This window comes from Plecotus auritus (assembly GCF_963455305.1).
Source record: "Plecotus auritus genome assembly, chromosome: 6".
Classification (NCBI taxonomy): domain Eukaryota; kingdom Metazoa; phylum Chordata; class Mammalia; order Chiroptera; family Vespertilionidae; genus Plecotus; species Plecotus auritus.
Window position 1 is genome coordinate 67376218 of NC_137773.1, and position 144179 is coordinate 67520396.

Below are 144179 nucleotides of genomic sequence, written 5' to 3' on the forward strand. Positions count from 1 at the left end.
AGCTTCCTATAAAACTGATTTCTCTTGGTTATTCAAGCTTCTTTAACTCCATATTTTGTGTCATTGATTTTGAGTTGTTTTAGTATTACATTTTAATTATTAAAATGTTGCTTACCTCTTAAATAACTACCTTCTTACCTCGATCCTTGGAAATTCCAAGTTCTCATCTTTCTAGAAATTAAGATATTCTCATCATCCTTCCCACTTATTTCTGTCCATTAGGCAGAAATGAATGGCAGACATTCTTATACCTTCCAACTCTTCCTTTTCAGAGGTTCAGCTTTCTAGCTTCATGAATGTATGGTATACAGTAGTGCAGGTCCTGTGAGGAGAAGTAGATAAGTGATGAGGTATGAATTAAGGGAACCAGCAACTAAAAATCTTCCTTTAACTACTTAATAATAATGAAATATCACTCTAGGAGTTTCATTAAGTTAATAATGCAATCACTCCTTCTAAACCAATGCCTAGGAATGGAAACAATTCACATGATGGTAATTCATTTATACAATAAACCAAATGAATTTCATCTTCTTTCATGTGAGCAATGTGTTTTCTATTGTTAAGCCCAGAAAGGCCAACCTTATTCCTGGTGGTCCATTGCAAAAGCAAATCCAAATTGATTCCACTAAGCTTGCTTGATAAAGTCTCATGTTCTAGCCCATAGATAGAAGCTTTGGTACACATGACCAAGTTTTTTTGTTTTCATTTTCTTCTCTATCAAACTTTCCATGCCAGTGCTTCACTGCATAATCAATTGGCTTTCAACCATAATTCAAATTATTGACTGTAGTCTGACAAAGATTTGATTTATAAGTATATCATTCAATCTCCAAATATGGACACCATAATTTTCACTCTGTATGCACATCACAGTGCTCCAACAAGAGGGAGAATCTAGTTTCCCTCCCTTAACTCTTAACCGGCCTTACTGTTTTGCTCAACATGTATAATAAGGTAGAAGTGATGGGTTCTGGGAATCCTTTGCAGCTTCTGACTGGATTTACTAGAACACTCAGATCAGGGACACTACCACTGGAAACCCAGCTTCCTTGTACTGAAAAGCCCAGTTACATCAAAAGGCCACATAGCAACACAGGAATTCTAGTCAACAGCTCCAGCCAACAGCCATCACCAACTGCCTGCCATGTGAGTGAGCTATCTTGGATGACCAGCCCAGTCAAGCCTTCATCTGACTCAAGCCATATGAGACACCAAGTGAGAACATCCAGCTGATGCCAGACAGTTCATAGTACTATGAGACATAGTAGTATTGTTTTAAGCTCCTATGTTTTGGAATTGTTTGTTACCCAGCAATGGATAACGAAACAACGAGGTTGTCTCTATGACTAAGTACTATTCCTAAAAAACAGGAATTCCAGATATTATTTCTAGGTACCTAAAAACAGAGAATTTTCACCAGTGTACTCTTTGTAGAATCCCGGCCCCTTGTGCTGGAAGAAAGAATCTGTCTGATCAACTGGCCCAAGAGGTAGAACTTTGAAAACTAGTTAATTTGTTAGAGAAATCATATTTTAAAAATAAACAATTAAGTATTGTTCTATTTAACAAATACTTTATTTTTAACATCTATAGCTATTTACATCCAGTGTCATTTCCAATTATGGTCTTTGCACAGTGGGTAATCACCGCTTTATGGAATCAGAATTTGAATCTCTGCCAGACCACTTAGAGTCTGCATGAACGTGGAGATTAACCTTTAGCCTTGTTTTCTCATTTCTAAAATGAGTATGATGATGGCACATTACTCATGGAGTTTTAGTGAATCTTAACTGAGAGTATGTATGTAAAGCATGTAGCACGTTGCTTAGCACATGAAAATAATTAATTGCTAGTTATTGTTAGTCTCTAGGGAAATTTCAGAAACATATAATAAAATACCTTCCAATAAATAAATACAAGATGTAAGAACAGGGTTCACTATTGTCTACCTATGAGAATATTTGTTAATTGTCTCTGGGAGTTGGTAAATTATTATTAGTTACTGAACGTGTGTGTGTGTGTGTGTGTTGTCAGAGAAAGGAAACTCTGTTTGGTGTACAGAGTTTTATTAAAGTCTTTTTGTCAAACCATTACCGTAGAGTGTTCAGGTCCTTCAACCCTATTGACACAGAATAGAATTGATCATTGGCATTTGCATTCCAGTCACAGTTAAGTATATGACTACTTGCAACTTATTTCATTGAAATGGGGGTTTAAATCCAATTATTTGCCAGAATTAAGGCTAAACAAATTTTCCAAATATCTTCTGTGACTAAATTATTAGAGTAAAATGTTGACTAAATTTAACAGCCCCATTTTTAAATTTTACTGTCCAGAAAACATTTATTTTGTATTAGTATTAGAAGATATACTGTCATTCAAACATAATTAAAGATACTTTTTCCTAAGTACAAAAATATTTGTTTAAGAAATTCTAGTGCTAGAAGACTTTGTATTATTTAAAGTGTGCCTTCTATTCATATTTACAGTCACTGAAATTTTTAAAATTTGAATTAATACTATATATAAATTATTTACTTCCAGGTACATGATTTAAGCCAAGTCATAATTTTTTTCAGTATTTTTCTCTTTCCATTTTAACTTATTTATAAGGACACTTTATATTTCCTTGTATTTTTCCTTGCTCTGAACTGAGCAGAAGAAACAGTACTCTGGACAATGAGGAAGTCATACTTACAGAGATTGGACAATAGCAAATATTAAGAAGGCTGTTATTGCAATAAACTGCTAACTGGTCTCTCTACTTCCATTATTGGCTCATCAAACAATTCTCAACACAACAGTCAGCGTATCTTGTTAAAACGAAAGTGAGATCTTGCCACTAATATGACCCATCCAAATAGCTTTCCATCCCACTCAAAGTAGAAGCCAATGTTATCACAATGGCCTGAAGCACTACTTAGCTGCTAACCACCTCCTACTTCATTACTTTTCTATTGTCATCTCTTACTATTGTTTTCCAGACTCACTTTACTACAACTACACTTGCCTTTTAGTTTTTCATTTAATTCAGACACACTGAATGTTCAGATACACTCTTACTTCACTGCCTTTGAAATTGCTGTTACCTCTGCCCCAAATGCTTTTCTTCGTTCACTCATTCTCTTTCCTCATTTAATTACATTTATCACTTTTTTTATGAGATAAGCACTTTCTAGGAGTTGGGAACACAGTAGTGAATGAGACATTCAAAAATTGCTGTCCTCATGGAACTTATATTCTAATGGGGTCAGTAAACAAGATAAATACATATAAATAGAAATAATTGTAAGTACTAAGGAGAAAAAAATAAGGGATAGAGAATAGAAAATATAGGAAACGAGAAAGACACAGAAAAATATTAGACAACTGACTTAAAATGTTACTATTTCAACGAAACAATCTCTAACTATATTATTTAATATTACAACACTTCCGTTCCCCTCCACAAATACCTCTTCCCTGAATTATTTTTCTTTATATCAACTATTACTACCTAATATATTTTATATTTTAGTTATTTATTCTGTTTATTTTCTGACTCTAGTTACTAAAATATAACTTCTATATGGGGGGATTTTTGACTATTTTGTTTACTGATGTTTACCTACAATCTAGGACAATGCTCAGAACATGGTAGTCACTCAATAAATATAGCGTGTTCCCCCAAAATGTATACACACACTTTGACTAATTATAAAAGCAATGTTTATTAAAATACATTTCATTTTCAAATTTGAGCTATCAGCTGTTAAAGTGTGTATACATTTTGGGGGGTCACCCTGTATTTGTTGATAGATGAAGAAAGTAAGAAAATCCCATATAATAAAAGCCTAATATGCTAAGTGTCCAGTTGTCCAGTCGGCCATTCCATCAATCAAAGCATAATATGCTAATGATATGCTAAGGCCGCTCAACCACTCGCTATGACTTTCACTGACCACCAGGAAGCAGACGTTCTGACTAGTAGGTTAGCTTGCTGCTGGGGTCTGGCTATGGAGCCCTCCCATGGTCCCTCCCCAGCTGGCCAAACTCTTGCATCCCTCCCCGGCCCCAGTTGTGCACCAGTGGTGTCCCTCGGCCTGGCCTGTGCCCTCTCGCAATCTGGGACCCTCAGGGGATGTTGGAGAGCCAGTTTGGGGCCCATCCCGCAGGCCAGGCCAAGGGACCCCACTGGTGCATGAATTCGTGCACCAGGTCTCTAGTATTATGATAATGATTAAGGAGCAGAATGGCCATGTTAGATCACCTAGGCCAACAGGGTTGAGGGTAGTAAGTGAAAAACAATTAATAGGAAAAGTTGACTCAATGGACAATGTGGTGATAGAGAGCTAAACCCAGTCTATCTTAGAGAGATCTGTTGCTCTTTGTGCATGATGTACCCAATCTTTTTTCATGTCATGCTTTAAAGTTTTATTTTTTCCCAATGGTATTTCAGGAATATCTATAGTAAACAAGCACTACAATGACTTAAAATATTAAAGAGCCATTTATTTGCACAAAGATTACCTTTGTCCCACTAGAATATGCACAATTGACATATATCTATGACAAAAGAATAATCAGGTCTTTCCCAAAGTCCTCCTGATTCAGATTGCAAAGATAGTGTGGATATGGAGAAAAGGACTAAGGCAATTTATTACCACCAAACCAGCAATGCAAGAAATACTAAAGGGTCTGCTGTAAAAAAAAAAAAAAAAAGAAATAGGAAGCGAAGAAGGAACACAGGGGTAAAGAATAGGAATGGCGACAAATAAGTACCTATCAATAATAACTTTAAATGTAAATGGATTAAATGCCCCAATCAAAAGACATAGGGTAATGGATTGGATAAGAAAACATGACCCATATATCTGCTGTCTACAAGAAACCCACCTCAGAAAAAAAGACGCACACAGACTGAGGGTGAAGGGATGGAAAAAGGTTTTTCAGGCAAATGGAACTGAAAAAAAAGCAGGGGTAGCAATACTTATCTGTGACAAATTAGATCTCAAAGTGAAGGACATAACAAGAGATAAGGAAGGCCACTTCATAATACTAAAGGGAGCAATCCAACAAGAAGAAATAACTCTGGTAAACATATATGCACCCAATACAGGAGCACCCAAATACATAAAAAAACTCCTGGAGGATATCAAGGGAGAGATTGACAGCAATACAATCATAGTAGGAGACTTTAATACCCCACTATCACCATTGGACAAATCCTCTAAACAAAAAATCAGCAAAGAAACATCAATCCTAAATGACTCACTAGACCAGATGGAATTAATTGACATCTTCAGAACATTTCACCCCAAAGCCACAGAATATACATTCTTCTCAAGTGCACATGGGTCATTTTCAAAGATAGACCATATGTTGGGACATAGGCAAAGTCTCCTCAAATTCAAGAAGATAGAAATCATATCAAGCATCTTCTCAGACCACAGTGGCATAAAACTGGAATTCAACTACAATAAAAACAACCCAAAGAAATCAAACACATGGAGACTAAACAGCATGCTATTAAACCATGACTGGGTTACCAGAGAGATCAAAGAAGAAATAAAAAACATCATGGCAACAAATGACAATGAAAACACTACAATCCAAAATCTATGGGACACAGCAAAAGCAGTCTTGAGAGGGAAGTTCATAGCTCTACAAGCCTACTGCAAAAAACAAGAAACAATGGTAATAAATTACCTAACCCAACAACTCAAAGAGTTAGAAAAAGAGCAACAAGAAAAGCCCAGTGTAAGCAGGAGGAAGGAAATAATAAAGGTCAGAGCAGAGATAAACAACATAGAGACCAAAGAAACAATACAAAAGATCAACAAAACCAAGAGCTGGTTCTTTGAAATGATAAACAAGATTGATGAACCTCTAGCCAGGCTCACCAAGAAGCAAAGAGAGGACCCAAATAAACAAAATCAGAAATGAAAGAGGTGAAATAACAACAGATCCCGCCAAAATACAAAGGATTATTAAAAAATACTACAAACAACTCTATTCCAACAAACTGGACAACCTGGAGGAAATGGACATATTCCTAGAAAAATATAACCTTCCAAAACTCAATCAGGAAGAATCTAAACAGCTCAACATGCCAGTAACTATGGAAGAAATTGAAGCAGTCATCAAAGAGCTTTTGGCAAACAAAAGCCCGGGGCCAGACGGCTTCACAGGAGAGTTTAACCAAACATTCAAGGAAGAACTAAAACCTATCCTCCTCAGACTATTCCAAAAAATTCAAGAGGAAGGAACACTTCCAAGCTCCTTCTATGAAGCCAGCATCACCCTAATACCAAAACCAGATAAAGACAACACAATGAAGGAGAATTACAGGCCAATATCCCTCATGAATGTAGATGCCAAAATCCTCAACAAAATTCTAGCAAATCGGATCCAGCAGTACATCAGAAAGATCATACACCATGACCAAGTAGGGTTTATCCCAGGAATGCAAGGATGGTACAATAACCGCAAATCAATAAATGTGATACATCACATAAACAAATTGAGAGATAAAAATCACATAGTCATATCAATTGATGCAGAAAAAGCATTTGACAAAATCCAACACCCTTTCTTGATAAAAACTCTCAACAAGGTGGGAATAGAAGGATCATACCTCAACATAATAAAAGCTATATATGATAAACCCACAGCTAACATCATACTCAATGGGCAAAAACTAAAACCATTTCCCCTAAGAACAGGACAAGACAGGGATGCCCACTCTCACCACTCCTGTTTGACATAGTACTGGAAGTATTAGCCACTGCAATTAGACAAGAAGAAGAAATAAAAGGCATCCAAATTGGAAAAGAAGAAGTAAAGCTGTCCTTATTTGCAGATGACATGATATTGTACATAAAAAAACCGAAAGACTCCATCAAAAAACTAACAGACTTAATAAATGAATTCAGCAATGTAGCAGGATACAAAATTAACGCCAAGAAATCTATGGCATTTCTATACACCAACAGTGAACTTACAGAAAGAGAGACTAAAAAAGCAATCCCATTTTCCATCGCACCAAAAAATTAAGATACTTAGGAATAAACCTAACCAAGGAGGTAAAAGACCTATACGCGGAAAACTACAGGACACTGAAAAAAGGGATAGAGGAAGATGTAAACAGATGGAAGCACATACCATGTTCATGGATTGGTAGAATCAACATCATTAAAATGTCCATACTACCCAAAGCAATCTATAGATTCAATGCACTCCCCATTAAAATACCAACGGCATATTTCACAGACATAGAACAAATTCTCCAAAAATTCATCTGGAATAAAAAAAGACCCCGAATAGCCACAGCAATCCTGAGAAAGAAGAATAAAGTAGGAGGGATCTCAATACCAGATTTCAAGCTGTATTACAAAGCCACTGTCCTCAAAACAGCCTGGTACTGGCATAAGAACAGACATATAGATCAATGGAATAGAATAGAGAATCCAGATATTGACCCAAACCAATATGTGCAATTAATATTTGACAAAGGAGGCATGAGCATACAATGGAGTCAAGACAGTCTCTTCAATAAATGGTGTTGGGAAAATTGGACAGATACATGCAAAAAAATGAAACTAGATCACCAACTTACACCATACACAAAAATAAACTCAAAATGGGTACAGGACTTAAATATAAGACGGGAAACCATAAAAATACTGGAGGAATCCACAGGCAGCAAAATCTCAGACATATGCCAAAAGAACTTTTTCACTGATACTGCCCCTAGGGCAATGGAAGCCAAAGAGAAAATAAACAAATGGGACTACATCAAAATAAAAAGCTTTTGCACAGCAAAAAAAACATCAACAAAACAACAAGAAACCCCACTGTATGGGAGAACATATTTGCAAATGTTATCACTGATAAAGGTTTAATCTCCAACATCTACTGGCAGCTTATACAACTTAATAAAAGGAAGATAAATGATCCAATAAAAAAATGGGCAACGGACCTAAATAGAATTTTTTCGAAAGAAGACAGAAGGAAGGCCAAGAGACACATGAAAACATGCTCAAAGTCACTAATTATCCGAGAGATGCAAATCAAAACGACAATGCAGTACCATCTCACACCTGTCAGAATGGCTATCATCAACAAATCAACAAAGGACAAGTGTTGGCGAGGATGCGGAGAAAAAGGAACCCTCGTGCACTGCTGGTAGGAATGCAGACTGGTGCAGCCACTGTGGAGAACAGTATGGAGTTTCCTCAAAAAACTGAAAATGGCCAAAACCGGTTTGGCTCAGTGGATAGAGCATCAGCCTGCGGACTGAAAGGTCCCGGGTTCGATTCCGGTCAAGGGCATGTAACTTGGTTGCGGGCACATCCCCAGTAGGAGGTGTGCAAGAGGCAGCTGATCGATGTTTCTCTTTCATCGATGTTTCTGACTATCTATCCTTCTTCCTTCCTCTCTGTAAAAAAATCAATAAAATATATTTTAAAAAAATAACAAAAAACTGAAAATGGAACTCCCATTTGACCCAGTAATCCCACTCCTAGGAATATATCCTAAGAAACTAGAAACACCAATCAGAAAGGATATATGCACCCCTATGTTCATAGCAGCACAATTTACAATAGCTAAGATTTGGAAACAGCCTAAGTGCCCGTCAGCAGATGACTGGATCAGAAAACTATGGTACATCTACACAATGGAATACTATGCTGCCATAAAAAAGAAGGAATTACTACCATTTGTAGGCACCTGGATGGAATTAGAGAACATTATGCTAAGTACAATAAGCCAATCAATGAAAGAAAAATACCACATGATCTCACTCATTTGGGGATAATGAAAAACATTATAAACTGATGAACAAAAAGATAGATACAGAGGCATTAAAGCATCAAACAGACTGTCAAATTACAGCGGTAAGGTTAGGGAGAGGTGGAGGAAATAAGAGATCAACTGAAGGACTTATATGCATGTATATAAGAGTAACCAACAGATGCAAAACATTGGGGGGTGAGGGCATGTATGGGAGTGCGGTGGGGGAGGGCAATGGTAAGATATGTACACATATAATACCTTAATTAAAAAAATGTAAAAAAAAAAAACCAGTATGGAGGATCCCCCCAAAATTAAAAATACAACTACCATATGGTCCAGCAATTACACTCTGGGACTATATCCAAAGGTAACAAAAACTTGAAAAAATATCTGCATCCCCATGTTCATAACAGCATCATTTACAATAGCCAAGAAATGGAAACAGCCTAAGCATTTATAAATGGATGAATGGGTAAAGAAGTTGTGAGATATATACAGGGGTGGGTAAAAGTAGGTTTATAGTATGTGAAATGTAGAACTTATTCTTTTGTAATTATTTATTAATTATTGTATTATTTTCCATATGAACAACTATAACCATACTTTTGCTGACCTCTCTATGGAATGTTATTCAGCAGTTAAAAACAAACAAAAGAAACAAAACAAGGAAATCTTACCATTAGAAACAACAGGGATGGACTTGTAAGGCATTATACTAAGTGAAATAAGTCATAGACAAATGCTTTATGATCTCACTTATATGTGGAATCAAAAAAATATATACCAAACACACACACACACACACAAAGAAAAAAAAAAAAAAAAAAAGAAGAGGCCAGACTGTGGTTATCAGAGGCAGAGGAGGAGGAGGAGGCAGAATTGGAGAAAGGTGATCAGAAAAAGAAAAAAAAAGCAAAAAAAAAAAAAAACCCAGAAACTTTCAGTTATAAGATAAATAAGTACTAGGGATATGTACAACATGACTATACTGTGTTGTCATAGGGAAGATGTTAAGAGAGTATATCCTAAGAGTTCTCATCATATGGATATGTTTTTCCTTTTTCTTTCTTTCTAATGTATCTGTATGAGATGATGGATGTTAGCTAAACCTATTGTGGTAATCAATTTACTATATTTATATAAACTGAACCACTGTGCTGTACACCTTAAACTTGTACAGTAAAATATGTCAAACTTTTCTTAATAAACTGGAAAGAAATAATAGTGATTATAATAGTCAAGATTAAAAAATCATCTAAAAAGCACAACTGGTCAAATTATTGTATATCTACATAGAGAATTCTTTGCAGTTATTAAAATCGTGTTTTAAAAGATAATTTTTTTAAATTTATCGTTTAAGGTATTACAAATAGTAGTATATATGTCTCCTTTTTTTTCCCTATTGACCTGCCCCCAGCCTCCCCTCCTTCCCCCCAACCCCGTACTTGCCCTCACTCACCCCCTCCCCCAGTGTCTTGCGTCTATTGGTTGTGCTTATATGCATGCATACAAGTCCTTCAGTTGATCTCTTACCCCGCCAGACCTCCCCTACCTTCCCCCCTGGAGTTTAACAGTCTGTTCGATGAATTAGTCATTTTTTTAAAACCCTCTCTATATATTACAGGGGAAAAAGCAAAAGCAAGTTAAAAATACAACATAGTCAATATGGTCCCATCAGTATGCAAACCTATATGTACAACTCTAAATGTTGTTTCCTTTGAGTTATGGAATTGAGTAATTCTTATTTTCTCATTTTTTATTTTTTTGTATTTTCTGAAATTTTTGTTATGAATTTGTCTTGCTTTCAAAATAGGGGAGTATGCTAATTTCATTTTGTAAAAGAAACATATATTTTGTTTTCTTTAGGTTAACCCTGGTATCATCACATTTTTTTTTTCTTTATTGATTAAGGCAGTGGTTTCTCTATAGTTATCATTGCCCTACTGAGTTTGCCGACCACTGGGATAGGGGCTTAATCACAAGGAACAACAACAGCCTGTAATTATTGGAATCGAGAGTCTAGGTCAGTGGTCGGCAAGCTCATTAGTCAACAGAGCAGCAAACCGCAGCTCGTGAGCCGCATGTGGCTCGTGAGCTGCAGTTTGCCGACAACTGGATTAAGGTATTACATATGTGTCCTTATCCCCCCATTGCCCCCCATCCCACCCCCGTTTATGCCCTCACCCCCCTGGTGTCTGTGTCCATTGGTTATGTTTATATGCATGCATACAAGTCCTTTGGTTGATCTCTCCCCCTTACCCCCACCCTCGCCTACCTTCCCTCTGAGGTTTGATGGTCTGATTGATCTTCTCTTTCTCTGGATCTATTTTTGTTCATCAGTTTATGTTGTTCATTATATTCCACAAATGAGTGAGATCATGGGATATTTATCTTTCTCTGACTGACTTATTTTGCTTAGCATAATGTTCTCCAGGTCCATCCATGCTATTGCAAATGGTAGGAATTCCTTTTTACAGCAGCATAGTATTCCATTGTGTAGATGTACCACAGTTTTTAAATCCACTCATCTGCTGGTGGGCACTTAGGCTGTTTCCAAATCTTAGCTATTGTAAATTGTGCTGCTGTGGACATAAGTGTGCATATATCCTTTCTGATTGGTGTTTCTATTTTCTTGGGATATATACCTAGAAGTGGGATCACTGGGTCAAATGGGAGTTCCATTTTTAGTTTTCTGAAGAAACTCCATACTGTTCCCCACAATGGCTTGCCGGGAACCAATTCCAGCATTTAATAATTACAAGAGTTCCATCAAAAGGTTGATGGGACTTGGGGGGCTCAACAAGGGTGAGCCACATATGTAGTTTACCTGTTGGAAACGGCTAAAAGGCACTTCCCCCAAACCTGAATAGGATAATAGTTAACTGCCAGACAGCTCAGGGCATTTTATTGCCTCCTGTTGGCCAAACACCTGAACAGCTGTAGGCTATTCCCCAGACTGATAATGCTTCTGTATTCTACCCTTTGTTACCTTACCCTTTGAAGTGTATATTTCCACCTTGCCTTAGGACAAATTGTGTTTAATAAATACCATGGGGTCCTAGACAAGGAGAGTCTTAAGCTCCCTTCAGCTGAAGATCCTCTGACCCCCAATGCCTTTCAAACTTATCTTTCATCTCCGGACCCTTTAATCATCCACACACAGCCCCTTTCTCCAGAATGCTGAACCCTTTGTAAGGCTGGGAAAAGAACCCCGGCAGTGACTGCACCAGTCTGCATTCCCACCAGCAGTGCAGAAGGGTTCCTTTTTCTCCGCATCCTCGCCAGCACTTGTCATTTGTTGATTTGTTGATGATAGCCATCTGACAGGTGTGAGATGGTACCTTATTGTCATTTTGATTTGCATCTCTTGGATGATTAGTGACTTTGAGCATGTTTTTATATGTCTCATGGCTTTCCTATGTCCTCTTTCGAAAAGTATCTATTTAGGTCCATTGCCCATTTTTTGATTGGGTTATCTTCCTTTTGTTAAGTTGTATGAGTTCCCTGTAAATGTTGGAGATTAAACCCTTATCGGAGATAACATTGGCAAATATGTTCTCCCATACAGTGGGCTTTCTTGTTGTTTTGTGGATGGTTTCTTTTGCTGTGCAAAAGCTTTTTATTTAGATGTAGTCCCATTTGTTTATTTTCTCTTTAGTTTCCATTGCCCTAGGAGCTGTATCAGTGAATATATTGCTTCGGCATATATCTGAGATTTTGCTGCCTGTGGATTCATCTAATATTTTTGTGGTTTCCCATCTTACGTTTAAGTCCATTATCCATTTTGAGTTTATTTTGTGTATGGTGTAAGTTGGTGGTCTAGTTTCATTTTTTTGCATGTATCTGTCCAATTTTCCCAACACCATTTTTTGAAGAGACTGTCTTGACTCCATTGTATGCTCTTGCCTCCTTTGTCAAATATTAATTGAGCATAGTGGTTTGGGTCCATTTCTGGGTTCTCTATTCTATTCCATTGGTCTATATGTCTGTTCTTGTGCCAGTACCAGACAGTTTTGAGAACAGTGGCTTTGTAATGCAGCTTGATATCTGTTATTGAGATTCCTCCTACTTTGTTCTTCTTTCTCAGAATTGCTGCAGGTATTCAGGATTTTTTTTTATTCCAGATGAATTTTTGGAGAATTTGTTCTATGTCTGTGAAATATGCCGTTGGTATTTTAATGGGGAGTGCATTGAATCTATAGATTGCTTTAGGTAGTATGGACATTTTAATGATGTTGATTCTACCAATCCATGAACACGGTATGCTCTTCCATCTGTTTATGTCTTCCTCTATTTCTTTTTTCAATGTCCTGTTTTCTGAGTAGAGATCTTTTACCTCCTTAGTTAAGTTTATTCCTAGGTATCTTAAATTTTTTGGTGCAATGGTAAATGGGATTTTTTAAATCTCTCTTTCTGTAAGTTCACTATTGGTGTATAAAAATGCCATAGATTTCTTGGAGTTAATTTTGTATCCTGCTACATTGCCAAATTCATTTGTTAAGTCTAATAATTTTTTGATGGAGTCTTTAGGGTTTTATATGTACAGTATCTCATCACATTTCTTAGAAGCCTTTTATAGGCTGAAAGAAAATTACGGTTTTGTTTACTCTCAGAAGTAAATTCAACTCATTTTAGTTCCTAAATTTGTATCATGTTCACTTGAGTGCCAGCAAAGATTAATGGGTAACTCTTTATCTATGGTTTTCCAGAATTGCCTCGTTTTAGAAGCAGAGTTGAGTAAAGCATCTTTGCATTTTATGCCCTTCTTCTACCCAAAAACATCTAACTTTAAAAAAAAAAAAAACAAAAACAAAAAAAAAAAAAAAAAAAAAAACACCACTGTACCTTTCTTCACAAATATTCTCCATCAAAAATATTGGACTGAAATTAGCTTCTTCTGCCCATTTATCAACTTCTATCTGACCTTAGATTCAAAAGAAAGACTTTTGGTTAAAATGACTTGTCTATGAATCTCTTTTGTAAATAAATATCTGAGTTGATAAAGAATCTTAATTTCTAAGATTTTAAATTATTATTTCAGCCCTGACCAGTGTGGCTCAGTTGGTCGAGTGTCATCTCATTCAATTCCTGATCAGGGCACATACCCAGGTTGCAGGTTCAAGAGGCAGCTGATTGATGTTTCTTTCTATCTATCTATCTATCATCTATCTATCTATCTATCATCATCTATCTATTTTTCTCTCCTTCCCTCTCTAAAAAAAACGATAAAACATTTTTTAAAAATAAATAAGTTATTATTTAAACATCTCCCAATTTGTCTTAAATATGAAATACCACTTCTAAATATTTAAAACTTGTTATTTGGCCAAAACCGGTTTGGCTCAGTGGATAGAGCGTCAGCCTGCGGACTGAAAGGTCCCGGGTTCGATTCCGGTCAAGGGCATGTAACTTGGTTGTGGGCACATCTCCAGTAGGAGGTGTGCAGGAGGCAGCTGATCGATGTTTCTCTCTCATCGATGTTTCTAACTCTCTATCCCTCTTCCTTCCTCTCTGTAAAAAATCAATAAAATATATTAAAAAAAAAACTTGTTATTTGAATTTATATAATTAAATAAATTAAAACTTAGACAATAGTAAGAAATGCAAATGAAACTTCATTCTTACATAAGATAAAATATAATCATGATATCTTGAACCTAATAAGTTCTTATTGAATGGCTACGCTGTTATTATATTCCCTGCAAGAAGTATAATGAGATATTTGGGAAAATAGAATTTTCTTTTTTGTTGGTTAAATTTGTGTGATAGCCAAAATAGTGAAATGCTTTCTTCTAAGTTAAAGTGCAATAAATCTGTCTTCAGAAGTAAAGATAAATATTAGCTAGCACAATAGTGCAATACTCAATTTTTCATATCCAGTGCTAATCATTTTTCAGGGTTGATCATCATTCCTCCAGTGTTACAAGGGCCTGCAGATTATTACTAAGTTAATCTTGATGGGGAACTGATAAAATAAAAAGAAAAATTATTTCGTGTGATGTTATACTGGTCATGGTTTATATAGTCACTCCTAATGTAATCACATTTTCATAGCCTCCTAAGTCCTAGAAGTAATCTGTGGTCTGCAATCCAAATAGTAATGAGTTGTGGCTTGGACCAATAAATAGAAAAAGAAAGAAAGAAGAATTGTTAGTATGTCACCATAATGAACTGATTACTATTAGTGGAAAGCCTGAATTAACTGTAAGGTGACCTTAGCAATATATCCATTTCCTTCTGGAACATAATTTAGTGATTACAACTTCTGTGTCATTATTGTAATGTTGCTTTAACATTATTACAGAGAATCTGGATCATTTTTCAGTCTTCAGTAAAAGATGGGGTTAAAATGACTCAAATTTTCAAGGCAAATTATTTTCCTTCAAGGAATGCAAATGTTTCCATGAGCTCTGTTAATAATGCAAGAGGTTTCACAGCCTCACCTAGTGGTCAGGAAGTAATTTACTGAACAAATCACCTACATCAACAGCTGTAGTGATAAGTATGATTTTAGAGGGAGTGGAGTATCATTGTATTCCTAGCTAGTAAGGATACAAGATAAGCATGCCATGTTAAGCCGAAGTTGAATATTAAGCCAGTACCTGTCCATTTAGTAATATTTAAAAGAATAGAAATATTCATCTCCAGAACTAAACTCATTTAGAAGTTACTTTGTCTATTTTAGAGCTGACTTATTTAACAATTATTTCCAGTATTTGCATAAACCTTAAGTGGCACTCAGTAAAATGTTTAATAACAAAATCATGTAAAAAGTTGATGTTTGAGATGACATTAGTGTGACCTCACTCTTGAAAGTGAAATAAAATTTCAAAGAATCTTTATAACTAATTCTGTGTTTTGGTCAAATTGGAATATTTATGGTTACAATCCTTCTAGAAATTTGTGGTGCATATAAAATAGACTGAACATATCTCTAAGCTTAATCCATACATGTCCCTCCTCACCACATCCCAAATATTCAAGGCTTCCAATTTTTAAGTTACTCATACACTGACCTTCAACTATGAAAATACTCTTCAAAAACTTGTTCATAGTCAGAAAATATTTTTTTAAAAAAATCATTATTACAGAAATTTAAAAAATACCTGGGACTATACCAAGTTACTGTGAATTTCTGCTTAGGCAGCAAGGTGAGCTGATGCAGCAAGAACCACCTGTCCTTCAGGAGGTTATCAGGTACCATGTCGCTGATACCGCATCATGTAGTGTAGAAAGCAGAAGTGGTGCATAACATACTAACCAGCTGTGAGGCTTCCATTGCTTAGAGATAATGCATCTGGCCTCTTACACAGTTTCACAGATATCATCAGTAAACCATAATCAGCATGTAATGGTACAACAAGATCACCAACAAGAAGAGTGTGGAAGCCAGCCAGTCCATCAGCACTACCAGTTCATTGCAATTTAGTCCTCCTGAGTTGGACATGTTTAGAAATGGATAAGAACCAGGAGTACAAAGAGCAACTGTATGGCAGGAGAAAGTGAGGAGAGACCAGCAAGAAATGAAGGAGATATGCCCTAAAGGTGAACCAAACCCCTTAAACCAGGGAGGAGCAGCCAGCCAAGACTATAGGTTTAGGCAATGAAAAAAGCGTATATATACCAGTATATAAAAAGTCTTAAGATTCACACATCGATAATTAATAATAACTTGCCAAATTTAAGTATATAACTAAAAATGACAGCTAAAATATTCATTAATTATTCTATTTAGGATTCAAGGAAACAGAGCATTCCCTAAATTTTCAATGTTGGTAATTATTAATTTTTACTATATGTACCTTTCCAGAATATTTTCATGAGTTTTAATCAACCATGAATTGAGACTCTTGACTCTTGTTACCAAAGAACAAATGTGGATTTATGAATATCCAAAAGGGCTGTACCAATTATGCTGAAAAGTAGAATTCCAAAGGTTAAAAGCAGAAAAAATCCTGGATTCTTAGAGCACACTGTCCCTGTGGACATAGTATTCTCCACTCCTGGCAAAAACCAGGGCTTATTCCATGATTTCTAGTTAATCTTTGATAATAAAAATTCATTGTATCATTTTTAGTCAGAAGAGGGTCATCATTCTGTAATAGAAATTTCCAGTATTTGTCAATTTGTAAGTTATAATTGAAACACTTCTCTTCCATTAGTTTGGACCTGTGAACCCATTGGGGAAAGTGAAGAGTTGGATTAATAGAGCAACATAAACTGGCTTGACTCTGTTTTTTGGCCACCCCAGGTGTTAAGTGGGGATTAAGTGGCAAATAAAATTCAGAAAAATCCTCTCAGTGGTATTGATCTAATCTGACAGTACTTTCTAGTGGCCCTTCCATACTTAAATCTGACTTTCTGTCTAGTTTACTTGGAAACACTGAAGACCCATCTATCCCCACCCTCCCTTTTTCTCCTCCTCTCCCCACAATCCCTCTGCATCTCTGGACATCTGTTACCTCGATTCTCTTAGAACAAGGAAATCTTTCCTCTCAATTTATGACTCCTATGCTTTCTTCTTCTGTCATACTACCTGAAACCTCCTTAAATATGCTGTATTCACCATTCTCTTAGCAGGCAAGTCCAAGCCAGCTTACTCTTTCAATTGACCCTCAGAGCCATGGAAAATCAACATATTTCGCACCCTGAAATTCTAGGAGTGAGTGCACCCCGTTCTCAAGGCAGACACATCTCATTCATTCCTCAGAGCAGGTCCCAGGCCACAGTTTGGCTTCTGTGCCCCTGTAGACTTCATTGGAAACATGAAGCTCCTGTGGTGTTGCTCTGAAACCCTAATCTACAGATTTAAGTCAGAGGAAGCACATCCCATCCCTCCAGCATGATGGGTTTCAACTCAACAGCCCACAACGCTCTCCCAAGAAATTCTCTTTTCAAAAGTTCACACTTGGTCCCCTCAGTCCTTTTTATAGTCTTGTAATTAATGATCACAAATTGTCCTTAGCCACTTCTTTGAAAGCACTTCTTAAGTGATCTAGTAACTTGAATTTGGAATGTATGGCTGGCTGGCACCTCTTATCTTGGGGCCTCTCTTAGTTTGCTTTATCTGTTACAGAAATCTGAGGGCACATAGGGTATGTTTTACTTGGGAGATGATTCCAGAAATAACAGTGGGGAGCAGAGAAGTGAAACTGAGAAATAAAGGAGATCAATGAAGCAAGTTTCTGCTCTGGGCACCTGGAGTCGAGTCCTGCAAGGAAGCTCTGGGAGTCAGAGTAGAAATGTGCTTCGGATTTATCCCCAGCAAGGATCAAGGAAACCAGGATGTTCATCGGTCACTGGTTAAAGGTCTGTTCTCAGAGGAGTGGGAGTCAGGGTTAATTTCCAGCTATTTTGGCGTAAAATATCATATGTGAGGGTAGAGCATGTTCTGATCACAGAGAAAGTGCTCAAAGAGGTACAAGTGCTGTCATCTGGAATTGGGATTGGAAGCCCTGAAATGGTAAGGGTGGAGAACCTATGGACTGAACAGTAGCTGCTACAGGGCCCAGTGAATGTCTTGTTATAGCATACCATTGAACTGACAAATGATAATACTAAAATAGAAAGCAGGTTCTTTAAGGAGCACTGTCTAACTCCATTTTGTTCCTTTCATGATGTAAGTGGTGTCTGTGAGACCTGTAAACAGTGATCAGCAGCACAAACATTCTCTTTGAAACTGATCACAGTGTCTGATCTGAAAGCATTATAGGCTTCTGACCAGGATCTGCTCTAGAAATGAAATGTCAGAGTTCCACTGGGTATCTTGAGGCCAAAACACCGTAATGAAAATCTCTTCCATTCCCAGTCTCAAATTCTACTCTAATGTAATCGCTGAAGACAAGTTTCTCTGTTTTACAGATTCCCTATTATGTTATCAATGTTTTCTTCACAATTCTTTTTCAACTTCTTTGCCATAGTTGAAATCTGCCCTCCACCCCCCAGCAACAAGATACCCTTAGCTATGCTTGTCTATATTCTGTTCTCAACAGCACTCTCTAAATCACTACTACCTCACCCTTTTATTTAAAAACCCTTCCTCATCCTCTGCCACTCATTGTCTCTTTCAATTTGGTTGTCTTCCAAAATTCATTTAGAATATTGATACATGCTTCGTATGTCCATGTAAGTAACATATATAATGCCCCTTTCTCACAGTTCTTGAATGCCTTCAGCTTGATACTCACTTCACTTCCCCTCTTCACATCCATAGCTGTCATTCCATGCCATCACCCAGAATCACCCCACTCTGAAATCTTATGATAAAATACCTTTCTCTAGGATTGTAATCCCTGTTATCCCAGTTTTATTAGTCCTCATCTCTTACAATGCCTCGTTCTTCGGGGGTCTTTCAACTTGTCATTTTTTCCTCATCTACAGATTTGTTGTGATGTCTCTTAGGCTAACCTTTGTCAATACTCTCAGTCCCCTTGCTCTATGTTACACTCAGCAAGTAATTCCCTAACTGTGAACAGATCTGCTTTTTTTGCTCCTGTATCAGAGCTGCTTAAAAGTGCTTTATTAAAAAGGAGAATGAAAGGGAAGAGGAAGAGGAAGAGGAAGAGGAAGAGAGAAAATAATTTTTTTAATTCAAAAATTCACACATACTAGTATACATTTTCTCCATTGTTTGTTCTTCCTTAGTGTTCTCCTTTCCATTTTCTACAAAATGCTTTCACATCTCTGCTATTGTCTTCCAACTCCCTAACTCAACACCTACTCGGTCACTCTCAGTCCATGACCATGTGCTAACTATGATACAGAGAAGTTGGAAAATTTTGGAGACAATGTGCACAGATTCACACGACCCATTGTAATCATACGCGTCCTTATATTCTTACCTCTAGTTTCAAGGTATGATATTATAAGTAATTACACCAAAACTGTATGATTTATTTCTATATCAGAGAATTTTATATGCAACATCTTATTTAAATATGGTAATAACTGTATTGAGGCAGGTGTTATTAATTTAATGTTTTTCAAGGCCACTTAGTAAGTGGCACAGCTGAAAGTCAAAGAAAGCTGTAAATAATACCAGAACCCATTCCTTCTGTTACTGCAATATAATGCACAGAAAAACTTTCCCACCATGGTTCTCAGTTCTATCTGTGTCCACTTCTTGTAGGTTGAGACCCTATCCTGGGTCTTTTCTCTCTACTGTGCATGTAACTACTATGATCTTTTCCCCTCAGCAAAGAAATATCAGGTATTTCTTATCTTTTAAAAAAATGGTCCTTTATAACCCAATCTGCAATCATTGTATTGCCTTTATCTCTTTGCTTTCTTTCACAACCATACTTACAGAGTCTCATTCTACAGACTTCTTTACATCATTAACTTATTACCAGTGATGTATATATTGACTAATTCACCACAGCTGTCCACATGTTGTTCAGTCTTTTTCTCATATAACTTCTTTTCATAATCTTTCTTCTTAAAACTCTCCTCCATTTGTTTCTAGGAAAGTATTCACTCCTTCCCTACTTTTCTTTTTATGATCAGTCCTTGTCATCTTCCCTTTTGGACTCCTTTTCCTCTGTCCAAACTGTAAATATTAGTTAGAATTCCACAGGTTTCTGACCTTAGTTTGTTATCTTCCTATCTTCCTTCCTTCTCTCTCTCTCTCTCTCTCTCTCTCTCTCTCTCTCTCTCTCTCTCTCTCTCTCTCTCCCTCCCTCCCTCCCTCCCTCCCTCCCTCCCTCCACACACACTACTCAGTTTCCATGGGCTATCTGGTTAAACCTACTGATTTGAACTCATACCTGTACCCTGATGACTCATAAATTTATATTCCAACTCAAACCTCTCATCTTCCCCTAACCCATATATGTAATCCCCTGCTAGACATTTCTACTTATATATTTACTAGAGTCCCAATGCACAAAATTCTGCAAGAGTAGGCCTTCCCTCCCCTGGCTGCTGGCAGCAGCTTCCCTCTGGCACCCGGGACCCGGGCTTCCTGGAAGGATGTCCAGTCTAATTAGCATATTATGCTTTTATTATATATTTATATATACTTAGGTTCTTCAAATGCAGCACATGTAAAAACTCATTTTTAAATTATCTACCCATTTATCTATATTCTATGCCCAACTAATAGTGTCGCCATCCATCCATCCTCATAATGACTTGTGAGTCACCCTTAAGTTTTCCTCTCATTTTATCTCAAAAGTAGATACTTGATTTTACCTATTTAGCATCTCTAAAGTATCCCTTTCTCTTACCTTAGTGCCGCTGCTTTCACTCACGACCTTACGTTCTTCAACTACTTATACGGCCTCAACTATATCAGTTATTTTCATATCTCTCTGCATTTTGACATTTTGTTTTCTATTCCTGGAATTTCATAAACCAGCTACACAATCCTCTTTAAATTACTTTTTTCTTAAAATTTGAGTAATCTTTAATTCCTTTAGGATGCCCTTCTTTTATTTCAGCTTTATTGAAGTATGACAGATAAATAAAAATTGTATGTATTTAGGTTATACAATGTGGTTTTTTTTTCTTTTGTGAGAATACTTAATGCCTGCTTTCCCCTTCTTGACCCTCTCAGGGACTCTTCTATGTGATATCAAAACAATTTCTCTATTTTTATATCATGGCATTTGTCGTACTTTGTAATTGGTTTGTAACATAAATGTCTGCTTATTCTAACACTAAATTTTAAGTCCCTTGAGTATAGCAACTTCATATTTTATCTTTGTTTTTATTCTTAGCAACAAGTAGCACAACTAATTTGTGTTACTTATAGGAAAGTATGATCCCAATTTAGTCTTCTCTTCCAACATGTTAGATAATCAAATCTTAACTAGATCCCCAACATATATATAATTTTCTGTGGCACACCAACTGAAAATCGCTGGAATATATTCAACCGTGAAACACTAAATTAACATATACATCCTATTTTATTAGTGGCAGACACTTTGTGGTATTATCAGGTTGTAGTATTTTAAAAGAGCCAGAGACCAGAATCATAGTAAATATCTTAAGCTCTATACATCAGCCAAATTTAAATAAAATTAAGTTCTCAAATTTTAGGATCTGGATCTTCTATATTTTGTTTTTATTTATTTATAATTTATTAGTACAGAAGTGACATAATTTAGGTGATTATATTTTGTTTGAACCAAAATTATAGAGGTAAATGCCAAGATCAAGAGTACAAATTGGAGGTAATAAAGACCTAATCTCTGTGCGTGTGACATCAAAATATAGGTACAGTTGCACTAAAGACTTATGGTAAACTATTAGTGATAGGTTGAATATGGAATGTGATAGAAAAGGACTTCAAAGTTAATTTTGAAAATGTTGAGCCAAGGAGAATGATACAATCATCACTGCATCATTAATATGAATAGGAATGATGCAAATCTAAATCTTTGTATGGAGAAGAATAAGTCTAGTTTTAAATTCATTAAGTTCAGAGTAGTGATTTAACATCTTACTGGAGATCTGTGAGGATATAAGAAAATGAGACCAAAGCTTTCTTGGCAAATCAAAACCAAAGTATCAAATGAGAATGTTCATCATAAAGGCAAAAGTTGCAACCATGGCATAGAAAAGGTGGGTAGAGAGAAGGGAGACATGAATACATCATTATAGAAAGACTAGGGGCCCGGTGCACGAAATTTGTTCACTGGGGGTGGGGGGTCCCTCAGCCCAACCTGCCCCCTCTCACAAACTGGGAGCCCTCAGGGGATGTCCTACTGACGGCTTAGGCCCGCTTCCCACGGGGAGCAGACCTAAGCCGCAGTCTGGCATCCCTTTGTGGGAAGCGACCCGGCTGATCAGGGGAAGGCACCAGCCCCATCACCCCGCTGCTGCAGCCACTGCCAGTCACCACAGCCATCAAGGTGTTTTCATCAACACGGACTTCAGTCCCTTCACCATGAAAAAAATGACAACTTTGTTTAGGCATTTTCAAGATGTGTCTTTCATAGGATATGACATTTCTTTCTTTGTTGTTTTCTTTTATCCTCACCTGAGGATATGTTCCCATTGACTTTTAGAGAATGTGGAAGAGAGAGGGAAAGACAGAGAGAAACATCGAAGTGAGAGGAACACTGTGATTGGTTGCCTCCTGCATGAGCCCTGACCTGGGCCCCGGCCAGGGAGGATCCTGCAACCTAGGTATATGCCCTTGATCAGAATTGAACCCAGACTCTGCGGTTGGCGGGCCGAGGCATTTCCCACTGAGCCAAATGGCCTAGGACACAATATGACATTTCTTAGCCCTTTAGTAGCGGACCTTCGTTTTTATCTCCAGAAGTGTGGTGGAAAAACCCTAGATCACCTTTTTGGATTCTTATTACCCAAGTTACTAAGAATATTACCAGTGGCATACAGGAAGCTTAGCCAATGAGCAATCAGAAAAGGTGTTTCCTCTGTAGTTCACACCAATCGCCGGCTGGGCCCTGCCCAGGCCTAAAGCCTCTGGCCAAAGCTTTAGGCCTGGGCAGGGGACCCCCAGCTCCCTCTGATCACCAGCTCCACCCCTGCCCAGGCCTAAAGCCTCGGGGCCTAAGCAGGGGCCCCCCAGCTCCCTCCAATCGCTGGCTCCGCCCCTTCCCAGGCCTAAAGCCTCGGGGCCTGGGCAGGGAACCCCCAGCTCCCTCCAATCACTGGCTCCGACCCTGCACAGGCCGAAAGCCTCTGGCCGAGGCTTTCGGCCTGGGCAGGGGACCCCCAGCTCCCTCCGATCGCTAGCTCTGCCCCTCTTATCAGGGGACCCCCAGCTGCCTCCGATGGCCAGCTCTGCCCCTGCCCCCTTGTCTCTGATCGCAGGCTTGGCCCTGCCCAGGAGCCCCCTGGCTCAGGCCCTTCCCAGGCACTCAGGGCCCACACGGGGCTTACCTCAGAGTGACCTGGGTGCCAGGATGTTCCCAGGACCCAGGCGCTGGGCACCTATGTATGCAAATTAACCACCATCTTTGTTGGGTTAATTTGCATACTCACTCTGATTGGCTATGGGCGTAGCAGAGGTACATTCAATTTACATGTTTGTCTATTATTAGGTAAGATAACATCATGTTGGTATTTAGGACAATATCTCTTTGAATGAGGTGGGGCATGGGACTTTATGGTCAGTATAAATAACAAGAGTCATGATTCTTTAATAAAGTTACTAAAAATATCAAATGAATACTTGTTTGAAGACCCTTTCTGATATGAGTTCAGTGAATGCCTTTTATATTCATAGGAATATTCAGTGGTTCCTAGTCAAAATATTTTTTTTTTCCTTTGTAATAGTAGTTTTTATTTCTGCCATTGTCCCTTTACAGCCTTACAGATGCTCTGTTCTGTTTATTGGCTTAAGAATTCTGTGCCCACCTAACTGGCTCTATTCTTCCTTACTTCGCCTCAGTGGGTTAAAATGTAACATACACAAAGTGCCTGATCTTACAAAAATGTGAAAAGATGGGACAACTTGTTAAATGCACAGGCAGAGGAATCAAAGTGTAGCTAACACGGTGAGTGCCACAAGGGAGCATATCAGACGGGAAAAGAAACTAACATTTTCAGTACCTGTCACATAGAGATCTATATTTTCATTTCTACTTATGCTGCTATTTACCTGACAGCCCCTAAGAGCTCTTTGGAAACCACTGTGATTTCTCAAATAAATATGTATTTCAGTTTGCATGCTTATCTTGAGAGCACATTTTAATTACCCAGTAGACATTAACAGTGTCTTCCCAGCTGTTACTTCCTATTATGTCCTATAAATGAGTCTTTGGCTCTTTTTTAAAATGCATCTTTGACCTAAAGATGATGAGGGTACTCAAGCAGTTGTGACAGTAGATAGTATAAATTCTCATCAGTTGGGGTGAAATAGGCAGATTTTCTAAAAATTATCCTAGTCTATGACTTCCACACATGGACACACATTGTGCTTAATGTTTTCATGAATTATACTCTTATATTTGAAATAAAACCCAGGTACCCTTGAGGAGAAACCCTCTGGACACACACTTTGAATCTATATAGAGAATTTCTTATACCTCAACTAATCATTCAGGTCACTAAAAGGGACAAGAATAAAAAAAGAAATTTAATCATAAACTACTTTTATGTTTAATGTTTCACAGCATGCTATTATGCTCCTTTGGCTATGGGTAGCACATTCTGAGTGAATAAAACAAATTTTATGTCTCTATGATTTTAAACATTTAATGATTAGTTTGATCTGTCAAATTTGGAAAGCTTTCTGTTAATATATGAATAAATTCAAGTATATAACAAATTATATTGTGACAGAATGACCTTTTTCTAATTTAGTCGCTTTTACCAATCCTTTTGTCTCAGAATACCAAAAGAAGGAAAGAAAAAACAAACAAACAAAAAAATCCCTTGGTTAGTTCCTTTCTTCAAAGCCATTTTGTCTTGAAATACCACAAAAAGAATTTTAAGAAAACTCAGATTATTCCCTATTAGACTTTTTTGTTGCCCTTCCAAGATTGTATTTCTAAAACACAGAAGTTCATCTAAGAATACTTTTTTTTTCATTTTGTAGCAAATAGAAATTTATCCTGCAACTCCCTAAAGAAACCTGAGAGAAAATCAATAATCACTTTGACAAGAACAATGCCACTTTCTTTTTAACAGGTCACCTAGCTCCTAGTAACCTGTTCTCCCAGGACAGTTTATTTTGCTCATTACTCTGGTTACCAATCACACACAATGTACAAGAAACCTTACACTTCAAAACTACTAGGAACTATTTCTTAGTTGTACCTATTTCATGAGTAAGAACCATTATATTTGATACAAAGAGCAGCAGTTGCTATGACCTATCCCATTTAGGTTTGAATGTTCGATCTGAACCAATAAATGGAGTGAGGCACATTATCTTTTTTAGATGAGTCAGTATAGGATATTGTTTGAAAACATGGTCTTCTAAGACAGACTACTGGGGTTTTGAATCCTAATTCTACCACTTACTCTGTATCTCTGTATTCTTAGAAATGTTACTTAAATATCTGAACCTCAATTTTCACCATTGAAAAAATGCAGATAACAATACCAAAAAGATGGTTCTGTTTATTTGTTTAGATGGTGCTTATAAAACTTTTAGTATAGGGCCCAGTACATGGTTGTCCTCAAAAACAGTGAATTATTTTTTTTGTTGCTATTGTTATAGTAATATGCTTCATTTAGAGAAAGAACCTGTATGTTTATGTTCAAAAATATTCAAGGATAATGTTAAAACCTGAATGCATACTGCTATAAACCTGATGCTATAATTATCTTTTCAATGTTGAACCGGTTTTTAAATGAATAGACTCGCAGCTAAATCTGTAACTCTAAAGGGTCTTTGAAATTTTTTATTGATTTCAAGGGGAAACAAGAAGCAATATTTGAGATCTGGGATAAAAGCTTAGTTCCAGTAGTCGGTAAAGCAGAGGTTGGGATTGGTTTCCCCAGGTGTATTGATGTCTGTGGTGGTTCATTACAGCACCAAATCTGCCTCCTGGAGACCCCACATTGTGTACTTAATCCTCAGCTGAAACTCCATTTCTGACAGTGGGAAATAGTATGCATGGATTTGAGTCCTCCCCTGTAAAGTTCTTTTTTTCTCTCTCGCTCTTAAAATTATTTCCAGCTATAATACATAACTTGTGAATTGGCTGCTTCTTAGTAAATCTATGTCATTATAGCAATAGGTAATAGGCAGGTAGTTACAAGAGAGGAAGAGGAATTACCACCTGCTAGTAGGGCTCTAAGTGCTTTTCCGTAATGACTCACCTCATCCCCATGACAACCCTATGAGATAGATACTATTGTTACCCCTATTTTATAGAGGAGGGAACACAGACATAGGGAATTTAAGTAACTGGCTGGAGGTAATGGCTCATAAATGACAAACTCAGGCAGCATGGCCCCAGGGCACTTAAACAGAACACTACACTGTCTCAGTGAAAAAGATAAAGATGACAACTAATTTAGTATATAACATTGATTTCTAAAATTTTACCTTAAATAGTAAATCCATTTAGTGGATGAGATCATTGAAAACAAATAAATTAAATGAACAATCCAAGATCTCGGAGCTCTTTAGAGATAAAGGCTGAACAACAATCCAGGTTTTCTTTCTGTAAATGCTCTTTTGTTTTTCTGCCTCAGAGCCTAGTAGTTACAGGATGAAACAGTAATGAGTCTGCAAACTGCTTGAGTAACTACATTTTACCTGGACTGGAGAGATCAGTTTATTTATATAACTAAATAAAATTTTGAAATGCTAGCATTAAAATCCCAACAAAAGGCACACCTTTAAATAATGTAATTATGATTGCTTAAGTAATATTTAAACAAATTCATTAAATTTGGATAGAGAATATTGAGATAAAAGTCAGTTATGAATATACATTTTGGAATTACTATAGATAATGGCAACTCACCAAGGGATAAAACCAGTTATCTAATTTGCTATAGTCTTACAGAAATACAGCTATTATAACTTTAAAATATGCTATGAGATAAAGGAATATTTTAAAGTATATATTAGGTACAGAACAAATTCGTAAAATAATCTGAACTGCAGGTCATTATTGGTTAACTAAATTCTGTTTCATAGATTCAAAATTGATAAGCAGCATTACCATAAGATTATCTATATCTATAGAGGAAATATGCAAATTAGGCCGGGACGCTGTAATGGGTCACAACCAGACAGGAGGAGGCTGCACACGCAGGTGAGGCCCGGAGCAGAGATGGAGACAGAGACAGGGGGGCTGGTGAGCCGCCGCATCCCGGCTCAGGCCAGCCCCCCGGAGCAGGAGCGGACACGGACAGGGACAAGGAGGCCAGCCCGCAGCCTCGGGGCTGAGCACAGGCCCAGAGAGGAGACTGCAGGCCCGCATCCCGCGGAAGCAGTGCGGCTCCCTCCCACCTCCCGCAGAATCGGCGCGGGTCCCTCCCGGCTCCCGTGGGCACCGGCGGCTTGCATCCACCTCCTGTGGAAGCAGCACAGCTCCCGGAGGCGCACTGAGGTTCCCACCGGCTCCCGGGGAAGCGGCCGGCGGCCTACTGCACGTGATATCACACAATGGGCTGCTAGTATTAGATAAAAGAAAAAAGGAAAGAAAATAAACTATTAGTGTGTTTTATGTTATGCAAGATTTATTAAGAAACATAAATCTGATTTCTCTGATGGGGTTCTGATGACAGGGTAAGATAAATATATAAAAGTTGGCTCTTCCTTGTTTACAGCAGAGTATCAACTAGCATAAATAAAATTAGTATAATGCTTAACATTATGTGAGTCAAATACTGCCAACTTTCAGTTATGAGATATGGGTCAAGTTACTTAATTTGGAGTCACTGTTTCCTTATTATTCAGATTAAAGAGTTGTACCAGATGATATCTTAGATCCTTTCTAGTTCTGCAGATAACTGGTTGATCCAGCTGCACCAATACCAATTAATAGTGAACATTTGGACTATATTATTTATGTTATGGCCTACTTTATGAGTTGCATACATAAATAGCCTCAGTCTCCTCAGAATATTGTTATTTTTTTATTTAATCAACAAATATTTTTGCAAAGTTATTATTTACCTACCTCTCTTTAAAGGGCTGGGACACAATGATGAGTAACACACATGGCTCTCCTAAAGAAACAGCCTTATCTGGAGGCAACATATTTTAAAATTACTGTTTTTCCATCTAAATGCTCCTATAGTGCTCTTGCTGTAGAAGCAACAGATCCATCAAAGTTGAAGTCCTAAGTGAGGAATACAAGCAAACCTTGACAATGAAGACAATACTTGAGCTAGGTTTTGTAAGCTGAGTAGGAGTTTCCTGAGAGAAAGAGCACTAAAAATAGAAGGAAACACCCAGCCGGTATGGCTCAGTGGTTGAACATCATCCTATGCCCAGTTCGATTCTAGGTCAGGGCACATGCCCAGGTTGCTGGCTGGATCCTTGGTGGGAGGTGGGTAGGAGGCAGCCACTGATGATTCTCTCTCATCATCAATGTTTCTATCTCTCCCTCTTCCTTCCTCTCTGAAATCAATATATGTGTGTGTGTGTGTGTGTGTGTGTGTGTGTGTTTAAAGATAGAAGAAAGAGTTGTACAATGATACTAAAAAATAACCTGGTGAGCCCAAGGTTTCGGGCTATAGGAAGAAGATAGAAAAGGGGAACAGAGATAACAGTATTCCATTAGAAAGTGAATTATATACTGAGTCATATAATGATGGTTATGTTCTCTTGGTTAGCATAAGGGCCTCTGTGGTGAGTATCCACATGAGGAACAAAAAATTTTAAAAGCAGAATTAATTATTATACAGATGTTTTATCCCCTCAGAGGACTTCTTTTAAATTTCAGTCTGAGCTTTCTAATGGCTCAATCTAATGGCCAGGTTTTTTGTTTTTTATTTTTTTATATATTTTATTGATTTTTTACAGAGAGGAAGGGGAGAGGAATAGAGAGCTAGAAACATCGATGAGAGAGAAACATCAATCAGCTTCCTCCTACACACCCCCCACTGGGGATGTGCCCACAACCAAGGTACATGCTCTTAACCAAAATCGAACCTGGGACCCTTGAGTCTGCAGGCCGATGCTCTATCCACTGAGCCAAACCGGTTAGGGCAAATGGCCAGGTTTTTAATTACAATTTATGAGTCCAGTAGGTTCACATTCTTCCTTATGCCCACCAAAATGGCCCTCACTGAAGCAATTCCTATCAAAGCTTGGTGATGAAGGCTAGCAGGAGTGACATAGATATGGCATCAATACTAATAATGCAATTAACAATGGGAAGTATAACAATGGAGACTCATAGGGTTCAAAGGGAGCCATCCACAGTCAGACTTGGGCAAGGGTTCCAGGGGTGATAGTCTTAGACCCCAAACCAAAGAGCATTGTCTGTTCTCTACTCATCTTGGTGCAAGGGGTTGCAAGGACCCAGGTCACTTGTCCACTGGAGTCTGGAGGGCCCAAGAAATGCCATTCTTCCCCACCTTCTTCTGAATATTTAGGAAATTCTGATCTACGGCTTGAATTTTACAAATAATTTCCTCATTTTGCTATATTCACAACAACTTTAAAGAGAATGGTCATCTGAATATAAAAAATGTCTATAGGAAAGAACTGTGAATCATTACGATAGCATGCCTATAAAGTAATAAAACAGATTTACTGTTTAGTTGTTGACTGGATGGATGGATGGATAGATAGATAGATAGATAGATAGATAGATAGATAGATAGATAGATAGATGAGGGAGAGAGAGAGAGAGAGAGAGAGAAAGATGATAGCTAGTTGACCTATGTCCAGTATATATGATATGATGTCAGCCTAAACATTTAGCAACAACATAAAATTGATTCAAGAAGGCAATAAATGGAGAGAATTGTTTTGATAATTGTCTTAACATTTTAAATTACTTTTCTTTAACATATAACTTTACTTTCTAGAATTAGCCAACTACTCCGAGTGACCAGAGATGTCTTACTTGGGTTATCCCATCAGGGGATTATTTACCTTTTCTCCTAATCCCAAGGTTTCCTTTGTTTCTTACTTAGTTAAAAATCATCAAAATTTTCTTTTTTTTTTAACAAAAATTCTTTTTTAACTTAACAATACCTGTCTTAATTTGTTCAGTTTTCCTCTTTTTCAGTCATGTTTTCTGTAAACTTTGCTTGATCTTTGTGACACTGCTAATTTTGTCTACCTTGAACTTATATATACCAGCACTTACACTTAGTGTTATGACCTACCTAATAGCAGAGATATTACCTTATTTACTGAATATTTCCAAAATTTAGGTTAAAAAACATTTGCCAATAAATGAATGGAGGATTAACATGTTGAAGATATGCCAATAGTTTAGATTCTTGGCTGGAGATAACTCTTCCTTATCTTAAAAGTTAAATTATATTTGTTAAAACAAAATCCATATACTCTTTCATTGTGCAACTTGGTCATACCTCTGGAGATGGATGGAATACAATAATTATACCTTAATTCTAAAATTTATATACAGATTCCAGAATTAGATTAAACTGTGTCTGAAAAGTGTTACCAATAAAAATAAATAAATATAAGAGATGCTTTGATATGTTTTTCTTTAAAAAAAAAAAGAGAAATGAAAGATTATGGTCATTGTATTTTTAAGAGTGAATAGAATTGCGATGCTCTAAGAAAAGCAAGGCAGTATGTGTTAAACTGTGGCTTCCAATTTCTAAAATGAATTTCATTCTTACATTCCAGGCATTAAAACTGTAACAAACTGCCCAGCGGTGTGGCTCAGTGGTTGAACGTTGACCTATGAAGTAGGAGGTCACAGTTCGATTCTCGGTCAGGGCACATGCTTTGTTTGCAGACTCGATTTCCAGTGTGGGGCGTGCAGGAGGCAGCCAATCAATGATTCTCTCTCATCATTGATATTTCTACCTCTCCCTCTTCCTTCCTCTCTGAAATCAACAAAAATATGTTTTTAAAAAACTGTAACAAACTGAAATTGAGTCTGCCTAAACAAAACAAAATGATATAATTCCCCTACCAAAAAATGTTTACATTCTTCTTTCACCTTCACATTTATTAACATTTCTATAAAATAAACTTTCAACCTTTGAGTATATTGATGTTCAATTTACCTTAGAAGCTTATGTATAAATATTCAAACAGTAAGAGAAAGAGAAGGCTTATGGGATTTGACATGCTTAACCTTACCATGGAGGAGAAAATGAAACTTTCTTCCTACAGCATTTCATGGTAGTTAACCATAAAATAAAATTGACAGGTGGCAAACACTGTAAAAATCCTATACAAATAATAGGTCATGGTATTCAGCCCCCAGTTATGTCTCTTGATAGCGATATTTCTGAGCATTTAATTGGTTTAAACTCTGTTTTGGAATGTCAGCCTGAGTTGGCAGACACTTAGAACTGCCTGACATAGAAAGTCAAAGCATAGTACGACTACTCAGAAAGCAACAAATCATAAGGGTTTCATTATTACACCAAATATGTAACTATCAATTCCTCAATAGAGCCCCTTACCTGATAGGATTTTGAACAATATCTTATGGTGGATAGGGCAATAAAAGACTCTGGGTGATATGTTCCTAGTCAAAATTTCCCATGTAATTGTAAAATGACCCCATTTATCATTTTGTCTGCTGGTCACTCACTTAGTATATGATTTCAGACATTCGTAGCCTACTACAAGAAACTAATCCTACTCTCTAGCATGATGAATGACTCACCCAAGATTTCCTAAGCTTTCCTCTCTTGGATCAGAGTAACATGCACAGTTGCTGCCAAATGAATTCATCCATTGAGGGGAAAAATACTATCAGTCAGTTTGCAAAAGAAAGGTCAATTAAGCAAGAATTTTAAGCATCTTTTAAGTGCTTATCTATGTGTAAGGCAATGCTGAGGGATAAAAAAAAGTTTTAGATCTAGTCCTGCCCTTGGGGAGCTTATAAGCTAATGACAGAGAAGATTAAAATAAAACAAGTTAAGTGATAAAATGTATGTCACACAAATAAGAATTAAGCAAGTGTGAGATTGAATAATAGTTAAACCATTAGACAAATAGTTCTCAGAGCAACAGAAGTCCCTGTAATTCCATCTCCTTTCCATTTTCCTGGATTCAGTATCATAAGATGTTTGTTTGAGACAGCAGCTGGTGGTTTCACATCACACTGTTATTAGTTCTTATAACTCCAAACCTGAGCATCTTGAAACCAAAAAAGACATGACATTTATTCCCTTTTGACAGATTGTGGTTTTAGAATTTAATTTTTCTTTATAAGTTTTAATTCTGAAATTTTAAATAAAAAATAGTTTTTATCCAAGGAACATGGAAGCACCTTTGGAATAAGTCATAGGAGAAGGAAAAGTGGCAAAAGTGTGCTTTGCCATGTGGACACAATGCAAATTAATTGATACCAGAAACTTATGAAAAATATCATCTAATCAGACATGGGGCAGAATGGATTCAAACTGGTTGAAGACATATTAACTCATTCAAAAATGTTGAGAAGAAAATTCAGTCCACAAAGAGAAAATGCCTGTCGGGCCTTTTAAATCCTATTTCAAGCTTAAAAGGAACTGTGACTCAAATGTGGTTTATAATATAGGTATGCACTATAACTTTTCACAAGAAAATGTTTGTAAAGGAAGACAAAGACACGGCTACTAAGAACACTTTTTCAGCATTACAGAAACATAATTACATAACTATAAAAATGCAAGGCCATTATTTCAATTAGGATTTGATATTTAATTCACTCAAGTGCCAAAAGATGTTCCCAAGTTGATTATAGAAAAGGGATGGGCTCTCTATTATTTTAGCTAGCAGTTCTTTGTATGTGTATGGATGTGTTTATACATAAGTGTCCATATGCATATGTGTGTGTGTGTACACTGTTAATCATTCTGAAACTCCACATACTTTAACCCAACAATGGGATTTTGTTTTAAACAATGACAGATATTCAGTTAATGGTTCCTTTTTAAAATAGTATAAAATTTTAAAAAAATAAAGTGCTCAGCATTACTACATGATAGATTCTAGAACAGCATCACAATTTCACTGACCTCATAAGATGAAGGCATTCAAAATGTTTAGACATATTAAGTATCATAATCATTATTATACTATTTTTATTCACTAATGTTGAGAGTTGCTGGAACTTCTACAATAAATTGTTTCTGTCCTCCAGGGGAAGAATGAGGCTTATGCACAAATTTTAAGCATATGGAGAATTTGAGAGGATCAATATAACAAGGAGCTACAGAATGTAGTTAGACAATCCAGCTTCATTAAAAGCAATGATCTGGGAATAAAACATCCTGAAATGTTTCTAGAAACTTAAAATGAAACTACTCCTGATAGCCACAAAATGGCTTTCTATTTGCCTATGTTAAATAAAGTTGTTCTGGAAGGAAGCTGAAGTTAGGAAAATAACATGTGATAGCAGGAAACCAGAACAAAGCTGGGGCTAGAAACAATAGTTCAAACTTGACACTGGGGATTAGTACCGACGTGGATTTTTAAGGTTATGTTACTGTAAGCAAAACCTTAAGCGAGTAAGGTAAATGGGTAGGTCCCCCACAACCTCTAAGATTCCCTACCAACCCCACATATTAAACTTGGCTTAGGTCAGCAACTGCATACACCACTTTAGTTTTCTATATTATGGGATGGTTATAGCCTGAATGTCTGTGACCGTGTAGAAATAACACCCTATTAGCAAAAATACTCTATTCTGTTTGGGGGAGCAAAATGCAAGGGCCTCTATGAAATAATAATCGTTCTATTTTAGTTTGTAAAATTTGTCTGTAGTAAATTCCTACCCCAATTATCCAGAGAGTGAGGTTGGAGGGAATAAGTCAGTGGAGACCTCTCTTCTTAAAAAGGCCAGTTGAAGGAGATGAATAAGCCAGTCATACCTCAATTATGTTATCCTAGTGTTGGAGGATTACGAACATGGTAGTGAATACTGCTTCTGAAAGTAGAGAATATCTGGCAGAAGATTAGATTGTGGTTTCTGCTTACTTTTTTAGGTCTTCTTTAAATCCTCTCAAAGAGAGCTGCATTTCCCAACCAAGGCACATGAGAGACTCTGCAGACCCAGCAGGAACTCTCTAACTGATGAGCTTAAAGTAAAGGGGGGCCGATAGGGGTGACTTTCCCCCTGGAGGGAGTGGGCAAGCAACTTTCCAGAACTGAGCCTTAGAATTGAGCTAGAAAATCACACTGTAAATGGGATCTCAAGGAGTCTCTCCATGGTCTTCAAAGCAGGAGATTTGGGAACTGAGTCAAAGGATTCCTGAAATAGTCTGGTTTACCTGAGACTTCCAGTTTTAGCCCTGAAATTCCTGTGTCCCAGGAAATTCTTCAGTCCCAGGCAAAACTGGAGTCGTTGGGTATGGGTGTGTAAGTTACAGAATTCAGTTTTGTACCTCAAGCCCCCTCACCTATGACTTAAGAAGTGTATTTGTGAAACAACTTTGAGTAAGTATGCAAAATTTTTGTTGTTGTTATGAGACGATGTGGGGAAAGCAGCATTGCCTAAATAACTATTACTAGAATTATTCATAGGGAAATACCTGTCTTATTATGAGAAACAAATGTAATAATTTTGTTTGTAGGAATGATAGAAGGTAAGCCTTGCCCCATGCTGTACCCCAATCTTAGGGGCTATCAGTCATTTAGCTTCTAGCTTTAGGTGAAGGAAAACTCCTGCACTTTATAAAGGGAGAAGATTCTGGAGTAAAGTACTAGTGATGAGGGGAACGGACAGCCAGCTAAGGATTATAAAGCTGTATGTTGTGGCCTCTATATGTAGACCCCTATCTATCTTCAGTAAAGTCAACGAAATTTTAATGCTTGGTGCAATTTTTGTCTTTGTGAAACTAAAGAAGTGGCTGAGTGTGAAAAATGAGCCAGCCCTGTGGAAGTCAAGATCCAAAAGACAGAGAAAGCCTGGGAAAGATAAACTAACACCTAGGAATTAGGGTGTGCGACTCCACAGGTGAATTCGGGTCCCTTCAAGAAGGTTTCTGCTCAAAATGTCACCTTTCAAAGAGGTGTCTCCGAACAACTTTTTACAAAATAGCCACCGCCTGTTCCTATCAACTTCTGTCCTTTCCCACCTTTTTTATTCTTCATGGCACTTTTCCCCCCCTGACATATTATATGCTGGAATTTTAGGGAGTTTAAATAGGATATTCATTTCATATCCTCCCAAGCACAGGATGAATGGATTTCAAAATGTCAACTTTATTGCTGATATGATCACTATTGGGGTCCTCTGTTCTCTCCTCCCCTGCCTCAGAGGGCAGTTTGGTTTGGGTCTGTTGTGCAGATATACCTATGGCTGCTTCACAGTGCTCTGCTGCACAGGAAGGCAAAGAACACATCTCCGTTGTGGAGAGGGAGGCCAGGAGCGTCACATTAATTTGAATTCATTCATAATATGGGAACAGGAAATAGTAGGTTACCACCTCTTAAAACACTGGATTTTTGTTTAAAATGTAAGTTCCATTAGGACAGATGCTTTGCCTGTTTTGTGAACTGATGAATCCTTAGCTTCTAGAACAGGGTCTAGCATTTGTTAGGTGTTCAATAAGTTTTAGTGAAATTGATATATTAACTGGAGAGATTCCAATTAATTTCAACAGCGGGTCAGTGATGACTTCAGGAATGTGTCAATTCAAGTAAATTAGGAAACAAATAAGAAGGACAGTTGACATGGTTATGTGCCACTGAGATCCTCCTGCAAGGGAGACTTGCTGCCTGGCTCAGGGAGTATTGTTAGCAGACAGCCCCCAGCCATCAGTTCCATCAGGGTCTGTCTCAGCTGCAGAGACATCCAGGATCACACTCTATCCAGTGAGGTTTACATCCAATGACCAAGAAGGTAGGACTCTAAGAACCTGGCCGTTCTGAGCAAGTGCAGGACTCCTCTGATGGCCAGTACTGCTCTCGGGCATCCCATAGGGTCAGCTGAGGCTTTGTCAGGTCTGCGCTATGGTCCAACATTTCTTTCTGCACAAATCTTCTTTCTCTCCCTTTCTTTTATAAGTATTGATGCTTAATTTCACATACCTAATTTTGTTCTCTGCATCTGCTTCTGGAAAAATGCAACCTGTGAGAGAAGGGTTATGCTGCAGAGAAATAGGCATATAAATGTGGAACTTAAAGAGGGGCATATACCAGTTGGGGAGGATCGTGACAGATATGGACAGTGAAACCCTAAGAATCCATGATATCCTTTAGGAGGAAAAGAACCGTGGGAAGTGAGACTGGAAGTTAAGAAATAATAAGCGAGAATCCAAGGGCTTCTGGAGAGGAGCCCGGATGGAAGGAGACTCCACAATGTAGTAGAGTGACCCAGGAATATAGGATAAAAAATATCCACCATATTTGTAACTTAAAATGGCATTAGATTCTTTGTTGGGGATACCTGTTGTGGGGGGGGGAGGGTAATATATTTCAATTACTTCATTGTGAATTGAGTGAACAAGTAATGGAGACAGAGAAGGATCGTGGTCACACAGGAACTTTGGAGGAAAGAAGAGATGGTTACTAAGATGGGAAGAAATAGGTAACAAAACAGATGTAGAGAAGAGAAGAAAAATAACAGCAAGAGCAGACATGTCAGGAAGCAGAGATACCAGTAGAGATTAAAAACAGCAACAGGAAAGCAAGTGACAATCACTGACATACGTGATATGAAAGGGAAGACCAGAATACCAATTGCGAGAATGTAGAAGAAGCGGGGAGGGGGGTGGGGGGAGGCACTTCTGCAGAGTAGATGCAATCAGTTACAACCTAAGAAACATGCACTGTTTCATCCTATGAAACATATAGCAGAAAGACTTTTTTACCCAAATAGAAAAACACACATGACAACACAAGGAGCTGTTCAAACAGGGCATCATTAAGTCGTGAAAACCTTAGCAGGCTGCTGCCCTACCAGTGCAGACACTGAGTCTAACAGAAAGGCGATGTTTTATGAAGAGCTCAAAGTACCCTGGAAAAGAAATCTGGGCATCCCCTGTCCATGACACAATAAGCAACTGCTCCTTAATTTTTCTTTATTTTTTTCTACTTTTTATTTTCTGCCTATAGAATTGGTTTTATTTTTATATAGTTCTACTATACAAGGAGGAATACACAGCTTAAAGTTTTCATGTTTGGAGACATTTTTACCTACCATTTTAGACTGATCAAAGCACATGATTAAATGTGTGATACTTCAAAACGACTAGTTTCTTTAGGTGTGGAAATGTGGGCCAAATAAAGTAAAAATTTATATACCACCAAATGTGTAATTAATTTTAGTATAGAGTGTTGAGAAGAGAGGGAAGGTCATGCTTTAAATTTTTGAGCTGATTTCATGGTGGGTTGTTTTTTTGTTTTTTTTTTTCCAGTCTCCTTGGTTATAGAAGAATATAAAACTGTTTTTTCTTCAAAAATTAGATTCTTTTCAAAGATTTCTTTGTATTTTCCCTTGGTTTCCTTAATGTAACTGAAAAAGTGATGTCTTAGTTAGAACTCAAAAAATTCACACCCCCCCCCCCCCCGCAAGATTCTAGTCCCCCAGTTATTCAATCAAAAATTATTTATGTACTGCTGTGGTGGGAATTTTCAGATGCAATTTGAGGTTGTAATTTGAGGTTATCAGCTAAGTATAAAAATAAATAAATCTAGATTATCTAAGGCTAAAGACTTAGATAATCTAGATTCTAAGCCTTTAGGAACACGAAAGGAAAGCAGAAGAGTCAGTCAGACAAATGCTGTAGAAGAAGGCAACAGAGAGATGGGGGAGTCAGAGATTTGAAGTGTAAGAAGGACTTGATTCATCATCACTAGCTTTGAAGGCGAAGGGTATTATGAGCAAAGAAATGCAGGAAGCCTTTGGTGAGAACAAGGAGCCCCACCAAACACTGACAAGGGACCGGGAACCTCAGTGCTCTGACTGCAAGGATCTGAATGACGTTGGGAGAGGATTCTTCCCTAGACCTCCTGAAAAGAATGACGCTTGGCTGAAACCTAGATTTTGGCCTTGTGAGACCAAGCTGGGTTAACTAAGCCACACTGTGCCAGATTTCTGACCTATGGAAACTTTGAGGTGATAAATGGGTGTTCTTTTAAGCTGCTAAATTTTTAATAATTTGTTACAGCAGCAAGAGAAATCTAGTACAGCTCATGATCAATTAAATAACCTTGCAGTAATTATTCCCAAATAACTCTTTCCTGCCCAGTGTAGGTAGAGTTTTCATTCTGTGTTTCTATATTTCAATCCCAATTTGTCTAAACCTTATTTTGTACCAGACATAATGCAGTTACCTTTAAAATTTAAAAAATTAATTATAGGTAACATTCAATATTGTATTAGTTTCAGGTGTATAACATGATGTTTAGACATTTAAAACTCACAAAGTGATCCCCCCCCATAAGTCTAGTATCCACCTGACACCATACATAGTTAAAACAATATTATTGACTATATCCCTTATGCTGTACTTTACATTCCTATTTTGTAACCGCCAACCTGTACGTCTTAATCCCCTCACCTTTTTAATCGAGCTCCCCAACTCTCCTTCCATCTTGCAACTATCAGTTTGTTCTCTGTATCTATGAATTTGCTCTGTTTGTTGTTTTTTTGTCCAGATTAATCTGCTTTTTTAATTTTTCTATTAAATTGAAGTGACATGGTTAATAAAAGTATATGGGTTTCAAGTGTTGCTATTCTATAATACATCATCTGCATATTGCATTTTGTGTTTATCACCCAGTTTCAAATCTCCTTCCATCACCATTTATTTGACCCTTTTTACCTTTTAATACCTCCCTACCCCTTCCTTCTGGTGGCCACCATATTATTGCCTGGGTCTATGGGTTTTTGTTTGCTTGTCTTGTTTGTTCATTTGTTGCTTTCAGTTTTATATCCCACATCTAAGTGAAATGTCTGAGTTTTTTACTTAGCACAATACCCTCTAGGTTCATCCATAGTGTCACAAATTGTAAGATTTCATTCTTTTTTATGGTCGAGTAATATTCCATTGTATACATGTACCACGTTTTCTTTATCCAGTTATCTATTGATGTATACTCAGGCTGTTTATCTATCTTGTCTATTGTAAAGAATGCTGCAATGAACATAAGGGTGCATATATCTTTCTCAATTTGTGTTTTGGATTTCTTCAGATAAATATCCAGAAGTGGGATTGCTGGGTCATATGGTAGATCTCACTTTTAGTGTTTTGAGGAAACTCTGTATTGGTTTTTATGGTGGCTGCATCAATTTCATAATGTGTTTAAATTGACAGGTTTTATCTCTCCCTTCATAACATAAAAAATACACTGTGGCCCTAGCCAGTTTGGCTCAGTGGATAGAGTGTCAGCCTGCAGACTGAAGGGTTCAATTCAGGCCAAGGGCACATGCCTAGGTTGTGGGCTCAATTCCAAGTAGGGGGCGTGCAGGAGGCAGCTGATCATTGATTCTCTCTCATCATTGATGTTTCTATCTGTCTCTCTATAACCCTCTCCCTTCCTCTCTAAAATCAATAAAAATATTTTTTAAAAAAAATACACTGTGCTGTGCAAAATAATGTTACTATCACTGATGCTGTTTAAAGAAAAACAATGATCTATGACTTGAAAATATTATCAAGTGGTAAATTATAAATACCAATTAAATGCACCCCACCATAACCTGTATGGGTTTATCAAGTACAACTGGCATCACTTGAAATTCTTTTAGTTCTACTAGAATAACCCAACTTAAATGAAGCTAAAATCTAAAGTACAATTTGTTAAAAAGACAGAACTTGATAATGAGAGTATAAGATTTATTATTTAAGCAAAACTTTAATTTTTGAGTTAAGAACATTATATAGTCTTCTCACCCATTGGCAACAAAGGTGAAACCAGTTTGCATGAACACACTGGAATAGAAGCTTGGCAATGATCTGTGTGATATATTGTGAATGCACTGGGATTGTTCTATGGCTCTTAGGTTCATTCCTGGATTTCTTATCTACCTTTAGTTTTTGTTAATCTTCTGATTTCTGATTCTAAATTCAGAATGGTACTAAAAATGATAGTCTCTTAAACATATTTCATTAATGTCCTTATGTCCAGTAAGGGAGGAAAATGCTTGTGTTATTTATTTATTAGCCATCTGCAAAGAAAATAAATGATATCAGACTTCATCTATTTAGAATTAATTAACTGTTTGCTCTGCTATTCCATCTTTAAATACAGTTCACTTTGGGTTGCTTGGCAAATAATTATCCTGATTTAGTCTATGAATGTAATAGTTCCACATTTTCTCATTTTATTATATTTTTTCCGGTATAATAACTTGCCTTAGCTATATCTCTTTACTGACAGAAAAGCCATGGCTCAGTGTTATTTTTCCAGAACACCTAACTCTGGGTTTGAATAAATGTTAGTCACTCCATAATGATGCTTACTGCAACTGCAAATCAGCTGTATCTTCTTTGAGTTGTCACAAAAATGTATAATATGGTTCTTCCATTTGGTGTAGCAAGATAGACACCTGATTAAAATAGACATTCCTAATGAGCTTCAGATGAGCTGAGAGGTGAAGCACAGGATCCTATTATGAGATATTATATCTTATTTGGATGTGATGTGAATTTTCTTGAGGGAAGGACAGTAAGGACACAGTGAGAGCTGACATTGGCAAGGATTCGGTTGTTGAAATACCTGATTTCTTAACTGTATATTCAATAATAGGATTGTGCCAATACATTGAATCATAAAGTTTTTTAAAAGTCAGCTTGTCCATTTTTGGTCTTTATCTATAAATTATAAGACACTGAAGCAGTATGGATAATGGTTAAGAACTTGGACAGGGAAGTTGATTGCATCTGGGTTTGAATCTGTTTTACCACTCTTACTAACTCTGTGACAATCTTCACATTACACAGTTCCTCTGAACTTCAGCTTTCTTATATTTAAATGAAGGTAACACTGCTTTAAAATGTTCAAAGAACTAAATAAGATGTGGTATATAATGCACATACCACAGTACTTGGTACATAGTGCCTAGGAAATGGTATTCGGCACCATCGTCATCTCACAGTTATAATGCTGCTGTGATCCGAAGAGAATTGCCTTGGGAGCTCAGTCACCTCTGGTATGACATATAGCCACTTGGTATATATATTTCTTTTTTTTAATCCTCACCCAAGGATACTTTTTTATTGATTTTAGAGAGAAAGGAAGGTAGGGAGGGAGAAAGAGAGAGAGAGGAAGGGGGAGAGAGAGAGAGAGAGAGAGAGAGAGAGAGAGAGAGAGAGAGAGAAAGAGAGAGAAGCATTGTTGTGAGAAACATCAATCAGTTGCCTCCTGTACATGCCCTGAACAGGGCTTGAACCCGCAACCTAGGTATGTGCCCTGACCAGGAATAGAAACTGCAACCTTTTTGTGTATGGGACAATGCTCCAACCAACTGAGCCACCCAGCTAGGGTGGAACATATCTTTTCGCCTCTAAAAATAATAATAAAACCTCAAAGTTGTCTGTGCAATGTAAGTGACATGATGTAACAGATACTCAATAAATGTTAGTTTCTTTCTTTTTCTCTTTATGGTGTCTTTGATCCAGGTCCATCACTGATACTGAAGTGGTAGTTGGTAATTCGTTTTCCCTCCTAGAGAAAGTCTTTGCATTTTCACAGTAGAAATCTTGGGACCCAATTCTTAACCAAGCAATGGTAATTTTAGAAATTTCTGCTACTATGGCAGATTTGGTGACAGATATATCTGGGGAGGTAATTCCTTTTAGGAATTCCTCCATGCTGCTTTCATGGATTTACCTCCCGGTAACTTATACACTTTTCCCCTCAAATTTTTGCCATTGATGTATAGTCTTCTTCACTTACTCAACATCTCCTACCTTCCTAGTCAACTTAAACATGTGTGAATAAGGCATTTAGGACCCTAACTTATGGTTGCTTGACCTGTCTAATTCCAGTGACCTTCATTCTCCATTAGACACATATATGCACAGAACTCATTTGGTCTAACTCATTCATTCTTTTTCTTCTCAAACCTATTCCTTCTGCTATTTCCCTTCTCTAGTGACTTAGACCAGGAACCTTGGAGTCATCCTTAATTTCTTCATCCCTGTCCTTCCTCTATCAAATTGGACTGCATTGGGCATTTATAAAAATTGGCTCCCAAGTCTGTTCCCTCCTTTCTTCCACCTTTGTCATTGTCTCAGACTCAGCTTTATTATTTACTAAAGGCCCGGTGCATGAAATTCGTGCACAGGGGGAGGGGGGTTGCCTCAGCTCAGCCTGCACCCTCTCCAATCTGGGACCCCTCGAAGGATGTCCGACTGCCCGTTTAAGCCTGATCCCAGTGGGATCGGGCCTAAACGGGCAGTCGGACATCCCTCTCACAATCCAGGACTGCTGGCTCCCAACTGCTCGCCTGCCTGCCTTCCTGATTGCCCCTAACTGCTTCTGCCTGCCAGCCTGATCACCCCCTAACCACTCCCCTGCCAGCCTGATTGATGCCTAACTGCTCCCCTGCCAGCCTGTTTTCCCCTAACTGCCCTCCCCTGCAGGCCTGGTCACCCCTAACTGCCCTCCCCTGCTGGCCTGATCACCCACAACTGCTCTCCCTTGCAGGCCTGGTCCCCCCCAACTGCCCTCCCCTGCAGGCCATCTTGTGGTGGCCATCTTGTGTCCACATGGGGGCAGGATCTTTGACCACATGGGGGCAGCCATCTTGTGTGTTGGAGTGATGGTCAATCTGCATATTACTCTTTTATTAGATAGGATAGAGGCCTGGTGCATGGGTGGGGGCCAGCTGGTTTGCCCTGAAGGGTGTCCCGGATCAGGGTGGGGGTTCCCATGGGGTGTGGGGTGGCCTGGGCGAAGGGCCTGTGGTGGTTTGCAGGCTGACTACGCTCCCCGACAACCCAAGGGGAGGCCCTGGTATCTGGGGTTTATTTATCTTCTACAATTGAAACTTTGTAGCCTGGAGCGGAGCCAAGCCTTCTGCTTGCTCTGAGGCGGCAGCCATTTCTGTTGGAAAATGTATCTTCTATAATTGAAACTTTGTAGCCATAAGCAGAGGCCTGGGCCGGCCAGGGCTGCAGAAGCTTGGCTTCCCCCAACACCGCGGGCAACCCTAGCCTCCTGCTCTTTCCAGCTCCGTGGCTGCCACCATTTCTGTTTGGGTTTATGTATCTTCTATCATTGAAACTTTGTAGCCTTGAGTGGAGGCCTAGGCCTGCAGGGCAGGCGGAAAGCTTGGCTTCCTCTGTTGCCGGGGAAACCCAAGCCTCCCTCCTGCTCTCTGTGGCCGTAGCCATCTTGGTTGGGTTTATTTGCATATTCGCTCCTGATTGCCTGGTGGGCGTGGTTGGTGGGCGTGGCTTGTGGCTGTAGTGGAGTTATGGTTAATTTGCATATTGCTCTTTTATTAGATAGGATTATTCATTTTTTGTTTGTTTTAACCTCAGCAGCATTCAAACTGTACTCACCATTTCAATTATCAGACCTAAGAACCATTTTCACATAATTAGAGTATAACTTTGGAATTTAAAGTTCTTCAGCAAATGCCCACAGCCTTTAAGATAAAATCCAAATGTTGAATATACTGCATAGTAAAGAAAGTGCTTTGTGCCACATTGCTTAACCCTCCAGCTTTCTCTCTTACCAACTCTCATGAATCCTTTGTTCTTTTCATATCCAACCATCTACTTATCTCTAATATTGTTGCACTTAAAGCATCACATGACAACACAGATAGTCTTTCCTTATAATATTAGCTCTTTTGAACAAGAACTATCTATGTCTCTGTTCCTCTCTCCTTTTCCCTCTCAATATTCACAGCACTTTGAAACATTCATGTAGCGTAAAGAGTTTGTAGAATACTGTCAGAGTGGAGGGGTGTGGGGAGCTGGGTGAAAAGATGAAGGGATTAAGCAAAGAAAAAAACTCAATGGACACAGACAACAGTTTGATGATTATCAGAGGGAAAGTGTGTGGTGGGGGGGGTGGGGTAGAAGAGGGTAAAAGGGGGATAAATGGTGATGGAGGGAGACTTGATTTGGGGTGGTGAACAGACAATACAATATATAGATAATCTATTATAGAGTTGTACACCTAAAACCTATATACTTTTATTAACCAATGTCTCCCCAATAAATTCAGTAAAAATTTAATAAAAAGAAACTACTTGTAAAAAGAGTTTATAGAATAAATGAATTATTAAATGAGTATATGAATGGATGACTATCAATAAGGTGGTAAACAGAGTACCATGGTATATACAATAATAAAAGAACAAGATCCCCTCCTCTTCAGAAGCATATTAATTTAAGGGCTAGTAAGGAATATATATTAATAATTATTTTAAAGGATAGAAAGTAATAAATTCCCAATGATTGGTACAGATAAATTGTCATCTGCTTGGACAGAAAAGAGAGACCACTTACTCTCTTTTCCTAGAAGATAAAAGGATATCAGCAGAAAAAAAAAAAATGTGGGTTGAGCCTTGAATGCTACATACACTCTGATTCAAAAACCTAAACCGAACAGGGATGGGTTTTTCTAGCAGGCCCCTGCTCCTTCTCACCCTTTCCCAACAGAAAGAGTAGTTTTGAGAATAGTGGGTACTCTGATGGGTAAATGAATTATTAAATCTATAAACAAGAGAAGTGGAAAGTAAAGCAGTGTGTATTTAGGTTGTGGCTCCCATTAAATTTTATGCTGAGGATTTGAACACTTTTAGGTAGGCAGTTAAAAAAAGCTTTCTGCCTCATTCTGACAAACATGTCAGTTTCTTTGAAGGAATAAATTAAATGGCATGGTAAAAAATGTACAATTTCACACTAATCGATAGCCTAGCTAGCATTCTATAATAAACATTTTGTCACTTGAAATTCATATACCTGCTTTTCTCTGACAGATAGGGGCTATTTCAGGTATCTCTTTCCCCACAGACTTTACAGGGAGTCATCTTCCTTTAAATTATATGGGTGTCAGAGGATTCTACCCCAGTGAGATTTCTTTAAATTTTAAATGCTTTTTCATTCCAAATACATTAATATCAAAAACACCACCCAGCTTTGTTTGGGATTTAAAAAGTCTAAGTGATTGTGTTATAAACAAAAAGATACTGTTCTTCTTCATGCCCTAATCACACCACTATCTTTCTACTAACCAGCCTTACAAACAACGCTGCCATCTCCCTGACCTAAATATAATTCCTTTTCAGCATGTCAGCTACATGCCTTAGATGAACTTGTAGTCATTAAAATTTAATGCGTATTCTGTCATTTTATTCATGTCTTCTTTCTCTTTAATCATTCTGTTACATTTTGATGTTGAGTAGGTGAATAAGAAGCAGTTTTGTTAATATTTCCTAGTTCATCTATCATTCTAAGTGCAAAATGAATCCCAGCTTTCAAATCTAAGAATACAAGATGGACTGAGTGCTGGAAATGGAGCCAGGGGAAGGGGGTTTTTTAACTTACATTCTGCTAGGTCCAAGAAGGTTGGAGCTTACACTGAGTGGACAGACTATTATGATCTCTGAACGCATAATAATCTGGCCACTCAGTGTATGTGTGTGTGTGTGTGTGTGTGTGTGTGCACATTAGAGGCCCGGTGCATGAATTCATGCATGGGTGGGGTCTGGCCAGCCTGGCCAGGGGGAGGGGACATGGGCAGTTGGCCGGCCTGCCTGCTGGTCGAACTCCTGGTCAAGGGGACAATTTGCATATTAACCTTTTATTATATAGGACAGTGGTCGGCAAACTGCGGCTCGTGAGCCACATGCGGCTCGCGAGCCGCAGTTTGCCGCTCTGTTGATTAATGAATTTGCTGACCACTGATATAGGATATACACTGAGTGGCCAGATTATTATGCATTCAGAGATCATAATAATCTGGCCACTCAGTGTATATTTCCAGAAAGCTCAAAATATATTAATAATAATAACTAGCATTTCTTAATTTTCAAATGCCTGGAACTGGTTAAGTTCTTTAAACCGATTGTCCATTTTACACCCATTAATTCCATGATGCAGCTACTATTTTATAGACTAGCAACCAAAGCTTAGTGACTGTAGAGTGATTTTTCCCAAGAATGATTGTGCTCCATATTTATAGCTCCCTATCAATGCTTAGAGTTGAGGCTCCCAAGAACTTGTGAAAACCAGCTTAGAATTTGCCTGATGCCTGCTTCTTATACTAGTATCTCTTGCCTTTCTGTCCTTGACTTTGAACCAAGCTGCAAAGGGATACAAAATACATTGTTAAAAAGGGGATGAGCCCTAACCGGTTTGGCTCAGTGGATGGAGTGTCAGCCTGCAGACTGAAGGGTCCCAGGTTCGATTCCGGTCAAGGACATGTACCTTGGTTGTGGGCACATTCCCAGTAGGGGGTGTGCAGGAGGCAGCTGATCGATGTTTCTCTCTCATCGATGTTTCTAACTCTCTATCCCTCTCCCTTCCTCTCTGTAAAAAAAATCAATAAAATGTATTTTTTAAAAAGTGAATGAAAAAAAAGGGGGGGGGGATGATTTTTCAATAGACATCACGCAACCTGCAAGGGTAAAGCTACCAAAACAATGACGGTTGCAAGCTGTATCATTAACCATGTTGGGAAGGAATTCCAAATGTTATCTGTTTGGAAATAAGCTTAGTGTTTTCATACTATCTATTGGATTACACATGAAAACTTTAATGCAAAACCATATAGTATACTAAAATACATGCAGTGGGTGCAGTAAGGGGCTCCATCACCCTTCAGTGCACTCAGAGCAGGCTGAAAGGAACTGAGTCTGCGACTTCCAATATATTCTGCGGTTGGAAACTGGCATCACTTCTCAGCACTCACTTTCCTCAGCTCGGTTTCCCCTCCACAGCACACTTGGCAGTTATATGAGTTGCAGCACAGGAAGGACTAAACCAGTTTCTGAAGATTATACTGTATAATGCGTTTCTGGATTATGAACACCATTCGCTACTTAAGATTTGGGTATTGGGATGCAGTAAAAGGTAATACAAAAAGGAATTCTTAAAATAAGGTAAGTCTAATGATGGTGGTTGCTGTGACTCAAAGAAGATGTTTTTGTTCATCTCAATTAGGCATGTGAATGATAGTTGTCAGATATAGATCTAGCTCGATAAAAAATAAAGATATCTTTGCCCTAGCTGGTTTGGCTCGGTGGACAGAGTGTCAGCCTGTGGACTGAAGGGTTCCAGCTCGATGACTGGTCAAAGGCACATGCCTGGGTTGCAGGCTCGATCCCCAGTGTGGGGCGTGCAGGAGGCAGCCAATCAATGATTATCTCTCATCATTGATGTTTCTATCTCTCTCTCCCTCTCCGTTCCTGTCTGAAATCAATAAAAATATATTAAAAAGATAAATAAAAATATCTTCATATTTTTCAGTTAACTATCTGGAAATAAACACCACATATTCAGATGTAGAGGTAAAAGTCTTGTAAATTAGACTGTAATTCAATGATGCCACAACATTTGTATTTTCAGTAGCATGCTGGTATTTTTTATTTGGCACTTTTAAATGCAGAGATGCTAAAAAGTACATAAAACTTTAGAAAAGAAATAGGTATAAATTAGAAGCAGTTCAAGAAAAGATTCCCAGGATGGGTGGACCTGGAGAGTATTATGCTAAGTGAAATACGCCAGAGAAAGACATATCACATGATCTCACTCATATGTGGAATCTAATGAACAAAATAAACTGACTAATAGAAACAGAGGCATGAATACACGGAACAGACTGATCACTGTCAGAGGGGAAGGGGGAGATGGGACTGGATGAAAGAAGTGAAGGGATTAGCCGAAGAACATATATTTATGCATAACCCATAGATACAGACAACACTGTGGTGATGGCCAGAGGGAAGGGAAGTGGGGAGGCTGGGTGGAGGTGTGTAAAGGAAGGGAAAATGGGGACATATGTAATAGTGTCAACAATAAAAATACAGTAAGAAAGAAAAGGAAGGGAGGGAGGGAGGGAGGGAGGGAGGAAGGAAGGAAGGAAAAAACCAGTCCAATTTAAGCTCTATGCAGCCTTTCAGGTCACTGTTATTTCTATGTTAAGCTCATTTTTCCTTCTTGGAGACCATAATTTACATAGATTAGCTCTCTGATGAACCTGCAGTGTCACCAAATTCAATATTACCAAGAGCTAGAAGAGTTCTTTGTGTGAAGTTTATCACTCAATGAAATATTTACACACTCAATTACCTGTGTGATGGTTTAATTAAAACTTGCATAACAACTACAGTATCTTATTTTTTACCTTTTTAGTAATATTGATAGAAGTCATTAAAATAGATCATAACCCAGAAATATTCCATAAAGGATTTATATATATTCAAGTTAAAGTAGTCTGAACAATGTGATTTATTGACTTTATGTATACATGTTCTAAAACTGCTTTCAAAACCACCAATATTAAAATTAAGCAATTATATAGACCTTTTTAATACCTTACTGTCCTGGGTAAATTTAATTTTGCCTTGTCTCCAAGAAAAATGTTTTTCTAAATTAAATTTATTTATGAAAAATGAGCAAAGCAAAAATATAATTTAATTACATGTCTCAGTTTTTAACTCATGCATTAGGGTGTATTTTTTTCCTAATAGGAATTATAACTATAATAGGAAAAGTATACCATCCAATATTCAATTCTATCTTACATATATTTTTAAATCTCTACATGTTTAAGCCTGTTGAAACCATAAGCTACTAATGGATGTCTTAAAGCAGCTTTTATATTCTAAATCATTGCTGAGTAACTATATATCATCTTGTGTATTGTTTGAAACATTCATCTTTCTAGTGAAAAGAAACAAAAACAAACAAAAAAAGATAATCAGTGAGTGATAAGGAATGGTGGAAGATTTGGAGATAAAAAGCCTAAAATCTGTCTTGCTGGTACAATTTTGAAACTCTGTCCCTCAGTTACCTTTTTTGAGAAAGTAGGAAGAGTCATTCCAAAACTATAAGTCTGTGAAAACCCAGGCAGGGCATCTATAAAGTGATTTTTTTCTAAAGATGCTTTTATTTACTAGAGCCCCAAACCATTGGCAGGTTATTTGTATGGAGGCCTCTCTATATGGCCTTATGATTAAATTATGAGGTCCATGCCTCTGAATTATGCTAACAAGAATTACAAGGAGTTTTTGTGGTACTTCCAGTTACTTAACATGTGGAAATGATTCAAGACCTATCTGGGCTGCTAAGCTATGCATTCCTAAACCCTTGAGCACAATGTCTTCCATCATTGAATTCTAATGCCTAGGTTCTCAATAAATTGCCACTCTTGTTGTATATAGTCACAATCATTAAGAACTTATTATGTTCCAAGCATAAAAGAAGTTTTGTTGTTTTATTTTAACCAGGATCTTCTCTAGAATCTATAGATATGGGTTGAAAGGAAGAAGTGATGTCTTAGTAAGTCAATCCCTCCTCTTTGAAATCTAACACTACTACTGCAGGGCAGCCAAAGTTGAGTTTAAAATAGATTCCAATTCATCTCCCAATCTGGTGATAACCACTGTCATCCCATGAAAAACCAACAACAATCACTTCCCACATTTGTTTACACACATGCACTCTCTAATTGATGATCTGTCAGCAACATCGAACTTACACTGACAAGATCAGTCAGAGCAGTCAGAGATTTGTTTATTTTTCTAAAGAGACCAGCTTCAACTCTGCTGAGAGTGTGTGTGTGTGCGTGTGTGTGCGTGTGTTTAAATGAGCTGACAGGCTGCTAGAATCTTCCCCAAACCCAAACCCACACCAACTGACAGCTCAAGCTTGTTAGGTCCACACAATGCCCATAATCTAGCAGGTTTAACTTTATTCACATCTTAGGCAAATAACAAACAATTGCATAAACAGTGGCGATAAGGGTGGAAAGCTGCAGGGAAAGGACTTCACAAAAATAAGAAAAACCCTGCATATTGAAAACCCTACATTTTGAGATAATATGTTGAAAAGAAAATAGGCAGAAAGGGAAATTTTATATGAGTGACAGGTCTAAGATAGATAAGAAAGATAATTTCCTTGAAGAAAGCAATTCAGACAATTATATTTTAAGGTTTCTGTCAAAAGAAGAAAGGAGACAGTATTTTAGAGCTGATCTTATGGTCAAGCGACAGAACCTCAGCATCCTTCTGAGCACGTTATTCCTGGAAACCGCTATGAATTGACCAAGAATAGCACTCAAAGTACTCGCTGCCACATTTTTCTCTCCCCTACCTGACTTGCTCCTGAATGAAGTAGACCTACAATCATCGTGTTCTCACTCTCCACCTAACTAAAATTTGCTTATGTGTGCACACCTGTGAGACCTTAGCCATCTACTTTCAATAGCAAGAATATAAAAGGTCAGATGTCAAATTATCTGTGTCCCAAGACATGACTTCACCAGTTCTGACTGCAGACGCTGCAGTCTTTCGCTACTCAATCTTGCAGGACTCTCTCTCTGCTGCTCACTTGACAGCCATGACATTTTTATATAGTCTAACTGATACCAAAATGAATATTCAAGGAGGTCTTGAAGGACATAAGAAATCGCAAAATAGTACTGTGAAATCTGAGGGTAGGTGTGCACCTATTTTCAAAGTAGAGGATTGACCCCACCAACCTCTGCTGTTGCTCAGTAACGGTGGGCATTTTTGTGAACTATATTATGTATTTCAACTTTGGGCATTTTTTAAATGTTTTTTTAAATATGTTTTTATTAATTTTAGAGAGGAAAGGAGAGGGAGAGAGAGATAGAAACATCAATGATGAGAGAGAATCATCGATCAGATGCCTCCTACATGCCCCCTAGTGGGGATGGAGCCAGAAACCCGGGCATGTGCCCTAACAGGGAATCAAACTGTAACCTCCTGGTTCATGGGTTGATGCTCAACTACTGAGCCACACCAGCCAGGCAACTTCAGGCATTTTTAAACAACACATGTAGGGCTCCCTCCTTTGCCATTAACTATTAATTCCCATAATCCTTTAATGTCATTCTTCCCCCACCCCTGCCTCATCCCACCAGCTATAATAGCTGAGTTACTTTGAACTTGGCAATTATCTTCTTTGTGCTAGACTTTCCTCTTTTAAAAAATGAGGTAATTGAGCTAAGTATTCTGGTATGTCTTATATACCAGAGGTTCTATGTAAAACAGGGAATCACTAAATATACTTTTTATATTTCAATGTAATATTTCAAGATATTTATGCACAGGCAAGACCTGGCAGAGCCTAATATATACTTGTAAGTAACAGGATTACAGCCAGATGATTGGGTAAGTCTCTGTATCCGAGATAAGGTATTTTTCTTTTGACCATAAATAAATTGTTTTTTTTAAATTGAGGACCTTAAAAATGAAACAAATTTTTTTCAGGAATAATGAAAGTATTCAAGCTGCAGCACATGAAATTATTTTTGTGTATTAAAAAACATTTGCATTTACAAAGTTTATTTAGATTAACCTAACAAACTCTATATTGCTTGCTTTTCTAAACAATTATTTTAAGCCAGTGGTCGGCAAACTCATTAGTCAACAGAGCCAAATATCAACAGTACAACGACTGAAATTTCTTTTGAGAGCCAAAATTTTTAAACTTAAACTTCTTCTAACACCACTTCTTCAAAATAGACTCGCCCAGGCCGTGGTATTTTGTGGAAGAGCCACATTCAAGGGGCCAAAGAGCCTCATGTGACTCGTGAGCCACGGTTTACCGACCACTGTTTTAGGCATATTTAACTATTAGGGATCAAACTTAGTAAATCCTAGACAGAATGAAGTGAGAACTGCAAGTTACAATTTAAAAAGAAAATAACAGCCCTGCTGGCTGGCTAAGTTGGTTGAAGTGTTGTCCCACACACCAAAAAGTTGTGGGTTCAATCCCCAGGCAGGACACATACGTAGGCTGCAGTTTAAAGCCCTGGGGGAGGGGGGGTGCAGAGGCTACCAACCGATGTTTCTCTCTATCTATCTCCTTTCTCTCTTTCTAAAATCAATGAAAACATATCCTCAAGTAAGGATTAAAAAATAAATAAACAAAATTGCCCAGCTGGTGTGGCTCAGTGGTTGAGCATTGACCTAGGCCCCAACGGGTCACCTGTTTGATTCCCGGCCAGGGCATATGCCTGGTTGTGGGCTCAATCCCTGGTGGGGGCCATGCAAGAGGCAGCCAATTGATATTTCTCTCTCACTGATTATTTCTATCTCTACCCCCCTTCCTATCTCTCTACAAATCAATAAAAACATATAGGAAGAAACTAAATACTAGTAAATAAAAATAAAACAATTTTCTTAAAAACTGATTATTAAAAATTGTGGCTTTTTTCTTTTCCACAACTTTCTCCTTTATCCTAGGTGTGAGAAAAAGGAAAATGGTGGTATCTGAGGCACATCCCCTCTAAACACAAACTCAGACTCAAAATCCAGCTATTTGTGGATCTTCCTGGACAGAGTCCTCTAGAAACTTCTATTTAAGTAGAAAATCATGAGAGTTTGCATTCTGAATGACAAAAAAAAAAAAAAGGAGGAATTTAGTGCAAAGTCGTCAGAAAGAGAGATAAGAATAGAAGATTCCAGACTCTGTCTTCATCCCCACATAGGAAATATTTTCTAAGTCTTCATAAAGCGAAGAATTTCAGGTAGAGATTAAGGAATCAGTTTACCATAGAATTCTGTGGAGGCTGAAAGGAAACAGTTCTATTTTGGAAAGAATGTTAGCTTTGGGATCATTTCAGCCTGAGAGCATCCTGAGCAGCCACCACCCACAGATGGGCATGACAGCTGCCAGGCGAAGTTTCAGTGGTCCTGCTTGCAGGCAGAACACCGGAGTTGGGGACGAATTTAACATAAGCAACAGATCCCCTGGTGACTAATGGAAATATTGGGATGGGGCATATTGCAGGGGGCATGTTTCTGAAAGGATATACAGGGACCTGATTCAGGGAAATTGTGTTAGACTGAAATTTCACCTAAACTGCTACTCTTCTGGCAAAAAGAAAATAATAATAATAATAATAATAATAATAATAATAATAATAATGAAAGAAAGAAAAGAAATTTAGGTTCCTTTTAGCATTTAAAAATGTTTTCGTTCGTTTTTGTATTCTACATATTGGTCTCTATTATGCTTATTATTATTTTCAAACCCATCATATTTTATTCCAAACAAGTTAGGTATTAATAAATCCTCTAATCAAGATTTGTTAAATGCCAACTTGATTTAAAATTAAAATCAATAGAGAATACCAACTGTATTTTGAAAGAAGTTTGCAGAGATTGATTTAATACCACATTGTGGAAAGCAAGATTATTGGTCTGCCTCCATGTCCCGTGTTGCTTGTGGGCGAGATAAGAAACAGAGGAATTATATGGTTAGCCCAAATCCACACAGCCACTTGCTGTTGGGGCTGAGATGGCCTATGTTTAGCCCATAGGGCTGTACTCTGGGCTGCTCTCATTACTTACTGCGGTTTCTTCCCGCGGCTTGCCGTCCTAAATAGCCTCACTGCTCCGCACCAAAATGGCTAAGGTCCTGGTCAACAAGCAGCGGGTGCTGCTGAAGATATTGCTGTGTGAACCTGTTCTCTTTTACACTCCAGGGAGAAAGAGGAAGTTTTTGTTATTATTGATTTGCTCCTTTGCTGGATGATGTGTTGTCAAGTGAAGAGAAAGGCAAGACCAGGAGTAAGGACTCAATCATTTTAATCCTTGGCCTGTCTGTAGCTTTGAGCAAAGACCTTCACCTTACCAAATGTCAGATGTAAAAGGGAACTTGGAATGCACCTTTTGGCAGCTTTTGAAAGAAACCCAGGTATTCTATAATATGAAATTGGAAAGGATTTATCAAGGTTATATGAATTCTGATGATCAGTGTTATTATTAGTATTCTGATCCTTTGATACAACATTGACTAGACAATAATGATTTTAATTCTTTAAAGAATCTCAAGTTATTGAATTAACAATTGCCTATGCAGTCAACTAATCCTCCTCTTCTTTTTTGCTTAAGAACTAGGACACTCCTATAAGAAATAATTTTGCTACTAATAGGCCAAAGAAAGAATATAAGACAACCCTCAGAAGTAGACAAAATTTATTATCCCAAAAAGAAATTTGGTTTGGGTATTTTCATTTTCACATATGAGTCAAAGTGCTTCTCAGCTTTCTAAATCAGAAGTGCTAATAAAAGATGTAAAATGCCTGCTTTTATGGCTGTGACAGCACTTCCACAAAACACTCCTCGATGCTTGCTGAGGTGAAAATTCTTCTCTTCGGGTCTCTGAACGTGGTTTTAGAACTCTCTGATTATTTGCAGATGTAGCTTTGTGTTCATTTATTTTTTATACTTCATAAAAAATGTATAAAAACATAAAACCCCTACATTCAATCCTTACATCTAAATGGACTCCTTTACCGCCTGCTCAGTGTGTGAAAATCTGCTCCCTCGGCCTGGCACCTGCAGTGAATATTCACAAAGCTGCAGTTTGCCAGATCAACACGAAATGGGTCCTACGCAGGATGCTACTGCAAAGTAAGCCTTGACTCCCTATGAACCTGATTACTGGAGCCAAGAACAAATAGTGAGCACTATCAGGTGCAGCGACAGGACCTCAAGAAAAGAGAACACCGATGGTAGAAGAATTCTTGAAGGACGACTGGATCAGGAGAGTGAAATCGACTCCTGAAGTTTATGTCAGATTCTCCTTTTGTCAATAATACAAATGTTTGTGTCTTTCCTATTTCTCCAATGTATCCTCCTATTTTCCCTTTTATCTGTACTTTCCATGAATAGAATACTAGAAACCAGGTAAGCGGTTTGTTTTAGAAGAGGAGGAGGAAGAAGAGGAGGAGGAGGAGGAGGGGTGGGGGAGGGGAAAGAGAGGGGGAGGATCAGAGTCCTGTAGCCCCTACCCCCTCTTTCCAATGTATGTCCAATTGCAATATTCATGATTTATTCACTCCAGTGAATGAATTTATAGTTAACAGCAAATGTACTTTCTTTCATGTGCTTTTCTGGAGCAACTATTGTCAAATGAGCACATGCCATCAACAAGACAGATAAGTACCTTCCATTTCCCAATTACATGTGAGCAGGCAGAAAGCAGAGGGCCAGCAGACTGGATGACAATCCGAAAGCACAATTTAGAGTCGGGTCACATGGCAGAGGGCTCTGGAGTCATTCGTAATTGGACTTGCTACCTGGTAGCCATAATGGTTTTTCATTTTCCATCAGATCTTTTAGAGAAGATTGTGAAAGAAATGATGTCTTTTAGTGGGATATTTCTACCTGACAGAGTCTATCATAAATGTTGAATATAGTAAGCACTCAGATGGTGTTTTAATCAAATCAGTAAAACTCTTCTCGTACTGAATTTTCCAATTTCAGTGATTTCCCTAGCCTAGCCCTGACCAAGTTCAGTGTGTAAATAGATTTTAAAATTTTAGAACCAACCTCCTCATAATTGGATCATTTTTATTATGGCCCATGCCAAATTATTTTTTTGTAAATATATTTTATTGATTTTTTTTACAGAGAGGAAGGGAGAGGGATAGAGAGTTAGAAACATCGATCAGCGGCCTCCTGCACACCCCCTACTGGGGATGTGCCCTTGACTGGAATCAAACCTGGGACCCTTCAGTCCACAGGCCAATGCTCTATCCACTGAGCCAAACCGGTCAGGGCCCATGCCAAATTGTTTTTTAATGTATCAATTGGAACAAAACTACATCCAAAATCAAACTAGGAAAGATATATAACCAGTCATCTAGTTTTATATGTGTGTGTGTTGTGTCTATGTATATTCATATATGTGCATATTCATACACATGCACATATACAGTATACTGTATATGTAATATGCATATACACATTTTGTATACTATATATATATATATATATGTATATATATATATATATATTCTTTCCCATAGCCACATTCTTTTTTTTTTTTACAAGGAAAGCAAGCAACACCAATTCTAACACTTCACCGTTCTACACAAAATGTATATTCCTTGCTTCACTTTCTCAATCTTTGTGTTAAAAGCAAGGTTCAATTCATTATCTTATCTTTAGCTGCCATGTTAATAATACATAACCCAAAGGCATCCTTGATCTGTTTTATTCTTTCATGTCAATTCCTGGAATACTATTTTTCTTCTGCCTTGTAAAATGTCCCTTTCTTCTCATCACTTTTTCTGCTTGAGAGAGATTGCAGCTTTGTACAGAGGCTCAAAACCCACTGAATGAACAATATTGACTGGGAAGGGGTATGTACGTAGTAAGATTGCTGGAGTTTTTCAATACAAAGAAATGTTAAGTTTTTGTAAGTGCCCCAGGCCCAATGACACTTTCTGCTTTTTTCAGAACAAAATGTATAATATATGAACAACTAATATTCTGGGTCCTATTACCAGTCATGAAAAATGGCTTGAATATGCAGACTCAGAAAGACTTTGCTTTCACAGAAAGGCACTTCACTGCTCATGAATGATGATTGTTTCTCATGGACCAAGCAGGCGTGTTCTTTGCAGCATCGTCTATAGGGAAGAGAGCAGGCATGGCAGGTTGCAGATAGTCCTGATTTCACTCCAATCAGTATATATGCCAGATATATATACTGATTGGAGTGGTCCATCATTTATTCTCAGCATTTCAGAAATTCATTGAGAATGTATCTTTTATTTAAATGGGCTTTAGACAATGAGTAGTTCAAGGCAAACTAAAGTTGTGAGGGTGCCTTCTGGATAAATTACATTGAATCCAAAGTTGGCTTATGTTGTCCTCAAGCCACTACTGCAGACTAATTAGAACTCATTGACAACATTTACAATAATTAATATTGTTTGACTTGATTTTGAAAACAAAAGTGAGGGAATACAAACTTGTTTATGGTTTCTGTGCAGTTTTTAAATTTTAACCATTAATTTCAGATACCATATACATCCGTATTTCTAAAACTAGCGACTCTGGAGTTTAGAGGAAAAGCTACAACTTATAAGGGAATTCTTCAAAAGTGGTTAAGAGCATGAGTTTTAAAATAAGATATGGACTTGAATACTAAAATGAATTTTTAAATCAGTTTAAATATTTTTAACTTGCCTATAAAGAACATACCAAGCCCTATCTGGTTTGGCTCAACAGACTGAAGGGTCCCAGGTTTGATTCTGGTCAAGGGCACATGCCTGGGTTGCAGGCTCAATCCCCAGTGTGGGGTGTACAGGAGGCAGCTGATCAATGATTCTCTCTCATCATTGATGTTTCTATCTCTCTTTCCCTCTTCCTTCCTCTCTAAAATCAATAAAAATATATTTTAAGAAAAAGAACATACCAAAATATGGAGCATAACAATCAATAAATGGTAGTTCTGGTAATACTATTTTAATAGACCTGTTTTAGGCACCCCTATTTCAGATATACCTGCAATACTATGAAAATTACAAATCAAAAGAGTGAGACTTTAAGATCTAATTAAGGGCTATCTAATCTTAGAGCGGGGGGGGGGGGGAATGAACCTTATCAGGATTTTTTTGTTTTATTTTATGAGAAGAAATAATAAAAACATCATGTTAGTGATCATTATCTTTTTTTTCTTCATTATTGCACTCTACTGAATGCCTGGTAACCTCTAACATGCATTATTGTCCTTAATCCCTACAAGAAGCTCATAAAGCAGGTATTTTTATTTATTTTACATATGAAAAAAATTGACACTCAGAAAAAGCACAAGTTGTCAGTAAGGTGTTCCTTATTAGGAAAGAGAATAAGACAGTTATTAAGACAGAGAATAAAGATTAAAATCCAAGCACTTATCAATTCAAAGACCAAACATCTTAATTATATAATACTAGAGGCCCGGTGCATGAAATTCGTGCATGGTGGGGGGTCCCCTCAGCCCAGCCTACAACCTCTCCAATCTGGGACCCCTTGGGAGATGTCCAACTGCCAGTCTAGACCAGCAGTCGGACATCCCTCTCACAATCCTGGACCGCTGGCTCCTAATCGCTCACCAGCCTGCCTGCCTGGTCGCCCCTAACTTCTAACCCCCCCCGCCGGCCTAATCACCCCTCACTGCCCCCCTCTGCCGGCCTGATTGCCCCTAACTGCCCCCCCCCGCCGGTCTAGTCACCCCTCACTGCCCCCCTGCCAGCCTAATCGCCCCCAAATGCTCCCCCCCATGGCCTGGTTGTCCCCAATTGCACCCACCCCCACTGGCCTGGTCACCCCCAACTGCCCCCCCGCCAGCCTGGTTGCCTCTTACTGCCCCCCCCTGCCGGCCTGGTCACCGTCAACTGCCCCCCCTCCCAGCATGGTTGCCCCCAACAGCCCTCCCTGCTGGCCTGGTCACCCCCAATTGCCCCCCACCAGCCTGGTTGCCCATCACGGCCCCCCCGCTGGCCTGGTTGCCCCATGCAGCCTGCTGCTCAGTCATTTAGTTGTCCCTCACTAACCCCCCTGCCGGCCTGGTTGCCCCATGCAGCCTGCTTGTTCAATCGTTTGGTCGTCCCTCAGGCTGGCCCTGGGAAGCTGGGCAGCTGCCATCCAAGGCTTGCCTGCATGTCAGGCCTGCCCTGGGTGGCTGGGGGGCTGAGGGGACTGGGGGACTTCAGAGGCAGGCGCGCGGAGTGGCTGGACCCACCTGGGGGTGGTCCCGGCTGTGCTGCATGCCTGCTGCCCCAGCAGGGCTGAGGGGACTGGGCATCGCCATCTTGTGGCTGTGGGTGCAGCCATCTTTGAGGGTGTGGCAGTCAGTTAGCATATTCCCTCCTTATTGTCTGTGGGCGCCTCCATCTTTGTGAGGGCATAATGGTCAATTAGCATATGCCCTCTTTATGAGATAGGATACTTTATTCTGTGGCATGTTACATATCATGAGAGAGCAGAAAGTAACTTAGTGAAGATAACTTCAGATCTTTCTTGCTTAAAAGAAAATACCTCTACCATTTTTCTCAAGGTTTTTACTATCAATAATCCATGATTTATTAAAATAATGCTATAAGGAACACATGTATTATTACAAAAAAAAAATGTAAGATCAGTATTTGTTTGCCAGCATTGTTGTCTTTTCTTTCAGTAACTGAACAGTGCTAGCTTGCCACGTGTTCATAGGTAACAGTGTTCTGAAGCCCTGGCATCTTGTGATAGCCTAAAGCTATGACAGCTCTGAGAGCAAGCATCAAATCTGAGAAGTCACTTGTTTTTATTTTTGTTTTCTCCTCATCTGGCTAAGTCACAGTGGGACACGGAGGGCTGTTCAGTCTCATTATGTCAAGACTGATGAAAATGAACAGCTTGTGGCTTCTCTTGAGGTCTAAATTATCTTTAGTTGAGGAAAAGGTAACATGGCAGAGGGAAAATACCCTCTCCCCTTTTTGCCAGTTTTCACCGCAACATCAGGCATGAGTCAAACAATTCTAATTAGATTCTTTGTCATCTGTATGCCAGGAATTCTTCTTTATAGGTAACAGAAATGCTGTGCTTTCAGAATCATGTAGCTTTTCTGTCTGTTAGAGACAGGCAAAATCTATACTATCTTATCTATTTGCCCAAACAATTAATTCATTGATTTTTCCCATCTATGAAAACAACAACAAAGAACCATGCATATCCAATAGAAAAAATGATAGGAATTAAAAGTCAGATATGAATAAAAATCATTAATAAAAAAATAATGCCTACTGATATTTGCTTTTCTCTGTAGCTTGCTTTTCATGTTTTTCCAACAGAGTATTTCACAGTATGTTGTTGAAGCATAACAAAATCCATGAAAATGATATAAGAAACTCCTTAGGAAGAGATGAAACTACAGGGGAAATAAGAAAGTTTGTATTTTGTGTACATTTGGCTTCTAGTTCAAAAGTTTATGGCTTTCTTTTTACATTCAGTTGACACACTACTATATCCCAGGCTGACATATCTGAACTACCACCACTCATGAATTGCGAAGGCCAAGACATTTGGAACTTTTACTGGATTTATGACATTGAAAAGCAAAAGTAGAGCAGAAAATGAATGGAGCTATAAAGGATGTTTGAATCTATCTTATAAAAAAAAGAAATGAACCAAAAAAGTTAGAAAATTGTAGAAGTTAAAATTTATACCAGGCAATGGTGACTGACCAAGTGGGTTAGATGAATGAATGTGTTGATTCATTTCTGATTATATGTTTTGCACTTTTGCTTAAGAGTAAGAGTTTTAAAGGGCTTTATTTAAATTTCAATTTAAGTCAAACATGTAAATTTTAAGACAAAGAGCACATTATAAGAGAAAAAGATGTCCCATTCTAGGAATCTATGCCATTTTAATGATCCTTAACTACAAACTATCTCACTAAGCAGTCTGAAGTTTTTAAGCTGAGATAACCCTGAAGTCATATATGTCAATTCAGTAGTAATTATTCATCTTGCATAGGAAACCCCACATTATATGAAATACCAAAAGAATTTTGATTTTCTAATCACAGAGATATTCTACTGTTATCTCAAAATTAGAAAAAAAATAGGAAATAACTAGCCTTCATAGAATGTGATATGGACCCAATTCTCATTGATTAAAAGATACAGTGCATGCCTGATCTGAAGCAATACTAAAGGAACTGGCAGGAAAATGCAATAGTAGAAATGCTATGCAGTTGCATCTTTGGATATTGGTGATTCATTAGACTTATGGGCAGGAATGTGGACTTGTGGAGGAGTGTAGAATGATAAAATGACTGTCAAAATTCCAGTTTAGGTAACTGGGGAGATGGTGATAATATTTTCTGAATATAAGCAGATTGAGAATGAGACATAATTTATTTTGGAATGTGTTGTGTTTGAGCCCCTTGTATGACAGGTGCATGTGAAGATGTGGAATGCATGACTGTATGTATCAATCAGTAGCTTAGAAGGAAAATCTAAGGTTAGGATTTCAAGTCATTAGCATATAATCATTATTTAAATCAAAGAAGTGGATACAATTTACCAGGGAGAGTTTATAGAGAGGGAGAAGAATAGAGTAAGATCAAAACAAAGACCACCAACAAAAACCTGGAAAACAGCAACATTTAAGAAAATATCATTAAAGGAGACTAGGGACCTCAGAATGTGGAAATAGAGTTTTTGAAAATGTAAATGTTGAATTAAATTGAGGTCATACTGAAATAGGGTGGACTCTAATCCAATGACTGGCATCCTTATAACAAAGGGAAAACAGTTATACAGAGATAACGAGAGACGAGAGAGAGAGAGAGAGAGAGAGAGAGAGAGAGAGAGAGAGAGAGAGAGGGAGAACACATTGGAGCAGAGATTGGAATGCTGAAGTTATCACCAGAAGGAAGGACCCTCCCCTAGAGCTTTTAGAGATTAGCATAGTCCTCAAAATCTTTTGATTTCAGACTTCTAGCCTCCAGAACTGTGAGAAAACAAATTTCTGTTGTTTGCTGCAACCTAGTTTGTAGTACTTGTTATGGCAGCCCTAGGAAACTAACGCATGCAGATTTAAACCATGGTGAAAATGATGCTTGTATCTTTCTCAAAACTAATTCTAGTGCTGTATTTCTTTTTTCCCTAGCAGTGCCAGGTTACTGAGGGGCACAGAAGTGTTAAAATGAACCCTTTGATTCTTAATCTTGTACAACTTTACATTATCTTCCCTTTTCAGGCCTATCTCTACCTCTTATCTCTGCCTAGCAAATTGTGCTATTCAAACGAAGACACTTCCATTTAATTAAAAATTCTTTTCATAAGTGAATTATTTTCTTTCAGAGCCCAAGAGCCTAATTTTAGCTTATTAACCTCATTATGTCCACAAGATCACATCAGTGAAAATCTGAAGCTTCTTTCATTTACTTTCTTGACAAAAAGTAAAAATTACACACCAGACAAGCATATTAAAGATTCTCTTCTAATTGAATCTTTTATCTAAGGTTATACTGGTGGGGAGGGGAAGCTTTTTACTTTTCCTGGAGTATATAAAGGCTCTTTCTTTGATCTCAGTCTTCCTGACATGATTTTTTATTTTTCAAGTCCATACCATGCTCTAGCTATTCTGTCATACTCTGCTGGAAAAAGGTCAAGCCTAATTTTCCAGTCCTCAGAAAAGAAGGCCTTGAGAATAGCAGTACTTTTCCTCACCCTCATTCCTATTCCCTAGCCTAAGGAACTATAAGATATATTAAGATAAATAGGAAAGAAATGAGTTTTTAACTGTGAGGAAAAAAAAGAGTCTTTTCAGCAAGTTATTTGAGTTCATACAGTAGAAAAGTGATTTCACAGCTTTGTTGAGGCAGAATCACTGAAAAAAAAATTCTTCTTTTTCATTCAAGATGAGGAGGGGATGGAGAACTTTATACTAAAATAAATGTCTGCAAAGACCAGAGCAGGGTTTAATTGCCTGTGAACCAGAAACTAGGGAAGGTGAATAACAAGGTGACATTAAGTGTCCCAGTAATGTGAGTCATTATTTTTACAAAAACTAATTTCAATAATCTGCTTAGCACTTTATTTCCAATATTGTTGGGAAAAAGAAATAGAATGGCCATAACAAAATAAGATCTTACAAATGAATGATACAGTCAACAGCTCCAAACTCCCTAGATGGCAACCCTACTTTTGGTATCCAAACCTTTTCTGAATTGCTTATATTCGTGACAATCCATAAAAGAATTTATTTTTCATATGCTCCATGGGTCAACATGTATTTGGTATTTGCATACAATATAATTCAAAGTAAACAAGTGTTCAGTAATAGAATGAAGGTAGGATATGCACCAGTAAACACTAACAATTATACATGGGCTAAGACTAAGCATCAGAACTCATTTCTATCTATGCCTGGAATAAATAAATACAAGTTACTACAGCAATTACCATCTACTACACTCATGTAGAATCAGGTAAGAGTCATTATTCCCACCTTTGTCAATACAGTAGTTAATTCCCAAGTTATTTCTGTTTTAGTTGAAGTTACAAAAACACACAGAGATGTTTAAAAGGAAGATTGCTTACTGGTGGTTTACCAGGTATGCTCTTCTTTAAAAAAAAAAAATTCTTTATTGATTAAGGTATCACATATTTGTCCTCATCCCCCCATTCCCATCCCAAACCCCTCCCCACGCATGCCCCCACCCCCCTGTTGTCCATGACCACTGGTTAGGCTAATATGCATGCATACAAGTCCTTTGGTTGATTTCTCCCCCTTACCCCCACCCTCCCCTACCTTCCCTCTGAGGTTTGACAGTCTGGTCGATGCTTCCCTGTCTCCGGGTATGTTTTTGTTCATCAGTTTATGTTGTTCAATCCCTTCCACTGTGTTAATGGGCCCCCTGGGAAGGCACCTGAGCATTCTCACAATCTGGGTATGCTCTTGGGGAAAAATAAAAACATGCCTTAAGGAAGCGAGAGAGCAGGATTAAGCAGAGGGAGACAATGAGTCGTGATGCGGTTGCAATGGGACCTCAACCAACCTTGCAGAGGACCCTGAAGTAGTAGGTCCAGCCCTTCCAAGATGCTCCAAATGGAAGTAGGAGGTCAGGGCCTTTGTAACCCTGCATTGACAAGTCACTGGAGGTGGGCTGCTTGTGGGTACTTGGCTTAACACTAGGTAAGATGGGTCCCTGCCAAAGGCAATTGCCTGAGAGGGACTCGGCTATGGGCTATCAGCAGCTGGGGATAAGAATCAGAGTCCTGAAAGGAAAACTGGGCAGAGCACCTGTGCATCTACCATAGCTTCCCATTTGTCCCCAGCTTCTGTGTCTTGCTCTTTGCGGTTACTTATGCCACTACCATATCTCATTCAACAGCCCTTTCCTCTCCTCTCACCCTTTTATAAGTCTTTGTCCTAATGGCTTACTGCCTATCCAAGTCCCTAAATACTCACTGGCTATTTCAGTGCTTGCTTGGGAATCTATTTTCAGTCTCTAGCTGAGTGTAGCCAATAAGGTGCCTGGTGCATACCTACAGTCAGGGAAAGAGGAGATTCTCTTACTGCATGTAGCAGATGCCTTTGGTGTCCCACCTGCAATCCTTCATTCTCATCATTTCACTTCACATCGACTGGATTCCAGTTGCCATCACTGTATTTATTCGCCTTATAGCTTCCTCTGGTTTCCAAGAGCTCATTTTGCCCACCTGTATGAAAACCAGAGAAGCCTGGGGGAATCTAAACCAATGACTGATGAAAATTGGACTATAAAATACCTCAGTCCCCATACTTGTCAGCGGATATGTGTGTTCTACCCTGGATGTCAGATTCCCTGGTGGGATCAAGCTCCATTCACCCACAGTAGTGACTTGCTGTCTTACACACTCTTTAGTGGAGGCTTGCCTTCCCTGACTCACTTTTACATTCCCTGAGGAAGTGAACTGGGATTAGCTCCCAAATAAAATACTTAGAAGCAAATCTTTGTATAAGGGTCTACTCCTAGTACAGCCCAGTCGAAGATCCTATCTAATAAAAGAATAATATGCAAATTAACCATCACTCCGCTACACCCACCAGCCACGCCCAACAGCCACACCCAACAGCCAATTAGGAGCAAATATGCAAATAAACCCAACCAAGATTGCTATGGCCACAGAGAGCAGGAGGGAGGCTTGGGTTTCCCCGGCAATGGAGGAAGCCAAGCTTTCCGCCTGCCCTTGCCGGCCTAGGCCTCCAAGGCTACAAAGTTTCAATGATACAAAGTTTCAATGATAGAAGATACATAAACCCAAACAGAAATGGCGACAGCCACAGAACTGGAAAGAGCAGGAGGCTAGGGTTGCCACCGGTGATGAGGAAGCCAAGCTTTCTGCACACCCTGGCCGGCCCAGGCCTCCCTTAAGGCTACAAAGTTTCAATTATAGAAGATACATAAATCCCCCAAAAAAATGGCTGCCGCCATGGCAAGCAGAAGGCTTGGCTCTGCTCCAGGCTACAAAGTTTCAATTGTAGAAGATAAATAAATCCCAGATCCCAGGGCCTCTGCTTGGGTCGCCAGGGAGCGTGGCCGGCCTGCAAACCACCACAGGCCCCTCACCCAGGCCGCCCCACACCCCAAGGGAACCCCCACCCTGATCCGGGACACCCTTCAGGGCAAACCAGCTGGCCCCCACCCGTGCACCAGGCCTCTATCCTATCTAATAAAAGAGTAATATGCAAATTGACCATCACTCCAACACACAAGATGGCTGCCCCCATGTGGTCAAAGATCCTGCCCCCATGTGGACACAAGATGGCCACCACAAGATGGCCAGCAGGGGAGGGAAGTTGGGAGGAACCAGGCCTGCAAGGGAGGGCAGTTGGGGGGGGACCCAGGCCTGCAGGGGAAGGAAGTTGGGAGGGACCCAGGCCTGCAGGGGAGGGCAGTTAGGGGTGACCAGGCCTGCAGGGGAGGGCAGTTAAGGGTGACCAGGCCTGCAGGGGAGGGCAGTTAGGGGTGACCAGGCCTGCAGGGGAGGGCAGTTAGGGGTGACCAGGCCTGCAGGGGAGGGCAGTTAGGGGAAAACAGGCTGGCAGGGGAACAGTTTGGCATCAATCAGGCTGGCAGGGGAGCAGTTAGGGGGTGATCAGGCTGGCAGGCAGAAGCGGTTAGGGGCAATCAGGAAGGCAGGCAGGTGAGCAGTTGGGAGCCTGCAGTCCTGGATTGTGAGAGGGATGTCTGACTGCCCGTTTATGCCCAATCCCACCGGGATCAGGTTTAAACAGGCAGTCGGACATCCCTCAAGGGGTCTCAGATTGGAGAGGGTGCAGGCTGGGCTGAGGGACACCCCCCTCCCCAGTGCACGAATTTCGTGCACCAGGCTTCTAGTAGATATATAAGTCCAAATGCACACAGCGGGACAAATTTTAGGTGGTGATGGAAGGGAAGATCAGGAGGAAAAATAAGCAGAGGATGAGTTTATAAATGATTATCTAAAGGGAAGATTAAGAGAATTAATATAAGAAAATATATGTCAGAGAAAAATCCCAATATTTCAGAGGATTGATAACATCTATATTTTTTTCTACTTATATATTTGGTTTAGAACCAGCATACTCCTCAAGTAACCATGATAATGAGATTTACAGATATCATGGTCTCATCTTCATCACACACACAAAAATTAATACATGTGTCAGTTGCATGTACCCCAGAGACAAGAAACAAGAGGATAGATTTGTGTAGTAAACATTTGTTGTTCATTCTATGTCCAGCCTCAAACCCTCCCCACTATTAGTGCTATTCGCTCTCTTTGGGGAACCCTTCTTCGTGTGAGATGGCACTCACCTCTCACTCTGGCAGCCGAAGCAATAGTTTCCTCTTCTACTCTTCTTGCTCTAGGAAAATCACAGAATAGGTTCCTAAGATACTCTTCTCCAAGGCTTTGAACCTTGAATCATCACAGGGATATATTGAGGCTGAAGGTCGTATTTATCAGTATCAGCATTTAGGTCAAAATGTTTCCACAGGGTGACCATGACTATGGATCCTGCACTGTGTCTTTCCCACGCTTCCACAGATCCGCCCTTATTTTCCCAATGAACAAATGTCACATTTCTCTATAAGAGTGATGCCTTGATATATGCCCACCAATTCTATAAATCCCTAATATCTTTTCAATAAATACCATTTTTGCTAAGGGAGGTAGATTAACGCAGATATAGCATGAGTATATAGCAGCCAGGAGTCTCTCCGGCAAACATGGGAAATTTGGAATTGGTTACAGTGGTCCATGGAACTGACAATGAATGATGGACCAGTAGTCCATGGAATTCCTGTTCATATTTCTATAGGACCATTTAAGGCTCCCTGATACTTGTCATTGCCAAGACATTGTCTTTCCCATATATCTTTCCAATATATTCCTTAAGGTGCTTATTTTATTGTGTTCAAAAAAAACCTAATATATATGTTTTTGTTATAAATTTATGAATTCTATAATTTTTGTAGATCTAAGTCCATGTGAAATTTCTTTTTTTTATAATTCTAAAATTAGATATTTGTGTCAACCTGACCTATAGTTCAAACACATAATTCATAACTGTACTTTTTCTAAATCTGATCATCACACATTAAAAAAGAAATATTTCTTCATTAATGATTTATTTTTTTCATTAAGATTTATTTTAATTTGCATTAAACAAAGAGCAAATTAAAAGCTATGCAGGAGAAAATGCTAAATTCACTAATCAAGTACTGTGAGAAAACATTGAGAAAGTTCATTTAAACTGCATGTTTAAAGATCAACCGAAGAAATGATCCCTCTGTAAGTTTTAAAAATAATAATTTTCAAATATGTTCTCATTTTAAAAACCAAATTTCATTTTGCCAGTTTTTTAACATTTAAAATGTTACTCTTTTTATCTAAAATTAGTTAAGAAAAAAATGAAGGCTAAGCCACAGAAGAACATCTGTGTATTCAGTATGTAAGTGTATTCAACTGTACCATGTTAATTGATCCAAGACATCTTACACTCTGTTTTGATTATCTGCATGGCTTATCAGGAAATGAAGTGAGAAAGCGAAGATTATTTGTGTGGTTATATTTATCTTAATTTTTAAACTGTTTAGTTTCATTTGTCTGAAACACCTCTGTATTTCTTTGGAGACTTAGATTAATTGATTTAAATCCAGACATGAAGTCTTTCCTAAGTTAGAGAGGCAGCAGTAAAGACACTATTATATAGAATCTGGCTGGGGGGTCTAGGTCCATATAACGATTAAATCTAAAAGTTTAATTATTTAGGGCAGATCTGATTAATGTTCATGGAAACAAAATTAATATCATTACTTATTTGTTGAGAAATAAAACCAGTCATACTTTTGGTATCTTGATCTCATAATGGAGAAGGAGGAATGGATTTTATGATTATACAACACTTAGAACATGGCCTCTATTGAACATAATAATGATCTACCAAATAATAAATGAACTACCAAAAGGTGAAGTAGTTTGACTTTGGAGATTGACATATTACTTCTCAAACTACATACTTTTGACAAACTATTCTTAACAGTAGAATTTTTTAATTCCACTTCCCTATAACCTACAGAAAAAAAAAAACCACCTCTTTACATGCCATACAGGATTTTTCAAGATTGGGATGCCCTAAGCTTATTACTTCTCTACCTCCATATAAACCATTGATTTGAGCAATACTGAACTTTTTGAAATGTCCTAAATTTGTGCTTCTACCTAAAGTTGTCTCTATTTTCTCATTAAAGGCTTATCTCAGATGTCTTTTCCTGTGGTAAACTTTCCCCAATTCCCAGACTGCTGCCTGTCCTCTATTGCTGCATGGCACCTTTTTCATAGTTCTGTGGGCGGCACCCTGATGGCCTGTTTCAATAATCCTGAAGGAAATGGTAAGGATCTTGGTGTCTCAGATAAGCCGTACAAGAACTGACATATCCTGGGTCTTGATATATTTTTATTTTACAAATGAATGAACAAATGTCACATTTCTATAAGAGTGATGCTTTGGGCCCATCCAGCATGGCTCAGGAGTTGAATGTCAACCTATGCACTAGGAGGTCACGGTTCGATTCCCGTTCAGGGTACATACCAGGGTTGTGAACTTGATCCCCAGTAAGGGGAATGCAGAAGGCAGCTGATCAGTGATTCTCTCTCACCATTGATGTGTCTATCTCTCTCTCCTTCTCCGATCCTGTCTGGAATCAATATATATATATATGTGTGTGTGTGTGTGTGTGTATATATATATATATATATATATATATATATATATTTTTTAAAAGAGTTGATGTCTTGATATATGACATCCAATTATTGGAAAAGTGGCAATGAAAAAAGATTGAGAAAGTCTCTTTGGCATATAAACTGCAGATATTTAAAATTAGAAGTATTTTTCTCATAAAATCATTCTCATCTTTATAGGATGCCTATTTTAAAAAAAAATATTATCCATATTTTGAAATTTCCTTCAGATAGCTAGAAAGGCAGGTTTATCTACTTCTGGTATAGACCCACTGCACAGATGTGTAATTTGATGACTTTAATAGCATGTAATAAAATAAAACACAAACTAAAACTAATGCGAGAGAAGAGGTACTATATTGTGGAAACAGTAGTAGGGGCCTAAAAACTCATTATTTTAATTTGCTCTCACTGCCATAAAATAACCAAACTCTCTACAGAATACCTTTTTAGCTATTTTATTTGCATTTTCTCATTATTCTTTTACTAGAGGCCCAGTGCACGAAATTCGTGCACAGGGTTGTGTATCCCTCAGTCCAGCCTGCACCCTCTACAATCTGGGACCCCTCGAGGGATGTCCAACTGCCCGATCCTAGGATCGGGCCTAAACGGGCAGTCAGACATCCCTCTCACAATCCAGAACTGCTGGCTCCCAACTGCTCGCCTGCCTGCCTTCCTGATTGCCCCTAACTGCTTCTGCCTGCCAGCCTGATCACCCCTAACCACTCCCCTGCTGGTCTGATTGATGCCTAACTGCTCCCTGCCAGCCCGATTGTCCCTAACTGCCCTCCCCTGTGGGCCTGGTCACCCCTAACTGACCTCCTCTGCCGACCCGGTCACCCCTAACTGCCCTCCCCTGACAGCCTCATCACCCCTAACTACTCTACCCTGCTGGTCTGATCCCCCCCCATTTCCCTTCCCTGCAGGCCTGGTCACCCCCAACTTCCCTCCTCTGCCGGCCTGGTCACCCCTAACTGCCCTCCCCTGCAGGCTTGATTGCCCCCAACTGCCCTCCCTTGCAGGCCTGGTCCCTCCCAACTGCCCTCCCTGCTGGCCATCTTGCGGTGGCCATCTTGTGTCCACATGGGGGCAGGATCTTTGACCACATGGGGGCAGCCATCTTGTGTGTTGGAGTGATGGTCAATCTGCATATTACTCTTTTATTAGATAGGATAGAGGTCTGGTGCATGGGTGGGGGCCAGCTGGTTTGCCCTGAAGGGTGTCCTGAATCAGGGTGGGGTTCCCTTGGGGTGTGGAGTGGCCTGGGCGAAGGGCCTGTGGTGGTTTGCAGGCCAGCCATGCCCCCCGGCGACCCAAGTGGAGGATCTGGTATATGGGGTTTATTTATCTTCTACAATTGAAACTTGGTAGCCTTGAGCAGAGCCAAGCCTTCTGCTTGCTCTGTGGTGGCAGCCATTTCTGTTGGGTTTATGTATCTTCTATAATTGAAACTTTGTAGCCTTAAGCGGAGGCCTGGGCCGGCCAGGGTGTGCGGAAAGCTTGGCTTCCTCCATCACCGGGGGCAACCCTATTCTCCCACTCTCCCCAGCTCCATGGCTGCCACCATTTTTGTTGGGATTTATTTATCTTCTATAATTGAAACTTTGTAGCCTGGAGTGGAGGCCTGGGCCGGTAAGGGCATGCAGAAAGCTTGGCTTCCTCCATTGCCGGGGAAACCCAAGCCTCCCTCCTGCTCTCTGTAGCCACAGCCATCTGGGTTGGGTGTATTTGCATATTCGCTCCTGATTGGCTGGTGTGCGTGGCTGGTGGGTGTAGCAAAGGTGCGGTCAATTTGCATATTACTCTTTTATTAGATAGGATGATTTTCTATCACTTGTTTCTCTTTTCTCTTCCTTATTTTATCATTAATTTTTCAACTCTGAGGTATTTCTAGTCTTTTCTATCTATCCCAATGATTCAACTATTTTATATGCCCAAAGATGGATGGTAGTGATTACAATTAGAGAGTAAAAAATCACTAAAATGTGACAAGACACAGTACACTATCCTGGAAAAATGGACTGACACAGCCTGTCCTGGTTTCCTTTCACCACTCGATAGATGCATTTCTATATAACTTAGGACAAAGCCAGATTATTGCAAAGTAACCAACACTTTTTATACTTTTATTTATTGGAAAGGTTATTAAGGGCATATATTTTCTTAAATCATAAGAAAAGTTTGTCTCCAATTCATGGCTGAAGGGCCTCATAAGGTAGATAGCCTTTCAAACCTGTATGCCCCTTCTAGCAAAGGCAGTGCTTAGAAATCCTATATAATAAAAGAGTAATATGCAAATTAACCATCACTCTGCTACACCCATAAGCCATGCCCACCAGCCACGCCCATCAGCCAATCAGGAGTGAATATGCAAATAAACCCAACCAAGATGGCTACGGCCACAGAGAGTAGGAGGGAGGCTTGGGTTTCCCTGGCAATGGAGGAAGCCAAGCTTTCCGCCTGCTCTTGCCGGCCTAGGCCTCCACTCAAGGCTACAAAGTTTCAATGATAGAAGATACATAAAACCAAACAGAAATGGCGGCAGCCACGGAGCTGGAAAGAGCAGGAGGCTAGGGTTGCCCCGGTGATGGAGGAAGCCAAGCTTTCCACACACCCTGGCCGGCCCAGGCCTCTGCTTAAGGCTACAAAGTTTCAATTATAGAAGATACATAAATCCCCCCCAAAATGGCTGCCGCCACAGAGCAAGCAGAAGGCTTGGCTCCTCTCCAGGCTACAAAGTTTCAATTGTAGAAGATAAATAAACCCCAGATACCAGGGCCTCTGCTTGGGTCGCCAGGGGGCATGGCCGGCCTGCAAACCACCACAGGCCCCTCGCCCAGACCACCCCACGCCCCAAGGGAACCCCCACCCTGATCTGGGACACCCTTTAGGGCAAACCAGCTGGCCCCCACCCGTGCACCAGGCCTCTATCCTATCTAATAAAAGAGTAATATGCAAATTGACCATCACTCCAACACAGAAGGTGGCTGCCCCCATGTGGTCAAAGATCCTGCCCCCATGTGGACACAAGATGGCCACCACAAGATGGCCAGCAATGGAGGGCAGTTGGGAGGGACCAGGCCTGCAAGGGAGGGCAGTTGGGGGCAATCAAGCCTGCAGGGGAGGGTAGTTAGGGGTGACCAAGCCGGCAGAGGAGGGAAGTTGGGGGTGACCAGGCCTGCAGGGAAAGGCAGTTGGGAGGGACCCAGGCCTGCAAGGGAGAGCAGTTGGGGGGGACCAGGCCTGCAGGGGAGGGCAGTTAGGGGTGAACAGGCCTGCAGGGGAGGGCAGTTAGGGGGAAACAGGCTGGCAGGACAGTAGTTAGGCATCAATCAGGCTGGCAGGGGAGTGGTTAGGGGGTGATCAGGCTGGCAGGCAGAAGTGGTTAGGGGCAATCGGGAAGGCAGGCAGGCGAGCAGTTGGGAGCCAGCAGTCCTGGATTGTGAGAGGGGTCCCAGATTGGAGAGGGTGCAGGCTGGGCTGAGGGACACCCCCCTCCCATGTGCACGAAATTTTCGTGCACCAGGCCTCTAGTTAAAAATAAAAGGGTAAGTGACTTATCTTGCTTAAATAATGTAAATTAACATCATGATAGTCAAAAGGGCAGATCCACAGATGGTAGTAATATTGGGTTTGGATCAGAAAGGAGCCAAAGGGATTTTGCTGCCACACAGGGAGAGTATATTAAGGAATATTTAATTTAAATGTCTGTAAATTAGCAGGAATTTCAAAAACTTGAAAAAAAATGGAATAGAAGACTCAGGCAGTGAATAAAGAATTGGTGACTGTAAAAGTAACTGCCAGACTTGTGCTGTCCAACACAGTAGCCATTAGCCTTATGTGAGTATTTAAAATTTTTAAAGGGGTTCATTTTCATAGAGTTTTAGGTTCACAGCAAAGTTGAGAAGAAATTACTGCAATTTTCCATATTCATCTTTCCCTCATACCTGAGCAGCCTCCCCCATTATCAACATCACTCACAGACTTGTATATTTGTTATCATTGATGAACCTACATTGTAATATAATGTAAATGTGTTTTAATTTTAAATTCCACTTGTTCATTGCTGGTATATAGAAATCTAGTGATTGTTGTGTATTAACTTTGATCCTGCAACCTTGCTATAATGACTTACAAGTTCCAGGAGATTTTTTGTTGATTCTTTTGGATTTTCTACATAGATGATCGTGTCATCTGTAAGAAGAAAAAAAAAAGACAGTTTTCTTTCTTCCTTACCAATTGGTATAATTTTTATTTTTAATCCTCACCAGGGGATATTTTTTTCTTTTTTTATTGTTTAAAGTATTACATATAGTAGTGCATGTATCTGGGGATATTTTTTCCATTGATTTTTAGAGAGAGTGGAAAAGAGGGAAGAGGAGAGAAAGAGAGAGAGATCAACGTGAAAGAGACACATGGATTGGTTGCCTCTTGCAGGTACCCTGACTGGGGCAAAGATCAAACCTGCAATCCAAGTACGTGCCCTTGATTGGGAATCAAACCCAAGACCCTCGGTCCACAGACCAATGCTCTAAATGCTCTAACCATTGAGAAACCAGCCAGGGCCCAATTGGTATACCTTTTTTTTTTTTTTGTCTTCCGTTGAAAAGGTATAATGAGAGAGGATACCTTTATCTTATACCTAATCTTAATGGAAAAGCTTTGAGTTATGACATTAGTTGTAGGTTTTCTATAGACATTTTTTTTATCAAGTTGAGAAAGTTTATTCTGTTACTGAATAAAAATCATAAATGTGTGGTTGGTTTTATCATACAGATTTTCTGCATCTATTGATATGGTCGCAAGACTTTTCCTTTTAAGTCTATTGATGGATTACATTAATTGATTTTTGAATGTTAACTTAACCTTGTATATCTGGTATAAATCTCACTTGGTTGTGATGTATAATTTTTTTTTTTACATAATGTTTGCTACTGATTGCTAATATTTTGCTGAGGACTTTTACATCTGTGTTCATGAAAAACATTGGTCTAGTTTTCTTATAATGTCTTTGTATGGTTTTGGTTAGGGTACTGTTGGCTTCATAAAATGAGTTAGGAAGCATTCCTTCTGCTTCTATCTTCAGAAACAGATTGTAGAAAATTGGTATAATTTATTTCTTAAATGGTTGGTAGAATTTACCAGTGAATTCTGGGCCTGGTCCTGATATTTTCTGATTTGGTATCCAAAGTTCAGTACTGTCTAGATTTAGGAATTTGTTAAACATTTGCTGATTTAACTAACAAAGTTTCAGAAATAAATCACAGAATTCCTCCCATCATTCTAGTCAGAAGAGAGGCTAAAACATTTAATCTCAAAGCATAATACTCTTACAAAAGCACTTTGTGCAGGCCAAGAGATGTTTTCTAGAGAGAGTGAGTGACATGTGTGCATACTGTCCTATGAGTATTATCTACCCAGGTGAAGGGGAGCATTGCAGAAGAGAATTTAACAGAATAACTGAGATTTTTGCTATGCCTGATGAATGGAAGTATCTTGTGTAACTGGAGACATATATGCAAGATAGAGCACAATTGAAAATGAGGGAAAAAATAATGCTGTGGCTTACTTGTGAGTGATTATGATGTGGGTCATTGTAACATTAAAATGCTTAAGTGAGATAGATTTTGAAAGCTGTAACTCAGAAGTCATTCTGGTAGCAATCTAGAAGTTGTGTTTGGGTTGAGGTGAAAGAGGCAGTTATCCTAAGGTCAGTAACACCTCAGATCAAAAAATGACTAGTCCGTGCACCACAGCATTGGAATAAAAAAGAAGTGACACAGAGGCCTGGCTGCAATGGCTCAGTGGTTGAGCATCGATCTATGAACCAGGAGGTCAGGGTTCGATTCCCAGTCGGTTGCTGGCTTGATCCCAGATCGTGGAGGAAGCAGCCAATCAGTGATTCTCTCTCATCATTGATGTTTGTATCTCTCTCTCCCTCTCCCTTCCTCTCCGAACTCAATAAAAATATGTATTTTTTAAAAAGTAACACAGAGAGAGGTTATTCAAAGGCAGACCAAAGGTTTGATCACTAATTAGCCATGAAAAGTGAGCAAATGTGGAGTCAAAAACTTACCATAAGTCATCGTTTTCTCCACTATCATTCAACACTCTGAAGGTGAGGTTTCTTGGTGGTTATTTTTTTTCTTACCAACCTTCCAATGTAATTAAACTCTACCATCTTACACCTCCTCAGAAAGAGGGAAAAAATCAACTCTCATTTTATTGATCTCATTAACTCATTGGCAACTATTATTACAAGACTTAGTTCATTTTTAAAATGAGACTTAGATGCACCTAGTTAAGAATAACAACTGAAGATTTTCCACTGGGAAAAGTGTTTTCCTTACCATAAACTAATCATCTTTTAGGCAAAATTCATTATTTAGTCATAAGATTAACACACAGTGCTATCTGTAGGGTTATGGCAAAATTGAAAGGGATCCCTTAGAATAATCAACCCATGTGATTGATTTATCAAAAGATGGTGATATATGAGATATGCTCTGAGCCCTATTATTCCATGGTCTGTTAATCAGTATCAGCATGGACAGACTTTGAATCAAGATAGATATATATGCATTTGTCCCCCACTCATGCCTCAGTTGGCCAATCTTACTAGGGACTAGTGTTCTCTCACCTTGGCCACACTCCCTAACTGCACAGAAGCCTCAGTGGGGCTGGTCCTCCTCTTACAGATTCTCACCTCCTGCCTTCTACACTCTTTACTAGATTATTAAGAGGCAGAAAACATGGATCTGAACCTCAGAGCTACCTTAATTGTATTACTTTTTAAAGTTACTTAACATTTTAAAATCTCTTTTCTTACTTGAAGTTAGAGATGGTATCTTGTATGTTTTGTGGGCTTGTTAGGAAGTTAAAATAAATTTGCACATGTTTAATAGCTTGCATAATGCCAGACACCCAGTATAGCTTTTCAAAAAAATAATAGTTATTAGTATAACTATTACTATCCCTATTCCATTAGGATACTGTCCTCTGGAAAATGAGAGACCCTGTAATCTGAAAATTAATTAATGGTGACATATTCTGAAGTGTTAATACTGTAAACTTGATTGGTCTTGAGTATTAACTGCCAGGGAAATATTTGCAAATGAGGAGTTCCCTTCTGCAGCTAGTACTTACCCCCGTGTTCTTTATATTTGTGTCCTTGATTTTATTTTTTTTAATATGTATTTTATTTTTATTTAAGAGAGGAAGGAAGAGGGAGAGAGCGATAGAAACATCACTGATGAGAGAGAATCACTGATCGGCTGCCTCCTGCATGCCCCACACTGGGGATCAAGCCTGCAACCCGGGCATGTGCTCTGACCGGGAATTAAACCGTGCCCTCCTGGTTCATAGGCTGATGCTCTACCACTGAACCACACCAGCCTCTCTGTGTCCTTGATTTTAATAGGTATTATTACCTCCAAAAATGTTCCATGTCCAAATTTCGGAAATGCTGAGTAAAACAAATTTGAAAAAGGATTCCTTCCAATATCTAATTCTTTAACATGCTTATATACATTGTGAGCATTTTAATAAGAACCTTAAGAAACCAAGTGGACCATTTGAGCAAGAACTTGAGTTCCATGATATATACTAGGGAACCCTGACACCTAGAGAGGCCATAACGGTAAGAATAGGATGTAACCAGCAGCAAGGTCTAGTCTGCTCACACTGCTAGGTCACTCCCCAGATTAGTTATCCAGTTTATAGTCTGTACACCACAAATATCCATATCAGGATTTCCTCGCCTATCTAGTCAAATTCCTGGTCATAAAATTAGCATTTCCTAAAGAGCACTGAACCATCTTCCCTTTCTTTGTTTTTCACTGCAAAGTACTTGAAATTTAGGATTTGCTGAGAAAGTATACCTGTTCCTGTCTTTATTTATCTCTTCCTGCGAATCCTCACTCTATGCCTGCTGTAAGATGCTAATTCTCGTATATTTCTTCTGCAATAAGCTTCTAGTTATATCTAGGTAATCAAAACAAAAGCTTGTGCATGCTTTCTTCAAGAACTGCACATAAAGAATTCAAATAACTGAAATGCTTGGCTTAGAATCTACGTGTTTTTGTCTTAAATACTTTTCCAAAGTAAAAGTGGTAGCCAGTAGCAACCTCAGTGCCATTTAATGTACATGATGCTCTCCAGCTAACTACAAAAGTGTGATTACTTACAACGAACAAAAATGGCAGGAGAGTGGGTAGATTTACAATTACGGACAATCACTAGGCTGCGTTTGTTGCTTTGATGTGTGGGAGCATTGCAGCCGAGGATAATCATATGACAATAAAGAGCAGCCTCCAGAAAGCCTGGGCTCAGGTGGGAAAAACACTGCATATGGAGCCACAGGAATGGGACTGAGAAAAACAAAACAAACAAACAAAAAAGAAATGGGAGGGGGGATTATTATCTAATTAAGGCCACTCTCTACCTCAAATAAATGTATCATTCATTATTAGTTGGATTAATTAAAGCTTAAAAGAAACATTTCTACATTTTTAGAAACAATAATTTATATTTATTATATTGATAACATTATATTTTCCCTTTCTCTCATTTTAGCTATAACTGGGGAGTGTGAAACATTTGTATTGAAATAGAAATAATTTTCTTAGATATGCAACACCCTGCATAGTAAAAAGTAACATGTTAGTGTGAAAGAATTTACTTGCATTGTCTCATTTATAGAAAGAGAGATTCCTATAATTTTATAGACTGGAGCATAGACAGCATAGTACTTTCCCAAAACCACACACACACACACACACACACACACACACACTCACCTGCCAGAGCCATGATTCACACCCAGATCTATTCCAGGGCCCAAACTCTTAACTGTTATTGTCCTCTCCTGCATGAATCATGAGCAAATAGACTTCACAATCTTCCACATGTGCCTGTGACCATTCTACAAGCAGGCTTGTCTTTCGGTGTGAGTTCACCAACATATTTCTGGAAAACTAACTTCTATATTTTCTGAAAAGCATAGCATAAATCTGGAAGTCTACTGTAATATCTTTTCTTGGCCAGAACTGCCTAGCCTTTGATCCATACTGCATTTCTTACTGTCAGCCCATTTCTGGTACTTAGTAGATTTGACCCAAAACTTTGAGGGACACTGTTTGATGATGTAACGGTGTGAAGGTGGCCTGACCTGGTTTGTAGAATTGTCAAAAGCTATAACAGAACGTTGCCTTCAATTAACGTGTCTGTTAGTGACTATTTTTAAAACAGAACGAAATAAGATTGAAAACTAGGTCAGTCCACTTTACATTAAGGACTTCATGTAGAGTATCTCCCTCCCGATTCTTGAATTTGTATCAAAGAATATTAGAAATTAAAATTATTTTATGAAACATCTATTCAAGCCTTTCATTTTATAGATAAGAGGAATACGATCAAGAGATTGGCCTCCTGGGATAACCTTTTCCATTCAAAATACAACTTCATTTTTTTAGGTCCTCATTCAGAATTATATTTGAGGAATTAAATATTCTTTGTATGTAAGTGGTTTAGCATGCAAGAGACTTGAAGAATACTCCCTAGTCAACAAAGAAGGCCTCAATAAGATTTCTCATTCAAACGATAAGAAAATGCATTTATTTACCTTTAATATGATATATTTTCCCTTTGCAGAAGGCAGATTTTCATTGCAGTTCTTGATTTTCAATCCTTGCGCACACTCTTTAAGGCAAGGTTAAGTTTATCTTAGTGTGTACTCTTTTATCATTTTGTAAATGTGACTCTGAGTCCCCACATAAATTACCTTTGTGTTATCTCCTATGAAATTTTGCAAAGTCCAATTGATAAAGGAAGCAATTAGCAAGATTCATTCTAGGAATTGAATTCAACTACCTGCAACTCTGTTATATGATGTTTTCCTATTGAACTTTATAAGCATTTTTTCAAAATCTACTTTTATTTTCAAATACAGAGAAATAGTAGAGTATTTTGAGGAAAATATTTTTTTAAAAAGTGATGGGGCCCTAACTGGTTTGGCTCAGTGGATAGAGCGTCGGCTTGCGGACTCAAGGGTCCCAGGTTCGATGCCGGTCAAGGGCATATACCTTGGTTGCGGGCACATCCCCAGTAGGGGGTGTGCAGGAGGCAGCTGAATCAATGTTTCTCTCTCATCGATGTTTCTAACTCTCTATCCCTCTCCTTGCCTCTCTGTAAAAAAAATTAATAAAATATATTTTTTAAAAAAGTGATGGGCTAAGAATCAGAAATCTAAGACTTTATTCTTAGTCTTATGTGATACCTATCAAATCATTTGAACTTTTTTAGGTTTGTCATGTTTATCAATAACCTAGTGCTAAAATTACCTGTCCTGCTTGCTTCACATGGTTTTTTGAGATTAAATGTGGTAATAAGTGTAAGGCTGCTTTGTTAGTTGTTAGTCACTATCAATTAAGTTATTAATTTATTCATGTATTTGTTTATGCAACATTTAAAAGCTCCTACCCTATGTCAGGCTCTCTGGTAAGCAATGGACACATAGTAATGATCCAAAAGATATTGACCCTGCCCCTATAGGTCTTATGGTTTAATGGGGGATACAGACATTAGTAACAACAACAAAAAACCCACATAAATAAGTACAGAATCAAATCGTGATAAGTGGAAGGGAAAGACCAGGGGACTGTGAAAAAGAGTAAAAGTGGAAACCTACTTTAAATTCAGAAGAACTCTCTTAAAGTTAGCAGCATTTAAACAAGGTTGAGCAGGAGCTAACCAGACAAAGAGTTGGAGGTAAAGCATACTCCAAGTAGAGAACACATGTATATAAACCCCTTAACAGGGAAATAATTTTGAGTTTTCCAGGAATAACAGCAGGAAGAAGAAAATGGCATAAGATAATGTTGGAGAGATAGGTAGGGGCTAGATTTCCAAGGAAATTATACTTCTTGTGAAGAATTTTGGTTTTTATCCTAAGTACAATGGAAAACCATTAAAGTATATTGAGCAATAGATTAACATAATATGAACAATAATTATAAAGAAACACTTCACTGTCTACGTAGAGTGCATTTGAGATATACTTGTAATTATATATATATATATATATATATATATATATATATATATATCTTTTTATTGATTTCAGAGAAGAAGGGAGAGGGAGAGAGAGATAGGAACATCAGTGATGAGAGAGAATCATTGATTGGCTCCTCCTGCACACCCTCTACTAAGTATCGAGCCTGCAACCCGTGCATGTGCCCTTGACTAAAATCGAACCTGGGACTCTTCAGTCCATAGTCCAATGCTCTATCCACTGAGCCAAACCGGCTAGGGCTACTTGTGACTTTTAATAAAGCAAAGAATGGATGATGAATTCAAAATTGGCGCAGAGTGTGGGAGAAGAAAATGTGGACAGAAATAATGTTTTATTCCTTGATCGATGAATAGCTGGATGGAGTTGCTCTGCACTGCGATGGAAATGCTGGACAGATAGCAGCAGACTTGAAGGAGAGTCAGGAGTCAAGAGTTCATTTGGCAACTTGCTAAGATTTAAAATGTATGTTACCATAATGTACAAAGGTATACAGATGAAACTGGGGTCAAAAATTCTGAAATAATTTGATAGTCTATGATGTCACCAAATATCCCTTTTTGTGTGAGTTGTATTGCTCCAAATACGTTTGTCCATGAAAACTATCTATCGGTATATTTCACATCAGTACAGCTTGGTTAGGATTTTAAGGTGCACAACCTCATATGTAAAATTTCAAAATCTAAAAATTATAAAATATAAGTGTGTTTTTATAGCTTGTGACATAACTGAACCAAATTTGGCAGCAAAACCCACCTGAACTGATGGGAAACTATATAATCTGTATTTCATCTCACATAGCTTGACTGTTTTCATGTTTCACAGAAATATAAGCATATTTGAAGTATAAGGTGTTGCCCAGACCTGGCTGGCAATGTTATGCAATATATAATATATGCATTTATTGCCTTTCTAAAAGCTTAAAAATTCTGAATCCTGATGTACATCTGTCCCCAAGGATTTCAGATGTGGAATGTGAACCTGTAACAATACATACCTTTTTATTAATCATTCAATATTTTTCAACCAATAAGTAAATTAACAAATGACAAGATAATTGTTTCTATTTTTAATGCATTTTTGACATAGATTTGGGAGCAGGTTATCCTAATAAATCAATGTCAGCTACCCTCATTGCAACAAAAACAAAAAAAATGGGATTTAGACCAATTCCAAAGGTTGGGCTGTTCATTTCTGTTTTGTTTAACTGTTTTTAGATGAAAAGAATCCAAAATAGTCGCCAAGTAATAAGAAAAGGTTTAATTATTGATCCTTTCCCAAATCTTCATTTGTTTTGTTTCTGGTTCGTTAATAGAAAGCACACCCCTAGTAATTTTAGCTTAAGTATAGCCCTGCAATCCATGTGTCCCCAGTGATAGAATGACCAGGGCCCAGAGTGAGAGGTACATAGCACCTAAGGTCTTTTTTTTTCTGCTTGCAGAGAAGTGACAACCCAGAAGAAAAAGTTCAAACCATGTTGTGGGAATGAAGGAATCAGATTTTCATATCAATTTGACTTTTGAGTGATCTTAGGTCTCTCTGTCCAACACAGATCCTAGATCCTTCATCAAAAGTTAGAGAGTGGCCCGGCAAGTGTGGCTCAGTAGTTGAGCATTGACCTATGAACCAGGAGGTCACAGTTGGATTCCCAGTCAGGGCACATTTCTGAGTTGTGGGCTCAATCCCCAGTGTGGGGCATGCAGGAGGCAACCAATCAATGGTTCTCTGTCATTGTTGATGTTTCTATCTCTCTCCCTCTCCCTTTCTCTCTGACGTAAATAAAAATGTGTTTTAAAAATTAGAGAGTGAATCAAGCCTGAGACCACATAATGTGCATGTACACAGGGCCTGAAGGTGGAAAAATAAGGAACCACCCTCCAAGAGCATGATGAGGTAAAGCTCTGGCTGCTTTATCTAGCCCATTTAGCTAAGCAGAGAAAGGGCAAATATCTAGAATCTAGACACAACTACCAGGGGCCTATTGTAGTTCCAGCCCTAGATAATTGGAGCAAAGCTAGAAGAAAGGTGATAATAAGGGCAATTATTATTACTTTAATATTAAAAAATCAATTAGCCTAAAGTTTTGAATACTTGTGCGTGTCAGGCACTCAACTGGATACTTAACATGTACAGTCTTGCTAAAACTTATAAAAACCTTGCAAAATACACATTGTTTTCAATTTGCACATGTGAAATCGGATGCACCCATGAGGTTAAATAACCTGCCCAAGGATGCGCAGCTCATAAGAAGTAAAAGAATTTCAACTCTGCAGAGCTCACATGATGGTCCAAGACCTAAAACCTGGTCTGTTCACAAAACAATAACCACTAACATTTGTGTGGTACTTTACAGTGTAAAATGCATTAACTTTTCTGATCTTTAAAACAACATTTTGAAATGGAAAAGGCACTTTTCTAGATAACAAAACAGAGACGCAGAGAGGATCAATGATTCTCCGTAAGCCGTCCAACTGGAGAGTCGTAGACCCAGGACAAAGAAGCAGGGCTGTGGCCCGAAGCTGAGCCTCTCCTCTTATTCCATGTGGCTCCTCAAGTTCAAACACTTAGAATTGAAAATCGGAACTGTATTGTCTTTTTGTTGCTCACCTGAGAGTTTGAGTCTCCTAGGAAATAAGGACCTGTGGGATAAACTGGGCACTTGTTTGTTTATTTAAACTAATCCCAACTTTATTCACTGTGCATTCACATGGCATTATGGTTCTTTGCTGACTCTTTTTGTCCAGTTCTGCATATCCTCTTGCAAAATCTCAAGACTCAAATATACAGGAATTATTGGTTAGCGTCTGCCTTCCTATGGCCCACATTTGTAGATATAGAATATATACAATAAATGAACATGCTGAGAACTAAATAAATAGCTAATTTAGCTTTCCAGGTTAGTGGAAATGCTGTATCCAATCAAAATATGAAAATATAAAGAGAAGAAAGAACAATAATTCACTTTGTGTGAGAAATGGTCAACAATCTCTCCCCCACTTCCCCAGTCCCCAAATCAAGACCTGGAACTAATGTGGGGAGAGGGGTGGGGCTTTAACTGGAGAGATTCGGAAGATCCTTTTGGAATTCAAATTCCATCTCTTTACTCTCTAGTTTGGGCTAAAAAGACCTCTGCCTTGAAATGTTGATTCCATAAATTTAGAGAGAAGGGTATAGTGTAGAGGAAGGGAAGCAAAGAGCAGAGAGACTCAAAGGCGCAAACAGCCTTTCTAATTCCTTTCAGGTTCTTTGGCCCAGCTCAGTTCGCTAGATAGAAATAAGGGGAGGGGGCAGTATATTTAGGCACAAACTCTCTCTAGATCATGATGGTGAATGTGCTCCCACTTCTACTCAGAACACTCATCACTACTTCCAGCTCACACCAACTTATCTCGCAAAACTCAACTCATATTGCATCTTTCTGAAAATTTTTCTCTTAAGCCTCTTTATCTTGGTTAAAAGTCCCTCCCAATTATCCCTATGGTACCCTGTTTAATATCAACCTTTTAAAAAATGCGGTCTCAGACTTAAATCCTTGAGGACAAGGACTGCCTCACATTGTTTCTCTAAAGATTTATGTCATCATGAATGATGAAATACTTTTATGACACAACTTTTTTTTTTTCTAGCCTCACTTTAAACATCTTTTCTGCTTACTCTTAGAGTCACTTAAGTGAGAACTATTTCAGTTTGTTAATTAAAATATCCCACCCAGCCTGGCCAGTTGTAGCTCAGTGATTGAGCTTCGACCCAGAAACCAAGAGGTCACTATTCAATTCTCAGTCAGGGCACATGCCCAGGTTGTGGGTTCGATTCCCTATAGGGGGCGTGCAGGAGGCAGCCAATCGATTATGTTCCTCTTTCATTGATGTTTCTCTCTGTGTCCCTCTCTCTTCCTCTCTCTCTCTCTTAAAAAAATAATCAATAAAAACATTTTAAAGTACATAAATAAATAAAATAAAAATAAAATATCCCATCCAATGTAATAATCAAAACTTTGAATATGCCTTGCAGTTAAATCTTCTCTTTTCCATCAGCTAGGTCTGGATTTAGTCAGGAACCTGCCTTCTGAGAAGGGGTTATAAACAGCTATTTCTCTCCTTCTCTGCACTTCCACTTCTAGGTTGCAGTCTACACCTTCTGTATCCTCTACAATCTGAGTGCAGGGGGAGGAACGAAAATAGTCTTTCCAGAAAGCTTAGCTTGACTGCCTTTCCGTTTCTTCTCTGAGCATAGTGTTAAAGTCGACTTTTTTTCTCAGGTGAATTCCTGGGTGTGTGGACCCTGTCCCACTAGTGCCCCTCCAATTGCTTCTTCTCTCTTGGCCTCAGCCTCTCCACCTCCCTCCTCTTCAACTTTGGGTTTTCAGTGGTGTTACAAAACAAAAGTTTAGTATTAAAAAAAATTCAGTCCAATATATTTGAACATGTAATTGGTTTTGTTTTGGGAATCGTGAACCGGGCAGCATCCCATCTGGTGTAGAGAGAGGTGCTCCAAGAGCTTTACGAAATGGAAGGATTTCTTTAGGCAGAAGTATGGCGGGACAGGGAAGTTATTCACAAGAGAAGAGAAAGGATTGTTTCAGGCCAGGACATCTTTTTTATGGGGTGGATGGAGGGTAGGGGTGGATTTGGCAGGGGTCCTATCAAGCAGCTATCTCACTAGTGCTAATGAGGAAATTTCAGATTGACTGTTTAAAGGTCGCATTCCTGGAAAGGGTGAAACTGAAATTTGTAGTTTGCTGTTGTGGGGACAGATGACACCACTTTAGATATGTCTTTTGTGTTGTTGTTTTTTTTATTTGATTGTGAATGCTTACTGAGAAACAATATAAAATTGATGTAGCCAAAAAAAATAGTTTAAAAAAATCTTCAGCTGACATTAAACATCTTAAGTAATTTGGAAAAACCTTACAGTGGAATTATAACTACAGGGAACAACAACAGAAAGTGCTATGTTCTTTCTTTTTTAGCAGTGGTCACTGTAGAGAGTACCCGCTTGTGGGAATCTTTTCATCTCTGGTGGGAAGTTTGGGGGACAGAATGCCTTTGATGTTGATGGTGGGCTGGCATTTCTAGCACCGGTTTCCCCAGGGAAGAGAGTGGAGTTACTTCCAGTGCAGCACCAGCGCCCTCTCTCTGCGGTCCTCCCTGAGACTGCTAGTGGCAGCCTCCTGCCTTTGGATTCTCCATCCTGTGTCTGACCGCTGTCCATTCTCCCCAGATACAGCTGGAGACACATACAGACACGCTTGACAGCACAGATTTAGAAATTAACCACCATCATGCCTACACCTACTTCAAAAGCTCTTTAACTTAATATCCACTCTTGATAATTTAATGACCTCAAAGTAGGTCAGAAATTTCAAATGTTAGAAAATTGCATTTTGGTATTACCTTTTAAAATTCTCTTTGCACCTGGGTCTTCACTTTGGAATTCAAATATTCTATCCTGGTGCCTTAGTCCAATGCTCAGCTTATCCTGCCCACTGGTAGAGTACATGGCACATAGTAGGCACTACTCATTTTCGAATAAAAAGGTGTCAATTTTATAACACTCTTTAGAGCATACAAATTGCCTCTTCTGTATTTTCCAGAGAGGAACTACTAAAGTTAGTACTTTTTACTGAGTTAATTAACAAGATCCATATCCTATTATAATAAAGGCATCTAACAATCACAATCTTATTTTAATAACTGCAGTCTCTTCTCACCGCTTATATAAAAGCAGAGCCAATGCTACAAATTCTGCCTCCTTTTTTATGTGCTGACTGAGCAACTTCTTTACATGAATCTTGCTTCTCACTAAATCAGACAAAATCAGGAACAAGAAATTGAATGTGGATAGGATATACAGAGGAGAATTTGAGGTTGAGAAGATTGAGCAGACAACAACTTTTGAATTTAAATGTTATCAACCAAAACAGACTATACTGTGAACTCTTGGAAGATTCCTATTAAGCCCCTTGAACTTCAGAAACTAAAGTTACCTGTAACCCAGCATAATTTATATATGGTGAGCTGCATTTATAGACACACTGACACATCTTTTCTATTTTTTTTTCTCTTGGTCTTATGAGTAACTTAACATCTGTACTAAATTATTTATCCTGATCCTCCTACTTTTGTATTCAATGTGAATGCCTTATATAAAGGAGGGTATATTTAGATAATTGTGAATGTAATTATCTCGTCTTTATGATTACCTTTATGGGTCGATCTTTAGCTATTCAGCCAAAGGTATCCATTTGCCTATAGGATAAAATTAGAACTTTTTAAAGAAAGTAGAAATGTAAAGGGAGGGGGGAGCTTTGGTAGTATTTTGCTGATTAAACAAAATGTAATTTTACAGAAAGAAAATTCCTTACAAGCTTGATTGTCAGGTTGTTGTTTTGATAAAGGACTTCTCAAATGCTCTTATTCCTTACCCCACCCCTTGGTAGCATAGTAAAGACCAGGCCTGGAAGACTCAAATCATGCAGTACTCTCACCAAGTGGAGAAAATACCCTTCATTCTTTGGAAAATGAGACCTTAGAAATACATTTGGAAAATGCATTACCCTAGAAAATAGGGTAACTAAATAAAAGTATGCCTCCTTTTGGCACAAGGAGGTTATTGGAAGAGAGAAGAGAAAACAAATGGTTGAATATCTGCATCCAGTTATCTTTCATCTCAGTTGTTTGGGAGGTATTCACACTTTGGCACCTATCCCAACCTTCTGTCTAAGAAAGCGGAAAAGAGATTCCCTTTCAAATTGCTCTAAACCAACCCGGGGGCAGCCATTTCATTCTTTTTGTATAGATAAGATCCAGAAGTATCAGCTCAAGAAGGCAGATATGGAATCTATCTTAGAAAAGTAGAGTGCCTTATAACAAGAGCTGCATAAAAGAAACCTATACCCCTACCCAGGCTGGGACTGACTAGAAACAGCAGCAAAGTTCAGAAAGATCCAAGGTTGTGATGCAGGCACTCTGGGGATCTGGGTACCCAAGCGTCCATGACCCACTTTGGGTTCTTTGCTGAGTGCAGAAAAGAATTCAAACGCAAACCAGCATAGCGCTTAAAGTGAAAGTGAGTTTGTTGGTGATGCAGTGAGACAGAGTGGGCTATTCCACAGGCAAGCAGCCCCCCTTTAGTGGAATTTGCTTCCTCTATTTGGGGTTGATTTAATCTGGGGAAAGGGTATTCAATAAGGGGAAGAAATATTCAGGATCTTTCCGGGGATAGGGTGGAGATTTCTCAGAGGACCTCCCTAAGCCATTTCGTGTCCTTATATAGGCTTTTCTGTATTGAATCATGGTAGTATGGGATGTGTCATTTAGCAAGCTAATGTATTACAATGAGTGTATAATGAGGTTAGAGGTTACCTTTAGTCCCCATGTTGGATGAACTGCTGTCTGCCAGTTTTAAGCCATAAATCTGGTTGGGGGTGGTCTTACTTTCTTCTTGACAGTTCCTATAGCTTTTAGCAGTTGCAGCCGTTTCACCACATACCCAATCTCAGTGGCGGTGAGATGGAGCTTTGCCCAAACTGAAGGTGACAAGACCATGCTATCCTCATAACTGCATAGCAAATGCCAAGGTGACAAACATCAGACAAGTGGGCTTGGCCTAGGAGACAGGGAATAGCAGGCCACCTCCTACCATGCCACTAGGAAACATAAGCCACAACCTCTCCACACAGACTATTTAGTCATCACTCTTAGATCAAAATGTCATCAATTTGAAGTTTTGTTGTTGTTGTTGTTTTAAAAGGTTCTAAAATACTTCTCTTTCTTGATTATCTTATTTTCTCTATTTTTTTCTGAGGATATACTCACATTTTAATAACTACAACTGAACTGGATGGTCAATTATGTTTATAAATAATTCAAAATTGAGCTATTAAATTAAAAGACTAAATTCAATTTATGTATTTAGAAACCACCAACCTTCCTATCACAAAAACACCCAAGCATTCTTGTCAGGGAAATATATAAAGAAAAAAAAAAAAAAACCTTCATCAAAGAACTATAAAAATAAACCCAAAAAAAAGAAGGAAGAAGCGAATCAATTACTATATTTCTATTGTTTTGTTGTTTGTTTTTATGTAGTTTTACTAGAGGCCCGGTGCATGAAAATCCATGCACTGGAAGGGGGGTCCCTCAGCCCGGCCTGCCCCCTCTCACAGTCCGGCAGCCCTCAGGGCCAGGAGGCATCCTGGCAATCAGGGGAAGGTGACGCCCCCATCACACCTCTGCTGCTGCCACTGCCAGAAGCGCAAGCCTCGGCCAGCCCTGGTTACCTGAGCCTTGGGCAGCTCTGGGCGGCTGGGCAGCCACTATCTGAGGCTTCCCTGCATGTCAGACCAGCCCTGGGCAGCTGGGCAGCTGCTATCCAAGGCTTGCCTGTGCCCCGGGTGTCAGCTGGGCAGCTGCCATCTGAAGCTTGCCTGCGCCTCGGGCTGGCCCTGGGCAGCTGCGGGGCTGAGTGGACTGGGGGACTTAGGAGGCAGGCGTGCGGAGCAGCCGGACCCACCTGGGAGCAGGCCTGGCTGTGCCATGTGCCTGCCGCCCCAGTGGGGCTGAGGGGACTGGGCGCTGCCATCTTGCAGCTGTGGGCACCACCATCTTTGAGGTCGTGGCAGTCAATTAGCATATTCCCTCCTTATTAACTGTGGGCACTGCCATCTTTGTGAGGGTGTGATAGTCAATTAGCATATTCCATCTTTATTAGACAGGATTGATTTCAGAGAGGAAGGGAGAAGGAGACAGAAACATCAATGATGAGAGAGAATTGTTGATTGGCTGCCCCCTACATGCCCCCTACTGGGGGTGGAGCCCACAACCCCGGTATGTGCCCTGACCAGGAATCAAACCATGACCTTCTGGTTCACAAGTCAATGCTCAACCATTGAGCCACTCTGGCTGGGCTGTTTGTTTATTTGGTTTGTTTTTTTATTGAATTTATTGTGGTGACATTGGTTATATATAACTATTGTTTTAACACAATTCATTATACTCTCCTATAACCTCAACCAGAATTTGAAATATGAACTCAAGTCATTATAGCTAACATTTATTTAGTACTTGATATAAACAGGACACTGTGTATTGTGCTTTCCATGCATGTTCTCATGAAATATACTGATTCAGCGTATATCTTTTTTTATGTCAACTATGCACTAGAAACTGTGCCAGTTACTGGGCAGAGAGTGATGTCCTAGACTAGTTAGTACCTAGTCGGATACTACTTCTGACCTCACTTGGCTTAACTTCTTATGGAGAACACACACAAAAAAGAAAGCAAACTGATAAAAAATAAAATTAATTCAATTGTGCCCTGACCAGTTTGGCTCAGTGGATAGAGTGTCAGCCTGCGGACTCAAGGGTCCCAGGTTCGATTCTAGTCAAGGGCATGTACCTTGGTTGAGGGCACATCCCCAATAGGCGGTGTGCAGGAGGCAGCTGATCAATGATTCTCTCTCACTGATGTTTCTAACTCTCTATCCCTCTCCCTTCCTCTCTGTAAAAATCAATAAAATATATTTTAAAAAATTAATTCAATTGTAAATATTGTCATAGAAATATATGAGAGATTAAGAGAATGTCACACACGAATCTTCTTTAGGTAGTACAGTCAGGGAAGACCTCTGAGGAAAACATCTTTACCTGAGGTCTAAAGTTAGAAAACCACATAAACACTGGAGGTGAAGTGTGAGACAAGAAATGCAACGCAAAGGGCATATCTCATGCCAATGGCCAAGGTCAGAAAGAGCTTGGAGTGGTCACAGGACTGAAGGAAAAACAGTATGGCTTTTGTGTGGAAAGCTTGAAAAGGGGTATAGCATAACATATACTTGGCAAGACATATACCAAACAATTATGTGCCTTAAGAGCCATGGTAGGAAATGTGTATTTTATATTAAATTCAGTGAAGCCCTATAAAACCCAAAGCAGGAAAATAATGTAATCCAAATTAAATGCTAAAGATATGGAGGAATAAAGAAGAAGTGGCCATTAAAAAAAATGAAATATTATCAATTGTAACAACATGGATGGATCTAGAAGGTATTATACTAAGTCAGAGAAAGACTAAAACCATGTGATTTCACATATATGTGGAATCTAAATAACAAAATAAATAAACAAAACAGAAACAGACTAATAGTTACAGAGAACAAACCAAGGGTTGCCAGATGAGAGGGGGGTGGAGGGCTGAGTAAAAAAGGTGAAGGGATTACAAACTACAAATTGGTAGTTACAAAATAATCATGGGAATGTAAAGTACAGAATATAGTCAATCCTATATAATAAAAGCGTAGTATGCAAATTGTCCCCGCAACCGGAGTTCTTCTGGGAGTTCAACCAGGGGGCAGGCCGGCCAGGGGAAGGGAGGGAGTACCCAGCTGGCAGCCAGCAGCCAGCAGCCTCTTAGGGACCCTACCAGTGCTCTGGGCCTCTAGTAATATAATAACTATGTATGGTGTCAAATTGGTACTAGATTTATTGGGGTAATCACTTCGTAAATTGTGTAATTGTCTAACCACTATGCTGTACATCTGAAACTAATATAAAATAATATTTAATGTCAACTGTAATTGAAAAAATAAAATGAAATAAAAAGGCAACACGAGGAAAAATAAACATATGAAAGATTTCATAATAAAATGTGCTACGATGGCACGGGGGTTATTTTGAGTTGAAGGCAATTGAGATCTATCAGGTTCACAAGAAACTCTTACCTCTCCCTTAAAATTTTTAAATTGGGGTCTTGCCCATAATAAGCGCTATTAGTCTTTATGACCTATTTATTGGGCAGGACAAACTTCTAATTATTGAACATCTGCTCTTCTTATTGCCCTGTTCCTTTGAATGACCTTCCTCCCCTCTGAAGCCTCAGGCACCTTACCTCATCCTTAGCCTAGAATGCCATATAAACCTCATTTTAACTTTGTGTCTCTGAACCTCAGATGTATGGGGAATCTCTGACTCTCCAATGTACATGGGGTTCCCATATGTATGTATGTAATAAATGTGGTTATATTCTCTTATTAATCTGTTCATTTAATTATTAGACCAGCCAGAAAAACCTAGAAGAGTAAATAAAAATATCTTCCTCTCCCACAATATCACAGCTGCAACAATGTGGAGACTGGATAAGAGGGACACAGGAATGGAAAAAAAAACTAGATAGTAGATGCTGGTAGCAATCTAGGCAGAGATGAATGTGGTTTTACTAAGGAGGTAGCATTAGAGATGGAAGGATAGTGAAGGGGAGCAGAATTTGTCACACCAAAATATATCACTTTGGCATGAGGATTATTTTGAGACAAGGTACTCAAAACCCGATGGATTTAGGAAAAGTTCTTTACCTCCTCTTCAACTTGCAAAATTTACATTGGAACAGAGGTCTGTACCAGGTAGAAAGCTATTAACAAAGATACCTTCTAGGCATCTCTTAATGCAGCTGCCACTGTATTAACCATGAAATTAAAAGACATTACCATTCCTTATTTTTATTATAATTTAGCATACACAGAGTGATTATTGGTTTGTGTTCAATGGTAAGTTAAGTAATCTATTAGTAAACATTTCAAATCAATCTAATTTACATAGAATACATACCTTGGGGTGTACATAATTTGCAGTTATTTCTCAAATAAAATTTTTAGCAAACATGAAAGGTCTGTAGCATTTGTAGTTGTGATTTTTTTAATTCACTAAAGTTAATAATGTTCAGAAAAGTTATAAAAAGGTTAATCATGATTTTAATTTAAGGGTTTCATTCCTATCCTATTCTTCAACCCAGTTTAGTATAAATGTAGTTTTGCAGGCAAAACTTCTGAGTAAGAATTTTTTTAAAGTTCTGCACAAATTCTTCTTCACTTTTCTGAGGAGATTTGTCACAATCACATTCCTAAAACCTTTCAACAATGTAAAAATAGGCTACCTCACAGGTAAAAGATTTAAAAAAATATTCCTTTCTGAGATTTGGAGATGGAATAGAACCACATTCATAGGAGCTCTGGAATATGCGGTGTTTCCTAGAATCTATACTAATCAAAGCCTATGTGGTCATCACGCCCGCACGCTGTGATGCCCTCACATCCTCACGCATAACAATCCATCACCAGGAGGCTGCGTGCGCAGTGGGCATGCGTGGGTGGGCAGGGACTTGACGCTGTGTGTGCGGCACAGAGGTGGGTCCTGCAGCTCCACGCAGCGTGGAGGCGGGTCCCAGCGGCTCCGTGCAGTGATGACGAGGGTGGGACCCCTGGCTCCAGCCTACCTCTTTGGGGCAATCCATTGAGGAGCCCCGGATGGGTGGGTGGGGCCTACCTCTTTGGGGAGATTGATCACAGGGCTTCCGCACTATAAGAGGGCACAGGCCAGACTGGGGGGACCCCCCCCCCACCGCCAGTGCACAAATTTCATGCACCAGGCCTCTAGTAGGTTATAAAAATCTATTTCCCATATTATCAAAACTTTATAAATTTAAAATATACAAATTCAGAGTTGTGTGTATTTTATAAAATCTCCAAAAACTAAAAATCTGGGTTTTGATCCAGTAACTTTCATATGGTTCAATGAATTGCAACTACTAGAGTAAAATATGAGTATTTTGGCTCCAAAATGAAAACTAGAATATATTACTAAGTTTGAATAGCTCATATGGCTATATCCTATAACTTATTTCACAAAGTTGACATATTTTCAAATGCAATTCAGTAGTCTCAATCTGAACATTATAAAATGCATATGGAAAGGAACAAATGTATCACACTTGAAGCACAATACATTATTCACTAACCCACCCCAAGCATTTCTTACAGATTTATGGAGTAATTTACCATATATGGAAAAATATATACATCTCAACATTTTCATTTCATGCCAACTACCTTAATTAAACTCATGCCACTTTAACCAATGTACACTAAAAAGTCCACCTAAAAAATAAATATCTGTATAGCTTATAGTTTTGAAAAATTTTTTCAAAAAGATGAGTTCAAACCTATTTATATGGACAAAGATTTTTAATATGACATTTTTACCAAGGTAACAATAACTAGAGGCCCGACGCACAAAATTCGTGCAAGGGGCTCGACCCTCATAGCCCTCGCAGCCCCAGCCGGCCCTCGCAGCTCTGGCTTCGTCCAGAAGGTTGTCCGGACAGTTGTCCAGAATGTTGTTCAGACGGTCGTTCGGCCGTTGGGTCTAGTTAGCATATTAGCTCTTTATTATATAGGATAAGCTTGCAAATATTTAACTTGGTACTTATAATTTCACTATCTCCCAAAATAGAAAAATGTATTTATTTATATCTTAAAGAATTTTATTGGTAAACTTTAGACCAAAACAATAAGAGACTTAAGTTCCTCTGACTCAAGGTAATGAAACTGGGTTTAATAGCTAATGAATTAAGCTTAATTATTTTTTTGCAGCAGAAATGGTGGTTTTTTAGGGACTTTTAACCTTTAATAAGAATAGTATACATTTAGCAAAAATATATCTACATCTCTGAAATTTCTGTACAGATAATTTGGCTTTAAAATTTTATAATTTTATAATCACTATACATAGAATTTAAATCTTAGTTCTATATTTTCTCTTATCTTTAGAGAAAATATCAAGAAAAAAAGATGAAATGAGTTAAAGATGTGTCCAGAGTACCTACCATTCTTCTGAGAACTGTATATACACTGCTTTCTCTTTTAATTCAGATTAAATGTAAAGAAATTTTTCCTGATACTGATTTTCTTGATATGAAAGTATTCTTAAAATGAAACAGTGGATTTTTTGCTCTGAAACATTAATACAGCATTTTTCTTTGTTTGTGACTATGCACAAATGGCCTTGTTGATAGACAAGGAAATTACTAGGTCTGGCTCTAAAGTAATGAGAAAATTCCATTGGCCAATTGCCAGAAACTATGTTATTACTCTCTAGTCACAAATGAGGCTACATGATCTTTTATGTTTCTGTTAGAGCTACTAATCCATTGCTAAACAGAAAATGATAATTCAATTTTCATTGGTGTTTCTTTTTTAAAAGCTATCTGCTAATAGATGCTGGAACCACCAGTTTTCTTCTCAAAATTATGAGATCAAACCTGAATATTATTATCCCCTCCCCTCCTCCTAAAAAATATATACATAATAGATTTTATTATAAGAAGTGTATCAATCTGTTCAGAGGAAGGATAACCAATCTCATTGTTAAGCATGTTATAGAACATAAAAATGAAGTGAGTTTGGAAAGGACAGAATTACTTTAATTTTGATATGTCAGTGACCCAATTCATGTGTCATTCTTATAGCCTCCATACTGAGTTTTATTATACCATTTGTTCACAGACCCTTATTTTGTAAAGAAAAAGTATATAGCAATGAGATTCAGATATTTATGGCACCTTTTTCATCTATAAGATTTGAACAAATAAGAGATTTGAGTCAAATTTGAAACAAGTAGGGGATAATACCATCTAGGAACAAGCAGGCAGGAAATCCATGGACAGAAAATTATTAACTGTACTGCATGCGACATCAGGGCTGAGAGGATATTTAGTCAGTGCCAGTATATTAATCAGTGCTGATAATTCCTTATGTGATCTAAAAATAAAAAAAGAAGTTTCAAAAGGAAAACATTTTATTTAATAGGAAGTACAGAGATTTTTATTTGAATAAAAATTGATTCTGCTACATCATATCAAGGAGGAATAGAACAAGATGGACACCTTATAGCTGAACTGTCTAGAAAAGAGATTTTCAGATATTTGAGTGGAAACTCAAGCTCTAGGAGCCAAGAGTATTCTTAGTGTTTGTTCTGTGAGCATCACCAAATCGAGCATTAAACCTGAGCCCTGTGATTTAGGTAACATTGGAAAGGCCCTCACACATATCATCTTCCAGAATCCTAATTCTAATATTTTGAATTCTAGCAATGCAAATTCATTTTGGGTTACTCACTTGTGTGACCTTGGGCAAGTAATCTAACTTCTTTAGCCCAAATGGTGTTAAGATGAAATGAAATATTGCACTTGAAGCACTCAAAAGTGCCTGGGACATATTAAGTATTTTAATAAGTGTATTAATAATGAGAGGTATAATTGACTTCTTTCTACAGAATGACTCTCTGAAGCAATCAATTTTGACAGAGACAAGGGCAGAGTGAGAGAATTCACAGACCAAGGCGGAAAGGCCACCCCCGAGAGGCAGGCAAGGGGAAATGATCAGACTGGAAAAAGCCAGAACAGACAGAGGTGTAAGAAGAAATTAAAGGAATTAAGGAGATGAAAAACAAAAAAGAGGATTAAACATGCCACAATATTAAACATTCCACAGCACATAAAAAGAGACGGAAAACATAAACTCTTAGATATGATCACATCAAAGCCTTTCTCTGAAAAATATGTCATAAACAAAGTTAAAAGATAAATCCAGAGTTGTTAAAAATCAACACCAAAAAGTGCTTTCTTCCTAGCTTTTTGAAAGAGTTTTTTAAATCACTAAGAAAAAGATATGCACCTAAATAGAAAAAAATGGTTAACTTCATGAATTAATATCAGAAAGAAAGAAAAAAATGTCCATTTACATATTAAACATGCTCAACTGCAGTAGTAATCAAAGAATTGCTATTTAAAGCAACAATGAGTAATCTTCCGTTTTTTACTTTAAGACCAGAAAACGTTTTTAAAATATGCCTATTGCTGTTGAGGTAAAACAAGCATTTTTCACACTGTTGGTTTGGGTGTAAACTGGATAAAATATTTCTTAGGATAATTTGAAAGATATTTAAATATGCTTAGAGCCCAGCCGGTGAGGCTCAGTGGTTGAACATTGACTTATGAACCAGGAGGTCACAGTTCCATTTCCAGTTAGGGCACATGCCCTGATTGTGGGCTCCATTCCCAGGAGGAGGTGTGCAGGAGGCCACTGATCAATGATTCTCTCATCATTGATGTCTTTCCCTCACCATTGATGTGTTTCTCTCTCCCTCCCTTCCTCTCTGAAATCAATAACAATATTTTTTAAATATGCTTACAATTGTGATCTTGAGTTGAACACAAGGTGGCTAAGCACACAACTAAAGTGCATTCCTGAGCCTCCCTGGTAATGTGGTGAAGTCCAACTATGACCAATTTCTACCAAGGGATTCGGAGTAGAATTCAGGCCACCTCCAGGATTGACCCATAGAAACCTTCTATGCAATATCCCATTTTGCTCTCCTTCCCTAGGCTGTTGGTTGGACATCATGTCCCAGTGTGACCACTGAAGCCATGCTTTGACAAGGGCAGAGTCTGCATCATTATCCTGGGACTGACTAATGGCCTTCCTTCTGCACCACTCCCCCAAATCTGTGCCTCACCCTGATTGACCTTTATGTGAGCAAAAAGCATTTCTACATAAGCGCTAATATCTGGGAGTTTAATTGTTATGTAGCTAGTACAACTAAAATAAATCTCAATTCTACTTCTAGAAATGTATTCTATTATGTTTAAGGACATATATTAACACCATTAACTATAATACTACAAAGAAATGAGAATTTCCTATCTAACAAAATAAATTATAAAATTATAGAATATTCATTTAATGGAATATCTTGCCACAATTTAAAAATATGTTTAATTATATAGGGAAATATGTACAAAAAATCATATTTTTCTTAAAGCAGTGTACAAAACTGTATACAACGTATGATCACAACTGTACAATCCAACCACCGATATTTGGAGGTGATGGAATTATCAGTAATTTTATATTATTTCTATTTTATCCAAACATTTTACAGTGTTTATTGGCTTTATTCAGCAAAACATTCTTATAAATTTTATATTAAAAGATGAGAGGAGCCCTAGCCGGTTTGACCTAGCATCGGCCTGTGGACTAAAGGTGGACTAAAGGGTCCCAGATTCGATTCCAGTCAAGGGCACATGCCCAGGTTGTGGGCTCAATCCCCAGTGGGGGGTGTGCAAAAAGCAGCCAATCAATGATTCTCTCTCATCATTGATGTTTCTATCTCTCTCTCTCTCCTTCCCTCTCTGAAATCAATAAAAATATTAAAAAAGAAAAGAAAAATTATGTTTAAAAAAAAGATGAGAGGAAAGAAGGAAGAGAAAACAGCCCAAAATTTTCATTTACAGAATTGCACTACATGATTTTACCAAGACTGTCCTCTGCACACAATTTTAGCGCTTCCCCTGTAGGTGTTGTGAGTGGGCACAGATGTGCTGAGGTATTGATCTTCTCACAGGGCAAGGTCCAGGGCTACTATCCAAGGGTCCAGGTAGTTGCCTCAAGGTCATCAGCAACCTTATTGTTGACTTTAGTGTTCTATCTCAGTGGTCGGCAAACTCATTAGTCAACAGAGCCAAATATCAACAGTACAATGATTGAAATTTCTTTTGAGAGCCAAATTTTTTAAACTTAAACTTCTTCTAACGCCAGTTCTTCAAAATAGACTCACCCAGACTGTGTAATTTGGGGAACAGGCACACTCAAGGGGCCAAAGAGCCACATGTGGCTTGCGAGCCACAGTTTGCCAACCACTGTTCTATCTAAATACTACCGTTTTCTGTATGTAATGTGACAGGAATAATGTTAGGAATCATCAGCTTAACACCCTTGTTAAAGAAAAGATATACATTTCACACACACACCCATTTTCTTTTTTATAAGGAGAATAACAGACTCCATAACTAGAGTATCTACTTAGAAAAAAAATTGAAAAATGTGTAACATCCATGAAATCATGTAACCTAGATTAAATTACAAATAAAAAAAGCTCTACCAGTAATACAAATAATAAATCTAGCATTACTATTTCAATAGTAGTTAAAATGGTAATTGCTCTTTTCTCTGACAAACTTACCACCGAAACATTTTATTTAATGTTTAGATGTTATACATTTCTCTTCACTTAAATCAAATGTAAATGATGTGTTTCATATACACACTCAGAGAGAGAATTAATAAAACATTTTAAAATAACTGTACTATACTCATAAAAATGCTATAATATGTTATCAGTCAGAAAATGACTAGAAAGTGAGCCATCTTTTTATCATTTGACTGTGTTTTGATGAGCATGAATGAAGCAACCAAAGGCAGAATAACTTTCAAAAGCTAGGATGAGTATTGAAACTTGACAGAATATTAGCATGTGAATGATACAGAGCAGGAAAAAGTTCATTTACAGGAGTTTCTCATCGTGGCCAACCTCTGTGTGATATTAAATGAGTTCCAAAGAGTACATTGGTCCCATTGAAATTTGCTTCATAAAAACAAAATTGTAAACTGAATGCTTTGCCACAAATAAAAGAAACCCCACCAATATCATCGTGCACACCTGCCAGTGATGATTAAAGAAGCAAAAAAAAAAAAAAGGCATTTAAATGTATATCTTAAAAAGAACTGTGAGATACTCTTTCTTCTCACAAAAAAATTAAATAAAATAAGTGAATTAGTCTTGGATTTTCATCTTAGTTTTCAGACATTATGCTTAGTATATTATATTTTTAAAGGAAAACAAGAAGATAAATTTAGATTCTCCTCTAAAATTCCCTCATGGTAAATTAGAAACTGAAATGCATTAAAGAACCAATTTTCTGCTTTAAAAATATGCACGTTTTTTAAAAGACCTCAAACCCACAAATGACCTAGAATTTCTGGAGATGCTCAATTCTCCCTTAAGGAGAAAATGTGCTAAGAAGAAGCATTCCTGGGACCAGGAAGTAAAGAACTCTCTGCCCAATTCCATACAAAAACATCTTAAACAGAACAATGAACCAACTATACAACAATGTAGACTGGATGGACCCTAAATAGGGAGGCTGGGGGCCCTTCCTTGACCCACCCAGCACCCTGCACTCCCCTCTGGACACTTGACACCCTGCACTGCATTATAATTTCCTATTCAATGATCTGTATACCAAGTGTACTGGTTAATGGGATTTTTTTCAATAGATGGAGTTACACATATGTTGATATATATGTGATTTGATATGTATGCTATTTTATTGTATTGACAACAAGCTTCAAAACTTCATATGTCAAATTTGCTGAAGGTGGTAACATCATATTTTTACACTTAAAAATGTCAAATTGCATGCCAAAAAAAGAGCATTTGCAGGAAGTTTTAATTCATTACTTTATTTTGAAGAAAAGTGCTGCTGAAAGCTTCGGGAAACTTATGGTGAACATGCTCCATATCAAGATACTTGTGAACACTGGTTTAATCGCTTTAAAAGTGATGATTTTGATGTGAAAGACAAAAAATGTCCAGACCAAAAAAGTTTGAAGACCAACAATTACAAGCATTAGTGGATGAAGATGCATGTCAAACTCAAAAACAACTTGCAGAAAGTTTAAATGTTGCTCAGCAAACAATTTCCGATCGTTTACAAGCAATGGGAAAGATTTTAAGGGAAGGAAAATGGGTGCCACATCAAATGAACAAAAGACAAATGGAAAACTGAAAAGTCATCAGTACAATGTTGCTTCAATGGCATGAAAGAAAGTCTTTTTTGCATCAAATTGTGACTAGCAATGAAAAGTGGATTTATTTTGAGAATCCCAAACCCACAAAATCATCGGTTGATCCAGGTCAACCATCAACATCAACTGCAAGGCCAAATCGCTTCGGAAAGAAGACAATGCTCTGCATTTGGTGGGATCAGAAGGTGTGGTGTATTATGAGCTTCTAAAACCAGGTGAAACCATTAACACTGATCACTACCGACAACAAATAATCAATTTGAACCACGCTTTGATCGTGAAATGAGCAGAATGGGCCAGAAGACACAGCAAAGTAATTTTGCTTCATGATAATGCACCATTACACTCTTCAAAACCAGTTAAAAACACGTTAAAAGATCTTGCCTGGGAAGTATTACCCACCCACTGTATTCACCAGACCTTGCTCCTTCAGATGACCACTTGTTCTGATCAATGGCACACACTTTCTGAGCAGCACTTCAAAATGTACGAAGAAGTGGAAAATTGGGTCTCTGAATGGTTTGCCTCAAAACAAGAAAAGTTCTATTGGGACGATATCCACAAATTACCTGAAAGATGGGGAAATGTGTAGCTAGCAATGGACATTATTTTGAATAAAGCACTTTTGATGTTTCTCTTTAAATTATCATGTTTTCTTTGATTACAAAGTCCGCATTATTAACCGGTACACCTGGTATGCCTTCTTTGTGGGAAGGACCAGTGTCTCATACCCATCATCGTATCCTCAGTTACCAGCGCTGTGTTGGTACATATTGGACACTCATTAAGAACATGTAAATAACTGAGTTTATGCATTCATACATACAATCCATACATAGTTACTAAATAGTTCTTATGTGCCAGATACTATCTTAAGCACTGAGATAAAGTGATGAATAAGCTATGGTTTTTTTATGCCAAAATACAACCCCATGAGTAGAAACAGAATCAGCAGAGAAAAGCATCATTATCATGGACGGCAGCAGCAGGAGTAGCAAGCTCCACCGCACGGTGGATTTCTAAGGCCTAAGACTGGAAACACATGAGAGGCCCCTGGAACTGTTGGTATAGGGATGGGAGGTTTTGATTGGAAAACTAAGATGCCACAGTTATTTGGTGAGGTCTACAGGCAACTGAGATGTGGGTAGAAATGGTAATATGAGATAATTAGTAACCACAGAATGGTGAGGCCTGAGGAGGTTAATGTTATATAAAACATTGATCATAAACCAAATTGTATATGCTTTGAAAAGCCTTAATTTAACCATGGAATCATTGCAAAGAAATATTTCCAATATATATGTCCCTTTTTGTTGTTCATATACACAGACATTTAGTTGAGGTGAAATCTGGAGCAATTTTTTCAGTTACTATTTTAATGGTTTAATGATGTTTTAAAAAATATTTTCAACTTATGACTAATTTAATAATGTCAGTTTTCAAAAGAAAAGTGAATCTAGCATGGAGGAAATGCTGCTGCTTCTACACATGTATGCCACCAATGTGTCCTGTAGATTCTGATTTTTAATAATAAAATCAAATAAGACATATAGCTATGTAGGTAGGTAGATCAGTAGATAGATAAGAAAGATCAAAAGAAAACTGACGAGTAACCAAGTGTTTGTTTTGTATGATTAGTTAAAAAATGTACAACAAACACAAATTGCTCAGTTAGAAAGGTAGATAATGCCACACTTTTGTCTAGTATGTGGATACAGATACAGATTTATTTATAGACTAGAGGCCCAGTGCACAAAATTCGTGCACAGGGTTGGGGGGTGTCCCTCAACCCAGCCTGCACCCTCTCCAATCTGGGACACTTCGAGGGATGTCCGACAGCCTGTTTAGACCCGATCCCGGTATGATTGGCCTAAACAGGCAGTCGGACATTCCTCTCACAATCCAGGACTGCTGGCTCCCAACTGCTTGCCTGCCTGCCTTCCTGATTGCCCCTAACCACTTCTGCCTGCCAGCCTGATCACCCCCTAACCACTCCCCTGCCAGCCTGATTGATGCCTAACTGCTCCCCTGCCAGCCTGTTTTCCCCTAACTGCCCTCCCCTGCTAGCCTGATTGCCCACAACTGCCCTCCCTTGCAGACCTGGTCCCAACTGTCCTCCCCTGCTGGCCATCTTGTGGTGGCCATCTTGTGTCCACATGGGAGCAGCCATCTTGTGTGTTGGAATGATGGTCAATTTGCATATTATTCTTTTATTAGGTAGGATAGAGGCCTGGTGCATGGGTGGGGGCTAGCTGGTTGGCCCTGACAGGTGTCCTGGATCAGGGTGGGGGTTCCCTTGGGGCATCGGGTGGCCTGGGTGAGGGGCCTATGGTGGTTTGCAGGCCGGCCACACACTTCCAACCCCGGCAACCCAAGTGGAGGCCCTGGGATCTGGGGTTTATTTATCTTCTATAATTGAAACTTGGTAGCCTTGAGTGGAGCCAAGCCTCCTGCTCGCTCTGTGGCCGCAGCCATTTTTATTGGGATTTATTTATCTTCTATAATTGCACTTTTTAGCCTTGAGTGTAGGCCTGGGCTGGCCAGGGCGGCAGGGAAGTTTGGCTTCCTCCATCGCCGGGGGCAACTCAAGCCTCCTGCTCTCTCCAGCTCTGTGACTGCTGCCATTTTTGTTATTTATTTATCTTCTATAATTAAGACTTTGTAGCCTTGAGTGGAGCCCTGGGCCCACCAGGGCAGGCGGAAAGTTTGGCTTCCTCCATTGCCAGGGAAACCCAAGCCTCCCGCTCTCTCTATGGCCGCAGCCATCTTGGTTGTGTTAATTTGCATACTCGCTCCTGATTGGCTGGTGGGCATGGCTGGTGGGTGTAGCGGGGGTACGGTCAATTTGCATATTACTCTTTTATTAGATAGGATATAAGGTAGATATAGTCTGTGACCCACTAAAATTTTGTGTATTGATTACATAGACTGAGGAGTCCCCAGAACTCAAGACATCAATGCTGAAACCGGCCATGTTCCTGCTAACTGGGATGAATTGAGCACTAAACTGGCATATACTCATCTCTGCAATAGAATATGTATTTCATAGATCTCTATTATTAGTTTTCACCCTATTCCTTATAGAAAACTATTTTTAAATTGTTTTAGGAGCTTTGGAAGTTTAATATTTAAAAATCTTGTGCACCAAAATAATAATAATTATTTCAAATTAATTAAATATAATTAATTGTATATGTATAAAATCTTTTACAATTAATTACCATGTTGAAAATAAATTATTTATTGATTACTTAAATCATCAAGACACTAAATTATATGACACAATGATAAAATGTATCATATTTGATATGATAAAATATGAGATGTGATCCCTTATCTACGTTTTTTCACAGCATAGAAAGTTGAAGGAGCAAATGTAAAAGTAGAAAAAAATCAATCCTGTCAGATAATAAGCTTCTATTAGTCACAAACTGTACACTTTGTATTGAAGACAATATGCAAGCATGTTTTGTTCACTTTGTATCATAATAGCTTATTAATATATAAAACACCATTGTTTTTTCTACCCAAAATCTCATCTGAAAGACATGGAATTAGTTCCATTTGATTATTATTTTTCTTTTCCTTCTCAGAACAAAAGTCTCCACTGGCCTCTTGGAGGCCATTACTCTTTTATAATGTATAAAATTGTGTGGCTGAATTCCAAGACCATACCAATACATAAACTGCAAGATTTGATTTCCTTCAAAAGAGTTTTAGTGTCTGCATGAATGAATGTGATTTCTTGCTCTTTTGTTAAAATTTGAATTTATAGGAAACATAATTTCTTTTTATTTTTATTCTTATAAACATTCACATAGGTGAGAAGCCACTCCAGAAATCACCTGACTCATCACAAACCTTTACAAATTGAATGCAGGAGTAGTTTTTACTTTTGACTCTCATGGAGGCATGGTTTTGTTAGATTCACTTTAAGATATGTGTCTGGCTTCTATTTGGACACAGGCTACTATGGCTGATGTAAAATACCATGAAAATGTTATAGTACAGTTGAGGCATGCATATAGCTAGTTATGTCTTCAGGTTTTCAAAATATTCATTGGCCTTTATTTCTCCTACCCAAGGAGGAGAAATAAAACTGATGCTGGGAGAGTTTATAAACAAAAAGTTGGAGACATTGCTGTACATCCTGATTTGGGCCTAATATATTTTCTTCCAGATTTTGTCTTTGGTTGCACTACAAGACAGTGAGTGTGCGTTTAATCTCCCTCAAAGCAAATACATGCCTATAGTCTTTTCTCGTGTTCCTTAAGGGTACAAAGCAAGGGTAGCATTTGATTATATCCGTAAACAAACTTGAAGACACAATTGCCAAGGAGGGCAGCATCATGGTTCACTGTAGCCAAACTCACGAGCCAACAACATCTACAGATAAGTTCTATCAAGAGGAGGTAACAACAAAACTTTCGAAAGGCTTCAGAAAATTAACCAAGAAGAGATACTTCACAGGCCAATGAACATTTTGAAAATATAACTAACTAGATGCATGCCTCAACTGCACAATAACATTTTCATGGTATTTACATCAGCCATAGTAGCCTGTGTCAAAACAGAAGCCAGATACATATTTTAAAGTGAATCTAATGAAATCACACCTCCATGAGAGTTTTGCAAGCCGGAATACAGCATGTGGTGACTTGGGATTGCTGGAGAGGGGAGAGGAAAGGGTTTACTTTGGTCTAGGACGGCGATTTTGCTCTGATAAGTCATGCAATTTCATAACAGTCAAGCCTCCAAGATCCCCACACCACCACCCAAAAAACTTTCTCCTTCACTCAACCCTTCCTCCAAAAAAGATTTGGTAGGAGAAGGAGTCTAAACCTGAAAATTTTTCCTCGTTTGCTCTCTCTATACTTTATCCAGAGCTTTCCTTATTTATAAACTTCTCTATATGCCTGATCAAGAAGATGAAAGTTAAATAATTTTGACTTGCATTTTACCATGGTGACTTTTATTTTTAGCTTCCTTGGAAACTGTACTGTGAACATGCAAAATCTAGATAATCATATGGATATGTTCTTATTTCAACAACACATTAATAAAATTAGTTAATAATGCATAGAGTTCATCCTGTAGCAAAAATAAAAAGAAAAAATGGCTGAACACCTAGAATGTGACAATTTTGGTGTTATACCAATTAAAAGATAAGGTTTCTATTCTCATAGAGATACCAGGTGAAGGCAGTAGGCCTCACAATTCCTACACCTTGCACGGGTCTGAGAATAGCTTGTGTTCCCACTGAGGAGAGTGAAGAGACTTTTTAACACACAGTTCTTACAACAGGAAACTCACATCTTGAGAGAGAATAAATTACACTGAAAGGAAAGCCTGAAACTCACCATTGGAAAAAAAAGAAAAAAAACACATGTAGAAGTAAGTCAGGATCAAACTAATCCAAAAGTAGCTTAACTTTATGTACATCATTTCCCATTGCTGTGTAAAAATTACTGCAAATGTATCACCCTAAATCAGGTGGCAATCAAGATGTCAACCTGGCTACAGTGTCATCTCCAAGCTTACCTGGGGGGAATCTGCTTTCCAGCTATTTAGGTTGTCTGCAGAGTCCACTTCCTTGTAGGACTGAGGGCCCTGCGTTTTTGTTAGCTGTCAGCTAAAGGCCATCCTTAGGTCCTAGATACCACCACAATTCCCTGCCAGAGCCAACCATCATGGCCACTTTCTTCACTGAACCTGCAAAGAAAGCTTCTAGTTCCAGTCTGATGAGATGGAGTCTCGTATAACATGAGTGACATCCCCTCCCCTTTGCTATATATAACATAACCCAACGAGGAGAGCAGCATCCTGTTAGCTTTACCACATTTTCGTGATTAGAAGCACTCCAGCGGAACGAATCACATAAGGGCATAGACACCAGGAGGCAGGGGTCACAGGGCCACCCTACAGTCTTTCACACCCACTGTGTGTTATATCATATTTCAAACTCCATACATGAATGCCACAGTCAAATATTCAGTACTATAAAATACACTCGATTTATCAACCAGTCAAAGTTACCAAACATGAAAAAGCAGCAAATATGTTCTGTAACCTAAAGTGAAAACAGATCCAGAAATGATATAGATGGTGGATTTGCCAGGAAAGGACTTAAAACAGCTATTATAAATCTTGCAAATATTTTCAAGAATGTAAAAGAGAAGATGAGCACAAGAAGAGAACCTATAGAAGATTTAAAAGACCCTAACTGAGCCCTAACCAGTTTGGCTCAGTGGATAGAGCGTCGGCCTGCGGATTGAAGGGTCCCAGGTTCGATTCCAGTCAAGGGCATGTACCTTGGTTGCGGGCACATCCCCAGTGGGGGGTGTGCAGGAGGCAGCTGATCGATGTTTCTCTCTCATCGATGTTTCTAGTTCTCTATCCCTCTCCCTTCCTCTCTGTAAAAAATCAATAAAATATATTTTTAAAAAATTAAAAAAATAAAAAACCCTAATTGAACTTATAGGGGGGGGGGGTGTAATATCTGAAATAAACAATATGTTGGGTAGAATTCTGCAGATTAAACACTGTAGAGGATATGGAAACTTAAAATCATAATGTGATAAAAGTTGTAAATAAGAGAATTAAGAATAAAAAATATACCCACAGAAAGTTATAAAACAATATCAAACATTTTAACATATGTATAATTGAGGATCCAGGAGGAGAGAAAAGAGATGGAGGGGTGACAGGGAAAATTTTTTAAAGAAATAATCATGGGACATTTTACAAATTTGATGAAAATTTTGAACCCATAGATAGTAAACAACAAGCAGAGGAACTATATATAAAAAGCCAGACCAAGGAACATTACAATATATTGCTAAAAAGACAAGCCACATACTAGGAGAAAATAGTTGCAAACAACTTATTGGTAAAGACCATATATCCAAAATAAGGAAAGAACTCTCAATATGCAATAATAAGAAAAAGAACTAATAAAAATAATGGGCTAAAATTTAAAATACACTTAAATAAAGAACATAAACAGATGGCAGATAAGCACATAAAAAGATACTTAATTGCATTAGTCATTAGGGAAATGCAAATGAAAACCACAATGAGATATCATTACACATCCACTAGAATGACTGAAATTAAAAGACCAATAATACTAATGTTGGCAAAGATGTGGAACAACTGGAACACAAACTACTAGTAAATGATATACTCATTATGGAAACATTTTGGCAATGTCTTGTAAAGTTAGCATATCACTTACTATAGCGCTCAGCAATCTCACGGCTAAGGATTTACCCAAGAAAAATGAAACGCTCACAAAGGCGTGAACATAAATGTTCAACAGCTTTATTCATCATGAACCAAACTATACACAATCCAAATGCCCATCAACAAGTGAATAGAAAAACAATTTGTGAATTTAATGTTATTGGCATGAAATACTACTCAGCAATAAAAAGCAATGGATATACTCAAAAACGTGGACAAATTTTGAAATGCTGAGTGAAAGAGGACAAAAGAAAAGAAAATGTGTTATTCCATTTAAATAAAATTCTAGAAATGGCAGAACTCTGATGCCTGAAAGCTGATCAGTGTTTGCCACATGCTAGGCGTAGGGGCAGGAGACTCACAGCACAGGGCACTTGTTGGTTAGTAAGATTTCTCTTAATCTTGATTGTGGTGATGAACAAATGTGTACATTGTCAACATTCATCAAACTGTATACTCAAAATAGGTGACCTGTATTGGATAAAAATTATACCTCAATTAAACTAAACAAATCTATACTAATAAAAGGGTAATATGCTAATTAGACCAGATAGACCAGATGTCTTCCAGATGTCATTCCGGATGTCCTTCCTAACAGTGCCGCCCAGGCCCCCGGGTGCCTGCGGCCAGCCCAATCAGTCCCACCCAGGCGGGGTCCCAGTTGCCTGCCTGGGCAGCACCGCCGGAGTCCTGGGTGCCTGCCTGGGCAGCGCTGCCTGGGGTCCCGGGTGCTGGCCTGGGCAAAGCCAGCCCAGTTCCCAGTTGCCTGTGGCTGGCTAGAGGAGGGAAGGCTGTGTCCCAGGTGTGGGGGCCAAGGCAGAGGCAGTTAAGGGCAATCAGGCAGGCAGGTGAGTGGTTAGGAGCCAGTGGTCCCGGATTGCAACAGGATCGGGCCTAAAACCGGCAGTCGGACAGCCCCTGAGGGGTCCTGGATTGAGAGGGTGCAGGCTGGGCTGAGGGACACCCCCCCTAGTAAACAAATAAATATTTAAAATTGCCTGAAAAAATGTTTAAAGCTAATAATGATGGTATAGGAGCAAAGGAGAGAGGGTGCATCAGAGTGGGGGAAGTGTTGGAATATTAAATAAGGCGGTCAAGATAAAACTTACGAAGACAGTGACACAAATAAAGATCTAAAAGAAGTGAGGGAAGAAGCAATGAGGCTAGCAGGGAAGAGTGAGAGGAAATGCCCAGGGGCTGGAGTAGGTTAATCAATCAGGAATAAGACCTGAAGCTGCCAAATTAATCTTCTGAAAGTACAACATGGATATTGTTACTCCAGGGCCCCACCAAGAATGATGTGTTCAGGCCTAGGCATCTACCATTGAGAAGAACCTGATGATGGGAATCAATTTTGGGCAAAGAACCCAGAAGGAAATAGAGAAATCCTTCATGATAAGAACAAGGACAAATCTATAATCAAGGAGATGCAGATAATTTAAAGAAATTCTTTTCATAAAGTAAGAGGAGTGGTGTATTACTCTTAAACCTGTATTTTATAAAGAAAACTGCCCTGTAAAAAGAGCAAGCTATTTGATTCAAAATTTCATTTTAATTTTATCAGTTAGCACATGGTTAGCATTTAAATTTGTTTTTAGAGAACCAGAAGCATGTTTTTATGTTTTCCCAAGTGTTATAAAATTTTAATGTGGCAATGCTATCTGAGAAATCTACTTATTTGTTCCTTAGAGTTCGTCTTCTAAAATTCCAAACGAATATAAGCAGTCTTTAATTAGTGTTTTCCTTCCTACAACCATCATTGCTTCACAGTGCTTTAATTTGCCCCCCGTTAAAATCTTTATTATCTCCTTTTAGTTCTACTAATTACACTTTTTATTTCATTATGCCTATATTCACCGCTTCTGTTTTTAGTGGGGTTTTTTTATCAGTTGTTTTAAGGTAAGTCAGAAGTGAAAATCTTATGATAATGACTTGATGATGAGAACAAGTCATTGGTGGCTAAATGCTAGAAAAACCACATTAATGAATAAAGGCAACACATGCAAGCCACGTTAGAAAAATATTGATCTGTTGTCTATCTGCCCATCATCCTCTCCTTTAGAGCAGTGGTTCTCAACCTTTCTAATGCCGCTACCCTTTAACCCAGTTCCTCATGTTGTGGTGACCCCCAACCACAAAATTATTTTCGTTGCTACCTCATAACTATAATTTTGCTACTGTTATGAATCGTAATGTAAATATCTGTGTTTTCCGATGGTCTTAGGCAACCCTGCTAGCGGTTCTCAACCTGTGGGTCGCGACGCACAGGTTGAGAACCGCTGCTGTAGAGCCTAAGACCATCGGAAAACACAGATATTTACATTACGATTCATAACAGTAGCAAAATTACAGTTATGAGGTAGCAACGAAAATAATTTTATGATTGGGGGTCACCACAACATGAGGAACTGTATTAAAGGGTCGCAGCATTAGAAAGGTTGAGAACCACTGCTTTAGTGTGTGTGTGTGTGTGTGTGTGTGTGTGTGTGTGTGTGTTTGCCAGAAAACTCAGCTCCCATTTATTTCTCTTGCTCTCCTGCCTTCCTTTGACCATTCCTTCCTCTCTACCTTGCTGTAATCTATTGCCCTATTATGTTCAGTCATTCATTCACAGCTAGGCACTTTCGTTCTGCCTTCAAACATGATTTCACTAACATTTTCTTCTTAGGTTCCATCCATTACTGTAATTATCACTCAATCTCCTTTCTCCCTCTGTGTCAATGTCCTTTGAGTTTACTGCCTGTTCGTTCTTTTCTCAGATTTTTCTTATTCCTTGCTCGCACAAGAAGAATAAGGGAAGGAGGGGTTTTACTGTTGTTGTTTTCAACAGAAATCAGTTCTTATGGAGCCTTTTAGAGTTCCCCTTTGATGTATAGCCAGATAGAATGCCGTATGGAAACTGGGTATTTTTCTATATAAAGGTATACACAAAGCTACACTTTCTTATGAAGAGAATCATAGTCTATTAAATTGTAGAATTTTAAAAACCAGAAGAGACCTTGAAGGCCATCTGGCCCAACTCCTTTATTTTCTAGAAAAAGGACAAATGGAAGCCACCAGTTTCCAATCCCCCTCATGTGTCAAGCTTTGTATTTTGTGTTGCTTGTTACAAAAATATTCTCATAATCATCCCAAGAGTTAAATATTTAATACCAGAAATATTTACTAAGCACCTCCTCAGTGCCCAGTCCAAGAAGGGAAAATAATTTAAAAAAAAAACCACCATTCAAGGAGCACCCTTGATTTTCCAAGTTTTAATACTCCAACTCAATCATTACACTTTGACACATTCTTTTTTTAAAATGTATTTTTATTGATTTCAGAGAGGAAGGGAGAGGGAGAGATATATAAAAGCATCAGTGATGAGAGAGAATCATTGATCGGCTACATCCTGCACACCCCACACTAGGAATGGAGCCTGCAACCAGGGCATGTGCCCTGACTGGGAATGGAACCATGACCTCCTGGTTCATAGGTCAGCGCTCAACCACTGAGCCACACCAGCTGAGCAACACAAACATTCTTATCTCCATTTTGCAGAAAGTGAAACTGAGCCTCCAAGATGAGTGATTACTTGTCAAGGATCACAGAGCTATGAAGAGGCACAGTGAGCATCTAAAATCAGGTCTGTCTCCATCCCAAGTATGCTTTTATTTGTTTATTGCTTGCTTGCTTTAACCATTCAGGATGGTCTATTCAGAATAAGCACAATGATGTCAGATTCTGAACCAGGTAATTGGTGGTCCAAGAGTTCCAAAACCAAATAACCTTTGACCTCCTAATTCTGACCTTTCCAGCATTGGCCCTAGTTTACCCTAATTACTAGTATATGGGCCACTGTCCCCATGCCATGACAGCCTGGGCAACCTCTGTGTGTGGGTGTGTTGGATGTTCAATAAATGCATTGGGATGTCATTGGAGCAAATAGAATGTAAGAAAGAGGCACTAGGTTTGGGTAATTAATTTTAAGGATGCCTCTTCTAAAATTCATAACCATCACTATTATTTTTTAAAGTATCACCTAATATTTATTTCACTAAACAAAAAGTTCTCCCATTCATTTGTAACTTTACTTTTAGTGATTTGTTACTTTTATCTTTTTTTCCATTCCTTTTCTTTACTCCCTCACTCAGTAATGTGATTCATCTTTCTGACCTAAATTTGCTGCTTTTCCTTTAACTTAATGGCAATTCACATTGGTATCAGTGACATGAATTCCAACTCCTTCACTGGACTCTTTTTTTTTTTTTGAGATAAAGAATACCAAAACATTACTCAAACTTGAGAAGTCTCTTTAAAAATATGATCTTGCTAAATATGACCTATCACAAACAAAATCCCACACACATTTAGTTTAGGTCTTTAACTTCTTTGTAGTTAAACATTATTGACTCAATTCCTTCATGTCTATCATGCTTTTGAGGCTTTTGATATTAAATCAAGGCAATTGTGTTAAAAGATTTCCTTTTATTCATTTGTAATCTCAGGCTATTAAATTTGCATTGGTATTAGTGCTTAATCCTGCATCCATATAAGTGAGGGTTTACACACACATTGATAAAATTTTTTTAAAAAAACAACTTAAGAAAGCCACTTGTCACCTGTACAAGGATGTGTGGCACCTCTGTTTTCCTTCACCCCTGTCTAGTGTGAGTTACTTGAGGGGAAAGATTTTACTTTGATTATTCTTACCTGCTACTACTGCCACATATTATATTTCACAATGTTCAGGAACTAAAGAAGTTGAAGAATGAACAAAAACAGAAGGGAACTTACTTCATTTAACAATTCCTTTTTTAGACTCTACTAAGTGTCACGAACTATGCTATAGACTTGAGTTACATTATATTATTTCTCCACACAGCAACTTTGAGTCACATTTCATTATAGTCATTTTTAGAACAACAACAACAACAACAACAAAAAAAAAACCCAAGTATCAGGATGATTATTCAACTATTTCCAGGCCATCCATTCAGAAAATGGTTGAACTAAAATTTGAACCCAAACCTACCTGTCACAAATGCCCATGTTCTTTTCACTTCACCACCCCTTCCTGTGTACAAACAAAGCCCATAAACATGGATTACTTCCTCTATATTGATCAAGAATATAGCTCCTCATACAATGACCTAAAAATGCACTCCTGAATGTTGTTATATAACCAGCAACTATAATCTGAGGCACTCAAGAAAATGATAAATTCATTAAAGACTTCAGTCCTGCTGAGCCTGTTTCTGTCGCCTCATATAAATAACAGTCTGCTGTGAAATCTGTAACAGCTTGAAGGTAAAGAGTCTGCATTTACAGATGCCAGCACCACTGCAGGAGCTCAACTCAGGCACATGTTTCTACAGGTAGACATGTCTCCACGTCTGCCCTCCAAGACAGCGCCCCGCGAGGCTCTTCACCCTCAGTTACCTTCTGGAATATGTGGTTGCAGCAAACTTACCTAAATATCACACTGATTCTTCAAAGCTGACACCCGCTTGAAGAGAGACTGTATTGGCATTTTTCTAGGATCAAAATTCTCCTCGGAAGCAAATACAAATGCATCGATTTTACTTGTTTGTTTTAGCAAGGAAGTCCTCCTAGAAACACTAGGTGGTCAGCTAGTCTTGGGTCTGTTTAGTCGTCCTCTGATACAGCCAACCTAAGGCACAGATGAGGCACAGGTTCCAGACAAAGGCTCCTATAGAAGTATACAATGTTAGATTTAAAGGGGGACATAATGAGTATCTTAACACTCAGACATTTCATATGAGGCTTCAAGAGGTTACAGTTGACTTGCCCAGGACGGTTGACATTTACATGGCTAGTTAGTCTTAGGAATCCATCTGCCACATCAAGTTGCTGGAGAGAGCTCAAGTGAAGATATAGCCCAAACCCCAGAAACCCAAAAGGAGAGGTTGGCCAAGCCAGTTTAGTGAATACACCTGATCTGATTGACATCTGATTCCATCAAAAGCCAAAATGATTTCCGTTCATACACTGAAGGAGTTAACAGTTCACATGAGAATTTTACTTTCCAGTTTACTTGTATCTATCCATAGTCTGCTTTTTGTTTTTCACTCTCCACTTGTTTGTTTATTTTTAATAAAATGGATCTTTTCTTTTTTTGATCCAGGGTTTGCACACCCACATTTCTCAAGGATGTATATTCCCTATTTTGTGTCCCATCTTACAGAGGGATGTAAAGAGAAAGTCAGTCTCCAAAGAATGAAAACTGTATCCCTTGTCCCAATAGAAAATTCAGTTGCTGCTTTTTAAAACATGACATAGTAATCTAATGTGGAGCACATAATGTATGCTGAATCTATTCAAATTTTTTAAAATGAGTAAGTGAAGGAAATTATATCAAATAGTATATCTTACGTTTTTCAAAAATGCATGGGTATTGAAGTGGGCTGAATCAACCATGTGTCTCTCTAGTATCTATTCTCTAGCTTCATCTTCCATTACTCTCAAATAACCATTCACCAGAATTGTAAGTTATGTTCACTTTAAATGAATAGACTTGGCTTTTTCACAAACAACTTAAAGATCTTCACTTTCACATATATGCTTCTCCTGCATGCCCCATTCCAACAGTTCCACATTTATCCAAAATCCATTTCATTTATCCCACCTCTGCCTCCACATTTATGCTCATTACCATGCCTTCTCTGACCTTAAAGACCAACCTTTTCAAAGAGCTGCATTTTATCCAAATGTTAGTAAACATATGAAAGATTATTTCATTCTACAGCCTTTCTCAAACTCTCAAACCATAGAAACCTCTCCTTCCTTTCAATATCCATAGCACTTATCATTTCTGTCATTTAATTGGCACTTGGATAATTCTACCTGAATTCAGTAGATACGGGGAACATAGCCCACAAGATGTACTTTAGCCTTTGACATCACTGACAGAATCTTGGACAGCATTGTTAATATAGTTATTGCCTTGGGGGTGAACATTGATATGATACATCAACACAGCATAATGGAGCCAGAGCAGGAAAAGATAGTAAATGCCATTCGGTAAATAAGGAGCCTGCTTGTTCAGAGGAATAGCAGGTGACCCCAAGCCAGAAGTAGTCCTCCAATCATCACTGTTCAATTAATAAATTTTGCTTACAATTTCTCAAATTTAAATCCAGAACTCTTGCCCCATTGGTAACTATGTTATTTATTTTTTTCATTCAAAAAAATATTTACTAAGCATCTACTGTGTGCCAGATACATAGTGGATAATAATTTTAAAAATAAAAAGAACTGCCATCATATTGGAACTTACATTCTAATGGAAGAAAACAGATTAAAAATGATAATAGCAAATCAAGAAATATTTTAGGAGGTAATAATTTCTAAGGAGAAAAAAAATAAAAAAGGGTGGATGGTGTCTAAGGCATGTATTATTTAACTAGGATCATAGGATCAGTCCTCACTGAGAAAGCAATATTTTAGCAAATATGTGAGGATGGTGAGGAGCAAGCCAAGTGGATATCTGACACAAACGTCTCCTCTTCCACGCAAAAGGAACAGAAGATATAAATGGTCTGAGTCAGGGACTAGTCTTTCAAGTTTGAGAAACAGCAAGGACACCAGTGCAGTTGAAAAGTGATGAGAGAAGGAGAAGATGAAGTCAGAGAGGTAATGGGTGAGGGGGAGGATCCAAGAGAAGTTTGGCTGTTTCTCTGAATAAAATAAGAATCCATCAGAAGAGTCTGAGCTGAGGAATATGATCTGACTTGTATTATTCTCTAGGTAGAACAGACTGTAACAAGGTTCTACATTCTGTTGTGATAGATTAATTAATTCAGAACAATCCTCCAGCGGAGAACTAGAAAAGCAGGATTAAGAAAAAAAATCAGGGACCACTTTTCCCTTGGGAGCGGATGTCTATTCAGGAAGAGATTTCTGAGAGGATGAGAAGCAGAGCAGGGCTTTCAGTAGATACAGAGGACTAGGGGGCCAAACACTGGACTTCAGAGCTAGTGCAGGTGTAGGAACTGCTACACACCCAACCTATGAGTTGGGCATAAATAAAAGTACTAATTTATAATAGACTTTCATAGGTAAAATAGTCACATTGTAACCCATTGAATAGCCACTGAAAGAATAGTGGAAGGATGTGAAACTACCAAGCTAAATAAAGGAGGAAAATGTAATAATAAAAAAATTAATTCAAAAAAAAAAATAAAGGAGAGAGAAAGAAACAAAGCAGGATGAATAACAAGCAAATAGCAAAATGGTAGGCCTAAAGCCAACTATGGTAGTAATTAATGTGATAGTAATAACATGTATGCAGATAAATTTGTATTGACTAAGTTCTCTAGTGTAAAAACAAAGACTGTCAGACTCAAGTTTTGAAAATGAAACCATATGATGCTTAAAAGAAATACTTCTATAATACAAGAATATGGAGAGCCAAAACGGGTTTGGCTCGGTGGATGGAGCGTCGGCCTGCGGACTGAGGGGTCCCGGGTTCGATTCCGGTCAAGGGCATGTACCTGGGTTGCGGGCACATCCCCAGTGGGGGGTGTGCAGGAGGCAGCTGATCGATGTTTCTCTCTCGTCGATGTTTCTGGCTCTCTGTCCTTCTCCCTTCCTCTCTGTAAAATATCAATAAAATATGTTTAAAAAAAAAAAAGAATATGGAGAGTTTGAAGTAAAAGGAGAAAAATATATGTCCTATTTGCTATCATATTTGCTAAATATCCTATATAATAAAGAGCTAATATGCAAATGGTCATCACACCCTCACATCATAATGCCATAAAGGCTCAGACACTCAACACTGGGGAGAGAAGAATGGGGACCAGCCAGGCTGCGGCCCGGGCGAAGCCACCCACCCACAGTCCCCTGCGGCTGCAGCTGGCCTGGGCGAAGCTGACCCAGATCCTGGGTGTCTACGGCTGGCCAGAGGGAGAGAAGCCCAGGTCCCGGGTGCCTGTGACCAGCCGGAGGAGGGAATCCTGGATCCCAGGTGTGGGGTGAGGCAGAGATGATTAGGGGCAATCCGACCAGCAGGGGAGCAGTTAGGGGCGATCAGGCAGGCAGGCAGGTGAGCAGATAGGAGCCAGTGGTCCCGGATTGCGAGAGGCAGTCGGACATCCCCCAAGGGGTCCCAGATTGGAGAGGGTGCAGGCTGGGCTGAGGGACCTACCCCCCATGCATGAATTTCATGCACCGGGCCTCTAGTATATAATAAATGTGTCATCTCTCATTTCTAATAAACCCCTTTTTATTCTACTCTGTGATCCTGGGGCGGGGTCCTACCAACTACATTTCCACTGCCTGCTGGATTTCTGTTAATTTTTATAATAAGGGACAGAGGAAGGGAAAGGGGGCTTCCTTGCCTTCTGCCTGTTTGTAACAGTGATTAGGTGGCCCTGGAAGTGGCATGCCAGAGCCATCAGCTTCCACTGGCTCGCCCAGAATCTGCCTTCACAGGACCGACCCCTCAGGGACACAAGCAGGAGCTGGGTGCCGTTGGCTCTTCAGAAGTCTGAGCAACAGTACCACTGGGTAACTCCTTGCCTTGAGTAGCATCCATTTATTTTATTTTATTTTTTCAAGATCTTAACACCAGCTCTACAGGCCCTTCCTTTCATATTAATGTTTCTCTTTTGTTTCCTAGGCTAAGAATCGTAGCTGCTTCCTACAGTTACCTCAGTGTTCCTTTTTGCACTCCAGCTCTGCAAACCTATATAACCAATTCCCTTTATTAAGTTTTTTATTGAAATACTAGAAGCCCAATGCACGAAGATTCATGCCAGAATGGGCCTTCCTTTCCCTGGCTGCTGGCACAGCTTTCGCTCTAGCAGAGCCGCCTTTCCACCTTCCTATGCTGCTCAGAGGCCCAGAGCACCCTGGCCACTTGGTGGCTGTGTATGCAAATTAACCACCATCTTTGTTGGGTTAATTTGCATACTCACTCCTGATTGGCTGTGGGCGTTGTGAAGGTACGGTCAATTAGCATGTTTGTCTATTATTAGGTAAGATCTAATGGGGTTTTTATCTTCCCAACTGAAAAAAAAACACAACACAAAAATATTAACCAAAAGAAAGGTGCTATAGCTATATTAACGACAGATGAGGTACACTTAAGTGAAAAAGTCATACTAGAAATAGAGATGTTTCATAATGGTAATGCATTAGTAAAATATTACAACTCTAAATAGGTATGTCCTTACAATAGTCTTCTTTTCTGGGTTTGGCTTCTGCTTACCTTTGCAGTCTCACTTCTCACCTCTTCCCTCTTGCTCCTTATGTAGTTGCCATTCTGAACTAATTGCGTCTCCTCGGAGCCTTTCTTACTTCTAAGCCTTTTACACATTATTTTTATACTTAAAATATATTCCCTCCCTTTGCCTAAATAGGAGAGTTTGTCTTTTGGCTACATAATCATATTCCTGGAACTCCTCTGCTAAAGTTCATATCTGGCTTGCACACTGCCTTTTGTACACTGCCATCATCCTTGTGTTTTCTAATGTTGTATATACCACTTATCATCCTATATTGCCATTTTATTTTTCTATTTCTCGCACTAATCCAAAAGCCCCTCCAGGACAAGTAGCAATAGCTGTAAGCACACCTGATACAAAGGTGTCTGATATATTGTTTAGTACTAATAAAAGCCTATTAAATAAATAAATTCTCTAGTAAGGCACAAAAACAATCACTATGAGGATCGATGACTCCCAAAAGATTGGAAAGCATGGCTTTAAAACCTCTTTGTGTGTATCCTGGAAATTTAATTTTTAAGGTATAAAGCTATCACATAATAAATGAAAAAAAAAAAAAAAGATGAATACAATCCTCAAGGTTTTTCAATCTGACCACATGGAAAGCCCGGTATACACATTGGCTTTGGAATTGAATACACCTCGTCCTAGCATTGTCAGTATGTGGGTTCCTAGTGACTCCTACGAAAAGACATGCAACACAACATTGTTCGCTTCCTTTGGCTTTCAGGAAGTATAATTTTTATTCTCAAGCATGAAAAAATAAGTAAGCTAATCATAAACATTGTCAGAAATTTTTCTCCTATGCAAAACTAGAGGATCTCATTGTCAACTGGATTTTGAAACATAGTCCTTACTTTCCTGACACTGTTCGTCTTCAATATTCCTTTAGTATAGCCCTTCGGTGATGCATGCTGCTTTGGCATTGTAAGTCCCAGTGATCTTGTCTTTCTGGCTGCTACTTCAAGTATTTACTCTGACCATAAACCTGTTTCATCTTACCTAAGATAAATTCCATCTACCAGCTAAATTCCATCTACCAGCCAACATTTCTCAGATTCAGGGAATCCATAGCTACCTACTCCCTTAGATGTATGAAAAGATAAATCTAGCCCAGCCAGTGTTGCTCAGTAGTTGTGGGTTGAACCATGAACCAAGAGATCACCAGTTAGATGCCTGGTCAGGGCACATGCCCAGGTTGTGGGCTTGATCCCCAGTAGGGAGCATGCAGGAAGCAACCAGTCAATGTTTTCTATCTCCCTACCCTCTTCCTTTCTCTCTCTCTCTCTCTCTCTCTCTCTCTCTCTCTCTCTCTCTCTCTCTCTCAAATCAATTAAAAAAATTTTTTTAAAGATAAATCTAAAAATAAACAAGCAAACTTGAGTAGATACTGAAGGGAAGAGACCTCCACTTCTAAGAGTCCTAGATTTGGAAGGAACCTTGAAATTAAATTTTTTTTCCAGAAAAAAAAAATACTTTCAAAGCTGTTATGTTAATTTTTTTTCATCTAATTCGTGATTCAAATAATGTATGCAAAGGGGGAGAAAGCAACAAATATTATCCAAAAAAATTACACATAAAACTCGTATTCTCAAAAGCATATGTTGCTATGCTTCATAACTATTTTCTATTTTTAATGTATATAATTTTAAAAGCAGGTAAATGACCTGTATCAGTCTAATCACTATGAGCTTTTTGTTACATTAACCACTTTAGGTAAGAATTACACCCCTGGTAGACATGCTCTCCTTGCTAACTTTATAACAAACATTTCCGAAGTCCCAAATGCCTTTGATGTTGGTGTGTAGCTGTGTGTTAGAAAGCTCAATGGGAGGGAGAGAAAGGCAAGATGAGTTCTAATGGAAGACATCCATCTCACAAGAATCTGTAACAAGAAAAAACAGGTGTGTTGCTAAGCAAAGTATTTTTTCTACTGTCCTATTCATGCCCTTTCAAACACCTCATTTATGAGTCCAAAGCAGCTGTCACTGCACTACTTTGTAAGCCAGAGCTCATCTATTCTCTCCCTGCTTCTTAGAGATCTGTATGCTGTGGGTTTTTTTTGTTTGTTTGTTTGTTTGTTTTGGCTCCTCAACATACTAGAAGCAAAATCTAACATGTAACACTTGCTAATTGGGACATAAAGATCTTTCATTTTATCTAGTGGTTATTTCAGCAATATACACGTATTCAGAGAATAAATGTTTTGTATAAGATAAAAGTCACTGAAAGAAGGGAGGACACAGGCTTTAACCATAAAAATTACACAAAGGCAAGAAGGATGGGAGTGGAAATGCATTAATGTTTGCCCTAATGAACCTTTAGAGGAACTGGAGGAGGCAACATGGGAAGTAATGATCAAGAAATAGAGGTTGGCATTAAGCACCCCTCTATGTGGACTAAGAATTCTCTACACTCACAGAGGCATAGATCAGATTCCTCTTTAATTTGTTTTATAATTTTACCCTTTAACATATTTTTGACAGATTGCCTACAGTAAATTGTTTGGCTACTTACAGTTTTCTGCATCAAGGTGATCACACATATTATAAAATAAACAATAGAAATAAAATTTTAATTTAAATCTTGATGTTTTGGTTATACTGTTTCTATCAATAGTCTTGTTCCACTAGGCAAAGTTGTAGAAGCACCTTAGAAGGATTCTAAACCCCATCACTTTTTTTTTTCAACTCTATCATTTCAGACAAAGGTGAGAGTTATTAGGATTACCAAACAATTTTATGATAACATAACTTTCAATCCATCAAAAAATATCTCAGTTACTGAACACAAAATTGACTTGCCTGTGTTCTGAATTAAGCATTTCAGTCAAGTTATACAAGGCCTGTTAAAGCAATACATGACCAGATCTGTCATTTTATTATGCCAAATACAGCAAGGGTCTGTAGGTCAGTCATGGGACTGTTTACCTTATATTTTATGGAAAGGTGAAGCCTCTTAAGTGAATCCTACACTTAATCATCCACAAATCCCAAGCTATATCTCCTAATCCCTGTTTCGATTTAAAATAAAATTCATTTTTTGGTGTTCTGAGTGAGTTTGCTTCAGGCCTGACTTAGAGATTTATGAATAGCATTTACTGTTTGCTTGCTGACTACTTCAGCGATTCTGATTCCTCTGGGTGATCTCCACAAGGCTGGTAGTGGGGAGGGGGCGGGTTGAAGAATGATTTCATGCAGAAAAACACTGTGCCCTCACACTTGAAGCCAAAACAAATATTTTGAGGGTTAACGTAAGCTCCTGGATTCAAGTAGCACATTTGATTTGAGAATACACCGATGTGTGAAACTCAGGCTGTTTCCCATATTCCTGCTTCATTCTCCTTCTGAAGAAAGTGCCCCTGCATTGCAGAGAGAGATGAAACGCAGTGGAGTGATATAATTAGTGAGTCCTTCTTTATTCATTTATTGGACAACATCCAATCTGAGCTTTGCTAAAAGTAAAAATTTTTTTCTCAGTTGGAAGTTAGTGTCCAGAAACTGAGAATGATGGCAGCAAGCTCTGCCCAAAGTCCTGGAATATTTGTTGCATTAAAAGAATGGAGGGAAGCAGGTAGCACCGGAGGGAAATGGGGCTGTGTGTGCCCCAATGTAGAAAACTGGCCAACAGCCTACAGTGTCCAATAGAAATGAGATACCCCACAGTCCCCAAAGTGCAGAGTGCTCTGAAATTTTCAGCGTCGATGGTGACACCTTATTTCTCTAAAGCCTCTCCTCTCTTGCCTCTGAGACTGGCCCTTCCCTCTTGCTCGTCCTACTGTTGTAGTCACCCTTCTTTGACAGACTCCAACTGTTCATTCCCCAAACAAGTGTTCCCCACAGTGGTGTCCACTTGCGTGAGAATCCCCTGGGTGGGAATCAGAATTCCTAGACATAGAATATGGACATCTGTGTTTCCAGGCTACCTACCTGGGATTTTTATACACAGGGAAGAATCTGTGCCTTAAAAGTGCTTGTCCAGCCCTAACCGGTTTGTCTCAGTGGCTAGAGCGTCGGCCTGTGGACTCAAGGGTCCCAGGTTCGATTCCAGTCAAGGGCATGTACCTTGGTTGTGGGCACATCCCCAGTAGGGAATGTGCAGGAGGCAGCTGGTCAATGTTTCTGTCTCATCAATGTTTCTAACTCTCTCTCCCTTCCTCTCTGTAAAAAATCAATAAAATATATTTTTTTTTAAAAAGTGCTTGTCCAGCATGTTTCATCTCTCTCCGCTCACTACTTGGACAACGCTCACTTCTTGGACAATTGCGTGCATGGCATTTTCTTTCAGTTATCACTTACATACTTATTAATCACAACCACTCTTTCCAGCTCAAAACAATCTCCTGGCCTCTGGGTCCTCTTTATCCACATCTACTATATATCTCCATTTATATGACCCCCAGGAGTCATAATTCCCCATCACACACACCCTCACACACACTCAAATGTTTGATCATAATTCACAATTCTTATCTCAGATATCAGCAGTGATATCTACCCATTTCTCCCCTTCACAAACCTTGGAGTAATTCTAGACATTTCACTACATTCAATCATGTAGCAAGTTCCGTTCATTCTATCTTCTAACAATCTGTACTTAGTTCAAGACTTCATGAATTTTCATTTGGAATGACTGAAGTATCCTTCTAATTAGTCCTCCAGCCTTCAGCAAGAGATATTGTCAAACAGTAAAAACAAAACAAAAAAGCAGGTGTCACTTCTCTTTTGTATGACTTCAGGTGATTTGACTTTCCTCCTCCTAGGATAATAATTATTAAAGGCATTAAGCAAGAGATCAACCACAGGACTTGTATGCATGCATATGAGCCTAACCAATGGACACAGACACCACGGGGTAAGGGCATGAGTGGGAGGGTGGGGGGCAAGAGGGGACACATATGTAATACCTTAATCAATAAAGAAAAAAATAATAAAAGAAAATAAAATGAAAAAGTCGTTAAGCAGGTAAAACACCTAGCGCAGGACCTAGAAAAGATAAACATAAAATACTTGTTACTTTGAGTAACAAGGCTTACTCAGAGGAGGGAAGCCTTCATACTGTTTTTAAAATAATTCTTCTAAAATTCAAATCTTATTATACACAATTCGCAGATAATCATGTCTTTCACCTACTTAGAAACCTCCAGTGACTAGTCCAATAAAGCTAACAAGTATTAGGTTGGCATTCAAGGCCCTTCCTGTTCTACTCCCCCTGCCATTTTTCCCCTCAAGCTTTTCCATCTGCCCTTGCACCAATTATTTCTAGAATGCCATCATCACTCACACAAGAATTAGTTCAATAAGCAAACTAAATTTCCTTTGTGTGTGATAGAGGCTGTTTCTGTTGTCTGCTGCCTCCTGCTGGCCACTGAAGTGAAGAGCCCATGATGGCTCCTTGCCATAGGGACAGGCGTTGTAATTCATCCCAAATTATGACCTGCTTGTGTAAAAATGTATTTGGACATCCAAGGCTGGTTTTACACATAATTTTCAGACTCTTCCAAAGTGACATGAACTGAATAGCAGTGTGAATTTACAGCCAGGCTTTTTAAGCCATTTAGCGCTCTTCTAATAACAAGATACCGTTACCAGTGCCTCAGTCTTCATCGGTTTCATCTGTTATTTCACTGAGACCATAGGGCTTAGACATAAAATCCCACTTTTCTTTACAATGGACCCCAGTACCTACTCATTTAAAGGCTAGCCCTAGGCTAGAGGAGAAGGTTCATTTTGAATAGGTCTGTCTTTGGGGTTTGTTTCTAGACGAGCTTTTGAAGGCCTTTTGTAGCTAAAGAGACCACCGAGCTCAAAGAGGAGTATCAAAAACCCAGGACTGGCAGACCTCACATTCCCAAGACTATTGGGGTACTATAACCTACAGAGCCAGGTTGGTGGCCCTTGTAACGTGTTACATGTGACCCTTTTTATCATTCAAAGGTAGGAAAAATAGTCTAATACAAAAATAGGCAGAACCAAATTTTTTCCTATGACATTTTAGTGGTATTTTTTTATATCTCTGATCATTCATTTGAATTTTTGATGGAAACAAATGAGACTAAATATATTATATACTCCCCATATGAGCAGCATGAATTCACTGTATTAAAAAGAATTCTAGATTTGCCTTGGAAGGGATTCTGATCACATAAAACATTTTTTATTCTAGTGTTGTAAATATAAAAACACATGATCCATAAAGTCCATTGAAAATAAATGTATTCAATAATCCATTTTTCACAGTGAAATAGAAGTTTAAATGTTTTCTTCCTATGACATCAATGCACCAAAATGCTTAGTTTCACCAATCATGCAGCAATATATTTCTAAGTATTAATCCCTGCAATTTACATTCTTCACCCTCCCAAATTCACCCCTAGACTCCTATAAAAGTTGCTAGGCTATTTTTCTGCTTATTTCCTCAAAGGAAGGATATGAAGAACACAAATCAGGGAAAGCAGGAGTATTAATATTTTTCTAAGTTTTGTGTTTGAAATAACAAGTTCCTTAGAAGAATAAGAAAGCAAAGAATATATATTTGAATGGGGGGGGACATATATTTTTTTAAAAGATTCTGTAGGCAAGGGTTGGGGAGAGACGTGGAGGAAAAGAGATGCAGAGGGGGGGGGATTAATGACAACATCGATGAATATGGGTCCCAGATAAAGAGTTTCTGAAACCTGCCTCCCCAAGAAGACAGTGTCATAGAGAGTAGTGTGTGGGACCCAAGATCAAAGAAAGCCAGTGTATCTTCCCTAGAAAGGGTCCTCACAGGGGTGTCATTGGGCAATGTATCCAGTAGACTCCGCCTGCTTCACTAACAATACATGAGAATGGGGGAATAATTCTTGCGTCCCCAAATAAAGCCCAGAAGAAGTAAAGATGCCACCAAGACTTGAAGGGACCAGGCAGATAGGCCCAAGGGACAAGTTAGCATGATATTCAGGAATCAAAGATCAAGGTTCAAATGACATCTCACTAGATCTTTGTGTGGCAGGCAACATCTACTTTTCACTCTCCTAATCTCATGGAATTTTGTTACATCACTATCATTTTATTCCCTGAATTTTGATATCTGTCATAGGTAGAGGACTCTGGAATTGGCCAAGATTTACTTTTACCCAGTGTAGTGAAGCAGGTGTTTAAAACAAAAATTAGGCTATTTTTTTTTAATGTGGACCTATTTTTTGTAAATGTGAATTTGCAACCCTTACAGTTCATTATAAATTATGTATCATTGAATCTGTTTAACAGTCTTATTCTTTGTCAGAATTCATCACCATTAGTGTTCCCCTGTACATTATTGTCATCATGACCCAAATACTTCTCGATCCTGTACTTCGTGTAGGACCTTGAGGTTATGTTGAACTATAGGGTACATGAGTGATGGGTTTTATGCAGTGAAATGTGTTTCTAAGTTTTTAGAAGATTTAGGGACAGAGTAAGATAGCTAACCAAATTTTTTTAAGAAGTTGCTCAGTCTATACTAATACATTTCCTACTGAGTATCAGCAGAGAGAATATAAAGCCAGCTTGAATTGCTTCAGAAGATTAAACTGATGAATATTTGAATCAAATATATAATCAGCATTGCTATGGCTTGTGAACCTATAAGACAGGACCCACAGAGTCCAACTAATTGATCCACTTTTCATATGTATATATCCTTTGAGTTTTTAAAAATGCTGGAAGTATTTCAAAGTTTGAACCACTTATTAAGCTTCCAGAAAATGCTAAAGTTCAACTTCAGAACTGATAATTAGAATGGTACTCTACCTTAGATCACACTGTTTCCCCCCTCTCAATATTCTTAGATACTTCAAGATGCACGATGTGTTAAGAATGAACAAAAAGCTTAGGTAGTCTGGCACAGTTTGCAAGTAAAACTCACAAAGGCTGCCTTCTCCTTTTAGCTTCAGACTCTTTTCTTCCACAAGGGGGAAAATTCTATCTGACACATTTCTCAAGGATTCTTTTATTCTGTCACTTTTTAAGCAGAGAGTTAAAAAGCACCTTTCCTCTTCCCCTACTAATATATTTTGTGATTTTCCGTCAACCCAGCAACTCTGAAAATCTGTTGAAATTTGTTTCCGTGTGCCCACATAGGAGACTACATTTTCATCCTTAAAGGAAAAAAATTTAATTTCACTGTGAAAACATATATTTCATATACAGGCATATTAAATCTATATATATAAAAGGCTAATATGCAAAGTGTCCCCACGGGAGTTCGACTAGGAGACTGGGAATATTATCACTCGCTATGACATGTGCTGACCACCAGGGGGCAGCACTGAATGAAGCAAGACCCTGGCTGGTAGCTGGCAGCGGGGGAAGGGAGACCCCAGCCAGCAGCCAGCAGCCGGCAGCTGGGGAGGGGAGGACCCAGCTGGCAGCCAGAATGCCCCAATTGGCCCTGATTGCTGACCAGGCCTAGGGACCCTACCTGTGCATGAATTTTATGCACAGGGCCTCTACTTATACAATAATTAATAAATAACAATACAAGAATAAACTCTGTGTTTCACATACTGACAACTGTAAACCTACTTTTGCCCCACCCTGTATTTATATGCACTTATACTTCTAGGAACAGATAGATACTTTAATGTATAAAGATGTAAAGTAAGGAGAATAATTCAGGAAATGTGGATGTGAAAGCACAAAAGTGAAAGACCATATCCCAAATTATTGTACAATATCAAATAGCATGAAAATCAAAATTTAAAAAAAGAGATTTATATTCACCAAATGATATACCCAAACCATGAAAATGTTAAGTCTTAGAGTTAGGAACAGTTTAGTTAACATCATAGAAAAAGGCTTCAAAATTACACTAGCACAAAGAACAAAATGTGCTACTCTGGTAAAATATTAAGGGGAACATATTAATAGTTTTATAACATATGGGTTTCTTTCTGGTACAAAGCAATTGACAAAGAGAGAGGAAGAAGGTTGTAAAGTAGAAGCAATAAAAATTTGGAAGTTTGCTATAAAAATATTTTTAAATTCATTGCTAAAAGCATATTGTGGATTTTAAATGAACATAATCTTTTTTCCTTTTATTTATTTACTAGAGGGCCAGCGCACAAAATTCATGCACTCGGGGTGGGGAGGGTGTCCCTCAGGCTGGCCTGCGCCCTCTCGCAGTCTGGCAGTTGGACGCCCTGAAGGTGGGAGAGGCTCCTGCCACTGCCGCTGTGCTCGCCAGCCTTGAGCCTGGCTTCTGGCTGAGCAGCGCTCCTCCTGTAGGAGCACACTGACCACCAGGGGGCAACTCCTGCATTGAGCGGCTGCCCCTGGTAGTCAGTGCGTGTCATAGCGACTGGTCGGTCCATGGTTTGGTCAATTTGCATAGTAGCCTTTTATTTTATAGGATTTTAACTTATCTTTATTGTTGGAGTATTACAGATGTCCCTCATTTTCCCCCGTTGCCCTCCTCCACCCAGTTCCTGCCCCACCCCAGACCTTCACTGTACTATTGTCTATGTCCATGAATTATACATACATACATATAAGTTTTTTGGTTAATCTCTGTTCACCCTCCCCTCCACCCTCCATCCCTCTGAGATTTGTCAGTGTGTACCATGTATCCATGCCTCTGGACCTATTTTGTTCATTAGATTCCACATATAAGTGAGATCATTTTATACTTTTTTCTCTGACGAGCTTATTTCACTTAGCATAATACTCTCCAGGTCTCTCCATGCTGCCTCAAAGGTAAGAGATCCTTTTTTTTTTTCACATCTGCATAATATTCCATGGTATAAATGCAACACAGCTTTTTTATCCACTTATCTACTGATGGGCACTTTGACTGTTTCCATATCTTAGCTATTGTAAATTGTGCTGCTCTGAACATAGGGGTGCATATATTCTTTCTGATTGGTGTTTTGGGATTCTTAGGATATATTACTAAAAGTGGGATTACTGGGTCAAACGACAGTTGAATTTTTAATATTTAAAAGCTATAAGATCTTTAAAAGCCCATCTTAGAAGAGCACTAGATTCCCTTTGCTATTTCAAAAGTCTTGCCCTTTTGTTATTGTTTTTTACCAATATAATCAAAATATCTTGTGCCAAGATTCAAATATTGATTAGTCCCATTTCTTTTAACTGAATGGCACTAATAAATTTTCTAATAATGAATGATGAAATGTCACAATAATTAGATTTTGTAAAAATATTGTATAGTTTATAAAACATGAAAATAATTTTCAATGGTTCAGCTTTTTTAACCTTTTTGTTCTTCTTCAATATACAAACATAGCCTCTTTGTAATTTATATTCTGAAAATATTAACTATAACTGATTCATCCTATTGATATTAGGGGAAAAACCTTTAATCCACTCTGATTTTTTAAGGTAAATTATTCACAAGGTTCAATATGTTCAACTATTATCCTTACAAATTGTGTTCCAACTGCATGACATTTAAAACTGAGCAACAATGAAAACATACCAGTAAGTCAAAAAGTTAAGTAAAACTGGTACAATTATAAAAAAGTAAGAAATGTTATTGATCCTCTTCCTCAAAAGCTATGCAAATTCAATACTAAAAAGTTAACAAATCAAAATCTATTTATACTATACAAATTATTTCTATCCATAATCTATCAAGGTCTTATGGTTTAGACCTATTATAAGGAAAATATAACTCCTTCAAAGTTTCAAAAATTTAATAGCACAAATATTTTTAAAGATAATTAAATACTAAAATTTTCTTATTAAATAAAACACAAGGAAAGAAAAACTCAAAACAAAAAGAACTAAATAATCTGACTGTATCATTGATAAAAATGCATGTAAAATAAGAAATTCACAATATATTTTTCAACTTCCTCTTAGCAGATTAAGTGAAGAATATAGTAGCTAAATAGATAAATGTCTATTAGTCACCTCAACACATATAGTAACCTTTTTCTAGGTAATAGAAGTAATATTCATATATATTTGGAAACAACAAATAATAAATTAAATCAGTATTTCAACATAAGAACACACTTTAATTTTTTAGAATTGTTTTCTCACTTTTAAGTCATGTATAATTATTTCCAAATACCTGATGGTGTATTAAAATGATTGTCACATATTTTGTACAACTTTATTTTGAGCGTTTGTTTCTTTCATAGCAGCTTACTGTTTGAGTCACCTTGGTTATTTGTACATAATGTAATATCTTTTTCCCCCCTATTGGATATACATGCAAGAAATTCCGCATAAGAATCCAGTTGACTTGTAACTCTAAAGTGTTCATTTTTCTCAGCTTGGCAAGTAAACATAAAAGCCTTTTTTTTTTTTTTTAGCTGCCTATTGAATTTTTTGATAGGAAACAAAACATAAAAACGATTACATGTTGCTCCAGGCAATTCTGAATCAGTTCGGTTGTTCATTCAGACCTGAAAAATTTCCAGAACTTAACATGAGTAATCTACATCTAGATGACAAAGTTAAGTACAAATGTTTTAAAAGAGTCAGTTTATTGAAATGTGACAAGCTATTGATATTGATCTATGCCTTAGATCATAACAGTTAAAAACTAATTACCACAGTACTTTATTGGTACTCATAGATGTTTTGAGAAGCCTTTTTCAACTGGAAATTCTAAAATTTCTTCTCTCATAATATATTACAACCAACAGCTCAAGACAAGACCTACCTTCAACTTACATTTCACTTGGTAGTTAATAGAACTTATACTGATCACATAAAAAACAAATCTACCTGGGTGGGTAAGCAATAATATGTATGACTAGAGCTACGTCACTTCAATATACTTAGTTTCCCAAACCAGAGAGGAATTTTCTCAGATTTCCAGCTGTCCCCGAGCCCCTGCACCACGCCTATCCCCACATGCAAACTGTCCGAGAATCCTATGATTCCACCACCCTAGTGACTCTCCAATTCATCCAGGTTTCCCTATTTCTACTGCTATTGCTTTGTTTTACTCTTACATTGTTCTTACTTTCAGTACTGCAGTTGTCTGGTCTCTGTGTCCCCAGTGTTTGTCTTCCTGATGATGTTGTCCCAATTTTAGTCAGAATGAGCTTTCTCTGACCCAAGTTCTCTCCTTCAATTTTTCTTTACTGCCTACAGCATTCACATCCCTAGAATAGAATACAGTTGAATACAAAGCCTCCATGATCTGGCTGGTCTTTTTAAGCTTTAGTCTCCCCATAACCCTCTCATCTTACATTTCATATTTTAAAAACTACTATCAGTTTCTTCTTCCTTTTTTTTTCTTTTTTTCAATACTTAGCCCATGATGAGTAAGCAGGAGACAACCAATCGATGTTTTCCTCTCTCTCTTTCCCCTCATTATTCCTCCTCTCTCTCTCTCTCTCTCTCTCTCTCTCTCTCTCTCTCTCTCTCTCTCTCCCCTCCCTTTCCCTCTTCCCCCTTTCTTCTACTTTCTCTAAAAATCAATGGAAAAATATCTTCACTCTCAGTGAGAATTTAAAAAAAAAATAGGGCCTAAGATATATCACAGTTTTCTTTAATTGCTATATAAGCTCCTTCTATTGAGCTCTTCTGTTTCTTCTGGCTTTCTGCTTAATGATTACTCTAAATTCTGTAATTTTACCTATTTGTTCAAACACTGTTAGAATTCTGGTGTAAGAGTAAGTAATTTGGAACAGTTCCAATGTATGCCCAAGAACATAAGCCAAGATTACTTAAGGTTAACTTCTGGAAAAGAAAAATATTCTTACTTTGTTATCATATTAATCTATATAACTCCAGTATTAAATAAACAGGAAAACATCTCTCTTCATAGCTAATAAAAAAGATAAAAAACAAGTTACAAGCAATTCATACTGGTATTTTTATTATAAGGACTTGGAGTCAATTTATCAAATATGTATATTTGGTAAGAAATCAGGAGGCAAGAGATTAAAAATGGCGGCAGAGTAAGTGGATGCTGCACGGACATGCTCCCAGGAACTACTATCAGTTTCTTAAACGTAGCAGAGCATTTCAGGCTCCCAAGCTTATGTTGCATCCTTTGCCTATACAACTCTTCCCTCTCTATTCCATTTAACCCACAGCCGTGTATCTGATAGATAAAGTCCTTCACAACTGCCCAAGCAATCCAGAGTAGAAGAGATCATTCTTTCCTAGTAAGACCCACTGTGCCCTACACATATGCCTACAATAGCCCCAATAGCTATTTACTAAATACATGTTTTATCTTCCTCTCAGTTCTTTGAAAATGGAGGCTGTGTCATATTCATCTTTGCATCTTAAGCACCTGGTAAAGGTCTGGATCATAGCACTGAATCAATGTTTATTGAATGAGTCACTGAATCAATAACACAAACGTTTTTTCTATCTTTCTAAGGTGAGATCTATGTCAAATTACATATTGAAATATGTCTCAGAACTACAGACCAGTTCAATATGGAATGATATTGCCATCCTTTAAAAAAAAAAAATGAGTAGACATCTCTGTTAAGTTAAACCACATTAACAGAGTCACAGAGTATAGAAATGCTTACCAAAGTTGTTCCCTTTGGCCTTTTGGAGGCCTATGGACACATGGTCTAAAGGAAGCACTTTTTAATTTTTCTGGTGTCATCAATGACCTCAGTTCTACACCAGTTGAATTAAAATGCCCTCTGCCTCATCTTTACTACTTTTTGGTACTTTGAACTTAATTAGACCCTCATAAAAGCTTAAAATGTAGTAAAGAGTATTGGATTCTAAAATGAAAATTGATATGGAGTCAGGAAATCTCTGTTTCAGTACTGGATTTTTCTCATATAAACTTCGCTATTTTGTCAGGTTGCAAATGCAAATTAAAACCACAATGAGCCCTAACTGGTTAGGCTCAGTGGATAGAGCCTCAGCCTGCGGACTGAAGGGTCCCTGGTTCAATTCTGGTCAAGGGCATGTACCTTGATTGTGGGCACAATAAAATATATAATTTAAAAAAAAACACAATGAGATATCATCTCACACCTGTCAGAATGACTACCAGTATATATCACTGGTGTTCTTATAAGAAGGGGTAAATGAGACACAGACACAGAGAGTAAGATCTTATGAAGACACTGAAAGAAAGTGGCTCTCTACAAGCCCAGGAGAGAGGCCTCTGAATAAATCAACCCTGCCAACACTTTGATCTTAGATTTCTAGCCTACAAAACTATAAGAAAATAAATTTCTGTTGTTAAACCACCTGGTCTGAAAACACACACACACACACACACACACACACACACACACACACACACACCTGGTCTGTGGTCCTCTGTTATGGCAGTCCTAGCAGACTAATACACTGGTGGTCCAGATGTGGATCCCAGGGAAGTGAGCTAATTTTGATATGTCTTACTAGTGACTCCACTCAAGAGTACCATCAGATGGGTGTACCCCAAGAACAGTGAAGAGAAGCGAGTACAAAGTTATAAGCCAGGATGTGAAAGGCTTAGCTACCATTTGTATTTAGCTAAAATTGCCAATTAGATAGATTTGGCATAGTTGAAAGATTTAGAAGAAAGTCCACACAAAGAGAGATGAACAAGGTGGGGAAAGGAGATATGAAGGAATCAAAGTCAGTGGGACTAAATTAGTCGTGCATGGTTTGTGAGAAAGAGACACTGAGGCTCTAGCTGGTTTGGCTCAGTGGATAGAGTGTTGGCCTGCAGACTGAAGGGTCCCGGGTTCTATTCCAGTCAAGGGCACATACTCGGGTTGCAGGCTCAATCCCCAGTGGGGGACGTGCAGAGGCAGCCAATTGATAATTCTCTCTCATCATTGATGTTTCTATCTCTCTCTCTCCCTCTCCCTTGCTCTCTGAAATCAAAAAAATAAAATTTAAAAAAAAGAAAGAAAGAGACACTGAGGATGATTCCCAGGTTACAAGTTTGGGGAAATGGAGGGGTCAGTAGTGATGCTTTTAAGTGAATTATCAAATGCCAGGTAGCTACAGAATTAGGATTAAGAATGAGAGGGAAAGAGACACTGACAAAATTTGGATATGATGACTCTGAGATATCTTTAGAATTTAACTGATCCAAACATGAAAATACTACTCTGAGACTCCTAAAAGAAGAGAACTAAAGACAGAACTCTAGGGAATATTTAAAGTATTTAAAGAAGAATAAGAAGGAGAAGGGGGAAGGAGGAAGGAGGAAGAAGGAAGAAGAACCTAAGAAGACTAATTTGGAGGTCCTGATAGGTAGGAAAATACACAGAGATAGTGGTGGCATCAAGGTCACGTGAGAGCACAGTTTCAAGAATGTCATCTAAAATGCCCTAGAGATGTTACATAAAACAGAGGGAAACTGGTCATCAAATTCTCCAATTAGGAGATCATTGTACCCTTCACTGAGAGAAGTTTCAGCAGAATGGTGAAGGCAGGTGGAGTCTGGGTGTGTCTTACTCAATACTGTAGTATCCCCATTCAATAAGTAAGGATAAAGTTAAATTAGAAACAGGGGAATAATTTAGAAAGGAGAAGAGGGTGAATGTGTAAGTCCTGAAGTTGAGATAAAAAGAGAGGATAGATCCATACTTAGAAAAGAAGGAAGAACCAAAGAAAGGTGTGTGTTCTTTAACTGTTTTAGAAAGGAAAAGGAGCACCTTAATTCTACTTTGAGATTATTATAAGCAACCACTGAAAATGAAGAAGAAACAGAATGGGCCAAGATGGCTAAGAGGAACTTCATCTATTTGTTCTGTCAGGAGAAGACAAAGATATTCCTAGGAAAGTAAAAGTGATTTAAGAATTACTACACTCGCCCTGGCCGGTTTGGCTCAGTGGATAGAGCATCGGCCTGAGGACTGAAGGGTCCCAGGTTCGATTCCGGTCAAGGGCATGTACCTTGGTTGCGGGCACATCCCCAGTAGGGGGTGTGCAGGAGGCAACTGATCGATGTCTCTCTCTCATCGATGTTTCTAGCTCTCTATTCCTCTCCCTTCCTCTCTGTAAAAAATCAATAAAATATATTTAAAAAAAAGAAAAAGAATTACTACACTCTCACAATCACTAGAACAATAATAAAATAGCTAAGATTTATTAGTAGTTATTAAGTGTTTTATGTATTAAAAGTATCTGTAATATTAATAGCTATCATCTTAAAATGTAATACTATTACACTTTTTCCATTATGCAGATTTTTAAAAAGCAGAGAAGTCGGGCAACCTGTCCAAGGAAAGTGTGAAAAACAACTAGCAAAACAGGATTTGAATCCTTTCCTATAAGGCTACCACACCTATATATTGCTTCCTTAAAGTACTAGGTCAAGTGCAATGTACTATGACAGCCTTGCAAGTCTACAGGCAGGTGCTGAACATATGGTTCCCATGTGAGGTGCCCCTACAGACAATAAGTTTATTCCATGGGAAATACAAAACAGATTTATTAAAATACTAATCATAATTATCACTTCCTCACAGATATATTTTTTCCTAATAAGTAATTTTTTAAAAAATTTATCAGTTAAAGTTGACATCCAATATTATATTAGTTTCAGGTGTACATAGTGATTAGACATTTATGTTACCTTATGAAGTGGTGACCTTGAAAAATCTAGTGCCCATCTGACACCATACATAATTATTACAATATTATTGACTATATTTCCTATACTATACTTTACATTCCCATGACTATTTGTAACTGGAAATTTGTACTTCTTAATTTCTACCACTTCTTTCACCCATACCCTCAACCCCTTTCCCATGTGGTGACCATCAATTTGTTCTCTGTCAGATGTAGTTTTAAAAGAACGTTTGTATCCACCAACATAAATACCTTTGAACAATCTGATAATGCAGAAAACACAGATCATGTTTTTATATCTCGCATGTAAAAATTTTGTTCATAACATCAGCTGGGCAGGTGAACTTGAGTAGATTTCAAAACATAAGTCTACCAACTAAAATTTTTATTCCAACAATAGAAAGAATGACAACATCTAAAAATAAATTAATGCCCCTAGATTTATGACAGATTTTTTTTAGTATATAAAATTGAACAATGAGGTATATTTAAAGTTTGGTTGAAATGCTGGTACCATCAGACCAATTCATTGTATTTGATAATATCTTTGTATTGCTTCTATGATTTGTGAATATGACTTTCCATAAAACAAAGTCGAAAAGATAGATTTTTTAAAAAATGAAAGTCATCAGTTCCTAGTCAGTTGTTTTATGACATTTTTTAATATAAAACACTATAATACAGACCTCTAATGTCAGTATGGATGCATATTCCCCATACCTCCCATTTCCAGGAGGAAAATACTCTATTAGAGTGATGCTCTTGGCCTCACACACCCTTCCCTTGGTGGCAGAGTGACTTATAATTGAAAAAGAGGCTGAAAGCTCTTCGTTCACACCCTTCCTCTCTCTCTTGAGGTCCACCTGACTACAGTGAGAATATATTCTGTTCTTCTCCATGCTCATTGAAAGAGAAGAGGACTGCTATTGCCCAGCATTCCCTGTGAAGGAGTGGGCAAGGTTTTCTAATTTAGGAGGAAGTATTAGCAAGCCCTATCTGGCTCTCAAAATAAGCCATGCCCTTTAGTATCAGCTTCATCCGTATTTAAATTGATATATTGGTCCCTCTTTGCCTAATCTGCACATCTATCTCTCAAATGGTTTCAAACTTGGATGAGAGAGAGAGAGGTACTATTTATTGGGCCCTCTAACACCTCCATATTTAAAATGGAGAGAAATGGGATTTGTGGCAAAAGTGATGCTTCAACAGCAAACTTCAGCAAACCCAAGGGAATACTGAAGACATTTATAAGGAGTTAATTAATAGGTGTACATATGGTAGCAAAAACACTTGGCAGGAGCCTTGTGTTTGAATATATCACAGCAAATCTGCTGTAAACTATGTTGATTTTGCTTTCAGAAAATATTTTAATGGAATTTAGTCTTATTTAAGCTTTCATATTGATAGCCCTAAAATAAACACGTTCTTTTAAAAATTTACACAACCAAAGTTATTTAGATGGAATCGGGTAAGATTTTTAGGCCACTTTTAAAAGATATCCCTTCACACAAGCTTTATTCCCCTCATTCTTTCTCTTAAGTCCTAAAAATATACTCAGTTAGACTTTCAGACAATACTGTAACCAGCATATGTCCCAGGTGAACAAATTACACAATCTACCTGGTTCTCTAGACAACCATGAACCCATTGCTCACTTAAGACAAAGGTATATTGTTTGAAGCTTCCTTTCTGACACAGAGTTTGAGTTCTGGCTTCCAAATAGTAAGCTGACACATTTAGTACCTTTCTTGCAAATAGTAAGCTGACACATTCAGTACCTATATTTTCAAAAATATTTAACTCACATATTTCTCATGAAAAACAAATAGTCCACCCTATAAGGGAAAAAAAATGCCCCATCTAAGCTACCTATTCTCTTCCTCCACTTTTAGAGGCTACTTTGATTCACTTCTTATCTTTCTAGAATGCTTAATGTTTTCATCTCTGTGGTTCCCTTTCTCTCTCTCTCTCTCTTTCTCTCTCTCTCTCTCTCTCTCCCTCCCTCTCTCCCCACCCCCCCCCATCTTCAATTATGTGCAATACTCTGTTATACTGCTTGTCAGTGTTTTCATTAAGTAACGTAAGTAAAGACACTTGTAAAATTGATATTTTTCTAGAATATTTAATGGAAAAATGGGAAGACATGTCTGGGTTACTTTCAGCCATCAATTCTCCATGTAACAATTTATGTGACAACACTGATATATATCTTTGAGACCGCCTTACAAATATGTCTTAAAAATAATTTCCCAAAACATATATTTCCTAGACATTTATAATGTATTTGAAAATTAAAATATTGATTTAATTTATGTACCTTGATTATCATCTTGCTTCATAGAATTGCAATTTCAGAATGCATAGATTAGTCTTCCTCCAGAGGGGAAAATCCAATCAAGTAAACACCTCTAGCTGCACACAAATTCTCTTCTGCTTCTTTCTATAATTTGAATAATAAAAATAAGGTATATGTTCTGAAATGATTAGAATCCTAAAAAATAATATTTGAAAAGTATTTTCTAAATGTCTCCTGTTTCTCAAGCATTTGAAATTACCACGCAGAAAACCACAGTGTACCATTCGGCTTTATTTAAATCAATTTAAATGTTTTTTAAACTGTTTTAGGAGGTGTGATTAATTTACTAATGGAACCACTGTGAGGATTCTTGCATAAAAGAACTAGAAGTCAAATATTTGGAATGTTAATGAAGTAACAATAACCTAGTCATTTTTATTTTGTATATTAGAAAACCAAGAACTCTTTTCCAGAAAGAAAAAAAAAGTCACTTTCCATCTCTAATTACCATAAGCCAGGCAAAGAGACAATCGCAGTCAATGTGATAAGTGAGGAGAAATCTTTGGCTCGCCATCTGCTAGAGTTTCTCAGTGATAGCCCCCATTTCCTCCTCAACCGCCCCAGCTGTACTGTTCACACTATCTCCCCGCAACCCTGTTCTTCGTGTTCTCACTGTCGCCTGAGGGAGTTTGCCTAAGGTTGCACCAATCAATCTTATCTCTACTCAGCAGAAAAAGCAGCTCCACAAAGCTCTGTGCCTGACTTGTACTTGTGATCTACAATTGGCTTGTTTTCTGATAAATTTCTTGCTTGTTGGGGCCATTGTCAGACATTTTGTATTTATGGCCTCTGAGATGATCAATTCTAATGCAGTGTTTTATGCTAAACTTTGATTCAAGATCATTCCTGACATGTACTTAAATACAGCCCTGTCTAGCAGGGAAGCTCACTGCTTTGGCTTTTGTGATAAAAGATGGAGAACAGTGACAGCTTTATATTTGATTACCATAACATAGGGCCACCATTTAAAGTAAGCTACTCCATACCTGTACCACCTCTTCTGCTTGTATTGGATCATAACCTAAATTATGCAGATGCTTTCTTTGATTCTGAAAAGACTATAAAAGAGACTCTGCCACTTATTTTTTTAAATGTGCATTAAGAACCTATACGTATTGATGAACTGGTATTTAAACACATGCTTTGCAAAAATAAGACAGAGTTACTGTAAATCATGTAGTCTCTTTCCTGTGTAATACATACAATACTCATGTCACACACACCTCTACACCCACAGATAATCTATTTCATGTTGTAAAAGCAGTTTTTAGCCACTTAAAAGTTATCCTTATATGAGGCATAAAATAGGTTAACATAGCCATCTGCCAAACCTGGATGGTTTGTCATATTTCAAAGCAAACTAAGCTTTTCTTAAAATTCTAAATTCATTTTCCCCACTGGATTGATCAGTTTATTTATAAGGCTATGGGAAGACATTAGACTCAACCTAAGAACACACAGTTTTTACACTACAATAGTTTGAAGATGAGAAACCAGAATGTATAAATAGAAGCTATGTATGTTCTTTATACAAACAGTTCATCTTTATAAAAATACATATTTTATGAATGTATTGCATATATCATCTGTTAAAAAATTATTAAAGAAGGCAATTTAGGTAATACAAACTTTAACACTTTATGAAGCAAACAGCCTTCTTTGGAAGAACTGCTAAATGGGGTGGGAGACAAGAAGCTTTTATAGAACAGAAAAAACAAGATGGCGGCATGAGGTATACACCTGTACATGCTGCCTCTCACAACCACACAAAAACTACAACTAAAAGACAAAACGACTACCACCCAGAACCATGGGAAAGCTGGATGAGTAGAAGTTATACAACTAGAAGGAAAGAAAAAAGCGCATTGAGACCAGGTAGGACATGCAGAGGCACGGAAAAGCAGAGGTACAGAGGTGTGCGAATTGGGCTGGCAAATGGGTGCGCTGTTTTTTTCATTTGGGAAGGAGACACTAGCTCCCAACTGCTCTGAACTCCAGTTTCCGGCTAGACTCTGGGGACCCAGACTCCTACAGGGAGAAGTTGGACTGTCTGGCATCAGGTTGGAAAGTGAGGGTGGCTTTCTTGCAGGAATCGTTTTCTGTGCTGGGGCATGGGACGCAGGGATGCGGAAACGTGGAGACTCAGAGATGGCTGACTGGCAGCCATCACTGTTTGCCACACCCTGTTGATTCCCTGAGGCCCCGCCCCACCCAATTTACAAACCCACCCAAACTGTGCGCAGCAGCTTTTGCATAAGAATGGCCTGCCCTTTCGCAGCTTAACCTAACAAACTGCAGCTGAGTCAGACAGCTCCAAAACTTCCAAACCCCAAACAAAGAGGAGAAATCTGCAGATCTCCCTGTAGCTCCTGCTGGGTGGCCTCAGACAGTAGCTGACTTGCACCCCATTGGGGATCCAGGAGCCAGTGTACCTAGTGGTCAGTGTGAGATGACACCAGAGTTCAACTCCTCACATCCATAAGTGACACACTCAAGAGGCAGACTCAGTGAGCACCAAAGCCCCACTGAAGCAAGTCCTGCCCCATAAGGGTGTCTCCAGCACAGCAGTTCTTCCATTATAGACACAGCGGGTCCTCACAGCCAATTGGCCTGGAGTTCAATTCCTCCCAGTGTACCAACAGCAATCAAAGCTTAACTACAACAAGACTGTGCACTCAGCCTACAAAGGGGTGCCTCAAGAGTGTCCACCTCAGGTGATTGAGGAGGCTGAACCACTGGGCCCTATAGGTCACCTACCACACAAAGCCACTCCATCAACACAGGGAAGCAGCCAGAATGTGGAGACAAAGAAACATGTCACAAATGAAAGAAATGGAGGAAAGCAAACGATTGGATATAGAGTTCAAAACCACAGTTATAAGGTTACTCAAGAATCTTCTAAAAACCACTGAGGAACTTAGTGAGACCTTCATGGATCTTAATGAGAATGCCAAAAAAAAAAATGGAAAGGACCAGTCAGAAATTAAGCATACACTGTCTGAAATAAAGAAGAATATACAGAGATTCAACAGTAGACTAGAGGACCCCAAGAAACAAACCAAAGATTTGAAATATGAGGAAGCAAAAAACACCCAACCAGAAAAACAAAAAGAAAAAAGAATCCAAAAATATGAAGATAATGTAAGGAGCCTCTGGGAAAACTTCAAGCATACCAACATCAGAATTATGGGGGTGCCAGAAGAAGAGAGAGAGCAAAATATTGAAAACCTATTAGAAGAAATAATGACAGAAATTTTTCCCTACCTGGTGAAAGAAATAGACTTACAAGTTCAGGAAGCACACAGAACCCCATACAAGAGGAATCCAAAGAGGACCACACCAAGACACATCATAATTAAAATGCCAAGGGCAAAAGACAAAGAGAGAATCTTGAAAGCAGCAAGAGAAAAACAGTTACCTATAAGGGAGTACCCATACAACTGTTAGCTGATTTCTTGGCAGAAACTATGCAGGCCAGAAGGGAGTGGCAAGAAATATTCAAAGTAATAAACAGCAAGAACCTACAACCAAGATTACTCTACCCAGCAAAGCTATCATTCAGAATTGAAGGTCAGATAAAGAGCTTCACAGACAAAAAAAAGCTAAAGGAGTTCATCACCACCAAACCAGGATTATATGAAATGCTGAAGGGTATTCTTTAAGAAGAGGAAGAAGAGCCGAAACCGGTTTGGCTCAGTGGATAGAGCGTCGGCTTGCGGACTGAAGGGTCCCGGGTTCGATTCCGGTCAAGGGCATGTACCTTGGTTGCGGGCACATCCCCAGTGGGGGGTGTGCAGGAAGCAGCTGATCGATGTTTCTCTCTCATCGATGTTTCTAGCTCTCTATCCCTCTCCCTTCCTCTCTGTAAAAAATCAATAAAATATATTAAAAAAAAAAAAAGAAGAGGAAGAAGAAGGAAAAGGTAAAGATAAAAATTATGAACCACAAATACATGACTATCAACAAGTGAATCTAAAAATCAAGTGAATAAAAAATCTGATGAACAGAATAAACTGGTGAATATAATATAATCGGGGCATAGAAAGGGAGTGGACTGACAATTCTCAGGGGGAAGGGGGTGTGCGGGGTGCAGGAAGAGACTGGACAAAAATCTTACACCTATGGATGAGGACAGAGGCGGGGGGTAAGGGCATGGGCAGCAGGGGGTGGGGAATCGGGTGGAGGGGAGCTGTGGGGCGATAAAAGAGGAACATCTGTAATAATCTGAACAATAAAGATTTATTTTTAAAAAATAAATCAAGAGTAAAGAACAAGGAAGAAACAAACAGAAAACACCTGATTGCTGCCACATAGTCCACCTTGTTTGGAGTGAGAATGCCCAGAGTTGGCTTGGCCTCTAGGGATTGCTGACTGGATATATTGCAGTTCTGGCCAAGCGGAGCATTTCTAGGGACACAAAAGGTAACTAAGGTTCAGTTTGCTGACAGGAAACCCCAAGCAACAGCAGCTCCATCTTGGGCTTAAAAATCTTTTTCAACACATATATATGTGTGAATGTGTGTGTGTGTGTGTATGTGTATTATATCAATATGTAATAAATTAAAACAAAAGAATAATTATTTACAAGAAGATGAAGATTGAAGAATTGGACTTTAAGCCAGACTTTCCTAAATACAGGGTGGGGCAAAAGTAGGTTTATAGTTGTTCATATGGAAAATAATACAATAATTAATAAATAATAATAATACAGAAATACACTCTGTTTTGCATACTCACAACTGTAAACCTACTTTTGTCACACCCTGTATATCCTTTGTTAACGTAAAAACATTGAAACTTGTAAAGAATTTTTGTGAGTTTATTTGAGCAAAACTGTCAATTACCAGGAAGCAGTATCTCAAGGGACTGGGATAGTGTTCCAGAGGATGGCAGGTTTTCATCTATTTTTATACATTGCAATCAAAAGAGGGGCGTAGGTGGGTTACAGGAAATCCATGGTGATAGATTAGAGAGGCAGGAGAAAGCAAAGAGGGGAAAAAACCCTGGGATTGGATAAAAAGTAAAATGATAGACACATACTTAGGTGGGTACAGCACAGTCAACAGTCAACAATTAACATGATAAGGTCCTCACAGCCAATTGGCCTGGAGGTCAATTCCTCCCAGTGTACCAACAGCAATCAAGGCTTAACTACACCAAGACTTTGCACTCAGCCCACAAAGGGGTGTACCAAAGGTGTCCACCTCAGGTGATTGGGGAGGCTGAACTACTGGCCCCTATAGGTCACCTACCACACAAAGCCACTCCATCAACACAAGGAAGCAGCAAAATGCGGAGACAAAGAAACATGTCACAAATAAAAGAAATGGAGGAAAGCAAACTACTGGATGACATAGAGTTCAGAACCACATTTATAAGGTTACTCAAGAATCTTCTAAAAACCACTGAGGAACTTAGTGAGACCTTTAACGATCTTAATGAGAATGCCAAAAAAATGGAAAAGGACCAGTTAGAAATTAAGCATACACTGTCTGAAATAAAGAATATACAGAAACTCAACTGTAGATCAACGTACCCCAAGAATCAAACCAAAGATCTGAAATATGAGGAAACAAAACACCCAACCAGAAAAACAAAAAGAAAAAAGAATCCAAAAATATGAAGATAGTGTAAGGAGCCTCTGGGACAACTTTAAGCGTACCAACATCTGAATTTTTGGGGTGCTAGAAGAAGAGAGAGAGCAAAATATTGAAAACCTATTAGAAGAAATAATGACAGAAAACTTTCCCTACCTGGTGAAAGAAATAGACTTACAAGTTCAGGAAGCACACAGAACCCCATACAAGAGGAATCCAAAGAGGACCACACCAAGACACATCATAATTAAAATGCCAAGGGCAAAAGACAAAGAGAGAATCTTGAAAGCAGCAAGAGAAAAACGGTTAGTTACCTACAAGGGAGCACCCATACGACTGTCAGCTGATTTCTCGGCAGAAACTATGCAGGCCAGAAGGGAGTGGCAAGAAATATTCAATGTGATGAACAGCAAGAACCTACAACCAAGATTACTCTACCCAGCAAAGCTATCATTCAGAGTTGAAGGTCAGATAAAGAGCTTCACAGACAAGAAAAAGCTAAAGGAGTTCATCACCACCAAACCAGGATTACATGAAATGCTGTAGGGTATTCTTTAAGAAGAGGAAGAAGAAGAAAAAGGTAAAGATAAAAATTATGAACAACAAAATGACATCAAATACATACCTACCAAGTGAATCTAAAAGTCAAGTGAATAAAAAATCTGAAGAACAGAATGGACTGGTGAATATAATAGAATCAGGGACATAGAAAGGGAGTGGACTGACAATTCTCAGGGGGAAGGGGGTGTGAGGGGTGCGGGAAGAGATTGGACAAAAATCTTACACCTATGGATGAATACAGTGGCGGGGGGTAAGGGCATGGGGTGGGGTGGGGAATCAGGTGGAGGGGAACTATGGGGGGAAAAAAAGAAGAATACCTGTAATAATCTGAACAATAAAGATTTATTTAAAAAAAAAAAGAAAAAAAAACCAATTAACATAATAACAATAACAATGAAGGAATTTGTGGTATCTGTCCTGGTTCCCAGGCACAGTAGATTGTGCCCCAGGGGGTCCAGAAAAAGGGAAGTTACAAGTTACCCAGATACTTCAAGGGTATGTTATCATAGATGCAAAATGATAGATAGGCGCAGTTAAGGTAAAGGTTGACATTGTCAGTAAAGATACCGGCCTAGGATATAACTACCCACCATAACTGCTTTTAGTTAAAGTTTAATTTCAGACCATCCTTTGTGGTTCCTTAGGTCTCTGAGTTTGCAAGACTGCCATGCAGGCCTCCCATGAGCTTGTCAGATTAGCATGTGGCCCTTTTCATCCACACCTTTAATTTTAAACATTGTTCCTTAATTTTTTTAATTTGCTTTTATGACACATCATTTTTCTTGAGGTTATTTTGTGAGCCTAAGCGATCTAATCACATACATTCTTTTGTCTCTAAAAGTGTATGTAGTTTGACTCTAAGAAAAATTATTTATTTGAACTCTTGAACAACATATATATATATATACTAAATACCCATTTATTTGCACAGTTGGTACACACACAAGAAACCTGGTCAATGAATTTTCATCATTCATTTTATATAAAGCTTTATTCAATAAATTTCTACATTACATTATTTCATATATTTTAAATGAAGATAAATATTATCTCTTACCTTAAGGAAATTTAATTCCTTATATAGAGGGAAAAAATTTAAATTGTGTTTATAAAAATTGGCATCAACTTCCTGTAGTAAAATTCTCCTCACTGTGCTTTTTTTGAGAACAGTATTGAATTAAACAAACTTCTTCTCTGGCCCAATAAATTAGAAACCTAACAATTCTTTGAATACAATTAAAAGCAGAACAAAACACTTAACAATAAAAATAGTTTAGACCTACTTTGACTAGAAGACAAAATTTTCTTCTTTGCCCACATTTCATAAAGATAAAAGTCCTCAATTTTTCAAAATATTTTCTGATGGCAAAAGAGAAACAATAGAAGAGAGGGGATTTCATTTTTACATTTCTATGAGAAAAAGAAATTCATCTGTATTGAAAGAATACCTTCTAGTTTTCCCATTCTGTCTTGTGGGCTGGCTAGGCAGACGACCCATCAGTTGATAGAAAACTACAGATGGAATTGACCTACAGCAGTAGTTATGTTGTGTTATTCTTTTAATACAAACTGCTATGGTGCATTCTAATCCATACTAGAAAACTTTCTTAAATGTTAGTTCTTGGACCCACTTCAGACTAATTAAACCTTGGAAGAGGTAGGCATCAGTATTTTAAAAAGAACTTCCCAGGTGATTCTATTCAATTGGTTGCTCCTTAGATCCTCTCTTCAAAACAGGCAGAAAACCAAGGATATAGCATAGACATCTTCCCCAGTAACCAGAGCATGAACAGAAGGGCCAAATCTGCATGGCATTAGCAGCTTTGCAGACATAGTGAACAGAAGATACAGGGGATTCTGATTATCTTAAGAGGCCTCAAACTTCATTTTATTTATTTCCAACAAATAGCCTAAAAAAGTAAGGACTCTACTCTGAGTGGAATACTTTGCAAGCATACCACTGCCCAACCAGAAAGGATTGTATGGACTCTGTCAGAGTCTCATGCAGAAGGTGCTGTGACTGCCCAAGTCCTTGAACATCTCAGAAGTGCCCAGAATAGCTTCCCTCCAAAAGGACAGAAACCCACACTGGGGAAGGGAAAAGATCTGCAGGGATTGGATCCAAATTGAAGAGTCAGGAGCATTGAGAGTGAAGTTACTAGACATA